This window comes from Cyprinodon tularosa, unplaced genomic scaffold (assembly GCF_016077235.1).
Source record: "Cyprinodon tularosa strain WSP-4 unplaced genomic scaffold, ASM1607723v1 ctg90, whole genome shotgun sequence".
In the NCBI taxonomy this organism is placed as follows: domain Eukaryota; kingdom Metazoa; phylum Chordata; class Actinopteri; order Cyprinodontiformes; family Cyprinodontidae; genus Cyprinodon; species Cyprinodon tularosa.
In genome coordinates, this window is record NW_024039674.1 from 3,295,029 (window position 1) to 3,403,566 (window position 108,538).

Genomic DNA, 108,538 nt, shown 5'->3' on the forward strand with positions numbered 1-108,538 from the left:
AAACTCAAAAGTTTTAAAAATGTAATGCCAAAGGAAGTTTTATACAGTTACATTACAGTTATACAGTTATACATGTTAGTAGCAAGACAATTTTAAGTGCTGTTCACAAAAAAGAAACATGATAAAAACACACAAGGAGAAGAAAATTGTTGTTGTTTAAGGTACATAAATGATCAAAATCAATAATCAATGAAAAAAATCAACAATTACAGTGATAAACTCGTTGCTTCTGCTTTTCCAGGACCAGGTCGCAGGGGCAGAGACCACTAGAAAATCTCCTCCAGCTCCATCATGAGGCATTCCTGGGCCTGCTAAGAGACATAGTGCCTCCACTATGTCCTATGTTTTCCTCTGGGCCTCCCAGTGGAACGTCCGTGGGGGGCGTCCAGGGGACGTCTAAAAACGACGTCCAAGCCATCCCATTTCCTACCGTAAGAGAGCAACCATCATTTTCCGGTAGAGAACTACGGCATCTGACTTGGAGGAGCTGGTCCTCATCAATGCCACTTGACACATAGCTGTGAACCACCACAGTGCATGCTGTAGCTCTTGTTAGGAGGGAGCCAGCAGAACCTTATCATCTGCAATTTATGCCCCTTGGCCTTGTCTAGAGTTCCTGTCTATTAAATTAAATAAATAAAAAACATTTCAGTTATGTTTTGATTCAGCTACAGGAAAATTTGACACAGCTATGTGTTGTACAACTGTGTGTCGTTTTCATAGTCATGTTAACTTATGTTGTTGTTTATTAGTATTTGAATTAGGGGGAATATATGTAGATATTGAATAAGAGTGGCCCTAAAATGGACCCTTGTGGAACGCTACATGTGATTTTTGTCTGATGTAAGGTCTCCTACAAGACAAAAAAGCCCTGTTCCTCAAATAGGATATAAGCCAGTCCAGTGCTGTAATGTCCTTTTCAGTCAACTGAGTTTAAATGTGCAGCAACAGGTGAGGGAGGGAAAGCATTAAGGGAAACTCAATGAAAAAGGATTGAGGTGTAGGAATGTTACCGCTCAATGCAGGGTCTACAGAGATTCTTCTGCTCCAGAGGTTATTTACCTCTATAGTAGATAATAAAACAGCGTATACAAATGGAAATGATAGATTCATCTACATTGAGAGCATACTCCTGAATCCAGTTTGTAATTCTCACCACCTGCTCTGATTAGTTGTGTTTACATCATTTGAAATACTTCTTGCTTTTCATTAAATTTTTTGCAAGAGAGTTAACAAGATCCAGAGGACCTGTTCAGTTAGAGATCCATTTTATGGATGGATTAAAGAAGGTTTTCATTACACCCAAACCAGCATGGTGGAGAGCTTGTTGGATGATCTCCTGCTGGTTTGTGGTTAAGCCTTTCCTCCAGCTCTGGGCGGTGTTATTCTCCATTCCTGCAGAGCTGCAGTGGACCTGAGCCGCGATACTGTTCCTAATTAGATGTGATGGTTTAAGCAGCCAAACAAGGAACAGTCAGTCAGGGATCTAATGAGCCAACAAGTGTTTGGAGCAAAAAGGGACCCCCCCACTGTGTTTAGATAGTCTAAAGAATATCTCTGTTTTCTACTGAGCTGCTGCAGAAAACTCAAAAAAAAAAAAACTCTAAAGGAATTAAGGAACCATTCTTGGTGAGTGAAGGTGTATAAAGAAAAGAGAGACTCAACTACATGATTCTAGTTAATAATCATATAGACAGGCGTTTGCTGTAAGAAGAGCGATTTAAATAAATCCCATTATCAACATGCTGAGGCAGAATCTACATCAGAGAGGAGAAAGCGGAAAGAGACGGGCAGCAGAGGAGAGCAGAGATGTAAAATGGAATATAACAGAGATGAGACAAAGACATAGAGGTGGAACGGGGTGAGCAGTTATCATAATAGATTCAGAACAGAGCAGAACCAATTTCCATTCTTAACCTCTGCCGGACCAGATGATGATTCAGAGTAAAGCTGGGTCACCTTGCTCCAAATCTCCTTTCTTTATCCCAAATCAGGAACACTTATGGATTCATTGACATGCATGAAGCAGATGAGCCATTATATAGACCACAGCCTTAGCTGCATCAGTTCAAAGATGACTCAAAGTATATCTTCTTAAAATATGAAAATAATAGGTCTCTTTTGAACAGCAGTAGAAAAGACATGCCTGGAATAGGCAGGTCTCATTGTATTACATTAATTGTACATCATGTCAACCACAAATGCAGAAAATTTCAGACCCTTAGCTACAACAGTTCCAGGGCTGTGGGGTTTTAAACCTTTGGTGTCACCAGCATCTCCAAATCTCTCCAAATGCGCCAAATTGTGCCAAATGCTTTTACTCAACTATCTGACCCATAGAATAACACTGAAGCATTTTGATGGCCACAAAACAATTATGAATTGAAGCAAGTATTTTCTACTTTTTTACAGAATCAGTGTATATAACAAAATGTATCATTTATAAACCTAAAATTACATAAATACTTTTCAAGCCAAAATAAGCTCCAATGCATTTTTTGAGCTGTATTTAGATTTTTCGGCCTTAGACATTGTAGTAAAACAAAATCAGCGCCCAAACTTCAGATATATAGCAGCTTTGTTAGTAAACGGCTTCAAACTGCGCGCAATGATCCAGCCTCAGCAGTGTATTTCACTCTTATGTAAGATGGCTCTGCTTTATGCATCCCAACCATGTCTACCCTTGTTTAAAAAGTTATTTAATTGTCTTGAAAGCCAAACAGCCCATGTGGTATAAACCAATAACAGCAGGACTAATATCGCTCTACTCGGTGCCTCATTGGCTGACAGGCCAGGAGCGCTTGTGAGACTTTATCGGCTGTCCCTAACTCAAATTAAGTCATACAAATATTCGGACAATTTTGTCTTATAGGTTAGAAGACGATGTAAAGAAGCATACCAAACACATGAGGAAAGTCTTTTTAGCATGATGCTAAGCATTAACTATGTGTCAAAAAACAGACGTTATGTGGCGATTTTCTCATCATGGAATATTTTTATTATAAATATTCTGGATTACTTTTAATCTGTGGACCCTTATGGACGATTGGAGTACAAACAATTGAAGACTGGATTTATAAAATGGCTTCTAGACGCCTTCAAATTATGTTGAAGGTATGTTGTTGTGGCTGGTTTGTAATTTTTACATTTTGACATGCTGCTATATCTGTGTTCATTGTCCTTTGGTGCTTGCTGCATCCATAAAATGATTTTGATGGTTGAATTGTGGAGAATCTGAACTTTCCGACGTTGTCTAACATGTCTATATTGTTATAAATGTTCCCCTCATGCATCCTGAGTCATTAGTTGTAAAAGCTATAAAAACGGTCGCCGGTGATTGGGTGGGTTTTGAGAGGTTATAGGTGTTGGAGCTTGGCTTGTTTTTCAGTGTAGTCCTGTTTATCTGACTGTGACTAACTGTATGTGCTCTCTTTAATCCTCTGACATGGGAAGTGGCTCGGAGCTCATCTGTCTGGCTGTGTGTTTCCTGCCTACATATCTCTGAATGGCTACTTCTGTCTCCTTGAACCCCAGACGTTCTCGGCAGATGGCCGCCTCCACTGAACCTGCTTCTGCTAAAGGTTTCTTCCTGTTATGGAAGAAACCAAGAGTGTTCCTCTTCACTGTCTCTACAAGCCTGCTTGGAGTAAACGATTGCTTTCGAGTCAGTGAGTTGATGCTGTCAGCTGGTTTTCCTTAAAAAGAAAAGTTTAAACAGATCTGACTGTATGATCTGGTTGAATTCTCTCTATAAAGTACCTTGAGATGACATGTGCAGTGAATTGTAACTGAATATAACTAAAAACTGAATAGCAATGTTAACTCTTACTAAACATACACAAGTTTTGCTATTTAAAGGAAATGTTAGTTTATTATGGTGCAATATTAAATCTACTGCAGTTGAACTTTCTGTTTAAATGCTAAAAACGGTTTGGGTTGGTGATGAGAGGTGGGGGTTGGGGAGACCACAAAGAAACGTTTGGGAACCACTGGGCAAGGTCATTCTAACCCATGAACCAGCTTTGTTCTAAACCCTTTACTGTATTCCTGGGTGGATGTTTTTTCTGCTATAATGAAGTGCTAAAACTGTTTTTTCTAATGAAGGAAATCTGGATTAAGGTGGTCACATCTCTACCAGGTGCAACAGTGAAGAACCAAACCACATTTGGCTCCTGGTTCAGACTGAGTTGGATGGTTTTTTTGGACTTCACTCATTTGTATGTCACAGACTGATGGGAACAGAGTGATGCTGAATCAGGTATGGATTTTTTTTCATTGCTGATCATAAATAAGAGAGATCAGACCCTGGCCAGACAGAACAGGGTAGGTGACCAGGACATCTGGATGTTAGAATGATGGGATTGAAGAACATTTCTGAGATGCAGGAATGTTTTAAAAAGGTTTCAGTTGTCCTTTTTAGGTTGCAAAGCAGACAAAAGACAGAATCCATAAGTTGGAAAGTGGCACTAAGTGACCATAGCTCCCACCAGAGCGAGATTCAGATGAGAGTCATCAACAGATCAAAAGAGAGAAGAACTCAGTAGGAAACAGAGAAAAATGTCCTGATGATCTAGGAATTATATCTGAGAAATATTCATGTGTAAAAACCCAGAGCTGAATAAAAAATGGTCTGAAAACTTCAATAGGGAATAAAACTGGGTTTGATATGAACCTTGATAAATGGTGGAAGAGAGAATGAGGGTGACTTATAGGCCCAGAGGTGGGAATTAAACCAGGGACCACTGCATCAAGAAATGCAGCCTCCACTGTGCCCCATGTTTGTCCTAAATAAACATTTATAGATTATTTTCTACCTAATTAAATTTTACTCATTACTGAACAATACTGCTTTAAAAAGAATCTCCATGTTTGACAGGTCATTGTAACCTCAAGCCACATTTATCTAATTCTGCTTTACTAAAGCCAAGTTAATGTCAAAGGCTGCAGAGTTTCCTAAATACAATTTGGCTCTGATGCAAATAAAAGTCGTGCTCCCTGCAGACTGTGCAGCATGCATGATTGCACCCCGTCAGCTTGAAACCATCGAAAAGACTGAAACCCAAACTTTCACAAATTTGAGTTTAACAGTCTTTGCTATTTTTGTGTAATTTTTTAAATTGAAAATATGGAGCAAATGACTGCCAAACAGGAAAGTGACAGTAATGCACACCACCTATGCGCTGCATAAATTAGCAGATGATTTTTTTTTCTATTCTTTTAGTGATCATAAATTGATTTTTCATTTATAATGATAATGCAACCATCCAAAAGAAAAATCCTTAGAGAACATCACAAAGAATTCTAGAATAACAACATGATCCAGACATGGAGGTTAAACCTCACCTCAGAGGGGAAGAAGACTTTAATCCAAAACTAATCAGGTTCTCTTTGTCTGAAAATTAAGATGTTAAAACATAACAGATATAGACAGAACCCTAAAAGTTTGCTTGGTAAATGTTGATATTGAGTGGAAAAGAATTCCTTTATCCCATACAACACAAGTGTTTGTGAAGAACCAGTTCCATCTGGAGGAAAAATGAACAAAGCATTTTAAAATGCATTTATTCCAACTCTCCCCAAAAAGTTCAGAAGCGTCCTGCATTAGACCTTACTTTTCATTTGGCACAGAATGTAATATTCAGCCAGGAAGATGTTTGGAAAGGTCGAGGAGAGTCTTGACCTATTGTGCAACAACAGAGGAGTTTTCGCGCATTGGGTCCGTTTAGCTGTGGGTCAGGAAGAGGAAACTAGAGCAGAGAAATGCTCAAGCTAAGGGCAGATCCTACATTAACCTTTCATTGCCTCAGGGAACATTTCTGAGAGGTGAAAGTCTACATAATATACAGCAGTATAAATATGAGGCTAGTACATTTATTACTAGATTTATTTGCTTGATTTTAAGTCATGTAATCTGCAGGGTAGGCGGTGAACGCCTTTTGATTCTACAAGGCTAAACCTTAAAAGGAAGCCCATCGCATCAAACTGCTGGAAATGTTCATTTCTGAGAAGCAGCAGCTCTTTGGCAGCCAGATAATCAATACCTGACCTGCTGTTAACTGTCTAATTAGAGGCATTGATTAAATGGAGATCTACTCTGCCTCATCCAGTCTGTATTTCAACTCAAAGTGGACTTAAAAGTAAAAACGTTTTCTTGCAGACTGAGGGAACTCTAAATACCATTGGTTTATGTATAAAACATATAGTCCATAGTTCCCTCTCATATCCTTTTATCATAAAAGCATTAATTTAACAACCAAACACAGGGAAGACACACGTATAGTAAGGAAACAAGCAGATCAGCAACTCACTCAAAGTTCATTCACTTCATGCACAAACAATATCCAGCTCAGGTTTCAGGCAAAGGCCTTTAATTTATTTCAGGTAAGGAGTTATTTGAAAAGAGCAGCAGAAGAACATCTTCCTCCATTATGTTCAGGGTAAGATTCAGACGATCACACAGTGATTGGGGGTGTTTTTTTTCTCTCTTTAGTTTTTTCTAAGAATGTGTATCTAAATGAAACTTAATACTGAATAAATTACAATATTATAGTGACTGCATCACAAAGTAAAACACGTTATATAAATGAGTTATATAAATGAGTTACTCTTTACAGCCGACATAAGTTTCACATAAGACCATACAAAATATTTTAATTTAAAAAAGTAGGCTTAATGAAAAGTATGTCTAACAAATTCTTAAAGTTTTATTATTTTATTTGAATTTTTTTTTACCAAAGCTGTTTTTAATCTGACAACCAAGCCTCATTAACACAGCTTCTAATTTACTGAATATGACATTAGACTTGTATTTCAAGATCAAGAAATTTATTACAAAAGCTTTTTAAAAAACTTTGAACAAATGTTACATCAGGAACTCTGACAAGTTTCGTATCACAGCAGTACTCATTTTGAAAGCATTGTTTAATGCAAGCATAAATGCAGACATGATCGAGGACGACTGGTTTGTTTATTCAGAATTTTATTTTTACTATAGCTGGATTCAAGGAATCTAGTTGGTTGCCATATTTTTTTGTTGGTAACCAGGAAAAGCTTCCTCCTAATATATATTATCAATTCTATAATTTTTCCTTAGTATTTTTTCAAAGATCATAAACAAACAGAGCAACTCAGAGCATAAAGTCGTGCCACAGTGCTCCCACCATTATTTTCATACTTATAGAAGAATCACTAAGTTTTCTAATGATACTGCCACCAGTGGCCAGAACACAGAACTGCAGCCCACTTATGCTCATTCCAACCCACGCTCATACTTAACAAGGTTAGTTCTTTTTTTTTACTTTTGTCACCTAACGTGGAGGGGGGATTGGTGTCTGAGTTGAGCTGGATGCCGTTCGCTTCTGAGCACCAACCAAATCCATCTTGAATATAAAGCTTCGATTGGTTGCTAGTTTGGACCCATTTAACATGCACCCACTTGACGTCACATCCTCCAAACAGTGCAGGAAACTTCTGACCCGGAGTAAATTCTAGAAAATGAGCTTACAGGCTTATAGATGCATCAGAGCTGAACTACATAGGTGTTAGTCTGCTCATAAAACAATGTTGCAGGCGTAAAGAGTCTGATAAAAAGCTACTATAAACATGCTTTTTTGTAAAATCCTACAAACTGTCTCTTCAATGATAGCCTGATATAATCTGACATAAACCAGATTAATAAATGTTGTTCAATTTGAATTCTACACTGTATCAATCTGGTAAGGCTCTGGGGGAAAGTGCTTGCAAAAGAGAGAGACATTCTGCACAATTCTTCGAGCTGATGGGTTAATTCACCAATTGCCACATACCTCCATATCGGCTTTTAGCCAAACACAGCAGCAGCTATGATAGATTACGCTCTTGATTTGTTTCACATCTAGTGGACTTAACTGATTAATCAAACTTCCCAAATCCAATCGGGACTAATGAGCAAACATCCACATATGTACCAATCACGTCCTTTTGCTCATTTTTCAAAAAGAAATGGAGGGTATTCCAGCTAGAACTGGTACAGCCACTTTGTTTTGCATCAGCCTTCGGCTTCTGGTTGACATCATACACGTGACAGCATTTCATTGGTCCGAAACATTTCTGTATCGAGGCTAATGCATCTGTTAGCTGTATTTTTAGGAGTTTGTGAATTCAAAAATTTAGTGACAATGTTTCCTGGTTGCAGGGTGACCATCCATCAGGGGATGGAATTTCAAAGCTAACTCTAAATGCCAATTTATGCTTCTGACGCATAGCCTCTTCAACCGTCAAATCCTGACTACTCGTCGGACGGTTGTAAACCCGCGCAGACCTCAAGCGGAACTGCGCAGACAAAAAGCAGCTGTGATTGGTCCTTGGTATGCCTATCCGGCTCTCTGTGTAGTCGTCCTTCTCAATTCGGTTTCCCGGGGTGCGCCATTTTTTAAAAACCGAGGAAAAATGGACAACTTTGACGAAAGGATAATCGAGGAGGTTCGGAAGTACAACTACTTGTACGATGCCTCAGACAAATTATATAAATAAATATATCCTCTTCAATGTCTAGCAACTTTAGATCCATCTTCGTGACTGTGATATCTTGCAGATGCGCTATTGTTGTTTTGGAAGATAAACACTTCCGCTGGCGCCACCAAAGTTCTCGTGAGTTCTCGAATAGGCTCCCCCTCGCGCTTTGGCGGGAAACTGCTGTGCGTCCCTAGAAATTCCAGACCGACAATGCAGAGGCATACCAGCAAAACTGGTTCGCGACCAGACCCAAGCGACATTTGATGTGTGCGGTTGTAGAAGCATATTCTGCTATTAAGTCCCTATATACAGAGCATTGGCACCCCAAGTGGTTAAATAATTAATGAGGTAATTTAATCAGAAAAGGCTCTGTCATAAAACCACTTCAATATATGAGCTGTGAATCTTTATTAATGTAGAAAGAACGTCTGCATAGCATAGAGTGAGGCTAGGTTAACGTTATATTGGCTTATTGCTCAAACATTTTTGTAGCTTCATTACAAAAGTTTGGATGTTTACTATAGAGATTTATTCATATTTGCAGAAACATCTATGATGGCTCTGCTCTGTTGAGGACATCGTCAGGCCTGCTACAGGATCAGATAGCCCTAAAATAATGTATTCTTGCCTTCTTGTAAAGTTCACATAAATTTCCAGTTGAAATAATGTTGTACTTATTTAATCGACTTCGCTTTAAAAGCCTCAAAGAACCGGATCTTTTCTTAAACAAAAAACAATTGGGTTTGATTTTTACAGAGATATCAAAAAACAAATTCATCTAACGAACCTATTCATGTCTAACTTCATTGGCGCCTGTTTCTAGTGTTTTCTAATTTGCTGCCATGGTAGTAAGCAAGCATGGCAGCAAGGATAAAAACTAAGGTTTGAAGAAGAAGTAGAAAAGGGGAACATTTAGTTTTACAAAACTCACAGATGCTCCAAGAAAGGCTGCATCTCCCAAGCATTAGTTAAGACACAATTTATCTGATTTCTCTCATATGACTCATTGAGAGATTTTCAAAAGGAGGAAAAACCTTTATTCAATGCACTCTAATTAGAGATTCAGTCAAAGGTTTGCCGTTAATGGGGGGGGGGTCACCCACAGAGAGACTCAAATAGCGTCTAAATGTCATCAGGGGAAGCTGAAGCCACACTGTGTGCAGGAACTTTATTATGTTTATCTCTGGGCTATTAGATTTTTCTCACACAGAAAAGCAACGAGAAAGGAAAGTTAAATTCACATTCCTAAAAGCTCTCAGTTCAAAATATGATTTTTTTCATATTGATTTCCATGATTGAATCTTCTGCCTTATCTCTCCTTCTCAAACATGATTGTTGAAACTATCAGAGCTCAGATCACTTATTACTGAAAGTTTTCCACAATTTATCAGAGTTCCTCTGGGTTTCAGCACAGAGGCTGCTCACAAAAATGCCCGATTCCCCAAAATCATTCAAGCCCAGATGCACCGCTACCATGTGGTGCACACATGCACCAGACACGCAGTCGTCATGGTGACAGTGCATTAGTCCTCAGGGAGGGTTTCTGTATGAATCCTTTAGACAAAAACACACTCACATGCATCCACATACTTAACGGTTTATGGACTGGGCAGAAAATTGGTTTCTATAAATATCCTGTTTCTCCTTCTATTCTATTAGTTTTCATTTTGGCAAACATTTTACGGAGCCCTTTTCTGCCGTTATGCAACATTAACACAAAAACCCATTAAGCAATTTCATATTTTTCTTGTCTAATGATTAATTTTTGCAGATGAACAACTGAGTGGATGTAGCCTCGACAAATTGTTTTCATGATTTTAGTTTTTCACAGGTCTGCCATAAGCTGCCCAAGGTTTTCAGATTTAAAGGTTGTCATCCAAATAATTTTACCACAAATACCAATTAATTAAAGCAGAATAAACATAACACTCCTGTCAGTGTTGTATATCTTTATTTTATTGTGAGCCCTATGGCATTAGGATTATGCCAAAAGTATTCACACTCAGCAAATACCTCTATGAGCAGCTTTGCTTTATACAGACTCTCATAAAACACTCCTAACTACATGTTTAACATGTAACATGTGCAAATAGAGGACCACAGGGCCCCAATATATCACCCCACATGAGTGCTGCTTGTTCTGCATGTGGACCTGTGTCTCTGTGCTTAACTCAATATTCCTCCATACTGCTCGTCCAATGTATTCCAAGTGTCCTGAGTGGGTAGCGTCCAGAATTTACTCGAAACAAAGTCATTTAGAATGTTTTTAGAGCATAAACAGTAGTGTATAGAATTTCTCGAAAGCGCGCGCCTGCGAGCTCACGACGCTACGGAAACCGCGGCAGACCAAACCAGATGAAAGTGCGCATTCATCTCGGCAAAGAACTCATGCTCTTCCTCAACACTGAAGTCCTCAGACATTTTTCTTTCGTTGTTTCTTTCTTTGCACAGGTAAACAGCACATTTCTTCTTCTACGCTTGCATTATCGGCAGAGCAGATGCTGAATGCGCACTTTCATCTGGTTTGGTCTGCCGGCTTCCGTAGCGTCGTGAACGCGCAGGTGCGCGCTTTCAGGAAATCCTATACACTACTGTTTATGCTCTAAAAACATTCTAAATGACTTTGTTTCGAGTAAATTCTGGATGCTACCCACTCAGGACACTTGGAATACATTGGACGAGCAGTATGGAGGAATATTGACACGTTTTTTGTGGACTTTTATGGACCTTTCTGCCTCGGGCACCATAGACCTCCATTATTTGAATGTCAGCAGACAGCAAGAAGCCTCCCAGATCTCCAGATGCATTTGAGATATCAAAAAAGTACTCCAGAGTGTTGTTCAGCATGGGGGTGAGTAGAAAATTAAGTCTAATCATGTTTTGGGTGTACTATTCCTTTAACTGAGTTAACTATATAGTCCCCACTCTATTGGTGATTGAGGGATTTAGGGTTTGGGCGGACATTCGGACATAGCCGAAGAGTACAGCCTCAAGAGCCCACCCCTACCATATATGGGCAGTTATGTCATGTGGCATTTTACAGCAGGGTGATCCGCTCAACATCATTCGTGTTCACTCCATTTCCATGACAACAGTGCATGGAAATGGAGTGAACTGCTGCAGCTAACATCTCCAACATCAAATGAATAAAAGATTAAGATTATGAATTATTTTGTACTTAAGCTACTTTTAGAGTCATTTCCAATTAAGACGCTTTACAAAGAAATTGTTTAAAATTCTTGTCAGAACAAAACACACAGAAATTAAAAATTTCAGACAGTTGGTTTCTATAATATGTCTGTTTATATCAGATGTTAGCAGTGAACCTGTTCACTATATTTTTTCCCAATATTTATTGGCATATCTGGCTCTTTAATGTAACATTTATTGGATTTTAATATTCTGGTCCAGCTCTCTGTGTCTAACAGCTGGTATTTTACCGTATTTAAACTTCTTAGTGGGAAAATAAGCAGTTTTATATTTTTAGAGTTGTTTTTTCCCCTCCACACCAGCCTGAGCTCTTCCTGCCAGTTTATTTGTTTCCAATCGTGAATGAAACCAATGTTCCAACTGTTCAGCTTATGTCCATAATAACCCAACATGTTGTACAGGGGAGCCACACAGTGAGATCTTGGCTTCAAACCGTTCCCCTTCATCATCACACATATTGTCGTTTCCTGAACCAGCTTCGAACTCTGAACACGTTTTGGCTAATATCAAAATGCACGCTGCAAGCGAAGGCTCCATCGTTGGGTTTGATTTATGGGAAGTGACAACAGCATCAGTGTTTTTAATTATTAATATGAGAGAGCACAGAGGAGTCATCTCTCAATCCTCCCACAGAGGCAGCAGGTTCTTTGTTGTGACTGAGCCTCTTATGATTTGATTCATTTGACAACCACCCCTCATGTGGACGGGGGCGTCAACGGGCTCGGAGATAAGGAGGGTGTTCTGGTTGATTCGGTGACCTTGACCCCCCCCCCCCCCCTCTTACAGGAGGAAATTCACACACATGCACATTTGCAGACTCCATTGTGATTTTATCTTAAAGGCCCTATAGAGACCGAGCTGTTATTACTGCAGCCGGCACCGAACACTGACCCCAATTAAACAGCAGCTTTATGCTGCAGAATAGAATAAATAATACATGAAAAAAGTTTAATTATCTCGATTCCTGTAAAACTCCAAGTCGACTGATGCTTGCTTTCTTTGGGTTGTAAAATCCGACCGTTAAAGGAAGTTTGCATGGTTGCAAACTGTATTTATCTCTCGGGGCATCTGCAAGGCCGCACAGGAGTTCTGAAGGCACAGCTTTCCAATCTTTCTTAGTGGCAACCCTCCTGTGAGGAAACTTTCTACCCTGAAACCTTCTCAAGGTTCTTTTATACAGAACTGCAGGAGCCCAGAACAAATTAGATATAGCTGGAAGGGGCTTTTTAATGCAGAGGCAGCAGTCAATGGTCAAGCTGCTGTTTCAATCACTTCTTCAACCTCAAACCCATTAAACACTTTCATCTAGCCAGAAACTGGTTTCTGTGGCAGAATACAAGAGCAATACTTCCCCCTGAAACAATCTGTTGACTGCTGGCCTGATGTAAAACCCACTATATGGAAGGAAACAGGCCAATTGAAGCTGGCGGTTTTCTCAGCTGGACTGGACCTACCGTGTGATTTATTCTTTGGAGTCGGTGGCTAATATCACATTTTTCCATATTAGAACACAAGAGAACGAAGGAGCCCAACATATCTGTGTGTTTTAGTCCTAATTTGTATATTGAATATCAGTCTTGAGTTCTAAATAGGATAATAATTAAAGGACTAATGTTTCTGCGGGATCTTGAAAACTACGTTGAGTTTTTTTTAGAACTGATTACTGCACCACACCCTCACAGGTCTGCCTAATAAAAAAAACCAAAACAAAACAAGAAAAAGTGGATCAGACAGCTACAGCTAATCCAGAATTGTGTTGCCTGCGTCCTTACTAACAACCCTAACCACTAACTCTTAACTATCAAGTCTCTCTCCCAGTGAATTCTCATTCGCAGCTGTGAAAGGCGCCTTGATTGAAGGTGGTGGGGTATAAACGAGAATGGGATGACCCTTCCCTCCAACAGAAAAGGAAAGCAGTCATTGCTATGACAACACAGTGACGCCACGTGTGTGGCTGTAGCTCTGTAGTGAAGGTTAACATAACATTAAACATTTTGCCCCTTTCTTAAAACAGATGTATACTGTCAAATAACACTATTTCAGAGGACTTTCTATTTTGGAATTAAATACGTTTTTTTTCCTAAACTAACCTGTGATTTTTTGTCAATGTGACGAAGATGCAGCAAACCAGCGGAATTTACATTTTTTATGTTTTTTCTTTCTCCACCAGGCCGCCGTTACACTTGCTGCCGATTTCCAGCAATGGATGCAGACTCGCTCTTTAAGGTCCACTCACCCTAACCGCTACAATTTGGGTTCGGGATGGCCCTTAATGTGGAGGACCATCAGTAGGAATGCACAAATGGAGGGTTAGTGCTCAGGATCTGTGCTTAGGGGGCAGTTTGAGATTGGGTCAACAACTATATATTGTTGGTGGAGGATATATATATATATATATATATATATATATATATATATATATATATATATATATATATATATATATATATATATATATATATATATATATATATATATATATATATATATATATATATACATATATATATATATATAAAAACAGTTTTCTCACCCCTCGTGGGGTGGTATGTGTCATCCTCAAGCTCGGGTCCTCTACCAGAGGCCTGGGAGTTTGAGGGTTCTGCGCAGTATCTTAGCTGTTCCTAGGACTGCGCTCTTCTGGACAGAGACCTCTGATGTTTTACCTGGAATCTGCTGTAGCCATTCTCCCAGTTTGGGGGTCACAGCCCCCAGTGCTCCAATACCACTGGCACCACTGCTGCTCTCACTTTCCACATCTTTTCTAGCTCCTCCTTCAGCCCTTGGTATTTCTCAAGCTTCTCGTGTTCTTTCTTCTTGATGTTGCTGTCGCTTGGGATTGCCACATCTATCACTACTGCCCTCTTCTGCTGTTTGTCGATCAACACGATATATATATATATATATATATATATATATATATATATATATATATATATATATATATATATATATATATATATATACACTCACCGGCCACTTTATTAGGTACCCCATGCTATTAACGGGTTGGAACGCCTTTTGCCTTCAGAACTGCCTCAATTCTTCATGGCATAGATTCAACAAGGTGCTGGAAGCATTCCTCAGGGAGTTTGGTCCATATTGACATGATGGCATCACACTGTTGCCGCAGATTTGTCGGCTGCACATCCATGATGCGAATCTCCCGTTCCACCACATCCCAAAGATGCTCTATTGGATTGAGATCTGGTGACTGTGGAGGCCATTTGAGTACAGTGAACTCATTGTCATGTTCAAGAAACCAGTCTGAGATGATTCCAGCTTTATGACATGGCGCATTATCCTGCTGAAAGTAGCCATCAGAAGTTGGGTACATTGTGGTCATAAAGGGATGGACATGGTCAGCAACAATACTCAGGTAGGCTGTGGCGTTGCAACGATGCTCAATTGGTACCAAGGGGCCCAAAGAGTGCCAAGAAAATATTCCCCACACCATGACACCACCACCACCAGCCTGAACCGTTGATACAAGGCAGGATGGATCCATGCTTTCATGTTGTAGACGCCAAATTCTGACCCTACCATCCGAATGTCGCAGCAGAAATCGAGACTCATCAGACCAGGCAACGTTTTTTCCAATCGTCTATTGTCCAATTTCCATGAGCTTGTGCAAATTGTAGCCTCAGTTTCCTGTTCTTAGCTGAAAGGAGTGGCACCCGGTGTGGTCTTCTGCTGCTGTAGCCCATCTGCCTCAAAGTTCGACGTACTGTGCGTTCAGAGATGCTCTTCTGCCCACCGTGGTTGTAACGGGTGGTTATTTGAGTCACTGTTGCCCTTCTATCAGCTGGAACCAGTCTGGCCATTCTCCTCTGACCTCTGGCATCAACAAGGCATTTCCGCCCACAGAACTGCCGCTCACTGGATGTTTTTTCTTTTTCGGACCATTCTCTGTAAACCCTAGAGATGGTTGTGCATGAAAATCCCAGTAGATCAGCAGTTTCTGAAATACTCAGACCAGCCCTTCTGGCACCAACAATCATGCCACGTTCAAAGTCACTCAAATCACCTTTCTTCCCCGTACTGATGCTCGGTTTGAACTGCAGGAGATTGTCTTGACCATGTCTACATGCCTAAATGCACTGAGTTGCCGCCATGTGATTGGCTGCTTAGAGATTAAGTGTTAACGAGCAGTTGGACAGGTGTACCTAATAAAGTGGCCGGTGAGTGTATATATATATATATATATATATATATATATATATATATATATATATATATATATATATATATATATATATAAGGCTATATACACTACTCAAAAAAATTAAACGAACACTTTGTAATCAGAGTGTAGCATCAAGTTAATTAAACTTCTGGGATAGTGATCTGGTCAGGTCAGTAGCAGAGGGGGTTGTTAATCAGTTTCAGCTGCTTTGCTGTTAATGAAATTAACAACAGGTGCATTAGAGGGGCAACAACGAGACAACCATCAAAACAGAAATGGTTTTACAGGTGGAGGACACTGAAATTTTTCCCCCCTCTTCTTTTCTGACTCTTTTTCACCAGTTTTGCGTTTTGCATCCATCCGACACCGCCATCCGACACCGCCAGGTTGCACCTCAGACTGTCCAGTGATATATATATATATATATAGATATATATATATATATATATATATATATATATATATATATATATATATATATATATATATATATATATATATATATATATATATATATATATATATGTGTGTGTGTGTGTGTATTTTGTTTTGCTTGATTTTAGCTTTTTATATGAGAAAGCTAATAAACATGTTCCACAAAGAATATTCCCTTCCTCCAATTTTAGGATATCTGGAGATTCTTCTATTACTGAGGAGTTAAAGATGCATCAGATGAGGGGAAAAAAACATTTAAAATGTTTAATGAAGCACAAACAAAGCCACAGTGGAAAATTGCCCAGTAAATATATTAGCTTCACATCTTCTTACCTCTGCATTCAGGGCTAGGAATGATTTAATACAGAAGATTAAAATTCATATCTTTATTTACCAGGTTTGCCAGCATGATTTCCAATCAACAACAGAATTACAGTTATTTATGAGAAGTGATTTCTAATAGCTGCTGAGCCTGTATTACAGATACTGCAGCGTACACTGAGGAGGAGATTAGCTAATAACTGAGCAGGTGTGTATTTCACATTAATACGATTATTCCACCTGCTGAAGTTTATGGCGTCTCAGAAATGGAGTCAGTATGAAGTAAACTAACCCAAGCTGCAGACAGGATAGAAAGGGGATGAAAGTTTTGTAATAATCTTGTAAGGAAGCTATCAATAACTAGATGTTTTCTATCCTTTTTTTTTTTTTTTTTTTTTTTTTGCAGCTGGAAATTTTCTATTTATGTATGGAAAATGGAAAAACTGAAGAAATGTGTGAGCTTTTTTTTAATGAGGTTATGTGAGAACACTATAAGCAGCTAATATTTTACTTGCAGTCGTATAGATCTCTTAATGTCTTCCTTTTTCATGAGCACTTTATCAGTTCAGACACTTTTATACACATTTATCCTTCAAAGATCTTTTCTGATGATAATTTTATCTCTTTAAGATTTATTTTCAAACGGTAGAAAACAAGTTGCAGAGAGAAAAGGTCCCTGCTTCTCTTCCAGTCCAGGAATCCTCTTATTGCCTTATTTCCCAGCAGACATCATTGACTTTCAATTACTAAATCAGCGCTCTAACCGGCCTAGTAAGGAAATCCTCTAAAATGTTTCACTGGGGACATAGAAATGGATTTCAGCTGGATGTGAACACTGGTTCTACCGAGTTCGGGGTAATAGAGAAGACATCCTTCCATGTATCCGGCAGTCGGAGGGATTTACTTTCACAGAAAATCTTTCCCATCTTCCTTCTAACTCATTTGGAGGCGTAAATTCAGCCCGATTTGAACTCAGAAGTAGGATGTCAGCCCAGACTCTCTGGATAATTTCCTCCGATCCATTACCCAGCATGCTGGTGTTTGTATCTACAGCACAGCTGCGTCTGTCTCAAAAACATACAATCAACCGGAGGCAGAGCTAACAGAAGTTATCCGTTGAAGAAGCCTCTGTTTGATTTCCTGTTGTGCTATAGCACCAGTTGTGAAAAAAACATCATTGTGTTCATTAGTTTATGTACATTAGCAGCGGAGTCTAATGGGTTATGCACACCACAGCTTACAGCAGAGGCTCAGATGATTTAAGATGATGTCGAATTTATGGAAATTAAAGAGAAAAATAAGAGTAAAGCATTGATGCCCCCCCGCTCTCTGTCAAACGGTTCAGCTGGGATCTTCTCTCTCTTTCTGTCATTTGAATCGCCTTTACCTTCCCACCATCCTGTTCCCCTGTTGCTGTCAGAACCTGTTAGGATGCTGCTAACGAGTGACTTAAATTACCCCCCCATCAGGCCTGTCCAGGTGTGGGTAATGAGGTGGGAAGACTCCTCCTCCACATGTTCACTAACTCAGCAGCAGCAGAGGAAACTTCTGCAGCTAGGAAAGCCCTGCAACTAAAGAGCTTCACTGTTATAAAAAAAAAAAAAGTCTAAGTGTTGGACATGGAATATAATTAAGATGTTGAGTCCTGGACGTCTGATTGTTTTAAATAGTCCCACATTTGGTCACTTAATTGCAACACCAAATAGCAGGAGATAAACTAGAAGCTGCATGAGGATTGGAGGAAAACCTGCAGGACTTTCAGAAGCTCGGCTGCAGTATTTTTTGAACGACTTGCAACCGAGAGGCGGGTGTAATGGAACAGAAACTGAAGCCCTGACAGTGGTGAAATGCAATCATGATTCGTCTTCCTGACAACATCAGTTAGATCTGAGCTCTGGCAGCTTATAGTGTTTCTGAGATCTGTTATCGTCCCTGTGGCCTGGCCTCTCACAGACACGCTAAACGGGTGGTCTCCCTCCACTGGAGGTGGAAATGAATCTGGACTCGGCTCTTCGCCTGCCAATCTGGGACGTATCACTGTGTTTGATGGGGTGGGGTGGGGTGGGGAAAGGGGGACCAAGGAGCCAAACCTAAACTTTCTAAAGCTTCCAAATGATCAACTGCTGCATGATTTCACTGAATCCTAATAAATCCTCCATGTGACTGCTCCGATGTACTGGAGCGGGGCAGTCAGCTCAGTATTCAGGGTTTCACTGTTCTCCTACTCTTCGTCACTGTCAGCTGAGCTGCCTTTCTTCATCAGGATCAGCGGAGGCCTTGACAGGAGGACAGTCACAAATGATGGACATGATCTGCCTGAAATGAAAGATTGCAGAAACCTAATCTGATTATCATCTCTCCCTGCTGCCTCAGCATGCTGTCACTTCAGAAGCTTCTAGTTTCTGGGTTGCATAGATCCAAACTTTCTGCCTATAGACCCAATCTAAGGTTAACCCAGGACACGGGCTGTTGTTTGATCGTCAGTCCTGGCAGCTGACTGAACGCTTGTAGAAGAACCCAGAGAACAGATCTCAGTCAAATGGTTCCATAAATCTACTTTAGATTCCTCCTGGATTTCAGTTTCCTGATTAATCCCACCGAATTTGACTAAACTTTGCTGAACTCCGTTGAGATCAACGTGGCAGGATAAGGTCTGCTTCCAAGAGTCCAGTTAGATTGTCTGGACCAGCTCCAGCAGGTTGTTGTAGAGCCTGATGGCCTCCAGCAGCACCTGGTGTTTTGTCTCCACTTTTAACAGGTTCCGTCTTCATGCTTGGCTCACTTCCTGACGCACAAGTCTCCCGTAGTAAAGAGTGAAGAGAATTGGAGCCTGTCTGCCTCCTGGTACACCGCTCTACCCTTCTCCTCCCTCTCAAGCAGCTGTCAAGGTGAGGCAGGTTTAACATGGTGAGGCTCCAATGCCCTTGTCCAATTTCACTTTAGAGTGAAGCTGGGCTGAACATGCCAATCCTGATATTACCAAACAAATTAAATCACGCAGTTGGGCTCAGAGGAGGAGGAGAGTGCTGAGAGTGCAGGGGAGGAAGGAATGGAGAGAAGAGAGGGAGAGGGATGGTTGTCAGAGCAGCTCAGAAGATTTTTGCTTGGTGTGATCAGGCCTTCCTAGGAGGAAAATCATTAATTGGCCTGGGTCGGAAGAGAGCGCTGGTGAGATGAAACCAAGCAGGCTGACATTATAGGATGGATCAGAGATGAAATAGCCACAAGAGGTCCAAGAAAACTAAGAACCGCCACTCGTTACTAAAGAAAAAAAAGCTTAATTTTTCAGTTTGTATCATATATTTTCAGATCTGCTCTCATCATATTTGAATAGTCATCCTTAGTAGACACTTAAAATTTTCAATCTGAATGAAATAGATGTATAGATGCAGAGGCTCACCATATGTGAATTAAATACATCTTATCTTTCTAAAAATGCAAAACCTTGTTATAACTAAATTCAATACACAGTGATTTACAATTAATTACATTTGCATCGCCTCACCTTTTATAAATATGGAGTGAGGTATAAAATTACCACATCTACATTAGGCAAGGCAAGTGTATTTATATAGCACAATTTAGTACAAAGATGACTCAATGCATGAATTAAACAATAAAATAGAAGGAAAATAAAAGCAAGTAAAGGTATAAAAAATTATAAAGCAGGTAGTAAAGCTAAGGAAACAGTTGGATCACAAACCTAAGCTAATAATACCTCAGTTAACAGCTTAACAATCAGAAAGCAGCTCTAAACAAATGGGTTTTTAACTTTGACTTAAAAAAAATCTCAGGCTTTCATCACTTTTGCCGTCTTCTGGGTGTTTGTTCCAGGTCAGTGGAGCATAGGAACTAAATGCTGCTGGAATTTTAGGCAAACATGAAGAGACTGTTGCAGCGATCATTCTACTAAAGATAAATGCCATATATAATTCTATTTTTGTTGTCTTACCTCGTATAAATGAAATATGCAGTCCTTACCGAATATTAATTTTTGCATTGCCTTATGATATGCAAGTTAGAAATATTACTGTGACCAACCATATACATGGTTGGTTTGATAGGATGGAAAATAACCTTTTACACCAGCTTAAAAGCCTTGCTTCAGATTCTGTTATATTTATGATTGGACTTTGACTAGGCCAACTAATGATATTCAACCTGCCAAGGACAATGATGGTACACTTCTACTCCTCCATCATTAAGTCCATCCTCACCTCCTCTATCACCACCTGGTAGGCTGCTGCCAAGGACAAGGGCAGACGGCAGTGTGTCATTCGGTCTGCAGAGAAAGTGACTGGCTGCAATCTTCCATCTATTCAGGATCTGTACACTTCCAGGACTCTGAGGCACTTCCATTTGGCAGGAGGCTGCGGTCCATCAGGACCAAAACCTCACACCATAAGAACAGCTTCTTCCCATCCGCTACCAGCCTTATCAACAAGGCCCACAGACCCCACTGACAAGGACGCTGCCTCTCTCCCTCCCCCGTTCAGGACCTATAAGCTATACCAACGTAGCATCTCCAGACCTCCTGCGTTACATTAACACAGACTGCTGCATATATAGTATATGGCTATATACTATATATTGTATACAGTATGATATATATATATATATATATATATATATTTATTGTCTGCACCATCAACAAGTCAAATTCCTTGTAAGTGCAAACCTACTTGGTACGGTAATAAACCTGATTCTGAATGCATTTCCTTGGGTGAAAAACCAATATCCAGATATTTAACTAAAGAAACAGCACTGATTCCTTTTTAGGACATAGAGTATTATAGATTATCATGCTGTTCAGTTTAAAAAAAACAAAAACATCATCTCAGGTCAGCTCCAGCAGACCCACTGTAAGAGAGCCAAAAGGAAATCCTTCTACCTACAGCCATAGAACAAACCCTATAGGAATTACAATTAACGTTACTTTGGGTTCAGGTATTTTTGATTTGAACTACATGTTGTGAAACTTACCAGGAAATGACATTAACTGAACCTGTTTTTGGTTATTATGGTTACATTCCGAGAACCATTAAAGATCCATCTTTTAGAAATAAGCTTCTACATCAGGACAGGTGAGCCTAGAATAAAACTAAAGTATGCGGTAACTTATTGGTCCCACCAAAAGGAGGACCAGACCTCTGCATCATGTTGGATGTTAGCTTGATCTGGCTTAAGGCTGGCACATTTCAGAGAGGAATCTTAAAACCAACCGATCAGAACTTAAAAAAGCCAGCCACATCTGATACGATGAGTCACCTCAGATGGAGCCCAGACGGCTAAATAAACAGAATGACTTTACAAATATTTCCAGCACAGGGAAACCTGAGATAGACGGGGCCAAACAAAGTGTCAAAGATCCGTGGAAACCATCGGCTGCACCACAGCTTAGTGGAAACACGAACATTCCCAGTGGTTTGCTCTGAGGGAACCAGATATTGGGAGAAATGTTAGAGTCTAAACAAGTTGGGAAGCAGTGACAAGTGGACGGCGTGGAACTTAACACAGAACCGCAGTTTATGGGCACAGCCGAAATGTCTGACAGGGTGTTTAAGTCAGGACAGGCTGGGAGGCTCGACGATGCTAGAAGACACATATCTGCAAGTCTTTCTATGAAAAACAATGACTGAAAAGTTCTTTAAAATCTGGACAGAATATCTGTGAAAGACTCCAACCTAAAAACACAATCACTAACGGAAACATCAGGACATTTGGAGGCGATTGACAGCCGGAGGCATAACGCCGATGATGTCAATGAGAGATGATGATGGTGAACTCCTGGACTCCAGAGGACAACTCCAAACCCAATGCTAATATCAATGCTAAAGGAGAATTCAAACAGGGTTCCTAAATCTTAAAATTTTTTATTTATTTTTTTAAGTAAAGAAACGAATACATTTTTATAATAAAAAACAGCATTTTATTAGAACAAAATGCTTCTGTACAAGACGAGAGAACTTTGTCTGAAAATGTTTCCTCTGATCAGTGTTGGCTCATCACATCGTCATCAGCGTAGACGTTCAGACGTAATCCAATGGTTCAACATTTGAGATCAACTTGTATTAAAAATATTCCTCATTTGACCAGGAAAGCTTAAGTAAACATTTTTACAAGATATGCTTCTTGGTGCATATTAAAACCAAACCAGACGTTCCTCCAGAGCTCATGTTGGAGTTCCGCTTCCCTGCCAAACTGAAAACATTAAAGGTGACATGACTTGAATAAAATAAATAAAAACTTAAGCAGAAATTCATTTAGAAAAAGCAGTAACATCCTGTAGCAGAAGGTAACAGCCGCTACAGGAGGAGGAATGAACGCGGCTTGTCCGCCTTCAGAGCCACGGGTGCCACGCAGGGTCCATGCGACACAGATTGTCCAGACTGTTCGCTGCAGCCACCAGAGTGTTGACCTTACTCTCCCCTCCCTCGAACTGAGCCAGATTGTGGAGGCGGGTGATAATGGCCGTTACCGCCTTCTGTACCAGGGATACCAGCTGCTGGGAGTCCATGTTCTCTGGCTGTCCGGCTGGAGACAGGGGGACGGAAGTGTCCTCCTGGGTTTTCTTGTGCCATGCTATGATCTCGTCACGAAGCACAGCCTTCAGGATTCCATCCACCTATGGAAGTAAACGGCGTTTATGAGGAGTTTAATTTATGATAAGCTTCGTTATAATCTGAGAGGTTCAGGAGAATAAGCTACCTTGAAGTTGGGCTGAGCGAAGCATCGCGCCACGGCGATCATGGAGGCGGTTAGCGGGCCCGAGACGCCGATGGTGGTCAGGAATTCTGAGATGTTGGGCGTCAGACGGAACGGAACGGGTCGGTTAGCATCCAAGTCACCGGTGGCGTCGTTGATGTCAAAGCGGAAGTAGGAGACATTCAGCTTGCCTGTGTCCTAACAGGAGGAGAAGCAGAGGATGGAGGGTTAAAACGGTTCGCCGTAACCACCTCGTTCTTCAACTTAACCCAGTAACAGATCAACCATATTGGCTCTGCTCTGCCTCCTAATGCCCTAAAAATCAACATTAACCGGCATTAATGTGAGAATACTGAGGAGAAGAGATTAAAAATGAAGCTCTGAGCTTTTTCCTTTCAGCTAGCGCTCTCCCACCTCCCCCGCTTCCATACCTACTCTCATTTGCTCCAGCTGGTCCCTGCAGAGGGCCATGAGGCAGTGGGCCGAGACACCAGCGGGCCCCTGGGAGCTCAGATAAGCCTGCAGAGAGTTGGCCGTGGAGGCAGCGCTCAGGATGCTAAATCACCTCAGCAGTGGCTTCATTTCGAGTCTGATGCTAAATTAGTGCTAGCATGAGGCGTTTCTGACTGAGAGGAAACTTTTACACAATAAATAGAATAAGATAAACAATATTACTTCTTCTTAATAAAGAGATTTAGCCCCAGTAGCAATAATAAAATGAAACCGTCTGTGTTCAACAGTCTCTGGAAATTAAAAGAAAATGATTTCAAACAGCAGACCAGTTTGAATCTAACGGAACCTCCGTGTTTGTTACTGGTTGAACGGGTTCTGAATGGTCCAGTCGCCTCTCATATCTAATAAACAGAAAAGCTTTCTGCCAGTCTCACCTGAAGTAGTCAAATTAAAGCTGACTCAGCCTTTTTTTTTTTTTTTTTTTTTTACAGCCGTAAGCCATCTTAAGGCCCGTCAGATTCTACATCATTCACTAAGCTAACCTGAACCGTCCAAAAGAATGCTGACTCAGCATAATACACCAAAAAGTGAAAGCTAATGTTAGCTTTCTTTCTCTTTTGATAACCAATGTGTTTTCATATGGGTCTGTTTAGTAGAAGCTCGCATTTTTCAGAGAGAAACCAGAACCTCCTCTGAACAGATGTGACAGATCAAACTGTCCCTTTTAGCAGGCAGTAAACATGTTCAAATCCCCAACCAACCTTTAACGTGCTGAGGTGTTTGTTTGCTGCTGAACATCTTTGGAGGTGAAAACACCAAAGCTTCTGCATCATTAATGGGATTAGATGATGACATCTGTGCGACCACACTGGTCCTGATGGGAGCTCTATGAGGCCCAGCTTGAAGAGGTTTCTGCTTCAGCAGGGTGAGGGACAACGTTCCGGCTGGGCTCTGATGTCCCGTCCTTCACTCTCTCTGTTTGTGTGTGTTTGTTTGTGCGTCTGCTCTCTGCACCGTAATCCTCCTGTGTCTAATGGGATCTGTGGAGTGGAACAGGCAGAGTCGGGGCTTAATGCCGGTGCTTAGCTGCCCAGAGGAACGCCTGTCAGCAAAGGCCGATTAGGATCAGAGGGGAGGGGTGGCCGACTGACACAGTCATCTTTAATAATGACTTTGAGAAAGCCGTCTGCAGACTGTGAAGCAGACAGAGAGCAGGGAGCACGCACCAAAAAACCCCGCCTCTGATAAGCGAGCACAGCCGCTGAATATAACACTCTGTCAAAACACCTTTTGCTTTGACAGCGGCTGACTGACTGATAGGCCCGGCGTGAATGTCATGGGGGAGAGTTGTAACTCATCCGGCCGTTATGGAGGCGGTAATGGAGATCTCTTAATGCGTCTACGAGTGTGTATATCTGGTAAATTAGCTGCTGTCAGATGGATCCGTCGTGTCCTTGGAGGACACTCGGACATGCTGCGTGTTCACAGGTGTTGGTGTCCTACCTGAGCTATCTGCAGCATCTCAGGGTTCAGCCTGTTCAGATGGAGCATAAACTCAGCCAGGCCGATGAGAGCCAGCTGAATGGTGAACATCTTGCGGAAGGTCCAGTAGTCGGTGGCGTTGGGGAAGGTGTGGAGGGCCCACTCCTTCAGCATGCTGCGGGGAACCATGTTGCCCTGCACCTCTTTCAGGATGTCCCTCAGAACCTGGACACGAGACATGATGTGTCAAACCCCCATCTGATCAAATGAAAATCCTCTCTACACTGTTCTCATGGATAGATGATGATGCAACAACAGGGTTTCTCTTCTTTAAGAGAATCAGATTGTCATCAACGTCGGTCCATGTGGGCCCGTCCTGCAGAGTTTAGAGGTTTTCATGCTGTAGCACAGCTAGAGGGACAGAGGGAATCCTCTAAAGCCTGCAGGACAGCGGCCCTAGCTGTTATTTATTCATGTTGCAGAATGAGTCAATTTCAACTGAAGATCTGATCCAAATTAACAAAGCATATAAACCTCTGATGTATGCAGTCTCCCCTGGTTCTGTACCTGGTGGCTCGCCTGCGTTCCTCTGGCCTGAACGGTCGCCAGCCGATCATAGTACCGGGAGATGGGATTATCGTGCTCGATGCCCTTCTTGGCACAGCGCTGTTTATAGATTTCCACAAGCGACAGCGAGGACGGGTTGTCCTCCACCAGCCGCATTTGAGGAGACACTGCAACCACCCGTGGTACTGGGAGGAGGAGACAGGGGGGAGAGCGGTGTGAGAACCAGTGAACAATTAACGGAATCATCTCCCATTTTAAATCCCCCCTTCTTAGGAGACCAAAGGTTGCATAAAAAACAAGCAAACATTTGGAGAAAGCCCCTTTAAACCAACACCAGGTGTCCAAGAGACATTTCAGAACCAGGAGAATAAAATTGGAGATCATACCGGTGAAGAAGAGGTGCCTCTTGGTGGTCTCCTTCCTCTTCTCTAGACACGGGTTCAGGAGGCGCAGGAGCTGGAGGACCCTCTCCTCTCTGCGTGATTCGGTCAGGCAGGCATCGTTCATCACCAGGTACGGGTAGATTTTACCGTTGTGGCCTCGGATGTAGAGACGGCGTGCTGCTGTGTTGTGTTTCTGAACTATCTCCACTCTGGGCATAAATCTGCAGAGAGATGAAGAAAGGAGGGTTCTATCAAACCAAATATTCCAGAGCAAAAGGCTGAACTGTAAATGTAATTTCCGTAGCATTCTTCAGCTACATGATGTCTTACCTGGCGATCTTGATGTAGTAGTGTGTGGGTTTGGGCATCAGGAACTCTCCAGGGATCTCCACTTCAGCAGTTTGTGCTGAAAAGTTGCTGAGGAATCTGCACTTTTCTTCAATGAGGAAGAACTTGGGGAGCTGCTTGGTTTTAGCCTCCAAGATCTTGATCCATTTCTTTAGCTTGGAGATCAGGTTGTGCAGCTTCATGGAGCCGGGAACGCTGAAGTCAAAGTCTGATAGGAGGAAAGTGGAACAGGCGTAAGAACAGGGAGCTCAACAAAACGTTTGCCGTTACTGAATCCTTCTGAAGAAAAAGTTATACCAAAAAAAAAAAAAAAAAAAAAAAAAAAAAAAAAAAAAAAAACTGCTTTTAATCTGTTTGGATTGGGCATTTAAATGATTTAATATTGGACAAAGAAAGTACTTGATGACTCTGATATAAACTTGGAAAGGGATGTTCATGCAGACCGAGGAAGTTCTCATCCTTAGAAAGACTTGGACTCACTCTGAAAATTAGAAAGTGTAGAAATGGTTTCCTTTCCTGTTTTTAAAGCATTTCAGAGAGTGAAGTCCAAAGTGTGGTTCAGGGGCCACTTTTGGTCCATGAACTTGCAGTTCCAGGGTGATACGAACGAGGATCTCAGCACAGGTGGCTGGAGACTATTCTAATCATTCACTCATTGCTGCGCTATTAAATATCTCTCAGCCCTGTCTAATAAAAAAAAAATTAATATAAAGTATTAAACAGCTTAAATTATTTTTTTTTGTTCTGTAAATATTCTTAGAGCAGGACTAGTTTTGCTGTGAAGGTTTGATTCAAGGGGCTGGGCTCAATTTAAAGAGGCCTTTATTTAATCGCAAGGCAGACGCAGGTGGAAACGTAGCAAATACTAAGAAACAAAAAAGCAAAGTAATGCTATGAAACAATCATTTTCAGCCCATTTCTATTTGTCAAAAAGCCAATACCTGCAGTCCATAAAATCTCAAGAGGTTCGAAGCGACTTTAGGCACAGACCTGCTGCAGCCTCTGTCCTGAACACCGAAACTGGATCAGATCTGCTTGGTGGTTCCTGTTTTTGTTTCTCCCGTTTTCCCTTTTGCTAGGAATGGCATTATCCTGTCCCTCTGCATCACATCTGTCACTGACCTCCTCAGCTGCTTTTAACATTCACAACAGCAACTGACTTTATAGCTCTAAAAAAAATTTAGCTAACATAAAAACACCACATGCTGCACGCAGTAAACTAACCACTTTGTAACATCGTTGAGTTGCTAAATACATCCATTTATTAATGTTGAAACAGGACAACAGGATGGTTATTTATGTAGGACGAAGTTATGCAGGATGAATTACAAATATTTGATTCATGCATGCATTGCGTAATATACTGCGGTTAAGTTCAGGGTGTCCTCAACAGATCCTAAATATAAAAATCTTGCATGCAAACTTTAAATTAGGGTGATAGCCTGCTACTATCTTGGCCTATCGTTGGTTTACCTGACTCTAAAAATGTTGATCTTAGCCCCTCCCATAAATAAACATCTGCTAAGAGAAAAAAATCTCTTATTTTCTCTGCTCTATCCATCAATTTAGCACGTTTAGTAATATAAAGTGCTCCTCTCTCATCTTTTTTTGCCACGTATCAGGTTAAATCACTGATGTCTCTGTTCAACCTGCGGCTGCGTTTTATGGGGTAAAAAACACATTCAGACCTCTGCTAATGAGTCACAACCTTCTATTAAATAAAATAATTGATTTACCTTCAGATAAAATCTGAGTTTAATGAGCTACTTGCAAAAATGTATTTGTTGGCTTTAATTATCTAAAATCATAAGAGAGACCTGAAGTTGATGGCAGTTCCATAAATTTGCATTTAATGAAACTTCTGGTCTCTGATTTAAGGTCCCAGCATTAATCCTGACACTGTTTCCTAACCAGAAGGTTAAAATAAAGCTTTTAAAATGAATTTCCTCTTTCAGTCACAACTTGTTTCCCATTATAAATAAAACAATAAGGTGTTTTTAAAGAAAAAAACCTTTAGACATCATAGCAGAAGCACCTCAGCACAGACTGGCACAGTCTTTTGTTTTAGTATCTCTGCCGCCGTGCTTGTTTTAGAGAATCCATGAAACCGAAAGGTCTTCAAACCTCTGCAATCTTTGCCAGAGACAGAGCTCCTAATACTTTAAATAAGCCCTTTAAAACAGGCAATGTTCTTTCCCGAGTGGCCCCATTTCGCCAACAGTCCAGTAGCAATTCACCTGCCTCCAAAGGGGAAGTAAAATTGAAACAGGTCTGAGGAAATTGCAGCCGAGCAGCCATAGCAGTCTATAAATGCTGGCAAATAGAAAACGCAAGAAGCAGCCCTGCCATTTCAAATCTGTGAGGAGATATATAATTCAAACATTGATTAAAGGTAAATAAAACTCTGCCTTAAAGGCGAAAGCAGCAGATGAAATCAGTGTCATATTAACTCCTGAGAGAGAGAGAGAGGAGGAGGGGATCTGATCTCTTATAGGCTACCTTGGACTTCACTTGTGTGCTTTACTGCAGAGCTGAGCTGGAAGAGGTTAGAGGTCACAGCAGCTGGAAGACCGACTCAGTCACAGACTGTCCACTTCTCTGATCCAATCATTCATTTTTCTTTTTGAAAAACACTCAATTTATTCCTACTTCAAAATTAGACCTCCTCCGTATTTCTGATGGACGATGGAGGAGGGCTGTCTGTCATGTCGCACAGAGTGAAATCACATAACATGGCTTTGATTTAAAACTTAGAGAAAAATGAACAGATGACTGAGTCTGAGGGTTAAAATCTAAAACTTCTGTCTGAAAACAGACTGTTAAAGGTGACCTATATTCATTTAAAGATGCAGCACAGCCTCCACAGATAAACCAGTAAGCAGCCAAATAGCATCACCTCGTTCATAAAAAGCTTCTGTGACCAAAGTGTCTGGATCTGATCCGCTGCTAAAACAGTAAGTCGTGCAAATAGCATTCTCCGTAATTAGATTTGAATGCCTCCCTGCTGCCAAATGTTATATCTGCTCACATAAACCCGTATTTTCCAGCCCACAAACCCAGTGAAAGCGAGCGAGCCGCTAACGCGGTGCAGGGAATGTGAGCCTGGCTGCTCACTAAAACCTGTTTGTTCCGCTCTGGAAGGTCCGTGCGGTTTTCTGACGGTGCCGGCCCGCCTCCCGCGCCGCCATGGGGACGGCTGCACCGGGACGGTCTGAAGGCACCCCGGTGACGCCCGGCTGCAAAGCTGGCACCGCAGCATCTGGTTAGATTCATCAATAGAAATGCCTCTCTCTCGTTTGGTGTCATTCAGTTCAGCCTATCTGCCGTTTCTTAGCTTTTGCATGCTAATGGTCCTCATGGATCCCAGTTCTTATTATTACTCTGTCTGCAGAACCCTTGAGGACAAAGTTCTCTCCTTATTAAGAGAAACAGAACACAGGTGGAGCGTTTTACATTCAGAAACCTTACACCAGCAGTCAGCCCGAGGAGAAGAGGCGAAAGCTTAAAGCCAATGAGTGTTTCAGATGGAGATTGTTTAAACTGGGTCCAGGAAACCGTGGTTCAACTCCCTCATGTAGTGTAGAAAAGCACACATGGGCCAACAAAAACAGGGGGATGATTGTTTGGAGAAAAATGCCTCAAAGGGGGCCCTTGGCTCCATTAAAACTGCACCTGCCCTGTTGGAGTCCGCAGCTTGCACATAAATCGCAACATGCAGGCCAAGATGGCTGCAAGCAATAACAGGAATATCACAGAAATGGGGCTTTGATGTGTTAATGCGCTACTGACGACATATCTGGGATCACTGGAATGAAGTGTTTTTGCTCACAATCATCTCAGCTCACCGAAAAGAAAAGCAGGAAAACAAAGAACAGGTTTGAGAAAAGAAAGCAATCGAATGAAGAGAAATCAAAGGAGACGTTCCTGTTTGAGCATCAAACTTGGTTTTAGTAGATCTGCTTCAAATTGAGTCATTTGTTCAAAAAGTTTTAAATTGGATGCAGATTTAGGGAAGGCTGTCGGATTAGATGGGAGGATGGAGCCAGTGATGGAAGATGTTCAACTGTTAAGATGAATGAAGGTAATAAAACTCAAATGTGAATCTGTATTCAGATCTTTTTACTCCAATACCAACAAACATCGTGGGGAATAAATTTTCTCCAGACGAGACCTGATTGGTAAAGAGGTTTCCTATGAGAAGCTGCATTTCAACTCATATCTGTTAGCGTGTGAAAAAGCGTGTGAAAAACACAATACTTTGGCAAGGTGACATGAAAACTGGAATTAACCCAACCTGTTGTGAACTGGCCCTTCATCTTCTGGAAGACGGGGTCCTGAGCTGTGGCCTGGGCCCGCCGGGCCAGCGACTCAGAGGCAGCGCTGGAGAACATGGTGGAAACGTTGGAGACGTTCTCCAGGCCCACACCAAAGGTGCTCACCAGCTTCTTGACAAAGTTGAGGGTGTGTGGGGTGATCTTGGCATCGGACACGGCGCCGCTCTTCTCAAAGGCTACAGAGTAGCACTTAGCCAGGCCCTGCTGGAGCTGCCTTAAGACCTGCAGAGGAGGAGGGAGGGGGGGGTCAGATCCTTATCAGACTGCAAGCTGTGGATAAAGACATTAAAACGATCCAGGAGGACGGATGCAGCACTGATTATCTATCCAGAATGAGGAGGAGGAGGAAGGAGCTAAAAAAACAGGGGAAAGTTTCTGCAGGGCCTGCTGCTGCTGAGTCGCCTCAGCTCCCGATTCTGGGTTAATCATGCAGATAAAAACTCAAAGCAGCAACCTTCCAGCCATAACTCCCCAGCTATCCTACATGCTCCCTGCACCCATCCATCACATCCCTCAGTCTCTCCTCTATAGATCTGCACAACTCAAACTGTTCCAGGTTTGGGACAATCCTCCCACTGAAGGTTATCGTTTATCATCTTCAGTCAAAGCTGTTAATATAACAAACAATGAATCAGTTTATCGTGATCGTCTTCGGCTCCTTGTTCTTCTCACCTCTTCATGCCAGTTCTCTCTGAACCAGACCATCTGGTCCACAATGCCCTCCAGCGAGGACAGCAGGGTCGGGTGCAGCTCCCGCTGCATGTGCATGATCCGACTGCAGCGCCACATCGGGGCGGTGGCCCGAATGGGACCCGGGTCGGTCCCCCCCGAGTGGGGCTGTGCCCCCACAGAACTGGGCTGCTGCTGACCAGAAGAATCTGAGGACCAAAACGGGAAATAGGAATCAGAAGATGAAGTTCTAAAGAAATATCAGAGATCCTCCTGTTCTGAGGCTTTTAGTACATCCTGAGAATTTGACCCTATTTTTATTTTATTTCATTTTTTATTTTCCATTTTAATTACTTTTAAATTTAATCATATTCATTATTTTTAATTTGAACTAATTTAACAGTTTTCTATACTCTTAATCTCTATTTTAGGTTGCATTTTGCATATCTATTGGATTTTTTCTGTGTGTTATTGGATGTACAGCGCTTTGATGACCTTTTGTTATTTTAAAACAGCTTTATAAATAAAGGGGTATGGTTTGGTTTCCTCCAACTTGTTTCTGTCTCTTTATGACCAAACTTCCAATTTTAATACAGAGTAACACAAAGTAACACGATGGAAGGAGACAGAGCCATGCTGTCTGATTTATTGAAATAACAATCTGAAAAGTGCGGAGTGGATCAGTGTTCACCTTCCTGGAGGAAGGACTTGGATTAACCCGGCTTCAAACTATTAGGTTCTATCCCTCTTTTTAGAAAAACATCTCCAGCTCAGTCAGAAAACATTTTTTAAGTCCTGGATTTAGATTTGGACTTTGACTAGGCCATTCTAACATATAACGAACCCATACTACTGTAGCTCTGGCTACATCCTCTGCACCGATCACTGCTCTTTATTCAGCACCAGCCAGCAATTCTGAGCTCTTAACAGTTTAAGAAAAATTGTAGATGCATGAAATCTTGAAAGCAAACATGAACCACAGAACTCGTGCTCTTACCGCTTTTGTAGCGCTCTCTCTGCTCAATCTTAAGCGTCAGGTAGAGGGTGCGGATGGGGAAGTAGACAGCCTGTGGATAAACTCGTCCCACCTAGCAGATAAAAGAGGGTCAAAGATCACATTTCAGAGAGTCCAGTTAGGTCCTCTAAAGGCCAAATTATGCTCCTGAAGCTTAGCCTCTGCAACCGTCAAGTCTGTCTCTGTGCACGACCATGCCCCCCACGCAGAGGTTCTTCAACCGTCGTTGCGCACCTCAAAAAAATCCTGACTACGCAACAGACGGTCGCAAACCTGCGCAGACCTCAAGCGGAGGTGCGGAGACAAAAAGCAGCTGTGATTGGTCCTTAGTATGCCTTTCCGGCTGTCTGTGTGGTTGTCCTTCTCGACTCGGTGCCGGGGTGCGCCATTTTTAAAAACTCAGGAACAACTACGACGAAAGGTTAATCGAGGAGGTTCGGAAGAGAGTTCTCGAAAAGGCTCTCCCTTGCGCTTTTGTAGGAAACTGCTGTGCGTCCCTAGAAATTCCAGACCGATGGTGCAGAAGCATAGCAGCAAAACTAGTTCACGACCAGACGCAAGGGACATTTGATGTGTGCGATTGCAGAAGTCTAATCTGCCCTTAAAGGAGAGAAGGAGGCAAACAGAGGTGAGATGGAGGCTTATGGAGAGAGAGAGAAAACCGATCATCCAGAGTTAACCACGAGCTGTTTAACAGCACCACTTGGCCAACTAAATCTAAGCTAAATATATGTTTTTTAAATGTCCGCCTATTAAGAGTTAAAATGAAGAGAAGAGGGAAGGAATTTAGAAGAGCAAAAAAATAGAAGCTGGAAATGAGTGAAAAAAATGTTGTATTAAGTGGCGGCTAACGGCTTCATTAATGATGAAAGAGGACAGGAGGAAGAGGAGGCACCAGAGATCATCACGCTAATGGGAAGATAAGAAACGTCTTAGTGTTTTTTGGAAGATGATGTAGGCAGAGGGGAGGAGGGCGATGTAGACAAGCTGGAGGTGCTGAGATTCTCAACTAACTTCTGATTCATCTCCCCGCTTGCCCCCAGGCGCTCCTCTCCTCACCTTCATCAATATTTCAAAATACGTTTTTTTAAACACCTCTCTGCCGCAGAGAAACTCTAAATAATTCAGGCGAGCAGGAGCGATAAAGAACGTCATGAATCAGAATGCCTTTTATTCTCTACATGGAGGATAAGGCGTTCACCTTTCCCCTTCAGCTGTTAGACGGCCACCGGAGGGGAGGAGTTAGAGAACAGGAACATCCAATCAGCTTCCAGATACGAAGGTAAACAAAATGACTTTTGGGCTTTGACTGTATGCAGGGATCTAGGTCATATATCTATAGATCTAAAACCTGCAGCCAAAACAGTGAACTTTTTTAAAACTTCTCAAAAAGAAAACAAATTCTTGCCAAAATGATTATTTTGAAGATTATTACCTGTTATTTTTGATCTTCTATCATAAAAAGTATAAAATTAAATAAGACAGTTATTTACAAAGAAAAAATAATGTGCAAATATATGCAGGATACAAGATATTTTTAACAGTATGCAAAGAAAAAGAAACATATTCAACAAATGAAAATGTTTATTTAAAGAAGATTTGAATATGAATTATTTACTAGAAACAGAAAAACAGAAAGGCTCCTCAGAATTGATATAAATGAAATAAAAACAAAGGACGAGCTGAAGCTCCAGCTGACAGGTACCGATCCGTTCCTCCTCCAAATATTCCAGCTCTGCTGGGAGGAGGGCTGGTCTTCATAGAACGCCTCTCTTTGAAGATCACCCTCCTCAAATTGTGCGGAAATAATACTCCATTAGGCAAAGCAAATTAGTCCTGGCTTTAATTACTAGCTCTGTTCCCGCAGTGCGGAGGTGCGCAATATTAACTTTATAATCATTTCTTATACAAATAATTTAAAAGCCAATTCACCAGAGTGATGAAAGCCAAGAGATTGCAGTGAAGTAATTTAAGAAATAGAAGCAGGACAAACAAAAGCTTTAGTTTAAAGGCAGCAGATTTATAATGATTAGACAGACAGATGTGTGTGAGGACTGACGCCTGCACAGCGCCAGATGTGCCGTCCTGAATCAATGACACAAGCTGAGAAATGATGAATATGAGCAACAGTAATGGAGCTCTATGGTGTCTGTGCCTATGAAGCAGAGGAACTTACCTGGCTGATGAGGTTGAGCAGAGGTTTTCCCTCAGATCCGACCAAGCAGGTCAGAAGCTGGGGAATCCAGGCCAGCCACTGAAGAGGCGGCACTCCAATACAGTATTTGTCCACAGCGTCTGCCAGTGTGTTCTTATCATCAAAGCTGAGCAGCCAAAGTACCTGAAGAGAAACAAGAGTGAGGAGGAGCAAGCAGCAACAACTCCGCTATCCCTGTCATGAGGAAAGCTAGACTGAGGTGGGATGGATGCCTTAACCCCCTCGCCTCCTCACCTTTTCTTTATTGACTCAGGCCAAGTCCACATTTATCAACAAAGAGTTTCTAATACAGTGTGGTAGCCCGCTACTTTTGGATGTAACTAGCAGTCATTGAAGCTGACAGTGGTCGGCATGCGCCACGTACAGCCCGCTGCGCTGTAGTGGTGCTAAAGGCGGACTAATCATTGAACTGAGGATGCTATGAATCATCCTTCCTTCCAGGGTTTGTACAGGAATGAGTAACTCTCAATTGAATGTTTTTTAATGCTTTTTTAATGCTCTAAAAAATAATTTTAATGCCATCAACAAGTACCCATGACACATATACAGCACGGTAAAATCCTTCGTCATCTTTACCATCGACAGGCTGCAGCCATGTCCCGAATTCCTCGTTTTCCAGTCACTTTTGTTGAAATTTGAATTTTCCCATTATCGAGTTTAACAATCAACCGAATTTTTTTTTTATAAACTCTTTTTTTTTTTTTTTTATAAATAAAGCATTTTAAATGCCACAATAATCAAATGTAATTAATTTTGATGCCAATTAAGGCCTTAATTAAAAAAGTAATAATTTAATGACTTTTAATGATTTTTAATGACCGGAGGAAACCCTGTCCTTCCTACATTTTTCAATGCATACAGAAGCAAACAAAGACAACTAACATCTGAAAAATTACCAATATGGTAAATAATAAATATGTGATGTTCTGCTTCTTAATTCAAACATATTATAACACATGTATAGAGCATTTTATTTTTCCATATTGGGGAAAACAAAATCCAGTAAATTTCAGTTAAGTCTGGAGAAGTAGATGAAAGGTTATTAATAAGAAAATTATTAACCAATATGAAACTACCTGTAATCATTTGTTTAATTACATGCCCTAATTGATTTTCTCTCTAATTTTTTTATTGGATATTGTAGAAATTAAGCAAAGTGTTGTATATTACTGAGTAGGGAAAAAACAAATTTTACCCCAAAAAAATCAAATTTGAGGCAAATTAAAATAACAGTACTTAGAAATCATCGACTGGAAATAAAAGCACAAATATGCCTGATTTAGGATAAATGTATCATGGAAAACTTGAATTACTGCACCAAATATCCCTGTGGGATATTTTTCAAGTTATAAAACAGTTGAGAATGCTGCATCTGAATCTTATGACTTAGACAACTTTTATTGTTTTCTAAGCTGTACAAAAGATTTCCTTTTGTACAGCTTTCAGAACATTTCCATTTCTTGAAGTGCAACAGGAAGAGAGAAAAAAAAACATGGTGCCAAAAACGCACTGATATGGAAGTTCAGAGCATTAAAAATGTAAGGTGCAAATATGCAGAACTTTGGTTTGGTGTGATCAGTGTGATGCGGAGTCAGTGACATGATTAGAGTTTTCAAGTCGAGAGCTGTATCAGGCCGCTGCCTACAGGTGCTGCCATGTTTGTTTCTTCTTATGTTTGTTTCTTCTTATGATAGAAATAGTTTGGAATTACAGGACCGCTGATCACACATGAAATAATGCTAAAAATGACAGAAAATACAAAAAAAAACCCAAATGGCTCGGAAATTGTGATGCCAAAGTCAAATATTCAGAATGTAGCCGATATAAGCATCCAACAGCAGTGCACAAAGTCGCTCCTAGCTTCCTCAAAGCCCTCCAACCAGGAAAGCACGACGGGCAGAAACAAGAAGGGCAAGAGGGAGGGGTTCTTAAAGTCATTTTGTTTGTGTTTAATGTTTGAAAATAGTAATTTCGGGTTAGGCATCATATTTGGAAAATTCAAATCATAAAAAAAGTTAAATAATAAAAGCTAAAGATATAAATAACAATATTTAAGATTACATTTTGAATTGGGGCTGTTTTTTTGAGATGAAAATGTAAAAAAAAAAAAAAAAAACACCTGTTCAAGGATAAACTTTGATGATAAAGTAAGTTTCTAAATTTCTAAATTTTTCTTTGGGGGTGCTATGAATTTTCCCCTTGAAGCGCTCTGTTGCTGCTGCGGCCTTTAGCAGGAAATCATATTCTAGTTTCTGAGCTCACCCCAAAAGCAGCAATTTGTTGCTATCAGAGTTTCTACTTTGGCTCCAAGTCAAACCTCAAACCTTGCAGACATTAAAGGTGTAAAAATACAAAATATCCTGATTTTAGACAAATTCAAGGTTAAAATATGAAAACCTTGCTACAAGTCAGCTTTTAGGACTCACCTTTGCCAGATACTTTCGAGACTTGCTCTCGTTTTGGTGGCGGCAGGCGTGCAGGTAACAGGTAATGGCAGAAACACCCAGGTGGAGCTGACGATCTTTGACAAAAATGTTCTCCAGGTAATCCCCCCACATGGCCCAGGCCTTCACCAGGACATCGTGCATCTGAACAGCTGCTGAAAAGGCCTTGTTGGCCTCCTCAGACCTACAGGAAGAGAAAAGGAGAGTCAGAGACGGCGGAGCTTATCGGCGTACTAGTAGAGGATGAGGAGCTGGATGTAAGGAAGGCAAAGGGTACTTAATATGGAGAATATGATTACATTAATTGCAAGAGAGAAAATGTATTTTTTTTATTTATTTAAACCCTTAATTATTTTTTCTTTCATCCTGGTTTGGATGAAGAAGTTTTTTTTTTTTGTGATTGCAGAATAAAAAATACTTCTTATGTTGTGCAGTTCTATATTTTTAGTTTAGAGCTGTTTTCTAACAGGCTAAATGATCCCTGAAGGATTTTATGAACAACGCAGATAGAAGAAACTCTGGAACCTGGATTTGCTTCAGACAAAACTTTTGGATCATTTACCTGGAAAATAAAAGAAATAGATTATATATATATTTGGATTTTGATCATTTAAGATACAGATAGAGAAACTAATAAGTCAGTATCATAATAAGGGAGTGATGAAATGAGTCTGACGGGTGCCTCTCTAGACACAGCTGCGGCTACATTCATTCTCCTTTTATTAACTATATGTAATAAAACAGTATCGCTTTTGGAAGAATTTATTCAAATCTGAAATAATTTATTTTACTATGAAAACGAAGTATTGAGGAACAATAGCGTGAGAAACAGCTGAAGAGCTGCAGGATGCTAGTATATTCCCCCCTTCTTCTGATTTCATGACACCACAGTCCAAAACTTCTTCACCTACAGCTCGGCCCTGGATTTTAAATAACCTGCATGAGGAACTGGAACACTCCCTTCAGTCAGAAAAAGCATTCCAGCCAGTTATAAATAAAAAAATAAAAAATAAAAATCATCTCTAGGATTTCCAGAATGTCTCCCAAAACCAATCAATTAAAGTAAAGTATTATGCGAGGCATTTTGGCATGTGATTAAAAAATGGAAGCCTGATTGCTGTGGGATTCAGAACCTCCAGCGTTTCTTAATGGGTCTCCTCAGCCTCGTTGGCAGTGTTGGAGGACATTAACATTTTCTACTACCTGGCTCAACAGGAGCAGCAGCACCCAGCAGACTGACACCCTTTTAATTGAATGATCCCTGAACACACACACACCCACAGCCTCTAACCACCACTCTGCTGCTAATTCTCCTCTGGCGTGAAGAAAACTTAATGATTGCAATAAACCCTACTGAGGTGGAGGGAAAGTTCTGCTGATCCCAGAAATTCCAGTAAATTGCCTCCAGTTAATTACTGAGCAGCATTTAGATTTAATAACCCTGCATCAATTTGTCTTTCACCCCTGAGGACCCCCATGTCGTGTCAAAGATGATGGGTGCACAGGCGGGGGAGGAGTTTTGCAAAGTAACCAGTTTATTAAACAGCAAAGCCTGCAATCAGGGAGAAGATCCTGGTACTTTGACTAGGCCACTAAAGCCATCATGCACAGGCTACCTGCCTGGAATGTTTATAGGTTAGTGTTATAGAGTTAAACATGCTTATTGTCAGTTTATGACCAAAAAAAAAAAAACCCCCATAAACGCTTATCAACAGATTTGAAGGAATGTACCCTTCCTCTGAACTCTTTAGTTTAATATAACCATGGACGTAGGAGGGATTTCTGTTATATGAAGTGATAGAAACACATGTTATAGTTTCCTGGTTTAATTTCTGCAGGGAAATCTAACAGAGAGGGAAATTTCATCAGAAGCTGAACAGGAAGTTGGGATCAGAACACTAAGCAGGAGTTTTTACTAATGTTTTAGGTTGTCCCTGCTGGGGTCCTTATTGCTGGGATTTATTTTTTTGTTACCACATTCTGTCAGCGTGCTGCGCTCTAAGCAGCAACAGGAAGTGCTGCTGCACTGCAGATTGAGCCTGAAGTTATAGCAGCACAGATGACGACAGAGGTCGTCAAGTTTAGGGGGGGGAATTAAAACAAGAAGAGCAGGATGACGTACTTGTTGATCTGTGCCAAGAACATCCCCTTGAGTGCGTAGAACTCCGCAGTCATCTCCTTGGTGAAATACTTCAGGTTGGTCGACTCGATCACCTCCAAACCCTGTGAAATCCAGAACAACTTAGAACAAAAACTACAGGAGGAAAAAACGTTTCTAAGAGAAAGCCCATTATTCAGCTTTAGATAAGACAGGAGAAGCAAACAGCTCACTGTTCATTAAGAAACAACGAGGAAGGTGGTAAGGAAGCTAAACTTCCATTACGGCCAGTCTCTGATTAGGTGTCTCCTATGTACTGCTGTGACAAACGAGCGAAGAAACGCAGAGAACCAGAGAAGAGAGAGAACAACGTCTACTGGCACTTTTAATGACTTGTGGTGTGCTGAACAGCTTCTATTAATCAGAGCCCTCTGTGGGCTTAAGAACATCCTCTGGAGCTGCTCTCTCTGCTGCATCCCGTCTCTTCAGGCCATCCAGGCTCTTATTTTTCTCACAACAATGTAGAAAGGAAGACTAAAATGAACGCCTCAACAGCTTAGAGACTTATGAAATGTTCTTTGGCATGAAAAGCTGAAGGATGAAGTAGAGGAATGATGAGTTTTGGACCAGAGGACCAGAAAATGTGTGTTTTCGCTCTTTCCTCTGCTGTTTGCTTCAGCGGAGGACATTTTGACGTGTAGGACAGTTACCTGCATGCATTCATTCTTGCCCATGACAGCAGCCAGCTGCAGGTAACATTTGACCTGCTGCCTGATCTTCTGGAAGCAGTCCACAATGGGAACCGAAGGGATGGTGTGGATTCGACTCAGAATGTCCAGAGACACGTTCACCAACCCCTGAGGAACCAGCAGGACACAAAGCGATCAAAACCACAGACCACAAACGTAGAAACTTAGAGGGACAGTCCAGAGTTAAGAGGTTAGAAGCAGTTAATCTTAAATCCAGATTAGTTGACGACTTCTACCATCTATTCTATGAATCTGCAGGTCGCTCAGCAGTTGAAAGCTGTTATTATTAAGCTGTTATGAACAGATACTACCTCTAAAATATTTTTACTACCAATACAAAACCAAACCTGTCTTCACTAAGACCTCCTCACACATGGAAAACTTTTGGCCATGTCAGAGTCTGTGAATAAGTTTAGCACATATTTTCTCAGTATGATTTGGTAACACTGCCCATGGCAGATTTTTGCAAAAAGTTTTCCATCGGTCTTCATAACCCGTCTTTAAATCCAGCCATTCTTTAAATGCTGGGTCGTCAAGCACTACAACTCTTAAGGGCAGATTATACTTCTCCAACCGCACACATCAAATGTCCTTTGCGTCTGGTCGCGAACCAGTTCTGCTGGTATGCTTCTGCACCGTTGGTCTGGAATTTCTACGGACGCACAGTAGTTTCCCGCCAAAGCGCAAGGGGGAGCCTTTTCGAAAACTTGCGAGAACTTCGGTGGATGGTCATGAGAACTTTGATGGTGGGAGTTTTTATCTTCCCTAGATTTTTTAAAATGGCTCGCCTCGGCACCGAATTGAGAAGGACGACCACACAGAGAGCCAGAAAGGCATACCAAGGACCAATCACAGCCACTTTTTGTTTGTTTTTGAGGTGCGTGACGACGGTTGCAGAACCTCTGCGTGGGGGCGTGCTTGCGCACAGAGACAGATTTGATGGTTACAGAGGCTATGCGTCAGAAGCATAAATTGGCCTCAAATGTTAAGAGCAATTAGTTTAACTGAATACTTCATGTTCAGTATGTTGTAAAAATCTGCCAACTCAAATGTGTTGAGCAAAGTGCGTTTATCTTGTTTTTTAAAGTACATTTAATTCTATAATTAGTCTGACTTATTTGTGTAATAATTAAACATTACTTAAATAACTTAAGGAAAAACTTAACTTTAAAGAGAAGGAACTTGTTGAGACTTTGACAAGAGAAGGAGTAATCCAATGTATTGCAACAACAGTTGCAATACATTGGATTACAGAATGTTAGCACATAGTAATAGTGTAATAAAACTATTGCATACTAAAGCTTGAATGAAAACATAATTCCAAAAAAGGAAAATGTTCCAATTTTTCCAATAGGCTCTATGCCAATATCTTTAATTGCTAGATATAAAAACAAAATTTGAAAGTAGGAATCGTACTGTTCTTAGGTTCAACTTACAGCATAAACCCAAACATTAAAACATTATTACCTATGGAACTTTAACAAAAACATTTGAGTTGTTTTATTCAACTTAGTCTGTTAATAAACTTATTTTAAGTCCGTTGGCTTCCTAAAATCATTTCATTTCAACTTATAAAGTTGTTAAAACTTGCATTGCTCTACAGTGAGGCACAAAATGACTGTAGTTTCAACATATTAGGCAGTTCTACCACCTGCATAGTGCACAGCAGAACCAATCGAGTCTATTAACATCAACTCAGGTCCTGCTGTTTATAACTATATATTTAATACAGATTTTTAGATACATGAACTTGAAACAAAAAGTCGCGATCAATGAAAAATTCTGAATATATTGAGGAGGCGACAAAAATGTACAACCTTGTCAAAAGCTCTTTGTTAACTTATACTGCCTTCATTTGAGTTCATTCAATTTACAGCCTTTAGGATCCTGTAGAAACCCTGCCACATTTTTCAGTCCTGTTTATACGTGTTGTTTAAACCATAAAGTCTTGGTTTTAAGAGTGGTATTTTATCACTTCAGGAAAAGAACTGGGACAAATCTCAGAGGTGTAACTGCAAAATAAAAAAAAAATAAAAAACTCCCAGCAGTTGATATTTTCCAAAAGGCTGGAGGTGGTGCAGCATAAATTATCTTCCCATGAGAAACAAGTGATAAAAAATATCAAATAACAAAAACAAAAGTTTTTGTTTCAAGCAGGACTCTCTCCATTTTCTGCCTAAATAAGTTTTGACTTTATTGTAAAAAGGAAGTTATTAACTGTTTAAAGCAAAGCTGAGAACTGGTTGAATGTTAATAAAAGGACACGTTTAAAAACACAACATTGGTGTTTCTAGGATTCAGTTCAGCCTCTGGGTTTGGATAATCTGGATTTATTGGACATGCAGTTTGAGGAGAAGATATTAACTGCTTCAAACTTTTAGTTATAAACACCTCGTTGATGATTAACGTATGAATGGAGCAGAAACCAGTACCTGTTTACGAGCGATTTTTCCATACTGGATGATGGCCGAAGCCGAGGCGTGAACTCCCAGCATGGCGTTGTTGTTAGGGTCATTTTGTGTGTTGGTCCCGTACGCCGTCACTATAGCTGCAGAGAAAGGACAGAATGGTGATCAGGAGGGGGCGTTGTTTTTTTTTTTTTTTTTCTCTTTGCAGCTCTCACAGGTGACGAAGGGAGAGAAGATCTTCCAGCAGCAAACGTATTGGGGAGCAAATGAACCATGGTGATGAATTTCATCAACAGAGTCTACTTCACCTCAGGTTTGAAGGCTGTGGTGTATAAATGAGGGGGATTTTATTGGCACACTGCTGCCAACAACACCATCATTATTTTAGCCCTCAGAGCGAGGTGGAGCTCAAGTTGCTTGAGACATCACATTTTGCAGTGGCTGCCTCTCTGAATGGTTTCAAAGTCACTGCTGGAGAGGGCAGAGCGTGGAGCATGATAAAGGTGTGTGTGTGTGTGTGTGTGTGATGTCCTGTGAGCCTTAGCGAGCTGACATTTAGAAATGCACAGACACCCTGAGGCGGTTCTTCACACCGTGGCCTTTAGAGAAGACCCCCTTCATTCTGCAGCTCACCAAACCAAGCAGCCGTCTGAGGGGGGCGTCTACATTAACCTGGCATCTTTCAGCACACGTACAGAGCTCCGAAAAAGACGCGGCTATATCTGCTGCCGTGGTGTGAAAGAGGAAACGGCAGCCTGTCTTACCTTGGTAGTGGTGCTGGCGCCACATGAATATGCTGCTCCAGTGGGAGAGGTCGTCGGAAACGATGGGCAGGCGATTCCTCCAGGTTTTCACCACCGTCTTCATGTCGTGGAGGCTGGTGTTGCGGCCCAGGTTGGTGGGCTGAAGTCCAGCGTTAATCTGAGCAGCTTCCTGCAGCTCGATGATCTGCTGAGCCGCCTGGAGGTGAATGCAGATCAGGATTTAAAACCATTCACTTTACAGTGACCTTAAATAAAAATATGATGCCTTTCATCATGCAAACATTAATATAAAACACTGAAGTTTTTCAGGTTTTATTATCCTTTCTTTTATTTGAGAATTGCCCCATTTAGGGACAAAGAAGATGCCTATTCTATTGCAGAGGGAACTTTAAATGTTATAAAAGATTTTAGGCTCAACAGAAAAAAATTATGAATCAAGAAATAGAGGGGTATGACTTCATAAACATGAGGGAATCAAACCTTCCACCTAATAAACATCAAGCCATGATTATTAATTAAGAGGTGTCAAAGAAGCAACAAGCGTAACCGTCCAGAAAAGCTGTCGCTATGGTAATCCGTCATCAGTACCTTCATTTTAGCCCAATTACGTATTAATCTGTAACCAAGAACTAAACGAGTGAAACATTCCAGGAGGATCTGTTTGCTGGATGCTTATCAAACAGAGAAGGAGGCTCAGTTTAAGCTGCAGACTCAATGCAGCGCTGGTTTTGTGCGACCCACATCATTTTGGATGCAACTCCAACAAATTCTCTCCTCCCACCTTTATATGAGCTCTAAACTGCAGCGGGGAGATGAGAAAATGATAAGTGAGGAGCTTCGGTCTCATTCCCTGAAAAGAAGAGTCCATTGATTGGCCCAAAGCAGCTGAGCGAACATCTAATCAATCATCCCATCAGAACTCCTCATCTGTCAATATTAGCGCCGAGCCCTGCAATCGATAGTGAGGGTGATAATCCATCTATTCATTGCATTGGAAGATGACTTGATTCAAAGAGCAGAATATATGTGCAGCCTCTGCACAGTCCCAGTATTCAGATCCGTTTTTCTAAACTAAATGGGGTGAATCATCCTACCTGGACTGAAATTAAATCTCCCCAAACAAAATAAATTAAGCTGATATTTTTCCCCAATTATGTGTTCATATCAGCTGATGGCCCACCTTCAGTCAGAGCGTCCCATTCATCATGTAAATGTAATTCTGCTGCAGGTATTTAATCAAACGCTATCTGATGGCAGAGAAGTAATTACAGAAACTCCAAACTATCCTTTTATTTCCTCTCCTCACCACCACAGACCAGCTCTGTCTGTTCTAATCTCCTTCAGTGGAATTAAAAAGCCTTCATCCATCGTCTTTTCTCTATAGCTAAATGCAGTTGGAGGAAGATGAAGGCGGGTGTCGGTGTCTCGGCTGTGGATGATCTCTGGTACGGATCTCCTTCAGCTCTCCTCACCACACACCACGACTCCACTCCTGAGACGCATCATCAGAGGAAGGGCTGACCTGCAGCAGCGGCGTGTGAACGTGGGAGACGATGTGCGGCAGCCGTCTCCACTCGCGGATGGCCAGGCTGGAAGCCATCTCCACCAGTCTCTCTATGTAGTTGAGCTGCTGCTCCTCTGGGTTGCAGATGGCCAGGTAGCCGCGGTGCATGTTCACCTTCCAGGCCATCTCCTTCGGACAGCTCAGCTCCACCTGCAAGATCAAACCGTTGCCAAATATAAAAAACACAAAAACACAACAGCTCAACACATACAGAGCCATTTCATTCACAATTAAACATATAAACAAATGTATTAATAAATAAATGCTGCTATTGATAAATTACTCTTATTTTTCTATGAATGTCACCATGAAGTAAAACTAAATAAATATAAAAAAAAAAAGTTTATATTATTTATTTCGAAATGTATTAATTTACTTCAAGATTAATTTATTACCTTATTTATTTCATAATGGAGTTTCATTTGCTCTTTCTGTAAAGCTAGTTTACATATTTGAGTGACTTATTTTTTAAATCTGTTTTTCATTTTAAGATTCTTCTTACTTCATGTGCTTCTATTGAAAGGAGGGTGTTATCAGTGGGGCGGCGCAGGTCAGAGGTCAGTGATTCAGAGGAAAACAGGAACTAGCTTATAAATCAATAAACCACAGAAGGAAAGAATCGATACCAATTTTTAGGCGGCCTTTTGCAGAATGCGTCTGATGTTTCTTATCTATTCCGTTTATTTACAATATCTGAAAACAGAAGCTGCTAACAGTCTGGTTGGAAGCGATCCGGCATACCGATAAAACCTCGCCCTCATTTAAATAAGCTTAAAATGACAAACAGGGCAAAAAAATCTCAGTAACATAATGTAAATTAGGTTTACAAAATAAAAGTGTAAAAAAAAAACAAACTCCATTTTTGACATAGAATTATTTATATTCATCAATAACATATTTTTAGTGATGTAATTAAATTTGAATGAAACGGCTTTCAATAAAAACACAAGGCAGGAAAAAGTTAAAGCCAATTTGATAAATCAATAGAATAGAGCTGAACGACGCAGCCTTAAAATGTTATCACAACATTTTGTAGTACTTCAGTAATAACAATGAAAGTGACGATAATAACCACCTTCAGTCATTCATTGAAGTTGTTTTTATGTAACTGTACCTCTGAAGAAAGGATCACAGCATTTAGAGCACAACAATCACAAAAAAAAACACAAAAAAACTAATTTAAAATAGGCTTCTTCCTAAACATCTGTAGTAACCGCATTCAATCATATTCATTGAATTTACCAATCCCTTAATGGGATGTAAATATTAGAAATCGAAATCCAAATTCACCAATTTTTTTGAGTTTTTTTTCTCATCACTAATTATGATAATTTAGACAAATCAAAATTGTGATACTTATTAGAAAGTTATCATGATAACGATAAACAATACTATAAATGCTCACCTGTGTACGCATCATTCAGACATTAAAACATTGTTAATTCAGTGCTAAAGGAAATTATTTAGGTTTGGATTCCAGCTTTTCACCATTTTACTACAAAAAACCTCAATGTTTTAGCAGAGAGAGAGAGGTGGTTCTCAAGATAAATTTATGCAACGCTTTCCAGGTTTTGATTGTAAATACTTAAAGCCGACCGATGAGCTTTTCTTCCACTCTCGCCTGGTCGATGCCATTTGGCCTTTATGAATCAGAGAAAGCTGCGATTGTAGAGACAGAAAGCACAGGTGTGTGTTTTCCAGGAGAAAATTACAGTGATCCGTCACAGCGCAGGTACCAGGGGTGAGGCGTGATGAATATCCCGGAGACAAGACCGCCCTTATCAACGGCCAGCTCTAATTGAAAGCGGGGGACATTTGGACCTCGCCTCTGAGCGCTGGGCGGGCTGTGCTCCTCTCCTCTGCCGTAAAAAACAAATCACCCTGCAGCAGATGCTGGGGTAATTATTCATGCACACAGCTGTCATAAATATCAGCTGGTACAGTCTGAGCTCTGTGCCTGGGACAAAGAGATGGAGGCCGAAGGGAAAGTTGTAAAATCAGGGAAAAAAATACAAGAAAAGCTAGAGATAAACAATAAGGGGACGACTGAATAGGCAGGTTTAGTGGGGCTGATGCTGCCGTCCGAACGCTTTAATTAGATGTCAGCTGAGGCCAGAGCAGCTGGATGGATTGGTTCAAAGTCTCCTTGGAAGAGGAAAACAGGAGTATTTGTTATAGTCGCTCCTATCAGAGACTCCAACGCCTCCACACTTTGTCCTGGAAACATGGGGCTGCCACATTAACACCCCCACCCTCCGTTTTCTTCCCCCAGGAGGTGTCAGGTTATGATGGGGTTGAAGAGCCCCGATATCAGGTTACTGTCTGTTCCATTAATACAGACTCAGGCTTTAATACACATCACCAGAAACTAGAGCTGCAATAAAAGCCAGTGGCTCACTCAGTGCTGCTGTCTAACCCCCTTCCAGAGGTGTCAGCTAATTATTCAAACATACATCCGATCATCTCCTCACCTGCACCAAAGCCTCCTTCATTGCACTCCAGTTAGAGACCCTCCACGCACATTCAAGCCCTAAATATGGGTTTGAGTGGCCTTTAGATTGACCGTATTCAGTCAAGGACTCCCACTGGTTTAGCTCTTTGGAACAGCTGTGGAGAAACACCAACGACACATTAAATCTACACAGCTTCTAGTTATCAAGTCACTTTGGTATTAACTGACATTTTTACTGTAGGTTTAAAACAATCTGATTAAATGATTATAGATATAATATTCAAATATTTAGTAATAGATAAATCACTAACTTAAGTAAAGACACTAAAACATGCCTTTAGCAGAAAAAGAAACCATCTAAAAGCAGTTACTGTAGCAAACATTTTGCATTAAGGATGAAAACTTTTTTCATATATTAATATGCTTTATGCTAAAGTCCTCAAAGGGTGATTTTTTTTTAGCTTTACTTGGTTTAAATTCAGTGTAAAATATTCTTTTAGGAACCTTTTTCCCTCCCATTATTAATCAAATATTCAAAAAAGGAATCTAGAAATTTTTCGACTAGCAGAATAGTCGTAGTTTCACTTTTACTTTACTGTAAAGATGAACAACAGCAGCGGAGATGATCTTAACTGTTAAAGAGCAAGCGGACATGTGAACTGCTGTTCCTGGTGGAGGGTTCCTACCGTATCCAGTGGTCCTCCCACAGCTGGTACTCAGGGAAAATGGCTGGAGAAACGTTGCTCCTTTCATGCTCTTTCCTAGCCTTCTCCATGGCCTTCTCATAGCTCTCCTGGGCCTGAACACAAGGAAAACCCTCAGAAACAGAAGATAATTTCACAGAAATCAACACATTCTGGTTGTAACTAAAAGCTGAGAAAGGCAGCAGAGCAGCAGGAAGAGTTTAGCCTGCTTTAACCTGCTCTGTTTTCATGGGGATGTCATGGTTAGGATGCTCCAGGAGGGGGGGGTGCTGTATGCGATGCTAGCCGTCATAGCTCATCGTCAATCAGATGCAGGTTTAAAAACTCAACCATGATTTCCACCATAACCAAGCAGAAATGAGCTTAGCTCACAGAGAGGCTTAAGTAAAACATTTACATAAGACTTCAAATTAAAGCTCTGAGAACACCTAACCTCTGGCATCAGCAGGTTAAAGCTTTACAAACAACTCTGGATGTATTTAGAAAAGGATTCTGGATCTGTTTTCCTCACCTGCTCAAAGAAGCCGTGCTGCTCATAGGCGATGGCTGTGGCTGTCTCAGGAAACTTGCATCTCTTCTGCCATAAGCCAGCCCACATGTCCTCTTCCTGGAGCAAAGAGTAGAGCTCTGCTAGAGAGTCCAGAATCTCCTGCAAGCAGAGGAGAGATGAGAACAGAACAAAAATGTCCAACAGGCGGTCGAAGGAATGAATGTTACCTGCTGAGGTGGAGTGATGCTCTCCTGCTCATAAAACTCTGCGCTCTGCTTGGGTTTGCTGTGCAGGCTCAGGCCCTTTTCAAAGGCTTGCTGCTCCAGCATGAGGGTGGAGCGCAGCCACAGGTTGTGGGTTTTGCCCAGGTACTTCAGCACACAGGGCCGGATGGGGATGGGAGGCACACACTGCGATGTAGCTTCAACAAAGCAGTTCAGGGCGCTGGGCTGGCAGTCCCTCTGGGCCTGGTGGCTGCCGCTGCACAGGAAAGGGCTCATTTCACCAGACAAAGCCTGGGAAGGAGAGACAGACCTTCGAATAACACACCTCCTTTTTACTTTAGCAGCAGTATAAGAACGGGGAATATTGATGAAGGCATTTTGTTGCACGTTCAGGATGCAACATGATGCAGTTTTTCCAGTAAGAAAGCAGAAAAGCAAGCAAAAAAAACACACGAAAAAGCCCAGAAGGGAGGAAGGATTAAGGGAATGAAGCTTTTCTGTCCATCTAGACAAACTAACCGTTATTTTGTGGATATGAAATATAATTTATGAAATACTTATGTGATTTTTTGTTGAGATTTATCCCTAAATCAGCATTTATCAAAGGACAGAGTAGATTCTGAGCCTGATCCCACAGTCAGCTCTCAGAGAACCATGACTGACACTCACTGATGTATCTTTAATGAATATCATTTACACCGCCTCAGTGGCAGCAGGGAGTAATTCGTGCCTTAATGGCCTTTCTAATCAGACTGATGGTGGACATGTCATCAAAAGTCCTCCTAACAAGCAGAAGCTTTGTGGCGTTCTCCTGCAACGATCGAATCCATGGTTCAACCGTCGGTGCAGCACGCAGAGCTGCAGCAGACATCAGTGCTCATGGGACAGACACGCGACCTGTCACACATGTCAGAGCTGGAGAGCACAGGTATCCTCCTAAAGGATGCACCTGTCAGCTGTTCAAGGGTCTAATTACTTAAAATCAAGGTGTGAACAAGTTCAAAAAGACAGCTCATCACAGCTTCCCTGCATCATGTTGCCTGAATTTAATCAGCTCTGATCAGAACTGCACTTTTTAGGAGATGTTTGAACAAAAGCTGGCTGCTAATGGCGTACAGGAAACAGAGGAGATGAAATCTCATTGGATGTTAACTGATGGACCACAGAGTGAAACGGAAGGGGGAGCAGCAGGGAATATCTGTTTGAAGGTCTGGACTTCGACTATAGAGAATATGATCTGATCTAACCCCTCCACTGCATCTCTGGCTGGACGATCAGGGTTGTTGGAAGGTGAACCTCCAGCCAAATATCTGCAGGTTTTCTCCTAGATGGATGGAGCGCCTTCCATCTTCTTATTGACTTTGATCAGCAGGATCCTGACCCCACCATGTTTGAATGTTGTATTACCTACTAACATATGGGATAAATAATAAACCAGACTCCTTCCTGAAACATCTACAGGTCAGATTTCTGGAGAGAACCACTGATTGTTTTTCTGCCCACCTGAGCTGAACTCCGCAGCTCCTCCAGAGTTACCACTTTTTTTAAACCTTCATTCTTTTTCTTATATTTAAATTTAGATATTTGTGAATCCGGATACCTTTCCAATACCAGAGCTCTTGTTTTCTTCTCCTCTATTTAGGAGGGTCATTAGCTGTTTCAATTAACTGTCGAACTGTAATTATGAAAATACATTTGCTGAGTGGAAATACTGCAATTTTGAAAAAAACAAAAGCAAATGGATTTACAATTTGATGGGGTGGTTTTTCACTTGGATCAAATTTCATGTATTTGACATAAATGGATCTGTCTGCCTTCAAAAAAGACAAAGAAAACTGGAAGTAGTTGGACAATGATGGCGCCAACTAGACATCCTAGATCAGGTCAGTTTTCACCAATACCTTTCTAGATTTTTCTTTAATATCAAAAATGATACATATATTAATATCAGATCAATGCATCTCTAGGTGGAGCCTGAATCCACTCTGAACCCCTCCGATATGCAAACCCTCAAGGCTCAGTTTTTGACCCCATTCTGTTTTCCCGTTGCCTACCAGCAGTTCTAAGGAACTGCTCTTTAGCCTTGCATCTTTAGAAGATAAATCTAAGCGTGTCATTTTTGTTACACTCCAGAATCACTCGGTGCAATATGACAAAGAGTGGAAATGTTTAAGCCTTCTCAATGAACATCGGAATTAAGCTAGATGCCATTTTTGTTTCAGGATTTAAATGAAATTTTGAGAGGTGAGACGCTAAACTGGCAGAAAAAAGTAGGAGAGCAGAAACATAACAAGACCAGAATCACAGATTCTACATAAAAGTCACAAGCTCCTATTCCTTTGGTTCAATATTCACAATGTTTCTCTGCTGTAATAAGACATGTAGTCGGAAGTTGGACTCACATGCTGCTGCCGGTCAGAGAGGATCTTCCAGAGGCGAGGGAAAAGCTGCACCCAGCTCCTTTCAGCCAGCGGAGTGGAGATGTGACAGAGCTGCACGAGGGCGTTGAGAAGAGCTCCAGTCTGAAACGAACAGAACCAACAGAAATATTAACATCTACACCAAGCAAAGCTGTGAGACTCAGTGAGGTCTAGAAAAGTGAAGCTGCCTCCAGGAGAAAAGTAGTGAATCAACACGTGAATGACAGCCTTACTCTCTGATGCGTTTCCTGAAGTCACATGATTAACCGTTCAGTCTAGCTGAGCTCAATAAACCCAGCCAGCAGAGAAGGATCTAGGCCTACCTTGACCTCCCGTAACGAGTCCAGGAACTTGTCATGTCGGTTGGTCAGCATGTGGAGCTGGTTGCCTGCGTCTCTTTCTGCCTGCTCCTTGGTCTTGGGAATGGCTGTCTGGTCACCGGGGGCCAGCTCAATGTCGATCTCCACCTCCTACGAAGAGATCAGGGGTTGAACAGAAGCGCTGATGTTCACAGACACCATGGCTCACTGGCTTGAATGTCTCTTAATATTGAGACAACGGTCAATATGAGTCACCTCCTCTTTAGTCTCGCTGTTCTCCCGTTCACGAGGCTCCTGCTTGACATGCGTTGCCATGGCAAAGGCTGCGCGGTCGTGGCTGTCGGCCAAGTTGATGACGTTGGTGATGGACGGCAGCATGGACCCCTGGCAGCTGGTTCCGATGATGGTATTTCGTTCACAAACAGCCAGCAGCAGCTATCAAACACATGACGGAGGTGATCGACTCCAACTAGAACGTTAGATTGTTCAAACAACCACTCAGGCGAAAACTAAGTCCTCTCCGCCCGCACAACCTACCTCTATGCACTGTTTGATCCAGAAGTGGCTGCCCATGGCCTCCCAGTTCTGAGAACAGCAGATATAGAGCAGCCTCTCATAGACGCGGCGCTTCATGGACGCATCGAACACCTCAAAGAACTTGGCCCTGATCACTGGCTGGGGGCAGCGAAGCCCTGATAGGAAGGCTGGCTCCAGCTTGGACGTGATGTCACTTCCTGAAAGGCTCTCATCTCTGAATGGAGATTACAAACAATCATTTCAGTGAGGCTAATTGTAAGCTAAAATAAAAGGTAGAAATTATAAAAAAGGCAGCCGAGCTGCATCCTTCTGGTCTTAAACTAATACTGTACTCTTACCAAGGATTAGCTTGACCTAAAGCACAGCCTTGTTTTTCTGTATGAATAATTATTAAATAAAAACAAATCTTTTTTTAAATGAATAACCTTGGAGAAAAACAAAAAAAGGCCCTTTTGATTAGTTCAAGTAAACATGGATGGTAGAGCTGGAGCGCAAATAGAGATCTTTCCCAACCTTAAAAACTCTATCTTTTCAAGATGGTAAAAAGAAAAGAAAAAAAAAGAATGCTCTCCGCATCATCATCCGTCATGGTTGTTGTTTTTCTTCCCGCTTTTGCGTAGCAAGACGCAGAATATTGACCTGAGTATTAATGGGAATCAGGTGGGATCAATGCGACCTGGCCGTTCAGACAAGTCGCATTTGAAAGGATCAGATTTGTAACGGATTCAGGACCACAAAGCCAAGTGGCCTGGGTCACATAAAAAAAAAAAGGATCTGTGTTGTTCAGACATCCATGAAAAGATCAGATACAGGTCACATATGGGCAAAAAAAACGGATTTGGGTCACTTTAGATTCAATCCGTGGTAGGGCCAACGTGATTAAACGCTACTGGATTCTGAATAAATGCGCCTCATTTGTCACCAGTGTGGTGCTAAGTTAGGTTCCCAGAGGGAATCTATTCCCCATGCGTTCAGACATAACCAGTGTCATCCCTTTTTCTTTTAGGTTACATTTGAACAGATACCTGTCTTGTTTTCCATTGATGTTCTAAAATGTTTTCCATTGATTAACAGAGTTTGAGCTGTTATACAAAGAAGAACGGGCCCAAAATCAATCTCTGTAGATGTTCAAAGCTGGTGGAGACAAAAAGAGCTGCAGCTGGACATGAAGCTGGTCATGCAGGTCAGGTTTCTTTTATAATTTGCCTTTAATGTGAGAAAATCAAAGTATTATATGTTCTTTGCCGTTTATACTCAAAGATAAAAACTCTTTAATCTACAGAATCCTTCTTAACAAGTTAAAGGTTTCCTGACCGTCCTGCTGATGGAAAGAAAACTCTCCAACCTCTTGACCTTCAGCAGTCGTGTCAAAAGTGAAGCAAAGGCAGCCTGCCGTGGGCGCCTCGGCCATTTGGCTCCGTGATAAATGGCGGTAATTACCTGTAGACATAATTAACGAGGTCCAGGAACTGAGCATTTAACTCAAGTTCATCGGGGAAACGTTTCTCTATGTAGGTCATCATCTTCACCAGCAGGATGGACTTCTCACGCAGGTTCGGCATCTGAGAGGAAACGGATTAATAATCCCAATGGAAGATTAACAGAACAAGGCCGGAAAATAATCAAAGAAGAAGACGACAGGGAGCCACCAAAGAGTCTTCTGATTTATTTATTTTAGCTTACATCCTAACTTCTGGTTCCTTTCAGAGGTTTTAAGGAAACCTGCATGTCTAATGGTCTAAAAAAAAACTATTAAAGATTCTCACCTGGTTGGCAGCCATAGGAGAGTTGTTCTTCACCCACTCCTCAACGATCTTGACCACGGCACGAAGGATTTTGGGGTCAGGGGATTTCTCGATCAGAGACGCCAGGATGACCTGGATGAAGTTCTTCCTCATCTCCATGCTCATGACCGACAATCGGGTTTTCACCAAGTCAAGACTCAGCATTACCAACTCGCTCGTCACTGTTAGGACAGAAACAACTTTGGTGACTGAAATATCGTCTGGATGCAGCAGGATTCATACTCAGACGTAGCAGGATGGTGAGGTTATTGCTATTCCCTAAAGATTTCCTTTCCTGGGCTTCTGGATCTGGGACGTCTGCAGCAGGACATCCTTTAATGCATTGAGCCAACAGCTGCAGCAGTAACTGAAGAAGGTGATTTATTTAATTTTTTTTAAGGTTAATATCTAACAAAAAGTACTTTTAATATGATCTTAAAGGAGTCATAACTCAAAAAGCAAACTTTAATTTTAAAACTGGTGTTGGTTCTGGGCTTCAGTAAAAAAAAAAATTGTTTTTTCTCATGTTGGCTCTTTAGAGAGATGTTTTTGGAATCAATACTGTTAGTGGAAGGGTGCCAACATTAGTCTGACTTGCTTTCATCATGCGTGACAATCCCAACATCCAGGGACTCACCTGCAGTAAGTCTTGCAACATGTGGAACTCCTACCTATTGTGTAAGCAAGCTGGAAACGATGGTAAAATGCTGATGTTGCCAACGCTAGATCCATGAATGCTCCAACACACAATAAAATTATCTGGTGCAACCTCAAAAGAAAAAGGGGGGGGGATCCAAATAAATTTTTTCTTATTTTAAAGATGATTAAATATGACTTTAAGGACAGTTTCAGAAGGAGTTAGCTCCTTAAGACTTGATCTCTTCACCAACAACGAGCCTCATGATGATGTGTTGCCATAGTTTCTCTTTACATTATTGATTTATTTTATCCATTTCCAAGAAAAGCAGTGTGTTGAATATTCATGCAGCTTAGCAGAGGTTCTGCTCCTAAAACAAAGATGAGCTTTTGAGTCGTTAAGTTTAATAGCGCCACATACTGGACTGAAGGTGCAGTGCAGATCCTCTCTATTTCGTTAGGCTGATTTACATACATGCCCGCTGCCTTTTCAGAGCAACAGAATCAGGAGGACCAAATGCTAGGAGTGAATAAGATCCTGTGGTGCTCAGAGGGGCTTTTTTCTTAGACCAGATATCTGCAGCATTCTCAATGGAAAACACATGCTGAGCTTTAACATGCAACAGCAGCAGCCCAGAGGCTTTGAAAGCAGCGGAATGGATCTACTGGAGTTCTGCTTATTGAATTACTGAAACCCGAAGACCGTCGAGAGGAGATGGCCTCGCTGCTCTGATAGCCTTTGGTCTCAGCCACTGTAACTCCTGATGGTGGAGGGTTAATGTCTGTGTTTCCCGATATAGTCATTAGGGAACCATTTAAAGCCCTGATCGTATCTAACAGCCATTACCTCCCATGTGAGGAACACCAGGAATTATGTGCTGCAGTTCGGCTCACAGACAAACCGAGCAGGAAATGGCTACCAGTTGCAATCTGGTAAATCTAAAGAGTCTGTTTTTACCTTGAACGTCAATGATGCTCAAATGAGGCTGAAACTAAAGTGATGGCAGTGAAAGATATAAAGAACCCCCTGAGGAACACAGTTTCTTCATAAGTTTCATATAAAAGATGGAGAACAATGAAAAAGACTTCATAATTAATCCAGCTGTTCTTTGATTTAAATGGTTTAAACGTTCCTAGAGCTGGAGACCCCACCTGCTTATGATGCAGTCAGTTAAAATCTAAGCACAAGAATATGTCCTGCATCTTAGTCATAAATGTAAAGGTCGTACCAGTGCTGGTTTCAGTGACTGCTGGGTTAGCCTGCTGGGGGCTCAGGTGCTCCCGAACCATCTTCTGGAGCGAGCGCATGAAGACCGAGATGAGGCGGTCAATATAGCTGGCGTTGTAGCTGCAGGCCGACTTCAGGATCATCAGAGTTCCTGTAAGACCGAGACGGATGAAGGAGGCAGCAGGATGGCTTTTCTGTTCTATTCTTAGCAGTTTCACACAGATGCGTAGAACACCGTTCCTCTCTGCTTCTTACCTAACCCCCCCCAACAACTGAATATTTTTAAAGCAAACAAATCAAACCCTTTTCTCAAACATCTTTCATTTAACGGTAACCATGACATGTTGGATTCCTGCTATGAACCCCAACCTCTGCCCAGCAGACTATAGCCATGTCACATTCTGCCTATTCTCTCTATTTTATTACATCAGTTTTATTTTTTAAAGGACAGTTTCATGTCCAGTACTGATGTTGGCCTGAATCAACAGGAGAAACCGGAGAGCGACTCTTACCGAACAGATGTGTAGGGTTAGTGTTGCTGGTGGCCTTCTCATAGTTGGTCAGTCCTTCGTAGATGACTTTGCCAACAGCGGCGTAGAGCGCATCCAGCTCCTCGTATTTGGAAGCCACATTAGATGTGCCTGAGGGGGAAAATACAGAAATTAAAATCAGAACAGAATTTAAAACATTAGTGCAAGAAAAACCAGAAACAAAGTTCCGTGAGCAGAGGAGGTGGGACAGTTTCTCAGACTTTATATCTTGTTTTAGCCAGATTACATCACCATCAAGCAGCTACCTGGACAGGACTACAGAGGAGTTGATGGATTTGGAGGACTATAATTTACTTTGAACAGAAGATCAACTCAAGCTGCAAAGACTTCAGTAATAATATAATTCTGTCCGGCCAATCAGAGCGCACCGTCACCACATCTGCACTAAGGATCCACACAGATCTGTGTGGACAAAGTACTCAGAACTCACTTGGTTCTGTAGGAAAGATGCTCATGAGGCGAGAAAGCAGCGAGTGGACGGCCCGCAGGATTTTGGTGTTTCCACAGGACATGCAGGCAGCGATGCCCTTCTGAAGGGGCTTGAAGTGGGCCAGGATGGCAGAGGACTGCAGGACAGTCAACAGGAAGCAGAGAATCTCCAGCCCGGTGCAGATGTTGGAGATGTTAGCCTGGGCTGGCTGCTCCTGAGGAACAGGAGAGAAACACAGAACCAATGAGCTCAAAGGCCACAAGCTCAATTAAAGATAATTCAAATCCAGTAATTAAACAAGAAATCAAATACATCGAGGTTGACGAGCTTTGACAGCGTTTTGAAAATTGTTGGTTTTTTTTACATTTTGTTAAGAGCTAAATTACATGTTAATCAAATTCTATCTAATAAACCAACACAAAGTGAAACATAATCACTTCCTGCAGCATGATGCCGCCACTACCATGATTCCTTATGGCCATGCTGGCTTTATGGTGGGGTTAACTGACAATTAAGGAGATCTGAGCAGAGGTGAAGAGTAACTGAGCTTTATGGCCCCTATTTTGCACCATCATTTTCTGCACCACTAACGTTAATTGTTGTGCACACTTTGTTTTTTTTTCTTACACTGAAACATCTTAACACTACTGCACTTAATATTGAGATGTTATTTATTTCAGTTTCTAAATCTAAGTCTTACTAGTCCATTTACTTGTATACATTGTTGAAAAAAAAGTACTTTAGAAGTAGTTTTATGACTGTGTACTTGAATAAAATTCTGATAAATTATCACTGCTCTTACTTGGGTTACATTCCTGGCTACTCCACCCATTGTCAGTAGCTTCACAAAATTAAAACAACAAACGAAGCTTGTTTTAAACAAAAATGCATCATTGAGACACAAACTTATTTTCTTTTTGTAGTTTTTAGATAAATTATATTTTCTATTTTCTGAGTCTGCTGTGAAATTCAGTGGTTGAGTGAAAATACAGTAAACAGTATTCTGTAATTTAACCTTTTCTACATACTGCAACTACTGATTGTGTCAAGTTTTATAACTCAAAAATGCATTTTGAAGAAAGTTCATTCCATCTTATTTTTATTGTGTTATTACTGTATTTTATATGCTTATTTATTATCTTATTATTGGAAACATTATAATTTACAATTAGGGTTGTCACGATACTAAACTTTTCAACTCGATACCGATACTAAGGAAAATATTCGATACTCGATACCATTTTCGATACAACAAGGATAAAAACAAAGACTCCAAAAGTCTACAGAAATATTTTCATTAATAAATAAAATACAATAAATAAACACAATAAAGGTTGGATGCTGTGCATAATATTAAGCAAGCTTGATAAAAAACTTACAAAATTCAAATTAAGTGTTTCTTCCTTGGCTATGCTTTGCACACATAACAATGACACTAGCCAAACCAGTTAAGAAACAAAAATAATTCTCAGCAGCTGCACCTGTTACAAAAAAAAAGTCTGAAACTGAAAAGTGCACAGAATTATTCAATCACACAGTGTTTTGAAAATGCATTGTCCTCTATTCTGCACTTTAGATGAATGACTGCTTAGGTGCCACTGGTGACGGCACTGTATCGATACTTTTAAAAACGAGTATTGTATCCGGATACAACATTTCAGTATCGATACTTTTTTGAGTTTCGATACTTTTGACAACCCTATTTACAATCACTTAATATTTTGTTCAATTTTGCATCACCTTGTTAAATATTAAATCAGTTGTTATGATCATGTCTTTTTGCCTCTTTTTTCTTTTTAATTTCTTTAAAGGGATTCTTTTTACTTCTACTTAAGTAAAAAGATAATGTAGTGCTTCAGTAAAATTTTTGCAACTTCTATTATAAATCTGAAGGATTTAGTTTTAATAAACTGGCTCCACTTTGCTTTATTTTGGGGAATTAAGAGTACTGGGGGAAGACTATAAATGAGCAAAACAGAACAAACCTTATAATCATGAAACAAACTGTTGTTGAAATATTGCTTCATAAATGGTGTGCATTGTTTTGAAGCATAAAGACCTTGATGCTGCGGGCATTTTATCGGAGGAGGAGGTATGCTGGGTGTTTTTTTCCTGCCTGCTACGTCTCAGTCTGTTGCTTTGGCTCCATGACTCAGTCTGTCAGAGGAGAGGTTGGTGAAGATAGAGACAGACTCCAGAGTAAACTGGCAGCTGTTAATGTTTAGAGTGAAAACAGCTGTAAACATCTGAGCTGTCTGAACACTTTCAGCAGGCTTAAAATGACCTTAAACCCGATACTCGACAGTACTGCAGCGTTTCCCCCATCAGAAAGCAGGCATTGGGACGGCTGCTAAATTAAAGATCAATGAACTAATTTTGTCCAAATTGCAATCAGGGTTTCCGACGGGAGGGCCAGGAGGATAATCCTGCACTGATCCACGCCGCTAATCTGGTCTAATGAACAAGGTGACTGTGGCGATAAGGCTTCTGGTAGATATTAGGCTCCTATTGATTTGGCCAGGATGGGAGCTTGTCTTTACAGCCCAGCAGATAGAGAATCTACATGGAAGTCGATGAGTTTGTGACTGTTCCGTGTCTCTCTGCTCCTATCATTTAGATCCGACCTCCTCCTCAGACTCTTCGTCAATGAAATGATAAAAGGTAATCGGATTAGGAGCTCTGTTCATTAGTGTGAGTAGGACAGACGATCAGGTAGAGTGGGTTTGTCCATCTACATAAAGCAGGCTGAACAGTCGCCCCTCTGACTGATGGAGTTACTCCCTGAGGAGAACAAGAAAGAGCAGGACGGTTCCCAGGAGCCGACCCCTCATCTGAGCAGCAACGCCAAATCAGACCAGAGTGATGAGCAGAGGAGAAATGGATTAAAAGAGAAAGAGAGAGAAAACAGCAGCGATAAGAGCAGGGAGCGAGGTGAGGAGAGGAACCGAGACCAAAGGCAAGGAGATATGCAGAGAGCCTCAGCGGGGCGATCCACAGAGCAGGGATGATGGGAGGTTGGGGTGGGATGAATGAAAAGGCACAATCTGACCCGCAGAGGCTCCCCGTTATCTCACTGCTGTCATTATTTTTGCCATTACTGCCGTTGCCGCCTCACTTTGTGTATTACAGATAACAGACAAAGGCCTCCGCAGCGATAAAGCTCCAGTTCAAGAGGGAAGTTCTACTGGAAGCCATTAATGCTCCGTTTCTGCCTGCTGCTCATCGGGCGGCACTTCACCAACAACAGGAATCATTTCACAGAACAGAAACAGAGAAAAGAGTGTACAATCATCATCCTCGTCTTACCACTGTCATTAGCAGCTTGTCAAACCACTGCAGCTTGAGCTCAGCGCGAGGCCACATGTCAGGCCTGAGGGCAGTTTTCATCAGGTTAACGCAGCGGCGGGACAGCAATTCCCCCGGAGACCCGGCCACGTTGGTGCTGTCATTCACCTACAAGAGATTGGGGGGGTTATTATCACTATAACGGGACTTCTTTTTCTTTTTTATAAGATGATGCATCCATCCATCCATGGTGTTCTGCTCTCTGCCTGCTGGTAATCCCTCCGGCCTCAGAAAACACATTTTTCTGCAGGGATCAATTCAGTGTCACAATGCTCTGCTATCAGACTGAACACAAAGAGAAGATTATGTTCCTGCAAGTGATCCCAAGGGTAACGCAGAAAGTTATATTTGGAGATGGCTGGATGAAAACATAGAATCAAGCTCAGCTAAAAACAGGAGAAAAAGTCAAGGTGAATGAGACTCCAGGAGTCTGGGTTAGGCCTCAGAGGTCAAAGGTGATCCTAATCCAAAGCACAGCATCATGAGGGCAGACAGCAGAAACACGGTTATTTTAACTGAGAGTTGGAGTTGTAGATTTTACTGTGAGGTTCAGACAATTTAAAAAGTACGACTTTCACTCATTTATTGTTATTACAACAAAACTGCTTGAACAGACGGAGAAAGAGTTTTAATTTAGCAGGTATAAAATAAACTAAAGGCAACATGTTAATATATATATATATATATATATATATATATATATATATATATATATATATATATATATATATATATATATAGCGGCGGTTGTAGAAAAGACTCTACCTGGCATGCTATCCTGATCAGGAAGTTGACCACGGTGTCTGTGTGTTGTTTCTCCACGGGCTTGGTGAGCATGGTCTCCGTTCCTGGCATGGACTGGCTGCGTCCAAACACCTTCAAACACAAACGTCACAATGGCTGACATGTTCAGGACAGAAGCGCATCCAAGGCTTTTAAGTTTTCAAGGCTTTTGCACTATTTTCAATGACGGAGGTTTTCAATGAGAAACATTGCCTAAGAATTAAAGACGAAAAATGGTTATAATTTGGAGCTTAAAGAAATATTCAGCTTTTTTCTCCTTACATCAGCTAAAAGACAGGAAAATAATCTGAAACTTTTCCTTCAGGTGCTTTTAACAAATAAAGCAAACAAATGTAAATTTTCTGTCTCATTAGCCATGGTAAATGAGAATGAGAAAAGAATTAATGCAAAGAAAACCATCATTTCTTATTTTTATCATTTGGTTTCTTTAAAACTATTCAACCCTTTAAATCCTAATGTTAAAATAAGTTATAGTTGCATAATAAAATAATGTTTGTTGAATTAATTTTCATAGATCTAGAGAGTAAACAGCATGTTTGCAGAGTAGACGGACCGTGGAAGCGGTGCCGGCTGCTGCACGGAACCGTTTGACATCCTGGCTGGTACCGGCAGTATCCAGAGACAGTCCTCTCTTCACAGCACCACCGCTACTTCCCTCGCCAGCCACCGCTTCAGACTCCGACTCCGGCTGTGGTACCAGAGAGAGAACAGGATAGCTTCAACATTAGAGCATCCCTCCTTTTTTCCCCTCTTCTAATTTTAACATTTAAAGCAAGTTAAGTACATCTACAGATTAAGTAATTGCTAAAGAATTTGAAGTTCACAACAGTGGTAAATTTAGACAGCTTACACAAAGATGTTTCCTCTTTAAACATCAGAGCATCTTTATTAACACTGACTAACGTCAAAGACTCGACATTTACCTGCTGGTCTTTGATTCTCTGCAGTTCCCACTTAATAACCACCTCGGCCAAGTCCACAGCTAGCTTGCGCTGCTCTATGGTGACGCTGGGCGTGAAGCCCAGACGCTGCATGGCGCTGATCATGTGCTGCACCAGGTGGTGGCGGACCGGGTAGTACACCTACGGAGCCAAAAAATGAAAAATATGGTAAGACATCTGATGTTCACATCCAGCCTCCACCTGCTGCACCGTCAACAGTCAGCCAGTGGAGCCAATGGAAACTTTCCATAGAGCAGTGACAGAACAATGACACAGATTGGATATTATAAAAGGTATTAATAGTGATACACTGTAAAAACTGTTCTAAAAACAAGTGCAAATTTCTTAAAATAAGTGTAATTTCCCCTTAATTTAAGCATATATTTCTGCCAATGGAATTAGTATTTTTCCCTGAAAATTAGATAATTAGATCCTATTCACTTGAAATAGCATAATGGAGTTGTTTGTTGTTATTTTAGATGCAAATAATTTAATTATCTTACTAACCTGCTCAATAAATGGTTAAATGCACTTAAAATAAAATTGTCTTGCTTATATGCTTATATTTAATTTTTTTAGCAGCCTACCTGAAAACTGACCGTTTAAAATCCAACCCAGTGTTCCCAGATGTTTAATGTTCACTTAAATTCAGATGGATGAGGACTAAATGGAGTCTAATGGACTCAACATTTAGAATAATGAGAGAAACAGGTGCAGATCTAACCTACATGTTGGGACTCAAGAGTTAGTGTTTATTTTTATTCACTTTTTGAACTCTAAAGTTTCAGAGTTTTGCCCCATGAAGTTTTTGGTCTGTTTCCCACTTGGGGATTTAAAGCCTTTTTTCCCCTCCTTCTTTTAAAACAAACACTTTAAGTGACAGCTTTTGATTGCCAACACATTCTAAACGAAAAGTCCCAATAATGGATCATGCAGGCTAAACGGACTGCAAACATTCTTCCTACAGAACCACTAGATATTCAGCAGGTAGAGTCCAGATGTGAGCTTTTACCCCGAAACTTCTGCTGAGTTTAGGGGTTCAGATATGATGTGTTTCCTTGGTCTTAAGGACAGGATGAGGATCGCTCATCCTCAGCAATCACACACCCAGAGCCCCTTAGCCCTGAAGAACTGGGACTCTCATCTGACCATGGAGACAAAGGAGATTTGAGACGTCCATCGGAGTGCTTCTGTCAGTGTCAGAGAATATTAAAGCTGCTCACTCTGAGGGTAATTACAGCTGATGGAGCAGGACTCTGCAGCCCTTTAATGACAGAGCGCCTAAGCCCCGTCCATCACACAGACAAACATGCAGCCGATCTCTCCATTACTTTATCAAGCACACACACAAAGTCTCATCTGTCTGTCATTATCTGCTCCTCGCTGTAATTATGCTGATGTGATTACATTAGATTAGTCATGTGGCCCAGCGAGAGCCGCCTGTCAGACAGAGAAGAGAGGAGGGAGGTGTCAGTCTTCTGCTCAAAGACCGTCGCCGTCTTGAAGCTCTGCTGAAGAAGTAGGGTGGGGGGCTGAGAGTGACTCCCCTGCCTCCCCGCTACGAGGAAACCATCCTCTACTGCTGAGCAAAGAGAGTCTAAGGGACCAGTTGACCCATCGATACCAGTAGGTCTAGAAAAACAACATCCTTCCTATTATCTATAGTCCTTGGAAGAGATGGGACACCTGTTTTTCTTCAGTACAGTAACTAATAAAAGTTAGTTAAAATTAGCATTTGTTTTGTTTTTTAGCATCTTATCCTAACGACAAAAAATAACTTAAACAAAATAGTTTTTAATAAAATCCGGCTGCTTGTTTTTTTTTTTTTTTAACACTTTTTAACAACAAAAAAAAATTATTTAAAGTGATGACATCTGAACTTTAAAAGCAGCGACAGATCCCCCCTTTCATTTCACTCCGCATAATAAAAACTAAACATCAAAGCGGTTTGCCCTTCTGATCATATTGGCTAAAGAACAAATGCAGAAATAAATGAATTCCACCTGTCAGGTTAAAAAAAATAAAATAAAAAATGACAGATGAAAATGAACAGATTGGGGTCAATATTTATTAAGTATTTATTCATAGATTTATTTAGCTATTTATTTATTTGTAATATTCAGCTGGTTAAAATTATTGAACAAACCTTAATGTATTTTTATTTGTTTTCTTTTAGTAAATAATGCTACGACTAAAAAAAAAAAAAAAAACAGGAGGAAAAAAGGAGATCAAAGGAAGGAAGGGGCAGGCTATAGCCCACCTTGATGCGTTATTGGTTGCGTTGTAGGTTAAACATCAAAGGGTTGGTTTGGATTTAAAGCTAGAAGCTAGCCGACACTCAAACAGGTTCCGGTTTGTGGAACTGGATCCCTGCAGCACTCTGCTTTGCTCAACAAGCTAACAACCATGTTGTTAAAATCTGTTAGAAACTGGATAGTGAGTGAGCTGAAGCAAGTGGAGGCAAAGATTCAGCATTCCATCTGTATGACCCAGTTAGCTACTAAATTAACAAATCGGTACTGGGTCGTGCTGAACCAAGAGTATTAGGTATGTTCGTCACAAATACCCATACCGTTACAGCCCTAGCTGGATGGGATCGGAGTATCAACTGAGCCGGCATCAACATTCAAACTGTCCCCCACAGCACAGACAGACTCATGCAGCGGGACATTCTACGTCTGCTCACCCTGAAGTGCTGCACTATCAGATGCAGAATGTGGACCAGCTGCGGCACGGTGTGGCCTTCCTCCACGATGATCTTGCGGGTCCAGTGGGTCAGCATCTGGTGGCCGTCCTCCATGCGAGCGGGCACAGCGGGGGTCAGGATGGCCATGGCCTGGCGGACGATGGCGCGGGCCTCCATGGTGTGAGCCTTCAGAAGGCTGTGGAAGACCTGAACAGCAAACATTAGATTTAAAACACTGCTGGTTCTTCCTATTGCCATTTCCCTGTGTTCTCAAACCCACCTGCAGGACGATCTTCTTATGAATGGCGAACTTTGCAATGATGTGGGCCAGCAGCAGGTGTCCGCTGTATTTACAGGCGGGGTCCACGCAGGCTTTAGGCAGCAGGCACGGCCAGGCGAACGTCATGAGGCGCCGCAGCTTGCTATTGCGCGACTTATTGTTGTCGTGTATGTGGTGAGGCGCGTGCTCCACCAGCAGGGTGGAGAACTGCAAGAGGCAGATTCTAAGAGAGTCCAACAGGTCGGCCTGCTTCTCTGGGTCCAAAACCTAGCAAGACAGAACATCAATGCGTCATCTGGGTGCAAAGCGAGAGCTATCGCTTCATGAAAGAACTGATCAAGTCAGTAAGTCAAGCTTTACTGTTTAAAATCCAAAATAGTTGCTACCTCACGGCATTTCAAAATAGCAAGTATTTTAAACCAGTTGATTTGGAAACCATTAATCCGATTCCAGCTTTAGTGGATTTAATACCATCGCATAGAGGTCTGTGCTTTGACTGGGCCGTCCTGAACCATGGATAAGCCCTGATCTGAGTACCAACGTTATCTTCCCATCACACAGTGATAATGCTTTTTTTTTATTCCAAATACCTTTTTCAAGGACAAAATTGTAGGTAAATATTTTAAATTTTTTACTGAATGAAGATGAAACCATGAAAGTAGGAACCTTCTCTTTGTCTGCGATGGTTTATAAAGCAGAATTCCACTGAGATAAACGTTCTGAAAGGAACTAAGTGGAACTAAGTTAAAGGAGGGATGAAGATGAGGAAGATGATTTGGTGTGAAGGGATCCCATTGTCTTCAGTAAAGGGAAAACAATCTGAGGAAAGAGGAGGAACCCTCGATGGGTCCTCTGAGCTGTTACCTTGGTGATGAAGACACTGGTGATGCTTTCTGGGTTGTCTCCCTCAGGGTTGGGTGGTCCTAGAAGCTGCTCCCCCTCCCCTTTCTCAAAGCTGTGCAGGAAGGCCGGGTTCAGGATGTGCTGCAAAACCTTAGAACCAGAAAAAGGGTTCAGAGATCTTCATAAAAAAATTTGTCATTGTGATTTTCATCTCTACAGGAACTCTCTTCTTATTGCAGCAGGATGGAAAATGACACTTTAGGCTTCACGCTTTTCTGTTTTCAGCTACGTCTCAAAAAGTTTTCTGCATGAAGCTTTTTTTAAAGCAAAGCGCATGCCAACACTGAAGTTTCATTCCAGCTCCCACATTGCTCCCTTAAAGGGAATATTCTCTAAGATACTGCAGATCAAGCTGGACTTCAGTCCAACACAATTATTCCTGTGATGATGAGCTTGTAGGGAAATCAAAGGATGCAAGAGGTGCTCATCACCGTCCCATTAAGGTCCGTCATGAGGCATATTTATTCCATCTGTGTGTATAGGAGGGGATCTGTGTAATTCAGGTGTTCTAGCCCCACAACCCGCCTCTTCTTCACTCTGACCCGTTTCTAAATCCTGCTCCTGCATGCAGCAGAGCGAGCCTCATTAGAAAAACGTTTCAGTGTGCCGCAGCACGTCGGACAGAGAGGACAAAGTCCTTCATCTGGGAGCCTCTGAGGGCCACAACAAACACAATGACCTCAGTGACTCCATCAAAGAAGTTCTGGGCCAAAGCGTGGCTAGCAGAAAGGTCCACAGATCAGCTCCCTGAAGGTGTTGTTACCCAAACTGGGAGGACGGGCTGAAGAAAACCTGCCCATCACTCAGTTGTTCCAGGAACTTCAAAGATTGTTTGTATGCAGCAGAGGTGGAATCATTAGAAAAATCAGAGGTCAGAGAGACCTACTGCGCTCCAGAACATCAGGGGATATCCCAGAGGTGGAAGCACTGCAAAATATTCTTCATAACCAGATCAGGTCATCCTGATATTTCCTCTGTGCTTCCATCATTCCAACCTCTGTCATTTTGATTACCGTGCCACCGCCACCCTCACACTCTCCGCTTGGCTTAATATTTCATCAGCATGAAAGCTGCAGGTTTAAAACACCTGGATCCCATGAGCCAACAGCCCTCAGGATATGAATATAACACCCTGATATGACATGGATGAAACATTCTACCCTTCCAGCAGCTGTTAAAACTTTAAAACCATGAATGCTTCCAGGAAACTCGCAAGGTTGTTTAAATGAGCATGTGTGGGGTCTGCAGAGATCTTAGCTAACCCTTTCCCAACCATGAAACCGATCAAGTCCTTTACACAATTTATAAATTCTCTCATTATGCTGAAAAAAACACACCTTTCTCCTCCCTTCAGGTAAACAGCCTCGCAATCTTGCAATGTAGCACCAAAATGTTCACACGACCAAACAAACAACATCCAAACCTTTGTCTAGAGGGATGTCCTGATCTGATATCAGTCAAATAACACAAACCTCTGGACATATCAGCCTGCATCTCTACGCTTATATCCACATCTGTTTAACGTTTGTGTTACTCAATGGTTAATAATAAATGGGTCAGTTGTTTTCATACCGGTTGGTCTTGATTTGCCTAATACCAGGCCTCTAATATTGCAAGTAGCAAGCTAAGTAATAAAAGCATGTATGGATCGCGCTGCTATCATATCGGGTGGATATGTCTATCAGTCAATACTCAAAGCTGCAATATATGTATCATATCGGAAATGAGAAACACCTGAGTGAAGTTGGCCCCCCACCTTATTCAAATTATGCAAAATTTGTCGTTGTGCTGCTATTATTTTAAAGATAGTTTTTTTTTTCATGACTCTGAAAATTGAAGATTCACACTGAGGGCATCAAAACTATGAATTAACATGTGGAATTATATAAACCAAAAAAAAATGTGAAACAACTGAAAATAGGTCTTATATTCAAGGTGGGAATCTTCAATTTTCATAAGTCATGAAAATAAAGAAAAGTCTTTGAATGAGAAGGTTCGTCCAACCTTTTGGTCTGTACTGTATTTATTTTAAATATTTTATATTCAAAATATATATATTTTATAATTTTATATTTTTGCATAGTAAAAATGTTCATTTGTACTGCTATCATTTTCATGATATTAATAATAGTTTGTAGAGGTCATCAAAGGTCAGTGAACATCTGTTCATGCTAAAACTGTAAATTTCATATAAATTATACGTTTCTAACCTATAAATATGAATAATTTAATTTTAACCTGGAAGAAAATGATAGCGGCACAAACGTAAATTTGTGCTGCAAAAAGCAGCACAAACGTAGCACAGATGATTGACACCAAATTTATTTATTTTTGCAAATGTGAGCGGGGCCAGGGGAGTGGTTGACCTCTGATGACCCCTGGAGAACATTTGTCTTTATTCCTTTAGAATTACAGGAGCACAAATTAAACTTTTTGCTGCACAAACCACAAACATAGCCGAGGTGATTGACACCAATTTTGTCTAATTTCATAAAAGTCGGGTGGTGGGTGGGGCTGATTACCTTTAACCTTTCATTAATATCTTCAAACCAGCCAAAGCAGCACAAACGACAATTTTTGCTGCACAAACGGAGTCGAGTTAATTGACGGACACCCATTTCGTCTGATTTGAAGAAGGTGGGGGGCCTGGTTGACCTTTGATGACCTCTAGAAACATTTCTTTATATCTTTTAAATTATAGCGGCACAAACATATATTTTAGGTGCACAAACGTTTGACACCAATTTTATCTGATTTGAAGAAGATGCAGGGGCCAACTTCACTCAGGTTGTATCAAGAGAATGACTGAGGAGAGAACGAACAGCAAAGCAACAAACATAAAACATAACTTCAGTGTATGGCTCTGCACACTGAACGTACCTTTGCTTTCAGCTCGTCGTTAAAATGAGGGTCGTTAAACTCCACAAAGCGGAAGAACAAAGCTCGCTTCTGGGGAATGGAGTAGTTTTTGGGAATTTCCTCCTCCATGTACTCCTTCAGAAAAGTCATGTTGCAGAGGAAACGACCCGTAAAAGCTCGCACCAGCTGGAACAGCAGCTCAATCTCAGAGTAGTTACGCCTGTTTGAGAGGAAGCAGTGGCAGAATAAGTCACATTTCCACAGTGATACAGATCTACAGAAAACACTAAACATACTATCAACATCTGGTTGGTTTTCTTCCTTTCTGTGTTTTTTAAACTCTTTATGAATAAAAAATAGCCTAATGTTTAATGTAAATAGCTTATTTGCAGTCAAGGTTGTTTCTCCTTTAACCACCAAACATACTTGCAGTAGCTCAACAAGCAGTAAGCCAGCAGTTTGGGCTCCTTCCAGTTGGTGGCGGCCATGTTGTCTTTGCGATGTCTTTCCTGGAAAGCCTCGCTGACCCAGACTCGGCGAAGCTGGCTGACCAGGGAGTGTTGCCCTGCAAGCCAACCCTCATCGTTCTTTACAATGATGCTGATGATCTGCATAAACGAAATGAGAAATTAGATAAATAAGGAGCTCCCTGAAGGCGTCTGGGACAATCGAAACGCCTCATAGGAGATTAACTCTGAGCTCGTATCACATCATGCCCATGAGTAACGTGGCGAACCTTGATGGCCTGGAACTGCAGGTCCAGTCTGGCTGTGGCGGTGGAAGGGGATCCAGGTCGAACGGTAGCCGCAGTACCAGCAGGGACCAGCAGGGGAACGAAGCGGTTGGGATTAGAGGCCAAAACGTCTCTGAGAGGTTTAGCATCTTTGTGTTTCAGAAAACTCTGCATGTGGACATAAAACCAGAATCCCAGCTGAACACAAAACCCTGACACAGTGAACGGAAAGTGATCGTCTCAGCCTGGTACTAACCAGGCCTCAGAACACATGAAATATATTGGACTGTATTAAATAGGTGATTCTAAAAGAAATGAGGGGAATGATAAGGATGTGGTCTGACCATGAACATGCGGCTCCACTGAGGGTCGTTCAGAGTGGCTTCCATCATGAACAGCTCCACCGTCTGGGATGGGTGGCGGGTCAGGAACTTGATCAGAGGCTCTCTGAATGGGCTGCCAGCCTGGAGCAGAGAAAATACATAAAATGAGAAAAAAAAACAGGTTAATTCTAAGACCGACATAACCGACGCTTGAAGAGCTAAAGATCTGGTCTGTGTCCTACCTCAATGAGCATCGCCCTCTCCGTCTTCATGACCACCTCCAGGAGCGGTTTGACTAGCGTCTGAGGTGCAGCCGGGATGAGATGGAAAAGGTTTATGATGGCTGAGCAGATCTTCATCTCCTGCAGGAATCCAGAACAGAACCAGAAGCAAAACAACAAGAGCCTGGGTGAAACCTCAGAGCCAAATGGGTAGAAACAAACAACAGTTTTGATGACATCACTGTGGAGAGACGAGGATGAAGCCAAACTACTGGAAGCCCATCTGCAGGCTATTGGGGAACATTGCATAAGTATTCACACCCCAGAACTCTTCACAACTTGTCACATAAAAGAAAAAAAAACAAAAAAAAACATAGCCATCTCTTTTGGACCAAATGTGACGTTTGGGGGGAAAAAAAGAAAAAAAAAAAAAAAGAAAAAAAAGAGGGGTGTGCCTTTGTAGAGTGCTGCTACCCTAAATAAAACCAGTGGAACCATAAAATTCACCACTTCGGTGAACAGATAAACACAGGCAGTCTGAGGTCCCTAAGAATGAAGACAAGGAAAAGCACAGACGGGTCAGGAAGATAACCAAGATAAAGTCATGCTCTGCATAGTTCTGGCTTTTATGCAGAGATGAAGAAAATGTCTGATCAGGCAGCAGCATGATGCTGGCTAGGCCCTAGCTTTTTTTTTTTTTTTTTTTTTAGGAGGGTCAGGGGGGTAAAACCCTTAAAGAAAGGACCTAGTCCAAGTCCAGCACCTAATCCAATGAAGAATCTGCAGGAGGACATAGAACTGATGTTCTTAGATATTCTCCATCTAAACTGGCTGAGCTGAGAAACTTCTAAGTTGTGTGACTGACTGTTAGAGAATCTAAGAGGTGTGAATAGTTTTACATGTACCTTCTCCCAGGCAAATATCATCTCCCCCCAAAATGAGCTCTACGCATAAACCTGCACTAGAGACGCTGTCTCAGGAGGAGAAACAGGAGAACTGGAGGTTGGGGTGAACATGGGATGACAGGAACATTTTCTAACGAGACAAACACGGAACACAGATAGAAACAGGCCACGGCCACCACTACCACACTGGTTCAGAGTTTTAATCACTGACAGAACTCACTAACAGCCGGGGCGACACCGGGACACGTCTCACCTCAACACCCTCCAACGCAGGCTGTACCGGAATGGGAGACAACCATCAGTCAGCAGAACAAAATGGCGACTTTTAGTGTCAGTGTGTTGTCTGTTTATGAACCGTATAAAGAGGAGTGATGGCGTTGCAGGGATCATTATTTTTGATCATCACTGACCAGTTACTGGATTCGTTTTGGATCCAGGCTTTAGGAAATGATGTTTGGACATAATTAAAACACACTGATTAAAGGAAGCAGAGTTTGTTTTCCGCGTGACACCTTCACCTCCACCGGTTCTGTCTTCATCAGCCTCAGCTAATTGACTCAATGACCCCAGTTTTAGCATCCCTGCCAGCTTCGCTGTCACCAGCCACAGAGACCACGAGTTGGGGGGGCAGCAAAGACAAAAGGGCCAATTTGCATCTAATTAAAGGCCCGGATTTGAATAGAGTCGGGACGAACTTGAATAAAGAGACACGAGTAGAAGGAAGAGTCTAGGAGGGAGAGGCAGCTGTATTTTTTCCCCTCTCTGTCACCTTTACAAGGTTATCTGTCGTGGAGATAATGAGGATGTGCGTTAGCGGGCCCTGCACCGCCCGCCTGGCGCCTAATTAATCATTGATTGAAATACGGGCCCTCACCACTCAACGCCGAGGCTGTTGACTGCACGCCACCGAGGCTTTGTGAGCGCAAGGAACAATTCCTATCTCCTTCTGAGAGGGTAATTTGGTTTATGCAAAGACGGGCCAACTGAAGGAAACAGCAGCGGCTGACAGCCTTAAGGACCCGGAGCCTTCGGTCATCAATGTTTGCTATTAAAATCAGGAGTGAATCAACGTAGGCGAGGAACACAGAGGACATGTCTTTACTTACACTGCCGTCACTCCGCTGGCCACCTTTGTGCGTTATCACAACCACTTCCATCCATTTTCGAAGGTGTTGCTAAGGGAAACAGAGAACAACAAGTGAGCGTTTAGAACGTTGGAGGAGCAGGAAACAAAACTTTACCGCTAAAATCACTGAGGCTGATCTAAATAAAGAGAAAACACGGTTCAAGAAGCGTTCCACAGCAAACGGGAGTCGAGGAATCATCAAGCACCTGAACTCAACAGCTCTGGTTCTACAGAGCAAAAATTCCTGAACAAAAACCCTGGAAGGGATTCATACCCTGAAAAAAAAAAAAAAAAAAAAGTACCTTAAGCCTTCTGGGTAGTTCTTAGAACCATCTTACTCTTAAGGTCCTGCTGCAGATCTCATCTCATTTTTGCTCCTCATTTGTAAAACCACTCAAACCGACTCAGAATGAACAGAGAACGTCTGATTTCAATGGTTCTCAAGTCTCAACTGGTCTGAACTTTGACTAGGCTATTCTTACACATTAATGTGCTTTGATGTCTGCAGTTTTCAGCTTCTTTCAGCTATGCTGTGGATTTATGCAGCTCCTGCAGAGTAAGTGACTAAGGCTCTCCCCGCCTGCCTGTTTAATTAAATTCAGTTCAGTTTATTTATATGGCCATTATACCAGATCATACAGTCAAATTAATTCAAAGTTTTCTATCTAAGGAAAAGCAGTTGATTGCATCGACTCATTCACTCGAAGGCAATCCCTCACACTAAGCATTTAGCTGCACCATGTTTTAATGGGTTCTCACATTTTAACCAAGCATGATTTGGATTTGTCTATCAGATTAAAATCCTAACTAAACCCTAAAGTTTTAGTTTGAAACATGGACAAGGTTCTCACCATCATCTGGTCACAGAACTTGTCGTTGAAGGAGTTAGGGAAGAGGCGCGTGACGGAGGTCAGGCGATTGACCACGTTGAGTGTCAGGCTGCGGTAGTCGCCCAGCATCATCAGCAGAGGGCGCATGTGAGTGTGGATCTGGTCGACCTCGATAGTCGCACCTTCCAGGAACTGCAGAGTACAGAAATCATTCTTTTCAGGCTGTTTCTACGTTGACCTACAGGCACAAATGTATGAATGATGCAAACCTCAAGTGATTGAGTGAATCTGCACAGTTGCTCTACATAATGTGGGTCAAATAGACCAAAAAGGGGAGTTGATGGGACCAGACCCAGAATAACGAAAAAGGTAAGTTTTCCTTCATGCTGCATTTAGAGTTTGTATCTTTGAAGTGTTCGCACCTGGATGCCTCCGTACTTATTTCATTATGATGATCTATTTTCAGCCCCTTAAACGGATCAGTTTATCCACTATCAGAACCTCTCAGGACACCAGGTGTCACCTCTAAGGGCCAAGGCTACCCAAACGAGGAGAAGATGAACAAACACAGATGCCAACCAAGCAGCGATGACGCACGCCCTCACTCAGACGGGGAGGGGATGATGCATGGCAGCCACATTCATTTTCCTTTCAGCGCTGAGAACAAACACTCCATCCTGTATCGATCTAGCCATGGCAACGCTCATTAGTGCTAGCAGGGCAGAGACGAAGGGATGGAGAGAGCAGAAAATGGAAAGAAAAAAATTACAGCACAGTGAGGAGGAGTGACAGAGCCGCAGAAAAGAGAAATAAGAACAAAGAGCAGTGAGTAGATGGATGGAGGAGGAGATTACATGGATACTCTGATGGATAGAAGGAGAAGTGGTTCAGGGACAGTGTGATGAAGTAGACCAGGTTCATATGAAGATAAGTGGTAGAAAAAAAATGGAAGCAGGGAAGGACTAACAGGAGCGATCCCATTCACAGGAGGCAGAAAATGAGATTTAATTTAAAACGGCACCATCAGGTTTCCTCACTAGATTGCTTCATACCTTAAGGGCACAGACTAATCCATAATTACAAAGGTTACGTCTGCTGATATACAGCCCTGTTTGGCTCAAAAGACATTGGAGACGGAAATAAGGAATAAAAAGCAACTGAAATTAAATCTAAATCTAATCAATAACAAAAAGGCCTTTGGAAAGCAAGGTCAGGGAGAAAAGCGGTAAAAAAAAAAGAGATGGGTGATAAATAAAAGCAGGTTTTTATCTTTTTTTTTCCTTTTTAGAATAAACAAAAGTAAAACAAAAACTACAGACTTCAAAAACTACAGATCAGGGCTGCTTGGGGCCTCAGCAGACCGTATGGGGGTCCACCATAGAGAAGAATTATGAAAATCTCATACGGATCATTTTAAAGGAAGCTGACTGAATGTTATTCACAACAACTCTGTCCAGTTCGGTCCATCTAACAGATCATAGGCACAATCAGATGAGAGAACATGGTCTCTAAGGCTGTTAAAAAATAAACCTGGATATGAAATCTCCTTATAAGAGGAAAAATAAAACATTTATTAGTGTAAATGCGGTCCCAAAGCAGGGTGCTGACCTTCCTCATGCATGCTTCACCGGCCTCCTGCAGCTCATTGTTGGTAGAGTTCAAAGCTTTAAACAGAGCAGCGATGATCTTCTCCCTGGACTGAGGTAAGTAGTTACAGGCTGCCAGAGCATCTGATGAACAGGAGAAATATCAGCATGTAACCATCACAAGGCTTTTTCAGCACCGCTAGGTTATGGTCCGCCGGGCCGACTTACTGAGGGCAGCGATGCGGAGCGGAACCAGAGAGGGGAGGCTCTTGTAACAGGGCAGCTTCATCAGAGCAGCATCCTCTGCCTCGCACAGGTTCAGGAGCTAGATGTGGTTTAAAACAACAGAAACAAGATAAGTTGATGGTTTTGTAGAGCAGGAGAGCGGCTCCACTGGGAAGGCTGCATACCTCCGTGTAGAAAACCTTATGCTCCATGACATTCAGGTCCATTGTAAAGAGGCGCGGCTGCAGGGTGGTGCAGAAGGTGTTTCCCTCCATCAGGCCAATCTGGGCGTTAGCCGGCTGGTGGCGGAGCAGGTGCTTCTTCGGAGGAACCATGTCTTGTAAAACCTGAGGAGAATGTTGGTGTTAGTAGGAAACTAAGGAGATAATATCGAGTTTTTCTCATTTAGACAAAGGCAGCCTTCCCTCGCAGAAACCCTGACAGTGATACCTCTTTGTGGGGCTCCATGATGACGGTGACGCTCTTGCCAGTGACCTGGGCCAACACCTGCAGGGAGTGCATGGCCTGCTTCCTGACGGTGGAGTTGGGGGAGGTGACCTCCCGGACCAGGTCGTGGGTCACCATGTGGAAGGATTTATCCTGGGCAGCCAGCAGCTCCTCAGTCTTCTCCTCATCCTTCAGGGGTGTGGCACAGCGCACCAGCAGCTGCTCCAAGGTGGTCTTCGCCATGGCGACGGCTCCGTTCGACACCTGTGGAGAAATGATTGGACGACGACCTCAGGATTCAGAAAAAAAAAATCAGTTTCACATCCACTGAAGTGAAGTGAATCCCACCTCTCCAGTCAGGTCCATCATGACAAACAAAAGGGCTTTGAGAAAAGTGAGCTGGTTCTGCAGGACCCAGATCAGAGGCAGTCTCTCCATCAGAAACTTAATGGACACCACTCCGCCGAGCTTGGCGTACCACGCCTGCTCGTAGCAGCAGGCACACAGACGCTCCACAATGTAGGAGAACAAGGGCAGCTGGCAAGCCTGGGGACACACAGATCAGTCAGCCTCGGTGTTTAACAGAAGAGAGGAAGCGCCATCAGTGCCAGGACGGGCTACCCTACCCTCTCCTTGGAGCCAAGGATGATGCTGGCCACGTCAAAGATGACGGCCAGAGCAACCTCTCCGATCTTACACAGCTCCTTCTCCTCGTAGGCCATGCAGATGGCTATAGCATCGATGAGAACCAGTGGATCCATGCCCTTAGAACCGTTCTCCTCGCTGTGGAACATGGCGGTGCTGGACTGGCTGCCCAGCTGGTAACATGGCAGCAGGAAAGGTCCTACAAGGAAATCAAAGAAGTTGATCGTTCAGATCGCTTTGCTTTACATGAAGAATCAAATCAAACATATTACCAACAGACCACTATCTTTGTTGCTAAAGCGGCTAAATGAGTGTATAATTAAATAAGCCCTCACCGCACTGCTGAGCCACAGCAACCATGGTGTAATGGCGAATCAGGCTGGCTACGAAGGGCAGCGCACTGGGCCTCAGGTCCTTTATCACAGCGGACATGAAGGCTCCGGTCAACGCCTGCTCAAAGGTTCTACGGGCCGGAGTGTCCTGCGCCTTGTAGCGGTGGGAAATGATGACATTGGGAATCCACTTCTCTGTGAAACTGAAGGGAAAAGAGCGACACCAGGAGTCAGAGGATCATCAATATCCACCCATCAAAGTCGCTCTGCATTGCTCTTCTTTTATTTTCCTTGCAAAGCTTTAAGAGGAACCAGCAGCACAGAAAACGCTGCATTGCGTTTTTGGGAGGAAGTATGAACCTGGTGTAAATTGGGAGACGCCTTGGATAGTCCTGTCAACAGTTAACAAGAATCCAAGAGGCTACTTGATCAGGTAAGAGGCTGAACACCTGAGAGTAACTCAGCAATCAGAGCTCCTCCATTAATGAATTGGTTAATTCATCTCTAAATCTTTCACTCTATTGTGTTCATTCAGTAGTCCTTGTGTTTCGGGTTCATTACCAGCATGTTTGAAGCATTATAAGCTCCAAGGCATGGCCCCACAGCGCCCCCAACAGGCAGAAAACTACATAAATGCATTGGATGGTTTCAGATAATAGCCTCAGCTAAAGCCTGCTATTTACTTTACAGCAGTAAAGAGAAATGTTCTGGAGGGTCCAATATTCAGAATGATCAGCTGTATCCATAATTATTTACAGGACAGAGCCAATCAGGTGCCATCCATCAGACCTGCTGGAACAGCAGGTCTGATGGATGCTTGGTTGATTTATGCTGGTACCATTGTCCTAAAAAAACAACTGCTTCTGTCCTATTTTGCTATTTTTTCCCACTTTCAGTAGATCGGTTTGATTCATTGAGTCTAGAAAACAAAATAAGTGTTTTGTTTTTTTTATAATCATTTGCATACATGAATAATTTAATCGGATTTAACTCTGACATGAATTAAAATTCATTTCCTTAATGCTTTTAGAAACATCCAGACTTTTTTTTGTTTCCTGAGATTATTATCAATTTAATGCATCTTTTAACAATTTCTACAAAGCTATAAATTATATTCTGGATGATTCTATAATGCAAAAGCTCAACTTGATATTTTCCAAACATATATAAACCTGTAAGATAACAGAAGTCGATTCAAGACTTCTAAACAATAACGGGAAAGAGGAGCCACAGCAAACAGAAATAAATAACTGATAATGAAAATGCAGAATGTCTACTTACTTGGGATGGGACAGCAGCTGGTAGAGAGCGTGTTTATTGTCGTCCAGGCTTGTCATGGCCACCAGGAAACACTTGATGACCTCCCAGGCCTGTCTTCTGTAGTAAGGCTCAGTGTTGGCGCTCTTCAGACAGTCTAGAGCCGTTTCTATAGCCTAACGAAAAAAAGAAAAGAAGCAAAAATAAGACTAAATCCTTTAAACGACCCATTAATGGGATGAAACGGCCAAGTTTGATCAAATTATAACATATTCTACATCTTAATAATTCAGCTTATATTCAATGTGTCTGATTAATTGGCTGAAGGAAAGCCAAGCCCCATCTGGTCATTATCATCTCCACATTATGAGCGCCCTTCAAGGCAGAAAATGGACCAATTATTGCCACTCAGAACAAAGACGAGTCCAAGAATCAGCGGAGGAGATTCGGTCACAGCATGATGGAAGCAGAAACTCTTTAGAGCATCAGGAGGAGGAGCCTCTTGGCACAATCAGAATGTATTACAAGGTAAGCTATGTTTAAGACCTCAATTGGATTTCTTCATCAGATTCTCTTTTTTTTTATTGAATGTAAAATCACTAGAAGAAAAAAATAGAACACCCTAGTGCTGTGCTAAATTGTTTCCAACCATCAGATTACCGCCTCAAACTTCTAGGGGTTTCAGATTCTGGAATTACTGATTATTTTTCTTTGTAAAGAAACTCTAGAACATTTGTTTCTACTCAGGAGTCAGGTCTGAACTTTGATTCTGATCTAATCCATCCATCGCATCTGAAGCTGGACATTCATGGTGGCTGTCCTGCTGGAAGGTGAACCTCCAACACGGGTTTCTGAAAGTCTGACAGGTCTGGCCTGCTGCCATAGACACAACCTTAACTATTACAAGTTTTTGATTTGATAATCATAACATACAGGTGCTGGTCATAAAATTAGAATATCATGAAAGAGTAGATTGATTTCAGTAATTCCATTTAAAAAGTGAAACTTGTATATTATATTCATACATTACATACAAACTCATATTTCAGATGTTTATTTTGTTTAATTTTGATGATTACAAATGACAACAAATGAAAATCTCAAATTCATCATATCAGAAAATTAGAATATTACTGAAGACCAATAAAAACAAAGGATTTATAGAAATGTTGGCCAACTGAAAAGTATGAACATGAAAAGTATGAGCATGTACAGCACTCAGTATTTAGTTGGGCCTCCTTTGGCCTGTATTACTGCAGCAATGCGGCGTGGCATGGAGTCGATCAGTCTGTGGCACTGCTCAGGTGTTATGATAGCCCAGGTTGCTCTAATAGTGGCTTTTAGCTCTTCTGAATTGTTGGGTCTGGTGTATTGCATCTTCTTCTTCACAATACCCCATAGATTTTCTATGGGGTTAAGGTCAGGAGAGTTTGCTGGCCAATTAAGAACAGGGATACCATGGTCCTTCAACCAGGTACTGGTAGCTTTGGCACTGTGTGCAGGTGCCAAGTCCTGTTGGAAAATGAAATCTGCATCTCCAAAAAGTTGGTCAGCTGCAGGAAGCATGAAGTGCTCTAAAACTTCCTGGTATGTGGCTGCGTTGACCCTGGACCTCAGAAAACACAATGGACCAACACCAGCAGATGACATGGCACCCCAAACCATCACTGACTGTGGAAACTTTACACTGGACTTCAAGCAACGTGGATGAAGTGCCTCTCTTCTTTTCCTCCAGACTCTGGGACCTTGATTTCCAAAGGAAATGCAAAATTTACTTTCATCAGAGAACATGACTTTGGACCACTCACCAGCAGTCCAGTCCTGTTTCTCTTTAGACGCTTCTGACGCTGTCTGTGGTTCAAGAGTGGCTTGACACAAGGAATGCGACAGCAGAAACCCATGTCTTTCATACGTCTGTGTGTGGTGGTTCTTGAAGCACTCACTCCAGCTGCAGTCCACTCTTTGTGAATCTCCCCCACATTTTTGAATGGGTTTTGTTTCACAATCCTCTCCAGGGTGCGGTTATCTCTCTTGCTTGTACACTTTTTTCGACCACATCTTTTCCTTCCCTTCGCCTCTCTATTAATGTGCTTGGACACTGAGCTCTGTGAACAGCCAGCCTCTTTAGCGATGACCTTTTGTGTCTTGCCCTCCTTGTGCAAGGTGTCGATGGTCGTCTTTTGGACAACTGTCAAGTCAGCAGTCTTCCCCATGATTGTGTAGCCTATAGAACTAGACTGAAAGACCATTTAAAGGCTTTTGCAGGTGGTTTGAGTTAATTAGCTGATTAGAGTGTGGCACCAGGGGCCATCAATTTTGAACCTTTTCACAATATTCTAATTTTCTGATATGATGAATTTGAGATTTTCATTTGTTGTCATTTGTAATCATCAAAATTAAACAAAATAAACATCTGAAATATATGAGTTTGTATGTAATGTATGAATATAATATACAAGTTTCACTTTTTAAATGGAATTACTGAAATCAATCTACTTTTTCATGATATTCTAATTTTATGACCAGCACCTGTACCTGTCCAGGTCTCATATCAATGATAACGTAACAAAGATGTGACTGGTTCTGGAGAGACTGTAGAGTCTCAAGAGGGTTGTCAAATTATTAATATTCTTAAAAGAATTGATACACAAACACGGTATCCACATGGCATCAATGCTGAAAGCGTGTGTGGTTTGCTTATTTTTCCCCTTGTTGTTTCTTTTTCGTACTAATGTAACAACTGGCTAGCTCAAGTGGTAAGTGACCCGACTTGCATACAGGAGGCTCTGGGTTCGAATTCCCGTTGGGTGAAATGAGCTGCCATTTGGGGTCTTTAGGCAAGACCCTTTACACTAATGCCTACTTTGTAAGTCATTTTGCATAAAAGCATCTGCTAAATGCATTAACATAAACTAGCATCTTTGATTCTATTGAAAACGCCTGTTCAATGGTGAAATAAAAAATAGTAGGTAGGTTTTACAACTAGGTCTGGGTAAAAAAAAACGATTTAATCGATTTTGAATTGATTCCTTTACATTTTTGCAAAATCGATGTCTAGGGAATGAGATCGATTCATTTTATATTTACGCGCATGACGTTCACATTCAAATGAGCAGGAAAGATGCATTCAAGATGATTGAAGATAATGCAGCTCATGCTGTGTCACGTCTGCCTGCTCAAGTGAGGTTTCACTTTTTCACTTTTCACAAACAAGTTTGCACTTTTACGACAGTTTTGTTCACATCTCCTTTTTAAACTGTCTGATTCACAAGTTTGCACTTTGTGTTTAATGTGACAGGAAAAAACAAAATACATGAGTATTTTGAAACACGGTTGAACCAATTTCATGATCGTAAAAACGGATTAAACCGAAATTAATCGATTTAGAACTATATGAATCAAAATCGAATCGATTCAAGACTTTGCCGAAAATACCCAGCTCTATTTACAAGTTAATTTTTTTTTGCCTTAAATTGTTTACCCAAGTGGTAACTAAGAGTATCGATTAATGAATATTTACCTTGGATATTGATCGGTTTTGACATTTTAGTATCATAACAACCAGGGTCTTGAGAAAATGGCTGCTAATTTGGTTCACTCTACTGTAAGAATATTATATACTGTTCTAGTATGAAAATAAATCAAGGCATTCTTCTTTTACAATGACGCATTCTGAACTACCGTTCTTGCTTTCACTGTTCATCACATGATCTTGTTTAAGGGGGGTCGTCTAATGGCTGAAACAGGGCACAGCCATTAGAAAGAGTAAATAATGCTGTCATGGTAGCCCTGCACTAGATGGATGATTACTGAGGATGAGGAGAAACAAGACATGAATTTAATTACCTGAAGGACTCACACATCTATCTCACTGTCCCTACCAAACACACACCTGTGACAAAGATACATCACTTTGAGTGGAGAACAATAATGAGGAATTTAAAGCTCCTTTAGAGCCAATTCTTTCTCCCATCAGCCTAAATACAAAAGCAAGACAGGAGAAAAGGCATTGATACCAGCAACGGATCTTCATCCTTTCACCATCATCCTACCTTCTCCATGGGGAGCTGTATGGACGCTTTGCAGTCAGTGAATTCCACCTTAATGCTGGGACCTTGGACCTCTGTTACCACATAATGCAGCCTCTGAGACTCCTTCAGCATCTTCCTGTTGCTGCCTCCAAACTTGCCCAAGACCCGGTACGCTACGTGGGAAATGCTTTCTGCAGGGTTACGGAGAGTTCGCCACAGGGCCTGGAGGACGACACATGCATGTCAAGCTTTAAACTCTGGAGAAAAAAAAGCTTTCTATTGAAACACAGAACCAGCCGGAGCCTGAATACTGAGAGTGAAGGTAACAAAGTTATTTTACAGACTGGTTTGTGGACCTAATTGGAAGGAACAGCCAAACTGTATGGTACTAAAAGACTGAAGGACTTCAAGCTTTTTGATTGGTCCTCAAACCTTATTGTCAATAAGCATTGACTTGTTTACTCACTAATGGGGAGTAAACAAGCTAATGCTAACCTAGCACATTTAAGCAAGCTGTTCTACATGATTTAAATTATTTTAGAAAAAGGAGGATGTCCTGACAGCGTAGCAAGGAGACAGAGGATCAGAGCATCAAGAAGAGGCTCCCACCTGCATGAGCTCTGCCCTGACAGGCTGGATGTGATCATAGAGGAAGTCAGGTTGCAGGTTGTCCACGCACAGCTCCAGAGTTCGGAGCCCCTGGCTGACCAGAGTCTGGGAGCCGTTGAGCGCCGACACCAACGGGTCCATTAGCATGGGTAAGTAGGGCAGCAAGGAGCTGAGGCGGACCGGAACCGTCAAACACAGCTCTACAAATAGGTCCTTCATGTGCTGCTTGTGGAGGCCGCTCTGAAGCATGTTGAGACCTGATGGTAGAGTGGGAAACCTTTTTCACATCTTTTAATCGAGATGCACATCAATGGCCAAAAGGATAAGTAAACAATACAAATAAAAACTTTTGAGTTCCAGTAGTGCTGTACCTTGCAGAAGATTAGGAAGAAGAGGCAGAAACTCCTGGTAGAGAAGGTCATGGCTCCCTCCACCAATGGAGCGGAAAAGAGCACGGAGCAGCAGGAAGTAGTTGTACGGCTCCTTGGCGGACTGAGCCAGCTCCATGGAGCTGTTCACTATCTTATGGAGGTGTGGCTGTAAAAAAAAAAAACACAAACACTTAGAGAGGAGAAAAGGCTACTGCGCCAGCATTAAACCGAAGTAAGGATTACCTTCAGCATCTGTTCGTTCTCAGCAGCAAACAAAGAGACTGAACCAAACACCAGTTTGAAGAGCTTCAGGTAAAGGTTGGAGAGCTCTACGTTGGAGCCCATTTCTGGCAGCCTTTCAAGAAGATACTCCACTAAAATGGTGGCGAACAGGGCCGAGGTCGACACGTTGGCTAGAAAAGAGTTCGCCACAATCTAGAAAACAGGAATTGAAAAGTGAACAAAGAGGATCAGAGGAGCAACCGGCCAGCAGAAAGCAGACTCCACTCTTCCGCACCTGTAAAGCATAGTTCTTGGAAATCCTCTCCACCATGTACGGCACGGTGGTCTGGAAGATCTCCTTGAATGTCAGAGGGTTCATCATGGTGAAGACCCCGGCGAAGTGCTCCAGAACCTCCTTCTCCTCCTTCATGCGGACGGTCTGGCAGTTGGCCACTCGGATGTACGTCTGCTGGTTGTTGGCCACTTGGACCTGAGCAGAAAAACAGCCAGACTCAGATCGGAAACCAACCTCAAACCAGAAGAGCTGGCTGATGGGCTCTACCTGGTAGATGTCCAAGGCCTGCATGGCGTATTTAACCAGTTTAATGTAGATCTGGGTCTCCTTCGGCTGGAGCTGCTTGTTAGGGATGAACTGAGCTTCTGAGGAAGGAAGGTGAAGGTCATAGATGATGAACAACCGACCAAATCACTAATAATCACAGATCAGATGATGCTTTTAACCTCGCTTACCTCCGGGAGCTTTGCAAGACGTAATTCCCCAAGTTATCGTCTTCACACCACAAACCAAGGTCTTGACCAGACTACGGCAGTCCGACACCTGAAAGGTCTGCTTGTCTTCCTTCTCTCCGGGTCGGTCGAAGGGCGTCGCAGGGGGAGGAGCCGTGGGGGCCACTGGTGTTGGAGGGGCGGGGGGCGGAAGGGCAGGAGTTGTGGAAGGAGTGGGCGTGGCCGGTACGCCAGGTAACACGCCGGGGTCGACCACACCCATCTCTGACTGAGGTTTGCACTTTTTAAAAATGGAAACCAGCTGGTAGCGTGCGATGGTATGAAACTTCAGCACAAATACCTGTTTGACATGAAAGAGAAATCATGAAGGCTATTTCACGCCGAGTACGTCTAAGCGAGAACGTTCAGCCTCATACCTCCAGCATCCTCATGAGAATGTCCCGCCCGTTTCCGTTCTCCTGCTCCGATTTGGAGCGGATGCAGTCCACCAGGTTAAGCAGCAGCTTGCAGGACATGGTCTGAATGTTGCTGGGGAGCGACTCGTCATCGATGTTCTTAGCGAAGAGCTGGACGGCCAGGGATAAATCAGTGAGGGGGAGGTTCTGCCGGACGTGATGCACCAGATCTGCCAGGGTGCTGTAAGCCAAAGGCCTGGAAACAAAGGGCTTAGATGAAGCTCAGCCGTGCTGCTAAATCTAACCAAATACAGTGAAAATCAATAAGCTTCACTCTTCAGCTTTTCTTTAACAGAGCTGCAACAATAAAGAAGGGTCAACATGCAGCACCATGTAGGGGGGGTTCTGGGTTAATGAACAGCTCTGATGGTCCTGCCACATCCCATCCCTCTGATGTACTAATGTAGAACGACAGCCTATTTGCTGATGAGCTGAGCTCTTCTGAAAACTGACAGGAGGTCAAGGAGGCTCTGAACTGAAGTAGGAGATCGGAGGAAGGGGGGCCACATGATGACTTGACAGAGCAATCTGTCCTAAAGCGGTCCAGTCAGCTTCCCTCAGTTTCCCCAACAGCCAGAGGCTCCCAGTTAATACGATTGGACAGCTAACGCCCCCATGCAGCAGGTGGAGAAGCTCCAGGGAGAAAGAGATCGAGGAGGAACTTACCTAAGAGTCTCCCGCGCCGTGTAACCAGAGCCGATCAGGATGGATTCATCAAAAAGTTTGTCCATACAGGGAATAAACTCTGGAGCCCAAAAAAAGATGGAAAACATTCAGATCAGAGATTCAGGCTGATCGCTGATGAGAAAAATGGATGAACGCGGGTGAGATGTATATTCCCTGTTTAAAGTTTGATCATCTAAACTTTAGAAGCAGCCGATTCTGTAAACAACATTTGATAAATAAAAATACTAACAACATATACGAACAACAAAGCCTTGATGTTTCTGTCAAATATTGAAAGGAGCAACAAAGCAAAAAAAAAAAAAAAAAAATGCACATATTTCCACAGGATAAATATAACATCAGTGAAGATGTAACTCATGCTAGTAAGGCTACGTTCACACTGCAGCCTAAAGTGACACAAACCTGATTTCTTTGCCCATATGCAACCTGTATCTGATCTTTTCCTTACAGTCTAAACACATATCCGATTTTTTCCAATGCGGCCAACGCACTTGGCGATGTGGTCCTGAATCCGACACAAATCTGATCTTTTCAAATGCTACCCGAGTCTGAACGGCCAGGTCTCATTCATTCGACCTGAACATCATGAATACTCAACAAAGGTCACTTTTCTGCATCTTGCTACGCAGAAGCGGGAGAAAAACAATAACTAAGATTATGCAGAGTGAATAATACTCTTTTTTTTTAACCATCTTGAAAAGATTGAGTTTTAAGGTTGGGAAAGAACGCTAGATGCGTCTCAGCACTACCATCCATGTTTACTGCCGTAAACACAGAGCACGCCCTTGCGTCCTCTACTGAGCATGCGGGACACTAAGCTTTATGAATGCAGTTCACACAGGAGATCACACACAAGACTAATATATTTGGAAACGTGAAGGACCACGAAAAAAAAAAAAATCAGATTTCACAAAAAAAAAAAAAAAGTCAGAATTGAGCATTAAGGTCTGCAGTGTGAACGTAGCCTTTGAGAACCTAGACATGCCCTTTCTCATTTTATCAATGCTGTTTACATAGACATAAACAGCTGCCTTTCTTCCACCCAAAATCATGAATTATTGCTCCTTTAAAATTGGCCATCAACTGCTAATTTAAAGGCTTTTAACGGCAGGGCTCCAGAAATGATTTAAAGAGTCAAAAGAAACTGTTGACTCATCTTGATCCAGCCATGGTCTCCAATCAGGGTTGAGAGCCTCAACACAAATGACCCAGATATTAATATTCTGACTGAAGAGAGCAAACCAAGCCCAGAACTACTATTTGAGATGAACATCTGTGGAGGACTGCGAACACATACGGCTGCGCAGGTCGGTGGTCAGGATGTGTTTGGCCGCGATCAGCAGCTCCTTGCGGAGGTGTGCGGTTTCAGAGGGGCAGTTGGAGAGGAGCTGCAGCATGCCCTTCACCAGCTGTTGGGAGTACTTCCCCACCAGGTCCTACAGGGAAGGCAGAGACACTGGAGGTTATCGTCATGGCTACAAGAGTTAGCTACGTCACAAGAACAGAGCATCACAGATAGGGATGGGGATCGAAACCCGGTTCTATCAAGGACCCGGTTCCACTTTTTTCAAAACCCGAAAATCAATAACGTTTGGGCTTATCGATACCGCTATCGAGTCTGGTCGTGTTTTTTTTTTTTTTTTTCTCTCCCGGAGGTCCTGTAACATAATTGTGTGTCCCTCGAGTCGCGTCACAGCATTTAAATCTAATCAATCCAATCACTGCAGCATGTCCACCAATGTTTGTAAACAAAAAGATATTAAAAGTAAAACTAGTGAAGTCTGGCAGTTAACCCACTCGCGACTCGAGGATGGCTGAGCGGACAAAAAGGTCTAAAGTTTGGCTTCATTTTACCAAGCTCAAAGACAAAGACGAAGCGAAATGCAACTTATGTTGCAAAATCATATCTTGCAAAGGGGGGAACACAACCTCAATGGCCAAGCACATTAATATTGTGCATCAAATAAAGGCCAAATGCAGTACCTTTGACTGTCTCCGAGCTGAAAAGACTCCTCCTCCTCCTCCTCCTCCTCCTGCTGCCGCCGCACCACAGTCTTCATCATCCACTGGTAAGCGCGCACACAGACTTTGTAGCTTGTCCGGTCAGTTAAAAATAGTAATTGTGAAATCCGTGTTGTAATCGGCAGCATACAAGCTAGTTAGCTTGAAAAGTAAATAAAGTTTCAGACGTGCTGCGTGATGATGTGTTCAGATTGGCTCAGTAAAATGGCAATTAGGTTATCATGATGCGTTCAAGTGTAACGTAAAGAAAAGGGAAATTGAGTTTTTGGCGAGAAACGTGAGTAATACAGTTGTATATTGCTCTAATTATTTTAGAATATATAATTAAACTACTGATGCCAACATTTATTAAAAATTACATTTAATTTAAAATACAATTGTTTATTTGCTAAATATTTTCCTAATCACTAAAAACATGATGAAAAGTGACAGTAGACAATACATTAACCAACAATTGTGAAAATTTATATATTTTTTTAAACCAAAAGAAGAGATTTCTTCAAAATATAGGACATTTCTTCAAATAATTTTTCCCCCCACTTCCTTTCTGTCTGAGAAAAACATTTGGAGGACCTTGTAATGATTTGTTTTTAATTATAAGTGAAAATATATCTACCATTTCCTTTTCCCATTAATTTAGATGGTGTTCAGCTCAAGCTCACCTCAACTCCCGCCCCCATTGGCCTACTCCAAACTCCCTTCACCTTGGCTGCCAGGAAGATGCCTTCTAATCAAGTGGAGCAGTGTCACAGGGCTGTCACAAAATTTGTGGTGAAAGGCTTGCACCCTTTTGCAACAGTTGAATCACCGTGGTTTAGGGAAATGACAAAGGCCCTCAATCCACGTTACACCCCTCCAAGCAGGACTGTTCTATCAAACACCCTCATCCCTGCATGGTATGAAGTGGAAAAGCAGAATGTCATTACAGAGCTGGCAAATGTTAGTAAGGTAGCCATTACAAGTGATGGGTGGACTAGCTTAGCGCAAGACCACTACATTACTGTGACCGCCCATTACAGCAGCCAAGGCAAGCTTCAGCAAAAAGTCCTCCGGACCAAAGCTGTCTACAGAGCGCAGACCGGGGAAACAGTGGCAGTGGAGATTGGGGAGGTGTTGGAAGAGTTTGGCATTACTCAAAAGGTGGTTGTCATGACTGTAGACAACGCGTCCAACATGGATGTTGCTGCAAAGAAGCTGGACATCCTCAAACTGGGTTGCTTTGCCCACACCCTTAACTTGGCTGCGCAAAAAGTTTACAGCATTGCTGCGATGACCCGGTGGGCAGCAAAACTAAGAGCAGTCATCGTGTGGATGAAACGATCTTCAATGGCGAAGGTAGTGCTAAAAGAAAAGCAGCTCCTTCTCAAACTTCCTCAGCACACCATGATACTGGATGTGAAAACCAGGTGGAACTCCCTGTTTCTGATGGTTGAGAGGTTCCTTGAGCAGTATCCGGCTCTCCAAGCTGCAGTGTTGGATCCACGTATAAGAAAGCCCATGGAGAGGGACCGACTGGATAGGATCACAGATGAGGACTTTACCAAAGCAGAGGAGTTCATAAAGGTCATGAAGGTCCTGTACACTTCTACACTGTGTGTATCTAGTGAGAAAACCCCCACCTGTGGACAGATCCTTCCGATTCTCATGAAACTGAAGACCCACTTCACAGTTCAGGAAGGAGACTCTTCATTTGTATCCGACATTAAACGGAAGGTTTTAACTGACCTATCCGGACGTTACCAGGAGGAAAAAATCCAACAGTTCCTCGAAGAGGCGACAGCGATGGACCCAAGGTTTAAAGCCAAAAGTGTCAGGCACACCACCTGGGAACGTTTGCAGGAGGCAGCTGTAGCAACAAATGCTACAGAAGCTGATGTCCCAATCCCTGAGTCCCATGAGGACAGCGACACAACCGAGGAGGCTATGTATGAGAATCCTCGGGTTGAAGTCAGTCCACCACCACAACCTAAGAAGAGTGCCTTGGAGGAGCTATTTGCCGAGGAGGAACAAGAGCGACGGACCATCCATATGAACAACTCCAACATCAGCATTCAGCAGAGAGTATGTGAGGAAATCCAGCTCTACAGAAGCCTGCCTATGATTTCTATAGCAGAGGACCCAGTTCTCTGGTGGTGGACAAAGAGAGACACCCTGCCCCTGCTAGCGGATCTCTCTCACGGCTACCTTACTGTCCAAGCGTCTTCGAGCCCTTCAGAGAGGGTGTTTTCCACTGCTGGGGACACCATCAGCCAGGAGCGTTCGAGGATCATGCCTGACAAGGCAGACATGTTAATTTTTCTGCAAAAAAATACCTGTTAATTTATGAGCTGATATTTTATTTCCTTTTGTGTGACGCAGCATATTATTTAATTTACATACATTATGACATTTTTTTTCATTTGGTGCTGCTGATATATTCTACTTAGTTAGCCATGTTTATGAAGGCTAGAAATGTTTTTTTTTATGCTCACTTGTCAAACAATAAAAGCAATACCAGTTCTGTTAAAAACATATTGTCGCATCGTCTTTCCACCAAATAACAGAAAAGTATCGATAGTGGTATCGATAAAGACTCGGATCGATAAGGAGTATCGATAAAGGTATCGATATCAATAAATATTAACGATCCCCATCCCTAATCACAGAGTAACATCACTGTAAAGCAGATCAAGAATTTATTTTACAACCAAATTTAGTTTACAACCAAAATTTGGCAGAAGTTATTCTTTAAGCCGTCTTTACTCTGATGCCCATAAATAAAAATTAAGTCTCTGTCGTATCAAATAGGAGTGGGTTCTAGAACTGGTAATATAACCCTTGATCTGCAACAACAAGGCCTACATGTCATTTCCAGAAGCTTCAATCAGGCGGGAAGCCATCTTTGGTTTTATTCCAAACATGATCTGCTGAGACTGCATTTACCTGGTAGATGCGGATGATGTAAGCCAGGAAGGACAGGGTCTTGATCTGGGCAGCGATAAAGTCAGCATACAGCTCCTTGTTGAATAATTTGTGATGCCTACAAAGAAAACAAACCTTTTAAATGATGCCAATCATGCCCAACGGCTGCAAACCAGTCAATCAAATGTACAGATAAACTCTTAGAGGTAGAGAGTTTAAAAAACCCCATTTAACATCTTTCACCTTGAAGGGCCCGGTCCGTTTCCCTGGGAACCTACCTGGCCTGAGGAGACACCTGGAGCATGATGGTGTTCATGATGAGGGGAACAAACTCTGACACCACGTTGTGGATGTTCAGTTTATACAGCTGAGAAGACAAAGCAGACATCAGTTCACCCCCACTGCTCAATCAATGTCCGATACTTCTAAGCCATATATTTCCTCATCACCAGTAAGAACCAATGGTTCTGAGTGAGGAGACGGGTCAAAAAGAGGTCAGGAACACTGCCACTCACCTGATACATCAGCACCACTATTATGGGCAGTTCTGCCAGAACCTTCAGGGACAGGGACCCCCTAGGAATGATGGTGTGCTGAGGGCAAAAACAGAAGATACAGAACCTCAGGAGACAGAACTGCTGAACTAACACCTGAAACCAGTAAGAACGGAAGCAAACAGTCCAACTGAACATCTAAAGTCAAACAGGTGGAGATAAAAGTATCTCTCTGTGAGTCTTTGCTCCTTTTTAACCGGGCTTTAGATGCCTTTTGGTCTGGTTCTTGTGAACAGAACTGCATCTCATCTCCATCCTGTCCTATAATGTTGCGATGCTGCCACTTAGTGGCTGCTCTTGGTACTGCAGAATAAACCAACTGGAGTTCAAACAGTGATCAGCAGCTTACCGTTCGCGTCTCGCTGTCTTCCCTCTCAGGTGCAGTCTTGACCAGGACGGATGTGATCATCCCCACCATTTCTGGTGAGGGTACCGTGTTCTCAGCGATGACCTGAGGGTTTTCAAAGTACCGCGCCTAAAGGCAGACACGACAAGGAGCTACAGTTTCCGAAGGGATCATTTCAATTTAAAAAAGGCTGAGTTTTTACTTACCACCACTTTTGGAAGGTCTTTGTAAATCTGCTTCACAAAGTCCAGGAAGTGATGGATCTGAAAAAAAAATTAGATGAAAATGTAAAAGGTTCCTCTTTGATGTACAGAGACCCCATCCTCCATGAATTTTGTACTATTTCTAAGCACATCAGTTCTATAGAGCTCACATCAAAGCCACCCAACCAGACTTTCACTTAGTTTATTAATCGTTACACATCAGCTTGCTAGAACACCATGACTCCACATCACAGCCGACTCTGTGGGAGCATTTGGGATCATTACGGCTCTGTAGTTTCCTCCAATCACAAATCAAGAGGTGAATCAAGGGGTGGGCTGACCTCAACTCCCCTATGCTGTTTCAACAGCTTATATCTGATCAGAAAGCCTAAAAAAAGGAGTTAAGACCACCTTAAAGAAAGCAGAGACACCCACCTCCTGCGAGATCGGAGGTCGGAACTGCTTATGCAGTTCAATGATGATCCGGAGGCAAATCAGAACATTTTCCTCACTTTCAATCTAAAAAAGAAAGAAAAAAGAAAGATAATAAACAGGACAAGGAGGTTATATTGCCATGTTATCAATCCTAAATTATAGCAGTTGAAATAGGATATATATTCATAACATTCAGGGCTCATGTTTGCTGTGGAGAAGCTGATGGATTGTTAGGACCAAAAGGGTTTTTACCTCCAGAAAGCGAAACATGACGGATAAAATGTTCTTGGTGTGGGAGCGCAGGTGCTCGTTCGTTGGAATGCGATGGATGATTTCCAGAACCAGTTTTCTTAGTTGCTGAGCAAAAAAAAGTCCAAATTCAAGTTACTATCACTGTGACTTATTATTTTAGGTAAATAAATGGTTCTATATCAACAGTATTTTGACTTTATGCAGCTGGGTTCAAACAAGAAAGACGGGATCATTAATCCAAAAGGGAGACAGAAGCAGACGTCAGCCACACCTGTGTGGGTTTCTCCTGCAGAAATTGAACTTCTCCGTCCTGAAGAAACGTCAGGAAGCGAGGAATGATGTGTTCCAAGAAAGTGGAGTACTGAGGTGAAGAGGTTACATTCTGAAATAGACCGGTTCAAAGTTAAAGTTGGTTTCTATCAGAGCTTCCTTCCCCGCCATACACGTATTAGCTGAAAGCCCTTGGCAACACTTCACCCGCCCACAGAAACAAGGCAAATAAATCAACGCTGAAGGTCCGTACCTCGAAGTTCTCGCTGACCTCCTGCATCATCTTCAGCTTGGTTTCATCAGCTGGAAGTTGGAGGAGAGAAGGGAGCGTTAGTCAAACCGGCTGAGGCCGCACTTCCTGCCTCCTGCCTGTCTCCGTGTGTTTATCCGGGGCGTTCAGATCTTATCAGTTTTACTCTCAGCATCCAGCTTGTTTAGAAGGTACGTGAAGAAACCCACTCAGACACACTCACACCACACAAACACATTCTCATACACTCGTACCTTCGGCTGGACTCAAGCACATCGCCCTCATCACATCGCCCTCGCTAAACACACGGATTAAAACAAGTAAACCGATGAAACTCTGGAAAACTGACGAAACATGTTCTCCAGCTTTAACACTCTCTAACTATTAAAACAACAATTTTTAAGCAGGTATTTAGCCTTTACTTTTGATTTATTTACTACTTGTCTCCAGATGATATGCTGCATCCTTTCATTCAGCTCAACTGTCAAAGATTCAGGGTGTTTTAAAGCATTTATAACTGCTTAATGACATCGAAAATACAACAGTGAACAAAACAGATGTCTGAAGAATTACAGCTCCTTAATATTTCAAAAAGGTGAAATATGTAAAAACCATGCAGCCATTGAGTCTCTTAAACTTACTGCATCAATTTGGAGCATTTAATTAAAGTAAAACCAGGTGTTATTTGGAAACTTTAAGGAAATTAGAGATTTTCATTCATTAAATATTCTGTGCTGGAAACTTACGTGTGTTAGCATCGGTGAGAGCTGCCACAAACTGCAGGTACTTCTTCATGAGTGTGGTCTGGTCCACCACAGTAGGACTGGGCGTGGGTACGAACGCCATGGTGACAGCAGGGGCAGACTGAGCAGCAGCCTGCACGGATCTGGGAGAGTCACCTCATGTACTAAAGAAACAAAAACAAACCAAAGCTTCGTCTTAGAAAAGCAGGATTGTGTTAAAGTCTTAAACTGTCTATCATTTACAGGCTGCTGGTCTGATGGTGAATCAACGGTTAAATCTGTTCATACCAGTCAGAACAGCACAAAGCCTCCAGTGATCTATTGAAAAACTGAAGAGGAAATAGAACAATATTTTTCAGAAAGAACCAAACAAATGAAATAAAGCTAGAACTCTCTTTATTTGCTGTAATTAAACAGGGAAAATGTTTTTCAGCAGAAACTACACATCAAAAAGTCTTCTGTGTAGTCAGTTCATGAGGATTATGAACCTAATTATAGATATTCTGTCATTGTTCTGAGTGGCAGACCAGCATGAGCTCCCTGAGGCCGCCAGATCAGTCATATTTGTAACAACAACCACCTTTATTTGTCTGAATAAAATGGTGGCACTAGATTAATAAAAAAAATTCTGAAATGTTACTCCCAGTTTACTTCCTGTGTGACAGCAAAACTGGAAGTAGCCTTTCCTATGACTTCAACATAGCTCCAGACTGGTTCGATATTTTAAATGGACAACTGAAGTCAAATAAGTGGATCGAGCCCTTTTAGAGCACAATGTTTTTCATCTATTTTAAACATGATACATTCATAACGGCACATTTTTTGCTTCTTTCTTTAACAGGGAAAAACAAGTTTTCCTGAATGTGCTTTTTTGGTACCTCAAACTCACCCCTACAAAACAATATTAAACATGCCAGTCTTCACAGAGTTTTCATTATGTTATTGGTGAGTCTGAAATGCTTCCATAACATCAACAAGACTGTATACCATGACACTTCTCTCAAAATCTAAAAAGTTAAACCATGTTTGTTTGAAGCTAATCTTATTAAAATTGGGGCCTAGTCAGTGCTGAGCTCATTTTCCAATTTCTTCTCTGAATGCAACACCAATAACGCAGAAATGCCCAAATATATAGTAGGACAATATAAGACTTGACATTTTTTGCTGACAAGTTTTGACATTTTAGGTTAATGTAGGTAATAACTAAACAGTTTTAACATAAGATTTTTTTTGGTGTATTTATCTCAGTGAAAAGCTGTGTAAAGTTTGATTAAAGTCACTACTTTCTACGTCCATTGCCTGAAGCTTTGGACAGGCTTGAGGCTCGTCTAAGCGTGTAAATTCACAGCAAGCCGGGAGAATGCAAAAAACACTTCAACCCCATGCCTGGCAGGTCACTCCCTGATGCACGTCTAACTATGACTTTGCATGTAAATCGACTAAATCGACTCACCCCCAAATCAACTGCACTCTGCAGTGAGTTATGCTTTAAATGTGTTGCACACTTCGTAACCAAACCGTATTAGTCCTATTTCTTTTCCCTAGAAGATAATTTAATTTGTTTTAAACTAAGCTCTACATATTGGGGGTTACATTAGGGTATAAAACCTCATGACTAAATCAGTCATTTATATCTGATAAGAACTGGCTCTACACAGAATATTTAACCAACAACATTTTTGTTATCTTAACCAATGAGAATAGGTTCGGCAAAAGAAATGTAAAAAAAAGTGTGCCTTTATAAGAAATCGATAAAACACAAGAAGTCTAAGGGTCCAGTTTAAAACTGATTGTCAAAGAAGCATTTTAAGAAGAATTATCTGTACTAATCTCACATTCAGAGTCCTTCGGAAAACCAAGCAACACCTTAAAACTGAATATAAGATCAGCCAAAGACAAAGGAATACAGATAGTTAGCCTGAAGAATAGTACAGATAAACAAATGAATAAAGAAGATTAAAATATAAGATTGTTCATAGAACTGTAATGATGAAAAAGGCAAAAAATGTTCAAACAACAAATGAAGAAACGCAAACTAATGAACATCATGACAATACCTAGCAGCAAAAACAACAACAAAAAAATCATAAAGAGACAACATGCCATTTAATAGGCGCTTAGTGATGACGTACACTTTAGCGTCGCAAGGCACCAGTGCCGAGTACTCTTGTAAAAATTAAAGGGTTTAAAAACAACAGTGTCTTTTACCAATAAAACACCACTTCTCTATTTCTTTCAGTATGTTTATAAGTTATTTCAGACATGCAAATTTACCTCTTACCTTTTAGCAAGAAAAGAGGTCAATAATTAGCAAGGAAGCTAGCTTTCCTAAAGAAAGAAAGTGCTCGTGCCTGCCTGACGTTAACGTGTACTTTAAAGTAAATAGGTGCCAGTATCACAAAGAAAAACTGTCGATTATTAATAAAATACAATTCAGTAACAACTTGCATTAAAAGAATCTAAATAATCAAGCTAATATACGATCAAAGTTTAAATGACAAAGCGGAGCAGCTTACCCTCCACCACCAACAGGAAGTAGTCCGTCCCACTGCATCTGCCGCCGCGTTCGCGCTCCTGTTTGCAACTACCGAGAATCTAAGATATCCCTCCACCGGTTATTCCCTATATCCTTAATATTAAAGAACCAAAAACATACCAGTTATTCACTTTTGTTAATGGTGTGTGTGGAATATGGTTTATCAACATTTAGACGTCTTTCGCAATCGTTTTGGGGTCAAAAGCTTTTAATATAGTACCAACGGAGGGATACAAATATAAAATTGTACGGTGTTAGACCATCGTTTTTGATGGTCTTTTCCAGTTAGGTAATTTAGCATCTACAACGGCTCTCTGGAGCAACACATTCACACAAAATTTGGATTAGTTATGAATGTAAATGTGTGTTTTATTTACAGAATTTAGTGGTTGGTTTGCAGATATAAATTTTTGTTCATACATTTGCAGTTTTAAACAGTATTTCCATTTTATACTTATTGTGCACTGAACACATTAAAAAAGAAAGAAAAAAAAATAACTGTCCTTAATCCAGTAATATGCCAACACATATAATTACGGTGTGGTGTATAATATTTTATCATATAGTTTAGTTCATGTGGGTTATTTTATCCAGTAGATGGCAGTGTTGCGTGGACGAAGACTTTCTTTCTTTCTTTCTTGACTCTAAGAATATCTTCTATTGAACCTTGGTAATTCTGAGCCTCATTCAATTGAATGTATTAATTTATGACAGATGCACATTAAGCCTCTTAAAATTTTCTAATAACAGAACTCTGAATTACCAGGCTGATAATACTCCTTACTGGCAGAGGACAAACTAAAAGAACGCAAACATGTACATGTAAATCACTTGAGACATGTGGCTTGCCAAAGTGGGGATCCAAAACTCCTGTATAGGTGTGGACCAAAACAGCTAGCAGAAAGAACAACGCTGCATCAAACACAGTGGACAAAACAGAAACACAAAATCTTTGTAATTCCATTTGTGTCAGGAGCTTCTAAGAATCTCAGGAAAATTGGGAATATCACACCCAACAGCAAACTCAGACAAAAACGCGTTCAACCCAAAGACATCCAAGCCAAAGCTGAGTGGCATTGTGTACACTAGAGAAACTGCACAACATCTACACAATGTATGGTGCAGCACAGGAGAGCCAGACATTCTGGAGAGACTGAACTGTACACTTTCATCTAAAGAATAAATGACACACCTGAAACGACTAAAATGTTAACATTCTGGACAGTGGTTAAGAGGTTTAAAAGCAGGTTACGGAAAAACGTATCATCCCTGAACAAAGGGGCCATAATTGCTTTAGCTTCCAAGCATCAACAGCTCTGTCATGGAACTCTTTCCAAAGAGAAACATAAGCACACTCATCATGATTAAATGGCCAAACACATAACACACACAAACAACAGACTCCAACGTCCCAGGAGAAAGATGGGTGGGTCACTGTAATGTGAGTCGAAAGAAATGACAAAGAGTCCTAGATAGGTATTAAAACATCCTCAGAAAAACTGAGCGAAAGTCCAGCTGCCACTGATTTATGCCTGTTTTGTGTTAAACAAAGTCAAGTGTTAACTGTACATTTAAAAAAAAAATTAATAAAAATCACAAATATAGCCTTAAATGACCAAGCTCCATCTCATATCAGAAATATGATTGTTCCTTATATCCCTTACAGAGCACTTCTCTCTCAATCTACAAGTTCACTAGTGGTTCCTAGAATTTCTAAAAGTATAATGGGAGGCAGATCTTTTAGTTATCAGGCTCCTCTCCTGTAGAGCCAACTACAAGTTTTACTCCGTGAGGCAGACACCCGGTCTACTTTTAAGGGTAGGCTTAAAACATTTCTTTTTGATAAAGCTTATAGTTAGTGGGGCTGTGGTTATCCTGAGCTATCTCTATAGTTATGCTGCTATAGGCTTAGACTGATGGAGGACATAGGGACCCCTTTTTCATCATTCTGCTTCATTCTATCTCTATTCTCCCACTCTGCAGAATCTGTTAGTTCAATCTCTAACATTTTGCTCTCTCGCTTTTTCTCATAATAGCTTCTCCTCATCTGTTCCTGTTTGGCTGTGACACCATCCTGGTGTCACAGCCAAACAGGACACCATCCTGGAGAGAAATATTAGCTGTGCTGCTGCCATCAACACCTTTGTTTATAGATGGTAAATGGTAAATGGCATGTACTTTTATAGCGCCTTTATTCAAGTCAGGAGACTTGACCAAAGCGCTTTACACCCATTCACACACACACTCACACACTGATGGTGGCAAGCTACATTGTAGCCACAGCTGCCCTGGGGCTCACTGACAGAAGCGGGGCTGCCGTACACTGGCGCCACAATGCAGGTGAAGTGTCTTGCCCAAGGACACAACGACAATGAAATGAATGAGTCGGGGCTTGAACCGTCAACCCTTCGATTTCAGAGCAAACTCCTACATCCAACGCCACTGTCGCCCCAGATGTTTGAGATCTGCCTTTTTTTCAGTGTGGTCCTGTTTCTCTGACTGTGACTGGCTGGATGTGCTCTCTTCATACTCTTACATGGGAGCAGGCTCAGAGCTTTTGGCCTGGCTGTGTATTTCCTGGACGGGGCCGCCTTTTACAGTTGCCTTTAGTATCTTTGCTTCTGTCTCCTTGAACTCCAGTCGGCCTCATCAAAGGGCCGCTCACACTGGGCCTGGTTCTGCTGGAGGTTTCTTACTGTTAAAAGGGAGTTTTTCCTCTCCACTGTCGCTACAAACATGCTTAGTGTGAGGGATTGCCTTTGAGTCAATAGGTCGATGGAATCAACTGGTTTTCCTTAGAGAGACTTTAAACTTTAAATCAATTTGACTAAATTATCTGGGGAACTTTAAAATCCGTTGAGATGACATGTGTTGTGAATTGGCACTGTATAAATAAACTGAATGGAATTGAACTATACATCAGTCTGGGCACTATGAATGAATCATAAGAGGGGTACTATCATTGTCACTCAGAATAAGATGTTTTTAAATAACCAGATTAACTCCTAACTGTTGGGATCCTCAGGCTTGCCCACAAGAGGACGCCGAGGATCCTCTTCTGCTTTTTGTTGTTTTCTCTTAGGGCTGGAGTTACTGTTGGGATCTGGAAATTACCCCCTGTCTCCAGCAGAGTGCGCCATGGGTCTCCTAGGGCTGGAATCTTCCAGCACACCTGAGAAGCATCTACTCATTAGGAGACCTTCCCTTTATAAACACCTGCCAGACCTTGCTTCCACGCCGCAGTGTTGATCTTAGTTTGGAAACCTGTTGCTAGTCTGAAGCTCCGGGAGAGCTGCCTCACTGGAACCCTGTCTCTGGCCTGAAGCTCTGGGTGAGCTTAACCTGCTAATCAGCCCTGGTGAGCCAACCTGAAGATTCCTATGTGGAGTTTACCTGAAGATTTTCTATGTGGATATCCCCTGCTGTTCTCTGTGAAGAGCTGGAAGCTCAGATAAAGGTCAGACATGTTAAGTCTGAAGCTAGACGCTTTAGCTCCTTCAGAACTCTGCTAACCAACAGTCTCTGGTCCCAGTCAAGACTTCAGTAACCAGCTCGAACCATTTCCAGACCCAGTTCATTATTGTGTGTTTTTGTGAAACCTCAATAAACTCAGTTAAACTTTTATCCAGCCTCCGTTGTGTTCTGCATATGTGCTTGCCTCTTTGACGCATCATGACACTAACTAGTAAGGTGCAACGGTAGTTGCATGTAACCCCGGAATCCCACATACTCCGTCTGCGGTCCGCTCCGCTCCAGACCGCCTGCACAAAGCAAAGCCTACAGCCGCCGCTGTAGCTCCGTCCCCTCCTCTCTGAGTTCCTTGGAGATGGTAGAGGGCATGCGCCAGATGAACAAGGGTTTCCGCGGATCATTAAAAATAATTACAATTCATAATTCTTTTTTTAATCAAGGCCTTAATTGGCACTAAAATTAATTAAATATGTTTATCGTTGCATTTATGATTCTTTAATTAAAATGCTTCTAAAAACAATTTCGTCAGATATATTATATCACTATTAATTTGCGTGGAACTGTTTATAAAGCCGTATGTTCGGAAAGGAAGCTCGAGGCGGAGAAAAAGCTAGAGAATATATATACGTATATATATGTGTGTGTGTGTGTGTTTACATACATACAGGAGTCATGGAACTCTGCTTACAGCTCCTTCATATATCATGTACACTAATAACTTGTGTACATGGTTCTTGTTGATGGCATTAAAATCATTTCTAATAGCATTAAATTAGAGTCACTCATTCCTGTATGAACCCTGTGAGCGCTTAATTTAATATGACATATTAAAAAAATCCCACCATCATCCAGCATATGTTCAGTTTCTGCCCAAATATATATATATATTTTTGTAGATTTTTGTAACAGAGATAAGGATAATTCAAAACTGCTTTTTTTTTAATGAACTTGTTCTCTACAACTCAGCATCTCTTTTCATTCCTGTAATAAGAAGTTTCTTTTGAATGGATTTGATTAAACTTTAAGTCCCTCGGTATAAAATAAATATTTTAATGGAGATGAGAAATCTGCTTCCTGGTTGGTGAATAACCAATAGTTTGGATCCAATCATTTAAATAAACGGTGTTAGTTTTTTTTTTTATAGATATTTATAAGAATTGTGCTATAATTTCTAGTCACCAATCTGTTGCTACTATATTTTAATTTGACGAACCGGAATTTGTCGAGGTTCTTTTTCCTGTTTGGTGCGATTGCAATTGCGGATCTTGAGCAAAAAATAGCTCGGCTCCGTAATTTGTCGGTGACGGACGGAGAAGACGTACGTGGACGGAGACGTGCGGAGGAGTAGCGGTGGATGTGGAACAGCTCTTATTGATTTCCATGAAAGACAAGCGCTCCGCACGACGTACGTCAGCGGAGCGGAGCGCTGACGGAGTATGTGGAATCTGGGGGTTAGTGTGGAATTATAGCAACCTCTGCCTGTTTGTAGATATGCTACAGACCTGCTAAGAAATTATTAAAAGTGGCTAATTACCCCTTTCAGATTAACATTGGAAATTATTTTTCAAGCTCTGCATGAAACTTACAGCAGGAAACTAATGGTCCTTTACCCTTGGTACCAACTATATTTGCCTTGGTTGGCTTTATCTCAGCTCTTCTCTACATGGCTGGTTTTCCCTTACAGTTGAGTTCTCTTTTAATGTTTTGATAACAATACATTTTCATTGAAAGTACTTTTCTTATCACCCAACGACACCTCACAAATCCAACAAAATATCAAGAATAAATAATATTCAAAGCAAAATGTAACAAGAAAATAAATTACCAGGAAAAAAAATTCAGAGCGTAGGGATTTTTGAACAGGTGTGTTTTAAAGTTAGACTTGAAGTGAGAAAAACTATCAGTATAGCCAAATCAAGAGGAAGAGCAAAGTGGAGAAAGGTCTGCTCCCCATGGTGGTAAGGCGGGAAGTAGTAACAGGTGAAGGTGAGTGGAAGAAGAGGATCTCAGGGTGCTCGAGGGAATGTTAGGCCAAGTCGTCATAACACTACGACCCCACTGTCAAAACATTAGCAATTGAGGATATTCAACAGCTTATGGCTCTTGGTCAGACAGAGTAGAAAAAGAGAGTTAGAGAAGATGTGCCCCAGGGTGTACTCTTACCCCTTGCTCACACTGGCTCCGGTGCAGTTACCGAGCCGACGGAGACCGCAACTCCTGCACACCCCCTCTCACACCGCCCTTTTGACTACGGTGCGGTGCGGCTCTGCGGCTCCGGCAACAGGTCCGGAGATTTAACAGAAGTTCACTTGAGTTCACGTAACTTCACGCGATAACACGGCCCAAATAAAGGATTTTTGCGAGAGCTTGTTGCGGAGGGCTCCGGCACGCCGCAAGGATAGCTTTCTTGCGGAATTTTCTGCAGCGCCGGAGTGTCTCGGTAACCGCAGCCAGACAGCTCAGCAGCCGGTGAGAGAGGTTTACGTCTTTTTAATGACTTGGAATCCTTTCGGCGCCGCACACACCGCACCGCAACGGTAAGACCGGAGTCTGTGTGAGCCTGGGGTAAGTGTGCCCCAGAGCAGCGTTGGCTACTTTCCACCATCAGTGTGTGAATATGTAAATGTCTAAATATAGTATGAAGCGCTTTGGAGTCTCCTAAAATAAAAAGTTGCTATAAACATGCCAAGTACCATTTACTGTTTATCATACTAAGGATACTAGCTAGATGACATAAGGGTAAAGTAATACTCCATAATGCAAGCTTGCTATTGTACACAATAAGCCTGGCATAAATCAACTTGATAAAGATCTTTGTTGCATTCATGCAGTGTGGTATGTGCATGGAAACAGATGATTACAGGTGCTGGTCATAAAATTAGAATATCATGAAAAAGTAGATTGATTTCAGTAATTCCATTCAAAAAGTGAAACTTGTATATTATATTCATACATTACATACAAACTCATATATTTCAGATGTTTATTTTGTTTAATTTTGATGATTACAAATGACAACAAATGAAAATCTCAAATTCATCATATCAGAAAATTAGAATATTACTGAAGACCAATAAAAACAAAGGATTTATAGAAATGTTGGCCAACTGAAAAGTATGAACATGAAAAGTATGAGCATGTACAGCACTCAGTATTTAGTTGGGCCTCCTTTGGCCTGTATTACTGCAGCAATGCGGCGTGGCATGGAGTCGATCAGTCTGTGGCACTGCTCAGGTGTTATGATAGCCCAGGTTGCTCTAATAGTGGCTTTTAGCTCTTCTGAATTGTTGGGTCTGGTGTATTGCATCTTCTTCTTCACAATACCCCATAGATTTTCTATGGGGTTAAGGTCAGGAGAGTTTGCTGGCCAATTAAGAACAGGGATACCATGGTCCTTCCACCAGGTACTGGTAGCTTTGGCACTGTGTGCAGGTGCCAAGTCCTGTTGGAAAATGAAATCTGCATCTCCAAAAAGTTGGTCAGCTGCAGGAAGCATGAAGTGCTCTAAAACTTCCTGGTATGTGGCTGCGTTGACCCTGGACCTCAGAAAACACAATGGACCAACACCAGCAGATGACATGGCACCCCAAACCATCACTGACTGTGGAAACTTTACACTGGACTTCAAGCAACGTGGATGAAGTGCCTCTCTTCTTTTCCTCCAGACTCTGGGACCTTGATTTCCAAAGGAAATGCAAAATTTACTTTCATCAGAGAACATGACTTTGGACCACTCACCAGCAGTCCAGTCCTGTTTCTCTTTAGACGCTTCTGACGCTGTCTGTGGTTCAAGAGTGGCTTGACACAAGGAATGCGACAGCAGAAACCCATGTCTTTCATACGTCTGTGTGTGGTGGTTCTTGAAGCACTCACTCCAGCTGCAGTCCACTCTTTGTGAATCTCCCCCACATTTTTGAAGGGGTTTTGTTTCACAATCCTCTCCAGGGTGCGGTTATCTCTCTTGCTTGTACACTTTTTTCGACCACATCTTTTCCTTCCCTTCGCCTCTCTATTAATGTGCTTGGACACTGAGCTCTGTGAACAGCCAGCCTCTTTAGCGATGACCTTTTGTGTCTTGCCCTCCTTGTGCAAGGTGTCGATGGTCGTCTTTTGGACAACTGTCAAGTCAGCAGTCTTCCCCATGATTGTGTAGCCTATAGAACTAGACTGAAAGACCATTTAAAGGCTTTTGCAGGTGGTTTGAGTTAATTAGCTGATTAGAGTGTGGCACCAGGGGCCATCAATTTTGAACCTTTTCACAATATTCTAATTTTCTGATATGATGAATTTGAGATTTTCATTTGTTGTCATTTGTAATCATCAAAATTAAACAAAATAAACATCTGAAATATATGAGTTTGTATGTAATGTATGAATATAATATACAAGTTTCACTTTTTAAATGGAATTACTGAAATCAATCTACTTTTTCATGATATTCTAATTTTATGACCAGCACCTGTATACTCTCCAGCAGCAACCAGGAGAGGTCAGTTGCTCTTAGGCTGCGCTTAGGTGGTGCTTTTTGCACCACTCTGTACTCTTGGAGAAACAAAAGTATAAGAAATATGTTAAGCTGTACCATAACAGGAGCTAGATGAAGTTTAAGAAGTATTAGAGTTGGTTATATAGCCCATTCCGTGCAAATATCCCTTGTGGTCTAAACTAAGCCTGCCCAAAGTTGGCCAGCATGGGCCACTGTCTGGCAGCATTCAGTGGTTTCTCTGCTTCAGCACAGATGATTCTGATTATTTCAGTTTAGCAAAAGCCTAATAACTAGCTATTATTGGAAATCAGGTGGGCTGAAGCCGGGAAAATCTCTAAGACCTACAGGACAGCGTCCTTCAATGGCGGACTTTGGGCAAGCCTGGTCTAAAGCAAGGATATCCGAATACAGTCCTTGAGGGCCGGTGTTCTGCTCCTTTTAGATGCTTTAAGACACCTAAATCAAATAATTAGGTCCTATGTTGGACTATGTAGAGCTAGACTTCAACTTAGGATGAATAAAGTCATTAGATTCAGGTGTATCTGTGAAGATTCTCAGTCATCCAGGTCATGGAAAAGCTTGAAAAAGTTCAGTTTGGGCAACTGGTTTTCTAGAACACGTTTCGCCTCTCATCCTTAAGGCTTCTTCAGTTCTAACTAGTGGTGGGGAGCACTGAGATTAATATACTGTAAGTGTAACAAATGCTCACACTCAATGAGGCATGTGACCTAAACCACTCTGACGAGTGAGTTAACGACCCATCAGAACCCCTTAATGACCATTCACGGCCCCCAGGTGACCTCCGTGGCCAATCCAGTGGGAGGGATCAGAGCCACCTTTTGTCTCCCCTAATTCCTTGTTGCACCTACAGTATATTAACCACAATGCTCCCCACCACTATTCAGACCTGAAGAAGCCTTTCGGAGGAGAGGAGAAACTTCTTCTAGAAAACATCATGTCCAGTTGCCTAAACTGAACTTTTTCAAGCTTGATTCAGGTGTGTTGGACCAGGGAGTTATCTGAAAGTTGCAGGATACCCTTGAGGACGCGAGTTTGACATCCCTGGTCTGGACAGCATTCAGGTGTGTTGAAGAAGGAATACATGGAAAATCTGAAGGACAGTGGAACTCCAGGACCAGCGTTACCTACCCTTGTCCTATGTCTTCTCTCCACCATGCATAACAACACCTCTATCTCCAAATAATTGAAACTCCACTTTTTTGCCATACTCCTTGTCATAATGGTTATTTTAACACATGTTGGGAGCCTTCCATGTATAATAATCTGCACTAGAGTCGGGATAGGGCAGTCCAAGCAGAACCTACAGGTGTGCTGTATATCATGCAAATTAAGGTGTATGAAAACAGGTGTACAGAAACATGCATGCTCAGTGTTTTATAACTCTGCATGTTTCTGTGTTGGTAAATGTTTCAAAATGTGTGGCTATACCAGCTTTTAGGATGAAAGCTCTGGGCTTTGTGACGGACTCTCCACATCATGAATTTTATTGTCCTCCAACCATTTTCTGTCTGGTGGTATGGAGACATTGTCCATCTGGAAAGACTGTCTGAAAGGTTTGACTATTTCCATACATTGTTCTTTCTTTTTGATGCTATCTGTTTTCATGCTGAAGTTAAGGTGTTGCCTTAAAATCAAACTGTAAGTAATGTGGGTCAATCTATCAGGAGAGTAGAATGCCATGACCTCATCAGCAATGATCATAGGTTGTTAGATTCAATCCTTTTGGTTGCTTCCATATATTGTGGTCTCTACAGCAAGTCATTGCAACTTGCTCACAGAAAAGTGTATTTGAGCAACATATCATTTCTGAAGCAAGCAGGATTCCACCTTAGGTCCCCCACTTTGCTATCAATGATGATCTCAGTATAAACGTTTCAATTTCGTGTTCCAGTTTTAATTAGGTAGTTTTGCTTTATGCTGTTGTTTTTTTTCCTTTAATTGAGTTTTAGCTAATCTTATTAAAGGTGATTTTCCTCTTGTTCTGTTTGCTTCCAGATATAATGCCCTGTTCTTATGACTCTTGATTAGAACCAGAATATTATTTATCTTAGCCTATCTCAGTTTCCTCTTCTACCCACCAGCTTTTCTAATAGGGTTTCATTCATATTATCTTATTCACATCCTTCCAAAGACTGAGGCCTGTGGCAAAAAAAAAAAAAAAAAGCTGCAGAATGAGATTCTCCTTTCATCGAGTGTCATACATCATGTAAGAGATAATTTGACATATAATGCCACTTTTGCGCAGTGCTCCCTTAAGTAATAATGATCTGCTAAAAGATGTTAGTCTCTGCCCTATTGCACTGTCCTGTTTGTTTCATTAGTGGTTTTAATTTATTATATATTTTTTCATTCTGTGATGGGGGCTTTATCCTACGCACAGAGTGGATGACACACTGATACCAGGAAGCTCTCATCTGTCCATTACATTAGTGTTTCTCAGTGTCTGCTCATGCCCTTATGATGAATCCAGATCACCTTTGCAATATTCCCTCTATAGATATGAGTGCACTCTCCTTGAGAATGAGTCTGAATCATCAGCAATACCCTATAATCCATTCATACATCTAAAGGCCCCATCCACACTCAGACCCTAATTAATATACTTTTTCTAACATCTACAAATGAAAAGAACATATTGTGTTTTACCCTAAACGACCAGGAAATAGAAATATTAGGGCTGAAAATAGCATTCATACCATTCATCATGCAACCAGAGGGGGGACTTCTTTTACTTCTCTTTGGTGGTGGCGGGCAGGTAACTTTGGTCTGTGTCTCACAGTTCCCAGAAAAAGGTGTGATGTCACGGTCTAATATTCAGCTTCAAATCAAAGGAGCACACAGTTATAGGCATCTGGAAAGCTTCCTGTCGCTGTCTTCAGCCAGCTGGAGGTGTTCATGCTCAATTTGATTCTTAGAGATGGAAAAAGAAACCTAAACGGGACAGCATGACACACTGGAAACATGTTTTTATGCTTTCATTTTTAAAAATCTTACCTTTATTCCCCACATAACAGAACAGGACAAACAAGCCTGTTGTTGTGAAGTCATAAAATGTTAATTTAAAAAAATATACTTTTTATTTAACACCCTTTAACCTAATTAGAACACAACAATCTACCTTTAGAAGTCACAGGATAAAAAAACAGTCCAGCTGTAACTTAATCTAAACATTAGAGAACAATTAGCATCATAGAGACGAATGAACCCAGCAGACTTGGAGGAAGTGTTAGTTCTGTTTAGAGGTTATGAAACAATTCTTTAAGTTTAAGAGAGATAAATACCAAACCATACAAAAAATTTACAGTACATCATAATTGAAACAAGGTGGTGGCGGTATTATGCTGGGACAGAAACACTTAATCCAGGACCATCCTGGAATAAAACCTGGAGAAACCCAGCAGGAAACCATCCCTGAATGTCCAGCCAGATACTCAATGAATGGTTTAGATCAAAAGTGTCTTGCCACTTTTAGATTTGTTTCTGCTCTGACACACCTAAGTCACATAATCAGCTCATTAGTTGAACTCTGGAGAACTGAACTGCATGCTGAGGAGGTAATTAAGTTATTAGATTCAGGTGTATTGGACTTGATTTTGATGCTCCAGTTTTAGATCAAAGCAGATGTAAGGGTTAAAATGGCCCAGTTAAAGTTCACACCTGAACCAATTGAGAAATTCAGTTGAACTATTCTTCATAGAAGCTCTTCATTTGATCCTACTGAGCTTAAACTATTTCATAGTCATGTTTAGTAAAGGCCTGCAGCTGTAGAGCAGACAAAGGTAATCCAAGATAAGTTAGAGAAGATAGTTGTGAAGAATGAGGCTGCACCATTCAGGTAGTTTTTCACTTCCAAATTTGTGTTCTACTTCTATTGGGGAAAATAGCTTTGTTCTCCTACCTTATATTGCCCCCCTCCCCGCGGTGGCCCTGTGCCCCAGTTGTTGCAAAGCGTATGCTAAAGTGCCCTATTGGAAGCTAAAACATGTGCTAAACTGTCCCCCAGTGCCCTCTCAGGCGCCAAAGTGCGTGCTAAAGGGCCCCCTAGAGAACCAGAACGTGCAAGATTTTTGTTCGACATCTATTAAAATAAATCCCAAGACAATGCATAGAAGTCTGTGCTTTTTATCAAGGAAAAGTATGTAGTTGTTCTAGTTAGCTTGAACCTTAAATAGCAGGCATTGAATGCTCTATAATTTTAACGTAATCATTGCATTCTGAAGCTAGCACCCACTGGAAACCTGATTGAAAGGTCTTATGGATCAATTACCAACATCCCCCCACTAAACACACACAGGGTTCTCAAAGCGCGTATCATTCAATTCATTGAAAAATATTTTATTAATTTCCAAAGGGAAATTAAATGTTGCAATAACTCATAAGTTATTCTTTAATCAGGTGTTGATAACTGTAGACAGGAAGGATCTTCTGTTGCTGTCTGTCTTCCACCGGATCTGGAGAAGCCCTATTGATGCTGATGTTGAAGTTTAAATATCTTCTGAAGAGGATGCTCACTGTTGTACATAATTTTCTTCACTTTATGAAGAATTATTCTTTGTGAAATAATCTCCAGTTGTTCTCGAGGAATTCCAAGAACAGAGCTGGCCCTATTAATTTGCTTCTTGAGGTTTTTTAAGTCCTTAGCTCTGATGCTGTTACCCTTACAGATGATTTTGGAAGAGATCACTCCCTCCACAACAGACTTATAGAAGATGTGCAGCATATTCAATGAGTCACATTTACAGAAGATACCATGTAGGTCATCTCAGCTGTTCAGGCCACCATCCTCTTCTAATGTTTTGTTTTTATAACATTCCTTTTCTTCTTACATGAACATTTATCAACATGGCTTCACTAACATATTTTTAGATGAGGTTAAAAACTTTTCCCAAACAACCATATCCTCAGGGATTTTTCAAAAACACTTTGAGTCACTATGACACACCAGTTTGACTTTAATTGGCTGGAACTAGCCCTCAGGTGTTTAGCTGAAACATGTGAAGCTGATAAATCAGATAGCAGAGGCTTCCATCACTTTTCACTTCATTAAAAAGAAAACAAATCCCTTCCTGCCTGTGATGAAGTACATGAGAGCAAAGCACAGTGGTATGTCTTCCCCTCAGCACACCAGGCTTTATTGACCTTTTACAGTGAGGCGCGCAAACAGGGCTTAATTGTTTACTGCCACACGCTGTTTCTTCACTGCGGGCTTTATTCCAGAACTGCCATGTTCTGATGGGTGTAATTCTGGCCTTCGACGTCAATCTGTGTACTTTTGCAATTACAGGAGCGGAGAACATCAATGATAGTAGTGATTTATGGAAATCTGCCCAGGGTGGCCAGAAAACAGTGGTTTCACAATGTTAATATTATTATTAGTAAACGGTCCCCTCGCTTTAGTCAGTGATATTTGTATTATCACTGGTATTTGGATTGATGTCTATAAAGTGTATGCAAAATCATCAGTTCAGTTTTTAAGGTATCTGTGGTCCAGGACCTTGGGTTAGCTTGATCATTCAACCAAGAATCTTTAAACATTATTTCAGGTCAACACGACTTTTACTTTAAAATCCAGACGTGATTTGTATTTTATATTTTCAAAAAGAGACAATAAATGAATGAAAAAATATTTAGACTATGTACTGCGACAACCACTGAAGCTGAAATTGATTATTTCTGTAATCACTACCCTGTAATATAACCCTTTCTGTTTGTCTAACTGTCTGTCAGTCTAGTTTACTAATTAAGATCTGGGATTTTTTTTTTTTTTTTGTATGTGACCTAGAATGGGAGTTTTGATTACAACCTTCGATTCAAAGAGAACCACTTCTGTCATCCTGTAAAATTTATAGATAAATAAAT

The 108,538-nt window shown here is 41.6% G+C and overlaps 1 protein-coding gene across 3 annotated transcripts; it reads right to left on the reverse strand.

Moving 5' to 3' along the window:
- Positions 1–22,551: 22,551 nt before the first annotated feature.
- On the reverse strand, positions 22,552–94,737 carry LOC119776025 (transformation/transcription domain-associated protein). 3 transcript variants are annotated; one of them, XM_038274228.1, is made up of 73 exons: positions 94,682–94,737; positions 92,169–92,329; positions 91,426–91,475; positions 91,174–91,284; positions 90,903–91,007; positions 90,651–90,734; positions 90,219–90,275; positions 90,016–90,141; positions 89,628–89,705; positions 89,391–89,479; positions 89,134–89,230; positions 85,487–85,625; positions 84,169–84,247; positions 83,464–83,698; positions 83,051–83,387; positions 82,863–82,960; positions 82,596–82,790; positions 82,322–82,513; positions 82,079–82,244; positions 81,708–81,964; positions 81,120–81,320; positions 77,092–77,243; positions 75,814–76,013; positions 75,460–75,677; positions 75,182–75,379; positions 74,837–75,097; positions 74,572–74,733; positions 74,390–74,486; positions 74,184–74,305; positions 72,597–72,767; positions 71,726–71,794; positions 70,873–70,893; positions 69,736–69,855; positions 69,515–69,634; positions 69,174–69,338; positions 68,864–69,045; positions 68,459–68,657; positions 65,540–65,668; positions 64,676–64,942; positions 64,396–64,602; positions 61,692–61,850; positions 61,322–61,456; positions 60,730–60,840; positions 59,926–60,072; positions 56,620–56,833; positions 56,151–56,279; positions 55,640–55,789; positions 53,757–53,956; positions 53,431–53,552; positions 51,991–52,204; positions 51,709–51,888; positions 51,457–51,603; positions 51,116–51,235; positions 48,717–49,004; positions 48,511–48,648; positions 47,982–48,094; positions 47,315–47,450; positions 44,802–44,993; positions 43,280–43,475; positions 42,540–42,655; positions 40,069–40,215; positions 39,383–39,483; positions 37,243–37,444; positions 34,778–34,939; positions 32,584–32,674; positions 31,590–31,795; positions 30,878–31,139; positions 26,566–26,791; positions 26,239–26,456; positions 25,853–26,037; positions 25,307–25,510; positions 23,354–23,548; positions 22,986–23,270 (listed from the first exon to the last, which is right to left on the reverse strand). In XM_038274228.1, exons 2-73 carry the CDS (start codon positions 92,266–92,268, stop codon positions 22,986–22,988), a joined length of 11,547 nt encoding a protein of 3,848 aa, XP_038130156.1. In that variant the 5' UTR covers positions 92,269–92,329; positions 94,682–94,737. The 3 variants fall into 3 exon arrangements, with proteins under 3 accessions (XP_038130157.1, XP_038130156.1, XP_038130159.1); XM_038274229.1 differs by lacking the exon at positions 94,682–94,737 and having other exon boundaries at positions 22,552–23,270; positions 92,169–92,268; XM_038274231.1 differs by lacking the exon at positions 70,873–70,893.
- Between the last annotated feature and the right edge of the window lie 13,801 nt (positions 94,738–108,538).

Coding starts and splice junctions, on each gene's coding strand:
- LOC119776025 (XM_038274229.1), bottom strand. CDS start 92,268: ATGGCGTTCGTACCCACGCCCAGTCCTACTGTGGTGGACCAGACCACA. Junction 91,476..92,168: donor TCTCACCGATGCTAACACAC/GTAAGTTTCCAG, acceptor TCCAACTTCCAG/CTGATGAAACCAAGCTGAAG. Junction 56,834..59,925: donor ACAAGCTGCTAATGACAGTG/GTAAGACGAGGA, acceptor CCTGTTCCTCAG/GAGCAGCCAGCCCAGGCTAA.